Source organism: Lithobates pipiens, unplaced genomic scaffold, assembly GCF_037356315.1.
Source record: "Lithobates pipiens isolate NorthernLeopardFrog02 unplaced genomic scaffold, aLitPip1_a1.2 Scaffold_27, whole genome shotgun sequence".
In the NCBI taxonomy this organism is placed as follows: domain Eukaryota; kingdom Metazoa; phylum Chordata; class Amphibia; order Anura; family Ranidae; genus Lithobates; species Lithobates pipiens.
In genome coordinates, this window is record NW_027507788.1 from 189022899 (window position 1) to 189167077 (window position 144179).

The 144179-nt window shown below is 45.4% G+C and overlaps 1 protein-coding gene across 1 annotated transcript; it reads left to right on the forward strand.

Moving 5' to 3' along the window:
• Positions 1-9478: 9478 nt before the first annotated feature.
• Positions 9479-111601, forward strand: PIK3CD (phosphatidylinositol-4,5-bisphosphate 3-kinase catalytic subunit delta). Its single transcript, XM_077458043.1, has 23 exons — positions 9479-9635; positions 66604-66773; positions 68426-68654; positions 69797-70017; positions 71385-71564; positions 71638-71781; positions 72273-72362; positions 73960-74172; positions 74251-74347; positions 77197-77327; positions 77807-77857; positions 83234-83401; positions 83490-83611; positions 84097-84240; positions 94038-94137; positions 94325-94503; positions 96211-96320; positions 97318-97396; positions 97634-97801; positions 99226-99349; positions 100381-100526; positions 100765-100897; positions 110333-111601. Exons 2-23 carry the CDS (start codon positions 66633-66635, stop codon positions 110468-110470), a joined length of 3108 nt encoding a protein of 1035 aa, XP_077314169.1. The 5' UTR covers positions 9479-9635; positions 66604-66632; the 3' UTR covers positions 110471-111601.
• Positions 111602-144179: the final 32578 nt, after the last annotated feature.

The following is a 144179-nucleotide window of genomic DNA, read 5'->3' on the forward strand; positions in this document are numbered from 1 at the left end:
TTCATTACTTTTTTATTAAATTTTTTTTCTCTTAAACGGATTTACACTATTGTGGCTCCTTATTTTTCCTTTGTATGAGTTCAACATTTTGAGCTGGAGTATACTGATGTGGATTTAACAACTAGTTGGGACAACTTTATGAGGAGTCTGAGTTGATACTTCCTTGAAAATCTACACCTGCAAATTTTGGCTTCTAAGTCATAAGCTTGTATGATCCTTCGAATATAGATTCGTTTGGATCCATACTATCCGGTAAGCCTTTAATTCTAAAGGTGACGGGAACATCACAGGGTGCCTGCATGCTAGTCTCATTTAAGAAGGTGGATGGTGACCTGTATTTCACGTTTGGACTGGATCAACTCCTCACATAGAGACTTTTAATTTATTTTTATTCGTTTGGACTGTACTTTTTATTTCTATGCAAGTTTTCAAGAATTGTCACACTTAAGATGTTTTGGTTAAACTGTATGATGATGCACTAACTAGACTATTCATAACTTTGTTAAGCGCTACCCCATACAATTTAGCATGTAGAAAAACAAACCTGCCCTGTGGGTTAGTAAGAATTTCGCAAAGTTCAAATTGGACAGACTTAGCTACAAGTACCGAAACCCCCCTTGAATGAGACGTGTAGGTGGAATGAAATGCCCACCCTATCCAAGGGCATTTAAGGGCCATCTGCAGTCCACCCTCCACATGCGTCTCAACTAGGACCATCACTTCCGCCCTTTGCTTTTTGAGGAACGTGAAGGCTGCCGCGCGCTTAATTTTATCGCGCAGGCCCCTCACGTTCCAGGTAAGAAACCGTATAGATGCCATAAAGATTCATATAAAGCAATAGGTGCAGTCTGCTTACCCCCCAACAGCCCTCCTATAAACACCCCCCAACACAGTCGTGCTTGATCAAGCCCAAACAGGGGCTGTATAGGCAGTAGTGGTAAAAAACATTCAGTAAAAGTAACACTTAGTTCAGATACATACTTCGATATATTTATAATAATCTTCTGCATAGAAACCCTAACCAAACCATCCCCCTCCCCCCACCCTACCCTGCACCAACCCCAACTTGTGCGGGTATGTTCCCTGAAAAACCAAACATGTCTGGCTGGGAAAACCAGTTTCATTAAATCAATAAAAAGGTTTAGAACAATAAGTCTGGAAGAGGGTCGCGGCCATCGGCACCAGACGGCACGGCAAAACAAAGCCCCCTGTATAACAGTACACAGTGGTGACCCGGGTAAATAGGCAAAAGTGTCGGTTGCCGTCCAGTTCCAGTGATCAGCTCCCTCTTGACAAGAAGAAGTCCCAGCAGACAATGGAGCAGTGTTCCGCTGCACCGTGCAATTAGCCCGTAGGCCTAACATGTCTCCCCTTGCTCCGGGAGAAAAAGAAAAAAAAGGGGGAAAACCAAAATTGTTGAAATAAAGCAAACAGGTATGTATTGCAGAAAAGGTCCCCCAACAGGGACACTAAGAAAAAAGGAAAAAAGTTGATCCATGAACGTTGACACCATCAGCCGGCGCAAATGTCCCAGAATCGGAAAGTTCAGCAGATCTCAAAGTAGAAAAGGGCATAAAGGTAACATACGCCACAGATGCAAGCACCCTGGCGATAATAGAGCAGCAAGTAGAAATCAGGCGACCTGCCACAGTTCCAGAACACCAGGGGAGAGACGAAAAAAAATTTTGTTAGCTCACACATCCCAATGGGTCTCAGGCAGCTCCCTCTTGAGGCCCTCTGCGTTCCAACCATGCTATGACCTCTCTGGGTTGTTCAAAGAAGATCGCCCGGTCTCCTGCCTCCACCCTGAGGCGTGCTGGGAATAGCATAGAGTATTTCACTTGCTGTGCACGCAGTAATCGTTTGGCCTCCATGAAACTCTGTCGGCGTTTCTGGACGTCCGCGAAAAAATCAGGGAAGATTGCAACTTTAATATTGCCCACAGGAATATTACCCTTTTCCCGAGCCATGCGGAGGGCCGCGTCTCTGTCCTTATAGTTCAGGAGTTTTGCAATAAAGGTGCGTGGAGGTGCACCCTGAGGTGGAGGCCTGGCAGGCATACGATGCGCGCCTTCAACCGCCAGCATGGGGGAAAAAGACTCTCGGCCATAGGTACTTATCAGCAATTGTTCCAGAAAAGTTGTGGGGTCCTTACCTTCAGCCCCCTCCGGGAGACCAATCAATCGGATGTTGCATCTGCGTATACGATTTTCCATTTCGTCCTGTTTAGCAATCAGGAGATCTATTTGCTTCTGCATGTGGTCAGCATCACTTTGCAGTGGTGGGAGAGCGTCTTCCACATTACTGATACGGGTCTCAGTCTCCCTCACCCGGTCGCGTAGTTTCTGAAAGTCTTGCCTCAATAAAGAGATGTCAGTTTGCACTTCCTCAATTTGGGATGTAAGGGACGTGCGGCACAATGTAATGGCTTCAAGAAGCCTGTCCGTGTCTCCCGCCACACGCGGCCCTCCCGGCTCCTCCGCGCCGCCATTTTCCTCCCCCTCCTCACTCACATGTCGGCGGTATTGTGACAATCGCGCCGCCGCCGATTGTCGGGATTTCGAGGGAGACATACGTGCCGGAATGGAGGGACGCCTGCCAGACGTGGTTAGGTAAGTATCGGTGCTGTGGTGTCACAGGATCAGCGTGGGAGACAGGATTCCTCGGCGGAGCTCCGGAGACACGCGTCCTACTCCATGCAAGGTCAGGCCACGCCCCCCATTGCCAGGTTTTCACTGACAGAGTTATTGCAAACAAATTTTCAAAGGCTTTTTTTTTCTAGTGATATCAAGAATAATATTATTATTTTTTTAAATTTTTATTTGTGCAAGTTACCACAACACCATTATCCCGTAGTTTATAAGATCAAAGATACAACTATGTTGGTGTCTCTTGTCAATTTTACATTGTAATTTTTTTAATGTAACTGCCTACTCCCAAACTGTCATTTGAAGTAAAACACATAGCCAAGTATTATTCTACACCATTTTTTTTATTGTGCATTAAAAAAAAAATAGACATGCTATCTGCCAATAGAACTTAACCAAAAAGTGCATTCTATGAATCCAAAAATATAGAAAATATACCAAATTAAATCATTATTCAACCAAAAAAATAATGTCAAAGAAATAACTCCAAGGCCAATAATAAATAGCACGTTCTGTCCTCCGATTCCCCAACATGGCTGGTTGACGAACGGCTGTTCAGAAACGAACTGAAAAGCACAAAATGAAAAGCGTTAAATGAAAAATGCAAAAAGAAAAGCGCGAATCAACACTCACTGAACTTCTACTAACATGAAATTAGCAGAAGGAGCCCAAAGGGTGGCGCTAAAGAGCTGCAAAAACACGTAGTACGTCACTACGTTTGTAATTGTTGGCCAACATTTTTGTGACCGTGTGTATGCAAGACAAGTTTGAGCTAACAACCTTTGAACAAAATTCCACGGTTTTGTTAGCCAACAATCCAATTGTGTGTATGAGGCATAACACTTTCTTTTCACTGAGATTGTATAGCACTGGCTGAGTTCACATTTCTATCGGCAACAGCTGCTTGCTGCCTTGCAATGAAGGACATTGGGCTACTTGTGTCCTAGTGACTAAGGATGATAGAGGGCAAAAGCTGCCTGTGTCATAGCAACGGAGGATGCTGGACAATAATAGCTGCTTGTGTCCAGCTTCTATGTTTTATGCTAAAGTTTACATGCATACGTGTATTCAGAATTCAAGAGACCCCCGCAAACAAGGATGCTGGGCAGCAATAGTCGACTGTGTCCCAGCAACAGAAATTAGGCAGCAATGGCCACTAGCGACTTAAAATGCTAAACGGAAAGAGCTGCCTGCATCATAGCAACAGATGATGCCAGACAACATTAGCTGCTGGTGTCCTAGCAAAGGGCAATGTTCGCTTGTATACTTTGTGCTAAAGTTTAAATGCATACAACGTACATGTACTTGGAGTACAAGAACCGCTTACATCCTAGCAATGGAGGACATTAGGCAGCAATAGCCACTTGTGTCCTAACAACTAAGGATGGTAGGCAGCAAAAGCTGCCTGTGTCACAGCAACAGAGGATGCTAGGTGGCAATAGCCATTTGTGTCTGAACAAAGGATGCTGTAGGCTTGTATGTTTTGTGCTAAAGTGTATATGAATACATGTACATAGAGTACAAGTGTCCCCTGCGTCCTAGCAAAGGAGGAAGCTAAGCTGGAATAGCTGACTATGTCCTAGCAATGCACATTAGGTGACAATAGCTGCTTATGTCCTAGCGACTAAAGAACAGTAGGAGGGTCTTAAAGGGGAATTAAATACCAGGATTGCATTACATTCAGAGTGTAGAGTTCAGGGGGGTTACACACAGAGTGCAGAGCTGTCACTTGTAAACACAAAAACCAGACTTCTGTGTTTACAAGTGAATGCACTGAGCAGACCCGCCCCCCCCCCCCCCCCACTGCTAGGAAGCAGCCTGCTTCCTAGCAATGGAGGGCACGAGGTGGGGATATCTGACTGCATTAATTTTGTATATCTGTAAACTTTGTTTAAATGTCACATGCATACAGAGAACTTTTATACGCAGCTTACAACTTCTGACAGCAAGGTCCTGAGAGTGCTAGCTGCTGTATTTTCAATCGGCCATGTGCGTGTACCCTAAGTAAAAAAAAACATCAAAAGACCAGGCACAAACGGGGATCACCATGAAGTCTAATGCCACGTACATACGATCAGACTTTGCGACAACAAAACCGTGGATTTTTTTCCGAAGGTTGCTGACTCAAACTTCCCTTGCATACACATGTTCACACAAATGTTGGCCCAAAATTCCGAACATGAGAACGCAGTGATGTACAAGATGTGCGACGAGCCGAGAAAAAGGAAGTTCAATAGCCAGTGTGGCTCCTCCTGCTTGATTCCGAGCATGCGTGAGCTTTTTTGTGACAAACTTGTGTACACACGATTGGACTTTCCGACAACAAAGTGAAGTTGGCAGAAAATTTGAGAACCTGCTCTCAAACATTTGTGGGCGGAAATTCCGACAGCAAATGTTCGATGGAGCGTACACACGGTCGGACTTTCTGACAACAAGCTCACATCGAACATTTCCCTTTGGGAAGTCCGAACATGTGTACGTGGCATTAGTGATACAGTAATGCTGCGTACACACGACCGGACTTTCCGGCAGACTAGGTCCGACGGAATCAGTCGGTCAGACAATCTGATCGTGTGTGGGCTAATCAGATTGCTTTTCATTAAAAAAATCGACGGACCTAGAAATAGAACATGTTTCAAATCTGTCCGACAGACTCAATCCCTATTGGGAAAACCGTTTGTCTGTATGCTGGTCCAACGGACCAAATACGACGCAAGAGAAGCTATTGGCTACTGGCTGTTGAACTTCCGTTTTTAGTCCTGTTTTACGTCATCACGTTCAAAACGAAGGGACTTTCGAACGGCCTTAGTATGTTTCGTGTGTGGGCAAGTCCGTTCGTTCGGAAGTCCACCGACAGTCCATCAGGAAGACCGTCGGACCTAGTCTGCCGAAAAGTCCCGTCATGTGTACACGGCATAATAATCACCAAACTGAGGTCGCAGCTCCCGAACTCAACAGACCAGATGAGAAAGAACATATAAAAAATAAATAGGGAAGCGATGATCCAAAAAGTGATAAATAACCATGATGGAAGTCCCAAATATAATGAAAATTCTTTATTGGCAAGGAAACAAAAAGATGGTGGACTACCGGAAATAATGTTATAAATCCAGAACAATGATCAATAAAAAGTTAAAAGTACCAAATAGAAACAATGGGATGGGAAAAGGCTTGTTTAGGCATTCACAGAACTTACAGTGACGCTCAGGGTCCAGGAGAGGTGGAGAGGAGACTGTCCTGCCCTCCAAGGGCGGAATGATACCGGGGGTATGGTGGAGCCTGGGAATGTTCTGAGAAGACACTGAAACTGGAGTGCTAGGGGCGAGGGACTGTCCACCAGCCCCGAGCCTCACAGCACAGACCGCCGGGAAGTGGAAATGTGAAGGCCAAACATAGAGCCTTGGTATCCACTGGAGGAGAGAAGTTGTACACTTGCAGAGCACTTGAAGCACAAGTTCTAGTTGAAACTTTTGCAATTTGTAGCAAATTTTCGTGGCAAGTCTCTTGCTAGAGCAAAATTGCCGTGGTCAGTCTACAGTAAGAGCTTTGCGAGTCTACAGCATGAAAATTCAGCCGCAGCGCCCCCCTGTGGTGGGAGGACTAGTGCACAACATAACTGAACCAGAACTTGCAGAATGTTTGCAAAGAAAGTTGATCTGTATGCGGACTTGCTGCAATTGTACAACAAACTTGTGAAGCCTGGCAAATCTGGCATTAGCTTAGCAAGTCATTTTCAAATTTGCAGCACAATTGATTACTATCTGGGTAACATTTACTTCCTAGAATCCATCTGCCCTTAGCTCAGGCATGCAGGCAGGAGGATGTACTTAGGTGAAAAAGCCCCCCCCCCCCTCCTATTGTACCACATCATCAATAGTAGATCTAAAGGAGGCTGTAATATCAGATTGTGATAGAGTGCCATACAAATAAAAACTCACAGTAATGAATGAATGCCTGAAACAATAGACATACAAATCGTGGGTGTGTATGTCTATTGTTTCAGGCATTCATTCATTACTGTGAGTTTTTATTTGTATGGCACTCTATCACAACCTATATTTGATTGCCACTCTCTAACATTTATTTTAGTTTAGCACGTACCGAACAAGGATTTGTACACACCCAGACACATAATTTTACACCAGCACTTTTTGACCTTTACCCTTTTATCCTTTACCTGCATACTCATCTGTTCCCCTTCCGCCTCCCTGCCCTTTCTTCCCCTTCCCCTTTTTCTTTTCTCCTTCCCTCTCTTTCTCCCCCCTTCCCCCCCCCCTCTCCCCTCCTTTCTTGTATTCCCCCATTTGCGCAACACTAAAACCACTTAATCGATATTGCTCAGGGAGTAGGTGAAGCTCCCCTCAGTGTTTGCAGCATCCCTCTATTCCCCCTGTCAAGGTGGTTGGCGCAGAGGTACTTTATACACTAATTGTAATATCAGATTGTATAGTTTATGGTCAACTTTAGTGTATATACATTTATTGCCTACAACCTGCCTGCCTGGCTGGGCCACTAAGTGAACACCTGTGTGAGAAGGGTCCAAAGTCAGCAGATTTACTCAGAGTCAAGTGCCACATTCTCAATCCATAGCAGCCGCTCAGTGAACATGTCAAATGGAGATGGGCCAGGTCAGAGAATGTCAGGTTCCATCGCAGCCTAATGGTAATGCCAACAAGGAGAACAATAAGAGTGTTACAAATATTATGAACAATGGCAGCAATCATAATGATGACAATAGTAACCATTATAATAATAATAAAAGTATTAAAATGTAAGAATAATGACATGACAGTAACAAGAAAGGAATAATAATAATAAAAAAAAATTATATATATATATATATATATATATATATATATATATATATATATATAAATAAAATAACATTTAATTACTATTAGCAGTATCAATACAAGTGATTAACAATGATAATAATACAAAATAATAGGATTTTTAACCCCACCAATACACGTATATATATATAACCTTGCGGAAGTTGGCCTTTATCTGTGGGGCTGATTATATATTCATACCTGTGTTTGTGCTGGGATCGCACTGCACACCGTGATCCCAGAATAGGGATCGGGGTCTCTTGCTAACAATTTGGAAAGCAGGATTGCCAGTTCTCGGTCACCATGATAGCCCCTGATTGGCTAACACAGTAATGAGCCAGTGTACTGCCTGCCCCTGTTTTCCCCTCTTCAATGGAGAACAAAAAGAAACATTATCTACATACAGGACACATTATATAATACATTGTATCTTTTTCTCTGCTAGAGGCGAAAAATGTAACCAAAGAAGTGTGTGTAAAAAAAAAAAAGAAAGAAACCAATAGGTTGATCAAGGCTTGTTGGGGGCGGGGGGAAGTGTCAAGGTTAGGGTCAAAGGTCAAGGTTAGGGTCAGGGTCACTATACTTTCCTTAGGATTAAAAAAAAAAGCATTTTTTTAAAATTTAATATCAGTGTGTTTAAGGTTAAAAATAAGCAAGTGTACTTGTTTCTGAGCTGTACTATGGGTACATACCACATATAACATACACATATGTGGCATCACTGCGATCATCAGGGGCCGGAGAATTTATTTCTGTTTTTTTTTTTTGTTTTTTTTTAAGCTAGGTTATGGTAATATCAAAAAAATATACAGTACAGCTAAATTTAAACATTTTTTTTTTTTTAATTTTTACTATTTTGCACCAATTTTCCTTTCATGATAAAAAAAAATCAGGAGATATTTGTTACTATTTACCACCAAATGAAAGCTTAATTAGTCCTGGGGGAAAAAAAAAGCGCTATGATTTACCTGGAAACACTAAGTAATTGTGATGATATTTACAGCTAACATACGTCAAAGTTATAAAACTGTTCAGGTGTGAGGATTTGTTTCACCTTCATTATAAAGGGGTTAAAAATAATAATAAATAAATATATATATATATTTAATGTATTACTATTAATAATGATAATAATAATAATAGATAGATAGATAGATAGATATATCTATCTATCTATATAGATATATATGCATCTCTCTCTCTCTCTCTCTCTCTCTCTCTCTCTCTCTCTCTATATATATATATATAGATATACATCTATATATAGGTATATCTATATAATATATACATACAGTACATAGGACAATAATAATAGCAATAATAAAAGTAGAATAAAAAAATCATGTTAATTACAGAAACAATTGAAAAATCCTAGCAGAAATAATAATATATTATATATTAATAATAATATTGGTAACTGTAATATGAGTGACACTGGTATATAGTAATAATATAAATGTCAGTAATCATAATAATAATAATGATGATAGCAATAATCATTATAATATTAAGTATTTAAGATAATGACTGTAACAGCAGCAAAACGAATTCATATAGAATGTAATAATATATTACCATTGGCAATCACAATTATAGTAATAATAATAATAACATAAACATAAGTAACACATAAAAAGTAATATTGGTTGAAATAATAATCAGCGCAATCTGAGCAATATAATAAATATAATACATATAATAATATAATAGTAATAATATGTAGTAGTGGTAATGGGGATTGTAGCTGTAAAACAGATTAAAATACTTAATGTAGACTAAAAATCTAATAGTAATATCAGCAGTACTAATGATATCGGTGTTGGTATTGATAAGATCTGTGTCGGTATTGATGATATCGGTGTCGGTGATCAGTGTGTCCCCGGTGTGTCTCTCCCCGGCCAGCACTGATGATGTACGCGGCGGCACTAGGACCCGGGTAGGTAAGAAATGACTAGCGGACACGCCCAGGTTTGCCGGTAAGCGGGCCGCGATTGGCGGAGAGAATCAGACTCCGCCCCCGGCGCTGCTGTGTCCGCTGTGCTGGGAAATGCGGCCAGTGTGAGGCGGCCTGTACCGGGGAAACACCGAGCGGGTCCGGGGACCGAAGACGGGTACATGCCGGGGGGAACCGGGGACCGGGACACGGAGGAGGCAGGTGAGAGAACTACACTCCCCCCCACCGCTGTACTCATCACCCGCCAATCACATCGCTGCCCTGTGCTCACCGACACACCAATGACTGCTCCCAGCACTGACCTAACCCTGTCTGTTCCCAGCACTGACTGACTCCACCCCTCCCCCCATCACTGACTGACACCCCCCTCCCCCACTGACTGTCCACCACTACTGATTGACACCCCCCCTCCCCCACTGACTGTCCTCCACCACCACTGACTGACCCCTCCCCCCCCCCTCATCACTGACTGACACCCCCTCCCTCTCATCACTGACTGTCCTCCACCAACACTGACTGACACCCCCCCCCACCACTGACTGACACCCCCCCACCACCACTGACTGACACCCCCCCACCACCACTGACTGACACCCCCCCACCACCACTGACTGACACCCCCCCCCCACCACCACTGACTGACACCCCCCCACCACCACTGACTGACACCCCCCCCCACCACCACTGACTGACACCCCCCCACCACCACTGACTGACACCCCCACCACCACTGACTGACACCCCCACCACCACTGACTGACACCCCCCCCCCCCACCACCACTGACTGACACCACCACTGACTGACACCCCCCCCCCCCCACCACCACTGACTGACACCACCACTGACTGACACCCCCCCCCACCACCACTGACTGACACCCCCCCCCACCACCACTGACTGACACCCCCACCACCACTGACTGACACCCCCCCCCCCACCACTGACTGACTGACACCCCCCCCCCACCACCACTGACTGACACCCCCCCCCCCACCACCACTGACTGACACCCCCCCCCCACCACCACTGACTGACACCCCCCCCCACCACCACTGACTGACACCCCCCCACCACCACTGACTGACACCCCCCCCACCACCACCACTGACTGACCCCTCCCCCCCTCATCACTGACTGACACCCCCTCCCTCTCATCACTGACTGTCCTCCACCAACACTGACTGACACCCCCCCACCACTGACTGACACCCCCCCCCACCACCACTGACTGACACCCCCCCCCCACCACCACTGACTGACACCCCCCCACCACCACTGACTGACACCCCCCCCCCCACCACCACTGACTGACACCCCCCCCCCCACCACCACTGACTGACACCCCCCCCACCACCACCACTGACTGACACCCCCCCCCCCCACCACCACTGACTGACACCCCCCCCCCACCACCACTGACTGACACCCCCCCCCCACCACCACTGACTGACACCCCCCCCCCCCCCACCACTGACTGACACCCCCCCCCCACCACCACTGACTGACACCCCCCCCCCACCACCACTGACTGACACCCCCCCCCCACCACCACTGACTGACACCCCCCCCCCACCACCACTGACTGACACCCCCCCCCCACCACCACTGACTGACACCCCCCCCCCACCACCACTGACTGACACCCCCCCCCCACCACCACTGACTGACACCCCCCCCCCCACCACCACTGACTGACACCCCCCCCCCACCACCACTGACTGACACCCCCCCCCACCACCACCACTGACTGACACCCCCCCCCACCACCACCACTGACTGACACCCCCCCCACCACCACCACTGACTGACACCCCCCCCCCCCCACCACCACTGACTGACACCCCCCCCCCCACCACCACTGACTGACACCCCCCCCCCCACCACCACTGACTGACACCCCCACCACCACTGACTGACACCCCCCCCCCCACCACCACCACTGACTGACACCCCCCCCCCACCACCACTGACTGACACCCCCCCCCACCACCACTGACTGACACCCCCCCCCCACCACCACTGACTGACACCCCCACCACCACTGACTGACACCCCCACCACCACTGACTGACACCCCCACCACCACTGACTGACACCCCCCCCCCCACCACCACTGACTGACACCCCCCCACCACCACTGACTGACACCCCCCCCACCACCACTGACTGACACCCCCCCCCCCCCACCACCACTGACTGACACCCCCCCACCACCACTGACTGACACCCCCCCCCCACCACCACCACTGACTGACTGACACCCCCCCCACCACCACTGACTGACTGACACCCCCCCCACCACCACTGACTGACTGACACCCCCCCCACCACCACTGACTGACTGACACCCCCCCCCCACCACCACTGACTGACACCCCCCCCCCACCACCACTGACTGACTGACACCCCCCCCCCACCACCACTGACTGACACCCCCCCACCACCACTGACTGACACCCCCCCACCACCACTGACTGACACCCCCCCCACCACCACTGACTGACACCCCCCCACCACCACCACTGACTGACACCCCCACCACCACCACTGACTGACACCCCCCCCCCACCACCACTGACTGACACCCCCCCACCACCACTGACTGACACCCCCCCCCCACCACCACTGACTGACACCCCCCCCCACCACCACTGACTGACACCCCCCCCCCACCACCACTGACTGACACCCCCACCACCACTGACTGACACCCCCACCACCACTGACTGACACCCCCACCACCACTGACTGACACCCCCACCACCACTGACTGACACCCCCACCACCACTGACTGACACCCCCCCCACCACCACTGACTGACACCCCCCCCCCCCCACCACCACTGACTGACACCCCCCCACCACCACTGACTGACACCCCCCCCCACCACCACCACTGACTGACTGACACCCCCCCCCCACCACCACTGACTGACTGACACCCCCCCCCCCCCACCACCACTGACTGACACCCCCCCACCACCACTGACTGACACCCCCCCCACCACCACTGACTGACACCCCCCCCACCACCACCACTGACTGACCCCTCCCCCCCTCATCACTGACTGACACCCCCTCCCTCTCATCACTGACTGTCCTCCACCAACACTGACTGACACCCCCCCACCACTGACTGACACCCCCCCCCCCACCACCACTGACTGACACCCCCCCCCCCACCACCACTGACTGACACCCCCCCCCCCCACCACCACTGACTGACACCCCCCCCCCACCACCACTGACTGACACCCCCCCCCCCACCACCACTGACTGACACCCCCCCCCCACCACCACTGACTGACTGACACCCCCCACCACCCCACCCCCACCACCACTGACTGACAATCCCCCCACCACTGACTGACAATCCCCCCACCACCACCACTGACCTGACAATCCCCCCCCACCCACCACCACCACTGACTGACACCCCCCCACCACCACTGACTGACACCCCCCCCACCACCACTGACTGACACCCCCCCCCCCACCACCACTGACTGACACCCCCCCCCCCCACCACCACTGACTGACACCCCCCCCCCCCCCACCACCACTGACTGACACCCCCCCCCCCACCACCACTGACTGACACCCCCCCCCCCACCACCACTGACTGACACCCCCCCCCCCCACCACCACTGACTGACTGACACCCCCCACCACCCCACCCCCACCACCACTGACTGACAATCCCCCCACCACTGACTGACAATCCCCCCACCACCACCACTGACCTGACAATCCCCCCCCACCCACCACCACCACTGACTGACACCCCCCCACCACCACTGACTGACAATCCCCCCCCCCCCCCACCCACCACCACCACTGACTGACAATCCCCCCCCCCCCCCACCCACCACCACCACTGACTGACACCCCCCACCACCACCACTGACTGACACCCCCCCACCACCACCACTGACTGACACCCCCCACCACCACCACCACCACTGACTGACACCCCCCACCACCACCACCACCACTGACTGACACCCCCCCACCACTGACTGACACCCCACCACTGACTGTCGCCCCCCATCCCCCGCCACTGACTGACTGTCGCCCCCCCCATCCCCCGTCACTGACTGACACCCCCCCCACTGACTGACGCACGTCCCCTCCCCTCCCCTCCCTCCACCACTGACTGACGCACGCCCCCCTCCCCTCCCCTCCCGTCCCTCCACCTCCTGACTGACTGACGCACGCCCCCCTCCCCTCCCTCCACCACTGACTGACTGACGCACGCTCCCCTCCCCTCCCTCCACCTCCTGACTGACTGACGCACGCCCCCTCCTCTGACTGACTGACGCACGCCCCCTCCTCTGACTGACTGACGCACGCCCCCTCCTCTGACTGACTGACGCACGCCCCCTCCTCTGACTGACTGACGCACGCCCCCTCCTCTGACTGACTGACGCACACCCCCTCCCCTCCCTCCACCACTGACTGACTGATACCCCCCTCTGTCCTGTCCCTTCCTGTGTGCACAGAATGTAGTGTAGTGGTCAGAGGTCACGCTGGACATACACTGAGTTTCAGTTCCTAATGAAATGGTCAATATTTGATAGGTGGGTGGCATGGTCTGAAATATTGAAGGTACCAGTCAGAAAACTGTCAGCTGATCAGTGTCTGGTCATATGGAAGCACTAGTCAGGTTTTCCTACAGACAGCAGGGCTGGCTCTCAGAACATGGCAGCCCTAGCGGGAGTTTCCTTCATGTGCACGGTTTTTAGTGTAGATGGAGGAATCTGTTCATCCCACTGGCTGTACAAAAGAAACTTTTAATGTTTGTATGGCCAATTTAAGTGACGTACAGATTACGGGGGTTGGTTATGGGGTAGTGCGCAGTAGAGCTGCATGATTCTGGCCAAAATAAGAATCGCAAATTTATTTCATTTTTTTCTTGGAATAAAAAGATCGCGATTCTCGCGTCATTAAATCTTTATCATTATACCAAAAAAAGTTAACTTTATTAGTTGGTGGTGTTTTTTTTTTTTTTTTTTTTTTTTTTTTTTTGTTTTCCCAAAAAATTGCATTTGAAAGACTGCTGCACAAATACAGTGCGACATAAAATATTGCAACAACCACCATTTTATTCTCTAAGGTCTCTACAAAAAAAAAATATATATATATATATATATATATATATATATATATATATATATATATATATATATATATATATATATATATATATATATATATATATATATATATATATATATATATTTTATAAATTTTCTTTTTTTTTTTTAACACAACAAAGTATATTCCGTTTTGTAAAGGACAAATCGTTACAATGTTTATACTTTAAGTTCCACTGCTAAAGAATGTGCGGTGGTGCGCAGAGCGCCGGGGTTGGTTACGAGTATGGAGGTGCCATAAATGTCAACTGGCCCCAGTGCATCTGCCAGCTTCTTTGCCCACTGGCCCATCCGCTGCCTGTCAGGCCTGTAGCACAAAGGCAAGGATTTCTGGCAGGATCAACTGGCATTTTCTTGCTCCTTTTGTACGGGTAGAACAAACACTTTCAATTGTCTATTTAGCAGACCGAAAGGCATCAGAGCAGTTGATTGTTGGGGTTTCCATACACTAGGTATCATGTGGCTGCTTTGTGCTGGAATTTCCCCCACCAGACTTTTAGTAGATCTCGCCCTCTGACAGCTGACGTCTCAATTTGGTGCCTGTTCTGTTGGGGAATGCAAATCGCAACAGCGTGTTCTCCAAACGCTGCTGAAATTCTATGAATCATACTAATTCTGCTAATCTGGATGTGACATAAGCGTTGATCAAAGATTTTCTATTTTTATAAGTTGAGCACTTAAGAAATTGACGGCTCGTGGTGCCAGCTCGGCATAGGCCTCTCTGCGATTTTATATTTGCTTTTGCCAGGCTGCTTGTGTGGATAGAGAATGATCCTCCTAAGAACTGAGGGGGACATGATCGTTCCTCTGTGATGTCACAGGTCTCTGCTGGACCAATGGGTGAAATTTTGCTTCTACAACTACAAGCTTTAAAGTTCTGCACTTTGGATGTACAGGATTGATGGCTGCAGATAAACCGGTACAACTTGGGTTGGAGGCTTTGTATGATCGGAATCCCATCAATTCCGCTGGGTATATGTAAGGCTTTACAACCTCTTTAACTATTTTCCGACTGCCAGTTTATAATGTACTGCAGGCGAGCGGCCGATGTAGGCAAAGCAACCTACCCGTATGTCGCTGCCTACTTCTGGGTCAAGGGCATCCTAATGTGTACCCCCTGATCGGTGTTCTGGCATATAGAGTCCGGCCATCGGATACTGTCTGCCCCGTACTCCGCAGGCGCAGTGCTTGCGCAGTAAGGAGCAGAAGGAGCTTCAGAAAATTTCCGAAGATGAACGGCGGCGTGCGTCAAGGTGGTAGCCCCACCACCCAAGTGGACATAGGGCTGCTAATATTATAGGGCCCCTTACAGGCTCGCTTCACTCGCCATGCTTTGGGCACGGCCTCGCTGTGCTCGGCTCTTTTTATTCTAACTGTCCACTTGGATGGTGGGGCTAGAACCTGGACTCACGGCACAGGCGCCGTTCGTCTTCGGCTATTTTCGGAATCTGTGTGTACTGTCCACAATAGACAGCAGGCAGACCCGTCTGCAGAGTAGACGGTACAAGCAGGCGGGTGATGATGTCAGTGCGCCGGGTGGACCAAGATGGCCGCTGCTCCGGAGCTAGGCTGAAGCCATGGCCATTCCTATGGGTGAGACTGCAGAGCTCAAGCTGTGGATCATCCTCAATCAAAATAATTTTGATTGATCAAAAAAATTTAACGATTAATCGAGCAATTAATCGTTAATTTCCACAGTATATATATATATATATATATATATATATATATTTTTTTGTAGACATTCTAAGTTTCACGCAAATCAATTAATATTCATTTATTGGGATTTTATTTTTTTATTTTTTTATACCAGAGACATGTAGCAGAATATATATTTTGCACGCTAAGAGGCTGAGCCAGCTCTTGATCGGGCATCTGGGTGGATTTCAACAATGTGGTTGGGATTTTTCCAGAGCCTGGAGCTGCTACGTGACATCAGCTGACAGAAGGGTTTTGCCCGCTGTCGGCTGGTTCTGGGTCACAGGTGAGCACAAAAGTAAGTGCACTCTTATCACCCATGAAAAGTATAACCAAAGAAGCTTAGGCCATACTTCAGTTTTAAACGTTTCACTCCTCACACCTGTACACCTCTTGTGCACCAGAACAATTTGTACCTTTCCTACTTTGTTACTTAAAATAGAATTCCAGTGTAAACCTAACTAGTCCTAAGAATGTTCCCTCGCCCCTCTGGACACCTGTGTGTAAATGGGTGGGGTGTACTTGCCTATTTTCAGTCTGCTTCCGTACAGTCACATGATTCAGCTCCCCTCATCCATTGGAGGATGCAGGGGAGTGAGGGAGCGCTACGTCCCTTTTAACTGACAATCGCAGACAGGGCCGCTGATGAGGCAGTAGAGCTGCGCAATTAATTTGTTATCTTGACTAAAGTATTTCGCAATTATTTCTGTGCAAAGAAAAAGTGTGTGTGTATGAGTATGAAAATAAATATATATATATATATATATATATATATATATATATATATATATATATATATATATATATATATATATATATATATATATATATATATATATATATTTCGCCAACACTTTACGCAGCGCTTTACAATGTTTTTGGGGGGGGGGGGGGGGAGAAACAACACAATTACAGTACAGTTCGATACGGGAGGGCCCTGCTTGTAGAGCTTCCATTCTAAAGGGAGGGGGTGGTGGTACAAAAGGTAATAGTTACAGAGAATGATGTATATATTATATAAAAAAATAAAATAAAAAATGATAAAAAAAAATAAGACACCCTAGAGAATAAAATGGTGGTTGTTGCAATATTTTATGTCACACTGTATTTGCGCAGCGGTCTTTTCAAATGATTTTTTTTTTGGAAATTTTTTTTATGAATTTAACCACTTGCTGCCTGCCAATTTGTCAAATGACGGCGGCAAAGTGGTTTCAAAACCCTGACTGGACGTCATAGACCATCCTCAGGATTTTGAGCCCCTGCGCACCCGGGGGCGTGCATCGTGGCGATCGTTGTTGCGGGGCGTCAGTCTGACACCCCGCAACTATGATCTCCGATGGAGACCCTTTACCATGTGATCAGCCGTTTCCAATCATGGCTGATCACAGTGTAAATAGGAAGAGCCCGTGATCGGCTTTTCCTCACTTTTTTTTTTTCATCTTTTTTTTTTTTTTTTTTTTTTTTCCTTCCTCCATATACTAGTAATGGTGGCGATCAGACACTTATAGACAATCTAACAGTAACAACTGACCTTCTCCAGTGACACTAATAGAGTGACTGGTGCTTATACTATACACTGTCACTGTACTAATGACACTGGCTGGAAAGCTATTAATATCTAAGGGCAATGAAACGGTTATCTGTGCCAAAAAAGTGCAATGTGTACAATATGTCCTGCTTTTTTGGTAGATGGGGCTTATTTTTCAGGGAGGAAAAAAAAAACAGCCATGTCTCTGCTCTGTACTGTGATTCGCTTAGCTGATCAACAGGTCTGACCATAAATCATAGATGAGCTGTACAATGCAGTAGTTAAATGTACTTCCTGTGTTACTACACAACTTCTTCATGTATGTTGCATTTAGAAGGGACACTGCTGAGCCTGTGCCCTCTCCACCAGTCCGGCTTACCTCTGCCACCTCATTCCAAGTGACAGAATAGGGTCTCGTCTCGTGCCTAGTAGCGTGGGCCTCATGCGCACTGTAACTTAATTCTTTCACTCTCCCATACGGCTAAGTATATGGGGTCTCCATAACTGCCGGTTTGGCCCCAGATACTTTTGGGGGTACCGACTGCTGGTGGGGGGAGTCAGATCACAGAACCCCTGACTACCAGAGAACCCATGCCAGGTACCACGTTTTATGACCGGCTGCTATGTACTTCACTAGTAGTTACGGGTTACCCATAGCAAGTGCATCCCTCCTCTCACTTGTCTTGCTGATTTAACCTTTTAGTAGTGGCTTTTCTTCATACCCCATTGTGCGTTACAGACCAAAGTCTTTTGGTATGCCATAATCTACCATGCACCCCATTGAATAACCTCAGACCAGGCTTATAAAGAGCTTTACTGAAATTGTAGGCAAAATCCAAACAGTATGTTCTGTAATTCTCTATCACAACCCTAAATATATAAAGTGTGTGTGTGTGTGTGTGTGTGTGTGTGTGTAGATAGATATGAACTGAGCTGCCCAGGCATACCTTGAAAGGGAGAAGGTCCATTATCTGCGTTCTACAATACCTGCCAGTTCTTAGATGTTCCAGCTTTTCTGAAGGACTGTTGGGTGCAGCAATCTCTTCTTAAACCTCGTACACACGGTACGACTGTTGGCAGGGGATTGTCTATTGACAGATTTTCCTAAAAATCTTACTGTTGGTAAGCTCCTTTTGACAATTGTTGTCCAACCTTCGACCAACAAATGTTGGATGACATGCTAGTAAATTTTTGACGTTGATTTTTGTATGGTCAGTACACAAATCCGTCACACAAGTCCAAAGTACAAACGCGCATGCTCGGAATCAATGCTCACCAAATACAAAATGAGCAGAGGGGGCCCAAAGGGTGCTGCTCAAGAGCTGAAATTCCTCCTAGTACGTCACTACGTTCGTGTTTGTTGCACGACAGTTGTGTACTGTTACTATGCAAGATGAGATCCTGGCACACGACCTTTTGACAAAAATCAAATGCTCGGTTGGCCAACAATCGTATGTGTACGAGGCTTTAATGTCCCATTTTGCAGCGGGAGCATCGGCGGCCCCTGGAACCTGGCCTTTCCCCTCTATTTATATCACAGGGTGGAGAAACAGGGCTCAAAAAAGCCTGGGAAAGGAACCCGGTGCTAGTAAACCCCCACCCCCCCCCCCCCCGCCTGGGAAAGGAGCCCGGTGCTAGTAAACCCCCACCCCCCCCCCCCCGCCTGGGAAAGGAGCCCGGTGCTAGTAAACCCCCTCCCCCCCCCCCCCGCCTGGGAAAGGAGCCCGGTGCTAGTAAACCCCCTTCGCCTCCTGGGAAAGGAGCCCGGTGCTAGTAAACCCCCTTCGCCGCCTGAGAAAGGAGCCCGGTGCTAGTAAACCCCCTTCGCCTCCTGGGAAAGGAGCCCGGTGCTAGTAAACCCCCTTCGCCTCCTGGGAAAGGAGCCCGGTGCTAGTAAACCCCCTTCGCCTCCTGGGAAAGGAGCCCGGTGCTAGTAAACCCCCTTCGCCTCCTGGGAAAGGAGCCCGGTGCTAGTAAACCCCCTTCGCCTCCTGGGAAAGGAGCCCGGTGCTAGTAAACCCCCTTCGCCGCCTGGGAAAGGAGCCCGGTGCTAGTAAACCCCCTTCGCCGCCTGGGAAAGGAGCCCGGTGCTAGTAAACCCCCTTCGCCGCCTGGGAAAGGAGCCCGGTGCTAGTAAACCCCCTTCGCCGCCTGGGAAAGGAGCCCGGTGCTAGTAAACCCCCTTCGCCGCCTGAGAAAGGAGCCCGGTGCTAGTAAACCCCCTTCGCCTCCTGGGAAAGGAGCCCGGTGCTAGTAAACCCCCTTCGCCTCCTGGGAAAGGAGCCCGGTGCTAGTAAACCCCCTTCGCCTCCTGGGAAAGGAGCCCGGTGCTAGTAAACCCCCTCCCCCCCCCCCCCCCCCCCGCCTGGGAAAGGAGCCCGGTGCTAGTAAACCCCCTTCGCCTCCTGGGAAAGGAGCCCGGTGCTAGTAAACCCCCTTCGCCGCCTGAGAAAGGAGCCCGGTGCTAGTAAACCCCCTTCCCCCCCCCCCCACCTTTACCTGCATGGGTTATGGACTGTCGGCACCCATGCAGCCAGTGTAGCGGACCAGGGGGTTTGGGTTTTGAAAATCCCTGGTCCGCTACACTGGCTGCATGGGTACTGACAGTCCATAACCCATGCAGGTAACGGTGGGGAAGGGGTTAACTATCACTGGGCTTTTTGAGCCCTGCTTCAGGACTTGCAGTTAGTGTAGTGGACCAGGAATTTTTGAGCGTGTAAGGTGTTAGTTCCCCTATTCATTTATAAAATATATATAATATAATATAATTAATTTTTTTTTTTTTTTTTTTTTTTTCTGAAAGGTGAAATGAGTTTTGATTAGCTGCAGATAAAAAAAAGAGAAATATGAATGTGTTTAAGCTTTATATGAGAGTTGGGTTTTTTGTTTTTGTCTTTTGGGTTTACAAACTTTCTTAGTCACTTGTGCGGTCTAGCAAAGATTTTTTTTTTTTTTTTTTTTTTCATCTGTGACAATGCAATGTGGGTCATAATGCTCTCAACAGGAAGAACGGTGATAATTACTGACCTGGGGAAAACCCCTGGCCCCAGAATGGGGGAATCCTAAAAAACATGACCTACGGGGAGTGTTTGAGGAACTGCAGTTGGAGGCCTGGTTTACACAGGTGTACTTAAGCACACACAAGTACGACAGCCATGGGGATACACAGGCAGTTTCATTGATATCCATTTGGATGCAGCGGCTGCACACACATCGCTACTGGTACCAATTTGACAGCCATGCAAGTGTGCGGCCCCTGAACACACTGTCTATGCTTGGGACCACGTGCCTGCACCCACAGTGGCTGTGTTCGTGCAGCCACTCTGTCTCAATTGACATGAATGGGAGTGCCTACACAGGGATGAATAGGACATCTGTGCAAACTTATGTGGGCAAACGCAGACATACGCTTAACCCCTTCGCTGGCCGACTCCTTGCCCTTTAACCACTTGCTTACTGTGCACTTATAGCCCCTTCCTGCCCAGTCCAATTTTCTGCTTTTAGAGCTGAAGCACTTTGACAATTGCACGGTCATGCAACACTGTACTAAAAGTTTTTAGCATTGGAAGTCCGTGCTGCTAGCCGTCTTTCAGCTATACCGTGGATGGAAAGTGGTTAAGAATTCTAATAGCCAGGAAGCAGAAGTGGGCATTTGGGTGCTGTGATTGGTGGTCACAAGGGTAACTTGATCGGAAAGCTCCCGATCGGGAGATTACAGATCCCCGTTGGCTACCGTGCTGGGAAGCCTGCAGGGAGCGCACTCTCAATGTGGTAAGTTGTTTACGCAGAGCCGCCTATGTGCGGACACTCTGTGCCAAGGGGTGAAGTACCCCTCTGTGAAGAAGACCACAGCCTAAATCTACCTTTTTGCACCCTTCTACATGTTGCTCATATTTAGAGTGTAATATGTGACTCCCCCCAAAAGCACTGTCACTTTTTTTTTTTTTTTTTTTTTTTTTTGACAGAAACCTGTGAATGAATGAAATGCAAGTACCATTTGCTTCCTTGGCAGATGGACTTGCAGTTCTCAGTGGAACATTACTGCAGTGATGATCACACTAGTAGTCCATTGACACTTCCTTTAGCCAACTAACAAAGTCTGTACCTAGGTATGGACAGAGAACTGGAGAAAGAGTCTGCAGGAATCTGGTATTGCACCCACCATCCACTGATTGCGGTTGCGATGCTCTGCAGGCTGATTCCCCCCCCAAAAAAATTTTATGCACATTATTATTATTTTTTTTTTTTCTGCAAATATACTGTGTGTGTGTGTGTGTACATTTTTATTTTTTGGGGATGTGTGTGTCACTTGACGTGAAAAAGCATGCAGTAAAGGCTGAATTCCTGATTTTTGTATACAAAACAATTATATATTGTTGGCATCATCAGGTCAGCAATGGCGGCCTATATATTCTCACAGCACAGGTTCCCTTTACATCGCTGTGAAAGTGTAAGGGTTTCTTTACACCTGCATTATTATTATATTATCATTTTTTTTTTTTTTTTTTTTTACTTTTACTTTTACTTTTTTTATCGAATGTTAACAAACACTCTATTCATGCCCCAGGCTGTGTTGGGTAAAATGCAGACCTGCTGCTACTTTTATTTTTTTCACATACCTGTATAGTGTAAACAGGGCACAATACAGATAAAGGCCCCTGAAAAATCCCCCACCCCAGGAGCCCCAAGCTAGCCACACAGTATGATTGTACAACCACTTTTAGATCTACAAAGGGCTTTCCCAATTGGTTATGTAACTGCACTAGTGACTTCCTTGATGACACCAGAGATTGTATGATCAGATTGTACGGCTTATGGCCAGCTCTGCAGATGGTTATTGGTGAAGCTAGCAGGGTCTGATCGTTCACTCCCCAGGTGATGTAGAGATGGCATAATAATATATCGCAGCCAATTGAAAGTTTAATCGATCGGATATAAACTCTCTTCCTCTGTTATCTGGGATGTTCTAACCTTTACAGCTGGCTGGAAAATGTTGTTCTGCTGCTTGCATCGGGTGCTCAGAAACGACAAAAGGGGAGCTCGGGTGGCGAGCAAGCACTTGCAGCAGCTGTGGTACTACAAATTCCAGCCATCTTAATTCAGTCTGCCTTTTTATATGCCAATATCACTTTTTTCACATTGTTTCAATTTTTGCTATATAGATATATAATATTGCATTGTGATTTCTATTTGTCTGCTTTATACTGTAAGTGTAATTGGGGCAAGTTGGGTTTTAGATGCATGAACAAGGAAAGTGGTAACGTGCATGTTGCTGTACTGTGGGGAGGAATAAGCAAGATATACTTAGAGTTTATACAGAGTTTGGCCATAGGACATTAAAAAGTTTGTGGGGTGTGTTTTTTTTTTTTTTTTTTTTTTTTTTTTTTTTCTCTTCTCTCCCCCCCCCCCCCCCTTTATTTATTTTCCTTTCGGGCATTAAACAGGCTGCCGTACCTGTATGAAATGCAGAAATAAGTCCCGATCCTTTAGAAGAAAAAAAAAATGGCTGCACGAAACTGCATAATGGTTTGACACTGTGGGGGTGCTGCTAAGGATTAATGGAGGCTGTTTGATCCTGTCTTCTCTGATCTTCACCTTCTTTCAGTGTCTCCAACTCCCCTCTGAATATTATAAATGGAAGCAGTCAGACCGCACATGCTCAGTTCGGTATTGTGAGTGGAGTGTGTTTGTGTGTGTTTTTTTTTTTTTTTATTTTTTTTTTTTTTTTTTTTTTTTTTTTTGGGAGAGTGCATGTGATCAGCATAGGGCCAATCGGCAATGTCCATACAGAAGGTCAGGAGTCCTAAAGTTTTATAGGACAGTCAGAGCGGAATGAAAACTCCTCCTACAAGCTTTACCAGACACAGAAGTCGCAAGGCTGCTCTAACTGCCGATGAGAAAAGGTTGTTTATATTTTACTAAAATAGTAGCATTTACATGTTCTGTGTACTGTGAGAGACCAGATATAGTGAATGCAGGCTCCTGGGTTTAGTAAGACATTGAGGTTGGCCATGCACTTTTATGCAGTCAAGGGGTATGTTGGTATTGCGCTGATCCCGCACTCTATTTCCAATGTAGGGATTGTTTCTACTTCCCAACTCTAAGCCCTTGTACACAAGGTCGGAGAATCCGTCGGACCGTGTTGTCGGATAATCCGACTGTGTGTGGTATGCATCGGACTGTTTCCGTCGGACCCAATTTTCCAACTTGTTGGAAATATTTTACAACAAACTGGTCCGATCGAGAATTTTGATCGGACAAAGTGCCACGCATGCTCAGATCAAATTCCTACACCAAAGCTATTGGCTACTAGCCTGAACGTAGTCCCATCGTAACAAAATAACGTCATCACGTTCTGAACGATCGGATTTTCCGACAACTTGGTCCGACCGTGTGTATGCAACAGTTTCGGACAAAATCCAACGGATTTGGTTGGCAGAATGTCTGACCGTGTGTACAGGGGCTTAAAGCGGAGGTCCACCCTAAAGTGGACCTTCCGCTCATCAGAACCCTCCCCCCCTCCGGCGCCACAATTGGCACCTTTCAGGGGGGAGGGGGGTGCAGATACCTGTACAGTACAGGTATCTGCACCCACTTCCGGGATAGCTCTCTGCGGAAAGGGGCGTAGATTACGCCACTTTCTGCAAGTGCCCCGCTGCCTGCTGGGAAACACAGATCCCAGAGGCAGCGGGGACCTTCCTTATTGCACAGCGCAACTCGCGCATGCGCAGTAGGGAACCGGGAAATGAAGCCGAAAGGCTCCATTTCCTGATTCCCATACCCAAGATGGCGGCGGCAGGACCGGAGAGACAATCTAGAGATCGGCTTCGGGTGCCGACATCGCGGGCGCGCTGGACAGGTAAGTGTCACTATTTTAAAAGTCAGCAGCTGCAGTATTTGTAGCTGCTGGCTTTAAAAAAAAAAAAAAACGCGGAGTCCCGGCGGACTCCCGTTTTAAGGTCTACATGAGTAATCAGACTAGGCCAATATCTAATAGAGTGATTTTCTAACAGTAAATCAATAAGTCAATTGATCACTAGCTAAAAATTAATAAGTTGGCTAAAAATTAATAAGTTAGTGTAGCTGAAAATTAATCACTCCACGTAAATATATTGTAATCACTGTGTGCAATATAAATTCATCCAAAATCAATGTAGAATCATAAACAAATAGTGAAACAATGAAAGTGCCAAGTGCTCAATGTCTGAAAACAAGCCACTCGCAGGGGTGATACCAAATAATGAAGAGACTAAGCGTGCATAAATATACTTTAAGCACTATGTAGTGCAGGTTAATAAATAAATAATAAACCAGTATCTATAAAGTGCTGAGGGGGGGGGGAAGTAAACGCACTACAGGGGTGCAGAAAAAAAAATCACAAACAAAACCTAAAGATACAGAATCATAATAAAGTATCAAAGAAAATTTTGTCCATATGGCTTATAACTTCAAAATCATGTATAAGTGCAAAAACAAAAAAGGGAATTAGTAAACGCACTGCAGAGCCATTTCTAACGTGCGTCACATAAAGTATCAAAAATATTGTCCAGATACTTAACTTAAAATTTGATTTAAAGCGCAGAAAACAGTCCAAAAAAACAGTGGTGAACGCACTACAGAGACGTTTCCAGCATGCGTCACAATAAACCACTCCAGAATATGTGAACTAAATGTCCATGCTTATTCAAGTCTTATTTTCCTATAAATACATATGGGGGAAAAAAAATTCAATTCAAAAGTGATATGTAGAACCCAACTCCTTTTTTAAGTGCTTTTTCTGTGCAATTCCAATGGTGTGTGTGTGTGTGTGTGTGTGTGTGTGTGTGTGTGTGTGTGTGTGTACATTTTTCCCTTGCCATAAGGTAAGTGGCTTTACTATTAAGCACTCACCAGACACCTGTTTTCAGACATTGAGCACTTGGCACTTTCATTGTTTCACTATTTCTTTATGATTCTACATTGATTTTGGATGAATTTTATATTCCACACGGTGATTACAATATATTTACGTGGAGTGATTAATTTTTAGCTACACTAGCCTACATTTTAGTGATCAATTGACTTATTACTTATTTATTGAATTACTGTTAGACCTCACTCTATTAGGTATTGTCCTAGTCTGATTACTCATGTAGTCCTTTAGAGTTGGGAAGTAGACACACTCCCTACATTGGAAATAGAGTGGGGGATCAGCGCGACACCAACATACCCCTTGACTCTATACTAAGTGGATACGGTCTGATCCATTTTCGGTGGACTCAGCAGTTCTTTTGTGAAATAAAAAGGGTATGGCGCTAAACCCTATCAGTGATGAGATGAGTTAACTTATCAAAACCTAGTGTTTATTTTTTATATATAAAAAGAAAAAAGAAAAAACTGTTGGTGATACCGTGCAGAGATATCCTAAAGCAATTTTATCCAAAGAAGATTGTGTGTGATTAATGTGGAGTCAACATTCATGTTCCATTATAATTAAAATCAAAAATGGGTGTTAAATAATCCTATACGTATCAACCTACTAAAAACATGTAAATATTCATTTAAATGTGCACAAATAGTGGAAATAATGTTAGTATTCGACAATATGTTAGTTTAAAACAGGTTGTGCAAACATGTGCAAAAAAGCCACTAAAGGTCAGAACAACCAAGGATCAGAAATGATTCAGCCAAAAAATCGCATGAAGACGCAAAATGTGCAAATAGACAATAACTAAGGATCACAACAACCAGGGGTCTGAAATATTTTCAACCAATAATCGCATGATTATTACTACGACGTCCTAGTGACGAAACGCGTAGGGCGTGGCCACGTTGTGTGCACTCGTTTGAGACGAACGGCGGAGTTTTTCTATACGCATATGCTTTTAATGTAAAATGTGAGTAGATTTTAATATTAATAAACGAACGATTTGGTTAAGAACGTATTACACTATGGATATGTCTTTCCTTATATAATTAACGTTGGATACCATACGGACGGAATAACGAAGCTTCACCCAGTGCATCAGCAGCAGCCAGAGAGCGACACAGTGGCTTACATTGTGAAGGTCCATCCAGCCCCACAGGGGCATTAACTCTGGTGAGAGCATTTACACACTATAACACTGAGTGGCGCACCGGGGATGAAGTTCTCTAATTGAAAGCCCGCACTATTTGCACGAGTGAATCAAATACTCCCTATTGACTTTTTGTAACAATTACAACAATAATCTGAAGAGGCAGTATTATCAAGCCAAATATTAATTTTGGACTTATATTGGACACAGATGTGTCTTCATGCGATTATTGGTTGAAAATATTTCAGACCCCTGGTTGTTGTGATCCTTAGTTATTGTCTATTTGCACATTTTGCGTCTTCATGCGATTTTTTTTTTTTTTTTTTTTTTTTTTTTTTTTTTTTTTTTGGCTGAATCATTTCTGATCCTTGGTTGTTCTGACCTTTAGTTGCTTTTTTGCACATGTTTGCACAATCTGTTTTAAACTAACATATTGTCGAATACTAACATTATTTCCACTATTTGTGCACATTTAAATGAATATTTACATGTTTTTAGTAGGTTGATACGTATAGGATTATTTAACACCCATTTTTGATTTTAATTATAATGGAACATGAATGTTGACTCCACATTAATCACACACAATCTTCTTTGGATAAAATTGCTTTAGGATATCTCTGCACGGTATCACCAACAGTTTTTTTTCTTTTTTCTTTTTATATATAAAAAATAAACACTAGGTTTTGATAAGTTAACTCATCTCATCACTGATAGGGTTTAGCGCCATACCCTTTTTATTTCACACTTTTATTTCCCTCTCTTCCCCAATAAGGAAGTGAGGGCTTCAGGCACAGGCAGCTCTAACCCAGTATATTTCCTTTCCTCTCTCCATTTTTTAATTTTAATTTCATTTCACATATTTCTATCACATTGGAGATCTGATTTTTCCATAGCGCGACTTTATTTATTCATTTATCAGCAGTTCTTTTACTCTACTTTACCGTTAAATGGTAGCGCAGGAATAATCTTTTATTAATTGCATACACTTATGCAGTTTTCTTCCCTTCAACCACAGGTTGAGAGAAGGGAAATCACTCAATTTCCCCATCAACAGTCATTGTTTTGGGGGTGGGGTTAAGAATCCCTCCCACTGCGCTATTGTATTCTGAGCGGAAAAAAAATAATAAAACCTGACAGGCTGGTTGTACTGAAGTTGATCGAGAAATTGACTTCAGCACTACCAGCCTTCCTGAAGATGGATTGAAATTTAGAATTTGGCTGGCTTTAAAGCGGGAGTCTGCCGGGAGTTCCGCCGTGTGTTTTTTTTTTTTTTTTTTTTTTTTTTTTTTTCTTTTAAAAAGCCAGCAGCTACAAATACCGCAGCTGCTGACTTTTAAAATAGTGACACTTACCCGCCCAGCGCGCCCGCGATGTCGACACCCGAAGCCGATCTCTCGGGTGCTGCCGCCGCCATCTTGGGTATGGGAATCAGGAAATGGAGCCTTTCGGCTTCATTTCCCGGTTCCCTACTGCGCATGCGCGAGTCGCGCTGCGCAATAAGGATGGTCCCTGCTGTCTCTGGGATCTGTGTTTTTCCCAGCAGGCAGCGGGGGACTTTCGGAAAGGGGCGTACCTTCTGCAGATATCTATGCCGGAAGTGGGTGCAGATTCCTGTACAGGTACCTGCACCCCCCTCCCCCCTGAAAGGTGCCAATTGTGGCGCCGGTGGGGGGGAGGATTCCAATGAGCGGAAGGTCCAATTTAGGGTGGACCTGCGCGTTAAGGTTAAAAAGCCTAGTAGGATGGGTTAGAGGTGGGTTGAAGGGAGGACTGGGGGGGGGGAGTTGTAGCCCAGAGTTGGGCTTTCAGGGAACCTGAATGAGTTTGTGCCTTTTAGCGCTGTTTGCAGGATTGAATTCAGTTCAGTAGTTACTTTCACTTGTGTTCTGATCTCACGGCGTCGTGTACAAGGAAGTTTTCTGCTCACTTTTGCTGTCTTTTTTGTCTTTGCCAGATATGAGACTTGAAGGTGCAGCTCCTTTTATGTGTGATTTTTACAGGTGATGTAAAAAAACAAAAGTGCCTTCTTTTCACAGCCTGATATATTGAGTGTTGGGCCAGGACTCTCTGATGTGCGTATTGTGTTGTGGATGGAGTACGTTTTGGGCTTTCAACACGCAAATGCAATTGACAGCAACACCTTTCACCTATCCACAACCACTGAGCCAACACCAGTTCTTCTCAATGCCTTTTCTCCTGGCAGGAGAAATGCAGTGTAGTTAAAAATAAATAAAATCTAAAGCTGCTAAAACGCATTTAGGCGCCTTCATTAATTTCATTGGCTGGAAAATTAAAGTGTTAATAAAGATCAATTTTATTTTTTTATTTTTTTTTAAATAACAAATATGTCATACTCACCTGCTTTGGCCCCTGATCCTCCTCCTCCTTGGGTCCCCCACTGGTGATCTCGGCTCCTCCTCCTCTTTTTCATGTGTCCTCATAGCAAGCTATTTGCTATGGTGGTGCACACTCTGCCTGCTCACCCCCCAAGCTGTGTACCTAATAGGGTAGCTCTGTGTGTGTGTGTCTATCTATCACACAGCGGGGCTTATCCCCCGCCCGCTACTTCCTTCTCACTGCATTTGATTGACAGCCACAGGAGCCAATGACTCTTGCTGCTGTTTGAGTCCCTGAGTGAAGAGGACGAGAGAGGAGAAGAGATGCAGCTGTGCACAGCATTGGATCTCTTCTCTACTCTCTTCCCCTGAACGTGGAAGGGCAGAGAAATGGAAAACGTTGTTTTTTACCCTTTTACCCTTTTTTTTGAAGCAGAGTTCAAGCCATTTAAAAAAAAAAAAAAAAAGTCAGCAGCTACAAATAAGGACACTTGCCTGTCCAGGGCGCACGGGATGCCGGCACCCGAAGCCGATCTGTCCCTCGGCTCTTGGGTGCTGCTGCCGCCACCATCCTCCAGTAAGGGTATCAAGAAGTGCGGCTTCACTTCCTGGTTCCCTACTTCGCATGCGCGCCTCGAGCTGCGCTATCTCGCTGATCTCTGCTGTGTAAATGTGTATCCTAGAAGGGGGGGGGGGGAAGATTAGTGGCATAGATACCCACAGGTGGCTCGGCTATCTATACCCCCGGAAGTGGGAGCAAAATACTTGTATATACCGGAGAGGGAGGGGGGGGGGACCGGAAAAGCAGAAGTTCCTTCTTATTTTTATTTTTTTGGGTGGAACCCCACTTTAAGGTAACAAAAAATGTTTTTAGCTTTAGTATCCCTTTAATTTATTCTGGCCATTGAAATAAATGCTCAAGCGCTAAACACACCTAGCGTTTAGGTGTATCAGGCATTTTTTTTTATTTTATTTTTTTTCTGCTGAAATGCGTCTCTCCTGAACGCGCTGCACAGGGTTTTTCTGCCTCTAAGGCTGGGTTCACACTGGTGCGAACACACACCTCACATGTGATTCGCACCACATTGCTTTGCAGATGCGATGCGATTTCTGTGTGATGCAAAATGCAGACATACAAATTGGTGCAGGACCCTTTCTTTTGGTCCGCGCTAGAATTGGATCGCATGGGTGTTCACACTCATGCAATCTGATTTCTGTACCGTTTGACAGTTTGCCCTGCGATGTGGGGGGGGGGGGGGGGTGTAGTTAACTTTACATGAACCTCTTCCCGTCTGCACTATAGCCGGAAGACTGCTACAGTGTGCGCCTAAATTGCCATGAGGGTGTCCATGTACTACGTACCGTGAATGTGCTGGCTGTGGGTGGCATGTCCTGTGATCAGAGAGTCCATTACTTAGCTGATCTCTGATTGGAGTAAGGGGCCAATCCCCAGGCCTTTACCATGTGAGCAGCTGTCAGCCAATGACAGCTAATCACATGATGTAAACACAAGCCGGTAATCTGCTTTTTTTTTTTTTTTTTTTTTTTTCCCTCATCGTGCTGACTGCAGAGGAGAAAAAAAAAAAGCCATCAGCGCACATCAATGAAGGAGAAATTAACTGTTTGCAAAATTTTATAAAAAAAAAAAAAACTATGAAAACTTCTTTTTTTTTTTTTTTTTTTTTTTTTAACAAACTTTATTGAGATATCACAGACTTCTCATAAAGTTCAATTGCCAGCTGTGGTGTGAGGCAGTGGATTGCCACGAACAGCGCTGAAAAAAGTACCTACCCGTACACCACCACAACGAGGCATTTTGTCTTGTCCATGCGGTGGGACTTCGCTGGGAAATCCACCCCAGCGCAGTCTCACCGCATCTGGGGTTAACCAGTCCTCAGTGACATCGGTGCAACTTGTCATGCGACTTGATAATCAAATCGCATGACAAGTCGCACCCTATTGTCCGCAATGGATAGGTGCAACACCGATTTTGAAAGTAGTTCCTGCACTACTTTTTTTTGCAAGTTTCAGGTGTGACTTCGCATGAAGTCGCACAGATGTCTTCCATGTCCCCATCTGAAGTCGCATTTCAGTCGACTTTGAAATCATGCGGCTTCAGGTGAAAAGTCGGGTTCGGTGTGACCAAAGCCTCACTGCGCTACTCGGATACGTGCACGTTCTCCTGCTAGTAAACAGTTGTATAGCAGGAAATATTAGAATCCTTACAGGGAATGTAAAGTATTTCATTTATTTTAGAGATATAACAATGACACGGGCACAGTTATCTGCATAGTAATGATACGCGATTGTGCTTTAGGCTGGATTCGCATCTATGGCATTTTTAGTGCTATTTGCAGATTTGCACTACAGTCCATTTAACATGGTTTCCTATGGAACATGTTCTGTAGTGCAAATAGCACTAAAAATGCACAGGTGTGATTCCAGCCTTACTGCTGTTTCTCATAATGAAATCTGATTAGTTGGTTGATTTTTATTAACCACTTCAGCTCCGGACCAATAAACACCTTAAGGACCAGAGGTCTTTTTGCAATTTCGCACTGCGCTGCTTTAACTGGTAATTGCGCGGTCATGCAATATTGCACCCAAACGAAATTTGCGTCCTTTTCTTCCCACAAATAGAGCTTTCTTTTGATGGTATTTGATTGCCTCTGCGATTTTTTTTTTTTGCGATATAAATGGAAAAAGAGCGAAAATTTTGAAAAAAAAAGATATTTTCTTCTTTTTGTTATAAGAAAAATCGAATAAACTAAATTTTAGTCATACATTGAGGGCAAAATTTATTCAGCCACATGTCTTTAGTAAAAAAAATGTCAATAAGCGTATATTTTTTGGTTTGCGCAAAAGTTATAGCGTCTACAAACTAGAGTACATTTTCTGGAATTTACACAGCTTTTAATTTATGACTGCCGATCTCATTTCTTGAGGTGCTAAAATGGCAGGGCAGTACAAATCCCCCCCCAAATGACCCCATTTTGGAAAGTAGACACCCCAAGGAAATTGCTGATGGGTATGTTGAGCCCATTGAATATTTATTTTTTTTGTCCTAAGGGATTGAATAATGACAAAAAAAAAAAAAAAAATTTTTTTTTACAAAAAGTTGTCACTAAATGATATATTGCTCACACATGCCATGGTTATATGTGGAATTGCACCCCAAAATACATTCTGCTGCTTCTCCCGAGTACGGGGATACCACATGTGTGGGACTTTTTGGGAGTCTAGTCGCGCACGGCACCCCGAAAACCAATCACCACCTTCAGGATTTCTAAGGGTGCAAATTTTTGATTTAACTCCTCACTACCTATCACAGTTTCGAAGGCCATAAAATGCCAAAATAGCACAAAACCCCCCCAAATGACCCCATTTTGGAAAGTAGACACCCCAAGCTATTTACTGAGAGGCATGTTGAGTCCATGGAATATTTTATATTTTGCCAAAAGTTGCGGGAATATTACAAACTTTTTTTTTTGCACAAAGTTGTCACTAAATGATATATTGCTCACACATGCTATGGGCAGAAGTCAAATTACACCCCAAAATAAATTTGCTGCTTCTCCCGAGTACGGGGATACCACATGTGGGGGACTTTTTGGGAGCCTAGCCACGTACGGGACCCCGAAAACCAAGCACTGCCTTCCGGATTTGAATATAAAATGCTATAAAAAACAAACTAACCAGAGTCACCCGTAACACTTATACGGTGATCAGTGGTGAAAGGGTTAACTAGGGGCAATCAGGGGGTTCAAATTTTTATTAGGTAGTATATGGGGGTCCCTGGCGCTATATAAAAACCTGACGGGGAACCTAAATAACTAACTGGCTAACCAGCGTCACCAGTGACACTTATACTGTGATCGCTGGTGAAAGGGGGTGAAAGGGTTAACTAGCAGCAATCAGGGGGTTAAAACCATTATTGGGTAGTATATCGGGGTACCTAGCGGTATAAAAACCTGGCGGTGAACCTAAAAAAATAACTAGCGACACTAGCGACACTAGCGACACTGATGCAGCGTTCAGAAAAATTATCGCTTAGTGACACTGGCAAAAGGGGGTGAAAGGGTTAACTAGCGGAAATCAGGGGGTTAAAACCATTATTGGGTAGTATATCGGGGTACCTAGCGCTATAAAAACCTGGCGGTGAACCTAAAAAAATAACTAGCTACCTAGCGACTGTAGCGACACTAATGCAGCGATCAGAAAAACGATCGCTTAGTGACACTGGCAAAAGGGGGTGAAAGGGTTAACTAGCGGCAATCAGGGGGTTAAAAACATTATTGGGTAGTATATCGGGGTACCTAGCGATATAAAAACCTGGCGGTGAACCTAAAAAAAATAACTAGCTACCTAGCGACACATGCAGCGATCAGAAAAATGATCGCTTAGTGACACTGGCAAAAGGGGGTGAAAGGGTTAACTAGCGGCAATCAGGGGGTTAAAAACATTATTGGGTAGTATATCGGGGTACCTAGCGCTATAAAAACCTGGCGGTGAACCTAAAAAAATAGCTACCTAGCGACTGTAGCGACACTAATGCAGCGATCAGAAAAACGATCGCTTAGTGACACTGGCAAAAGGGGGTGAAAGGGTTAACTAGCGGCAATCAGGGGGTTAAAAACATTATTGGGTAGTATATCGGGGTACCTAGCGATATAAAAACCTGGCGGTGAACCTAAAAAAATAACTAGCTACCTAGCGACACATGCAGCGATCAGAAAAATGATCGCTTAGTGACACTGGCAAAAGGGGGTGAAAGGGTTAACTCTAGGGGCAATCAGGGGGTTAAATCTTTATTGGGGGGTGATAGGGGGCTACCCTGGACCTAACACTAACTGTCCTGACAGTTTTTACTGTCACAACTGACACTGAATGCATTGATCAGTAAAGAAATGATCAATGCAATCAGGGACACTGTGACAGGGGGGGGAAGGGGGGCGGGGGGGGATCGGGGGGGGTTTGTGTGCCTGTGTGTACCTACATGTCAGTGTAGTGTTGGTGCACACTTACTTTTACTGTTCTCCTCGTAGTCCGGTCAAAAAGACCGCCCCGAGGAGAATGACATCACTTCCTCCTTCCTGTGTAAACAATACACAGGGGAGGAAGCTTCTCATTGGCCAGGAGCGATCCAGAGGGGGTGGCCGAAAACCAACGGCCATCCCCTCATCACGGAGCGCTCCTGGACCGAATCGGACCGCCGTAACCAGCGGGAGCGGGTCCGATCGGACCCCCCACCCGCTGGAAGGCAATCACGTAGATGTACGTGATTATGCCTGCCTGTGCCATTGTGCTGACGTACAATGGCAATACGGCGGTCCTCAAGTGGTTAAAAAATCCCTATCCCTATGGGAGTGTCATCTTTATCACCTTCAATCTGTCGCTGTCCCCTGTAGTACTTTTTCTGCACCAAAAGATGTCCTCAGTGTTCCGTTTTGAAAGACACCCATAATCGGACTGCAAGTGCAGGGGTCATGGCCCTACCCCCTTATAGCACCCTGCACTTTCCGTGTATTGATGCACTGCAGTGACAAACAAACTACTAAATTTATTTATTTTTGTTTTTGTTTTAGAGCAGTGGTCCCTAAACTGTGGCCTGGGGGCTGTATGCGGCCCTTTGCTTGCCTTTTGTCTGGCCCTTGGGGCACTTTTTCCTCCCACCACCGGCAACGATACATTGTTTACTTGCACTGATGCCAGGACAATTTCTACTCACAATGGCCACAGTCCAGCCCCCCTAATGTCTGAAGGACAGTAAACTGGCCCTTTGTTTAGAGCACTACTAAGACCACTCACCCTAAAGCCCACCACCATATTTAATGGGTGGTGTTGTCTGCATAGTTCGGATGCTCACCCAGCCGGCGGATCCAGCACTGTTTCTTGCATCCTCATTGCTGACATCCTCTAAAAGAGGCTGGCGCCAACTGCTTTTGCTGTGCAACGAAAAGGGGTTTCTGATAAAGAAAACTATAGAGGGTGTGCCACATCCCAAATGTACCAAGAAAGAGGAAATGGCCCCCTAAGGTGGGACTTTGAAGGCACTACTGCATAAACATTGAGAAATCGTAGAAAAATAGTGAACATTTATCAGAAAACATATATCAAATATTGCACATGACCGTGTATACAAAAATGCAATGAAAGATATGACTTCCTGAACCCGATGCGTTTCAGAGATGGATGCTGTCTCCAGAAAATATAATGTCTATAAAATGCAAAATGATCAACAAATGATTGAACCCTTCCAAATACTGGATAATCATATACTGAGGGTATTGAAAACTTGCATCATAGTAATTTGCATGTACATAAGAGTATCCACATTAGAGTATTTGGTGTATGATTATCCAGCATTATTTAGAAGGATTTTATCTTTTTGCATTTGAATTGTCTAGATATATTTTCTGTGAAAACCCCTGAAGGAGACAGCATCCATCTCTGAAACTCGTCGGGTTCAGGAAGTCTTATCTATTTTTGTATGCAAAAATAAAATATCGCACACTGTCTTGTGCGATATTTTATATATGTTTTCTAATAAATGTTCAATATTCTACTATTTCTCAATGTGTGTGTGTATATGGTAGTACCTTCAAAGTCCCACCCTAGGGGGCTGTTTCCTCTTCCTTGGTGTGTACTAATGTCCAAAGTATATTCCTCTACAAAGATGGCGGCTGCTTTATGTCGGTGCTACCGGTATGAACTAAAGGGGAGGTCGTGGTTTTTAACCACTTGATACATTTTTGCGCTTTTCTATAAAGATTACCCTTTTCCACACTGCCAGTTTTGTGAGCGTTCATTGACCACACTTATTAGGGAGTCACAAGGATTCTGGAAGCCTTGGATGAGAGCGGATGGTGACACCTTGGCTATTTTTTAGATGTTTCACCTTCCATCAATGTGGGATTGATAACTTGACTGCTTATACCAGTGGTCTTCCTTTGGACACTTTATGGTCACTTTCCTTCCTTTTTTTTTGGACTTTATGTAAACAGACACGGCTCGATCCCTTGTTAACCTCTTGTGACATCCTCCAGAAACCCGCTGGCTCTTCTGGGTTCAGTCGGCAGGGCCTTGCAATGACGCTCCACTAGTCCTGTCCCACCTCCTACCTACTGACTGAAAGATAAAGGCCTCCTGGGTTATGTGACCTGCATATCCTAGGAGGCCCAGCAAGCGTTGTGCATGTCATTCACCTAGGTCAGGGATGGCGAACCCTGGCACACCAGATGTTTTGGCACTACATTTCCCATGATGCTCACCTACACTGCAGGGAGCATGAGTATCATGGGAAATGTAGTTCCAAAACATCTGGTGTGCCAGGGTTCTCCATCGCTGGCCAAGGTGAATGACATGCACAGAGGGGCAATGCTGCACCTTTTTTTTTTTTTTTTTTAATAGTTCCATTGGTTAAAGTTGGACCAATGTATGTAACTTACCTGGTCATTTCCTGCAGAATCTAGAAATCCCTCTAAACACCGCTACCACAGTGATCTCTACTAGATTCTGCATCCAGTGCCTGCCCAGCTGCATTGGGAACAGTCACTCTGCATGACCAATATTCAGGAAATACTTTTTTGCATTTTCTCAATGAACATAAAGCATTCTCTGTTTGGAACAGGTAGAGAGTTGAGGGGGTGCAATCACAAGCTTCACTTTACCCAATCGGAGAACGCTTTGCATTTTCTCAGAGAATGTAAAGTGTCCTCTGAATGGTGCTTAGCCGAGCCAGCGACCTCCTGTGTTCAGTAAGCAGGGCAGCCACTCTGCACAGGACCTGGAAATTGTCAGTAAGCACTGTAGCAGTAGTGCTTGCAATGGTTATTTACAGCCTCCACGTTGGTCCCATAGGTATTGCACATGCATACTTTCATTGGAGTGTGTGTGTGTGTGTGAGATCCCGCACTTCTGGGTGGAGGGCGCGGATGTGTGCCGCCAGCAGCTCGCTCCTGCTGTAATTACACACAGCAGATGCTGATTGACGGGTGTCTGCTACTCTGTCTGCTGGCACCCGCTGATCGCCGTTCTTTGTCTCTACCAATGTAAACAGGACAGATTGTCGTTCTGACAGGGGGGAGGCTTGAAGTTTGTGTCCCTGCAGGGACTAGGATTGTTTGGCGCAATATTGAAGTCACTGATCGCTGCTCATATGTTTAAATTTTTTTTATTTTTTTTTACATATATATTCTCTATAGCGAGGAGAGATCTATATTCTCTATCGTTCTGTATAAAACACAAAAAAAAATTAATATAGACAGAGGTGATTGACTACCATCAAAAGAAAGCTCTATTTGTGGGGGAAAAGGACATCAGTTTTATTTGGGTAGAGCATGACACGACCGCACAGTTGTCAGTTTAAAGTAACAGTGCTGTATCACAAAAAATGCCTGGTCATGAAGGGTGGGGGGTAAATCTTCCAGAGGTTAAAGGCTTTGTTCACCCAGAACTAATATTTTGGTAAATGCCGGAGAGTCCAGCCAGACTTGGGAGTGCTGTGGTGGGACATCTGTCTTTGGGTTGTCAGGTTGGCGCACCTACGTGACGGGGTTTGCGGTTTCTCTGACGCCTTGTGAAGCGCACAAGATGAGTGTCAGTGGTGAGACCCATAGCTGTGCGGGGACAGGGCAGGAGAGGGTCTCATCCTGGGGGAGTTATAAGTAACCAGGGACTGACTCGGCCCACCAGACTTCATCTAAACTAAAATTTTGCACTGACCTTTAACGCCGACCACATTCACCCTTCAATCTAAAAGAAAATACTTTAAAAGGTCTGTTGTATCTCTAGAAATCAAACTTGCCCTTAACAACTCTGATAACAAAAAAGAAAAAAAAAATGTTATTAAAAATTTAGAGCATCACCCAAGATAATCAAACTGTTTCCCCTCACTCCATTGTGTTGGTGACCAGCAGGTGTCCCCTCACTTGTTATCATTGGGTAGATCCATTTATATCCATTTTGTATGTCCTCTTACTGTACATATTAGATATTCTGCTGTCATTCAGCCTGTCAATCAACAGGAATTAAGGCGTCTGGGAGGTTCAAGGCCTGGATTGATATGATTGGCTGCAACGTCCATCGGGCAAAATCGCTGTCTTTGCGTTGCAATGTTATTGTGTTATTTTGTTTAAATGAGGTGCATAGTTTACACAGTCCTCCTGTGGAGGTCAAGTTTGGTTGTAAAACAGATAAATGAGAGCTCAGTGTGGGCTGTGAGTCCCCAGGTAATGAGCTCCTCACTCTCTCTGGCCTTTTAAAGTGGAGGGCCACCCTAAAAAACAAAAAAAAAAAATTGCATTAAAATGTTCCAAACAAAGAGAAATGTTTTTATTTTATTTTTTTACTGACCAGAAATGGCTGTTGCTAGACAGATCATCCTAATCTGCCTCTTCCTAGTGTGGTGATCTTCAGTCTTCTCCTCGCATTGTCTTCTGGGGAATGGGGCGCGGTGTGTTCTGGGAACTGTGTGTGTGTTCCAGAACACAACGCCCCGTGCGACTCGTGCATGCGCAATAGGAAACGGGCAGTGAAGCCACTACCTGTTTCCTTTAGATAGAATGGCGGTGCCGGGATCCGAGGGACAGGTTGGCCTTGGGTGAGCATCCTGGACAGGTTATTAAGTCAGCAGTTACAGATACATTTCAGTTGGCCCTCCCCTTTTTTTAAAGAGGAGCTCCAGCCTCTAATGTCCCGTACACACAAGCGGATTTTCCATTGGAAAAATCTTGGATGGTTTTTCCAATGGAATTTCCGCTCAAGCTTGTCTTGCATACACACGATCACACAACTTTCGACCGTCAAGAACTACGACGAGCCGAGAAAATGAAGTTCAATGCTTCCGAGCATGTGTCGCATTGTTTCTGAGCATGCGTAGGAATTTTGCGCGTCAGAATTGCTACAGACTGTCGGAACTTTTTTTTTCGGCCAGCAAAAGTCCGATGGAGCGTACACACGGTCGCATTTTCTGACCAAAAGCTCACGTCGGCCTTTTGCTGGCTGAATTTCCTGATCGTGTGTATGTGGCATTAGTTGAAAACTGCCGTTGGCCTGTCCCAGTGTCGCCGATCCAGTGATTGTGCTCACTCCAGCCATTTTTCTCCCTGTGTCCTCCCATGCCGGTGCCAGCATCTTTGGGCACCCGGCTGTGACAGCTTTCAAAACATTTTATTGTATGATAAAAAAACAAACTGGCAACTCGCATGAAGTTTGAAGGCATGTAGAGCATAAGAAATCAGAACCTCTAGGGAATCCTGTAAATGGAACCTCCAGTCCAGCGATTGTGCAGCACTGCCACTGGCCAAGTAGGCCTATGAAGCTCAGAACACTTCTTGGTTGGGAGGAGATTCCAGAGGAACCCACTAAATGGTGTCAGGATGTCTTGGGTAATGGTTATGTGTTTCGAGGTGTTTCTGCCTCTGTCAAGCCTCTTGACAAAGGGGCAGGAGCTCCTTGAAATGTGTAGCCACTCTCTGAGGATGTCCTCTAGTTTCTGACATCATCAATTGGATTTCTCTGGAGTCTCCTCCTGACCAGGAAGTACTCTGAGCTTCCTATGCCTACCCAGCCAGCGGCAGTGCTGCACAATCGCTGGACTTGGAGGTCCCTGTTATAGGGGTCCCTGGATGTCCGGACTTCTTATTCTCTTTGTGCCTTCATAAACTTGTTTCATGTGAGTTTCTAATTTTGTTTATCATACAATACATGTTTGTTTCATGCTGCACTTTAATTGCGGCCACTGTCTCTCTGGAAGAGCTGCATCTTGTGAAAGTGAGCTTACCTGATAGGCTGGTTTATTGGATGCATAGTAATGTGTGTGTTTGTTGTTGTTGTTGTTGTTTCTCTTTGCTACATTCGCTACCTGCGCCATAAAGACAATTCTTTTCAGGGCAGATATTGAGGCTCATGTATAAGATGCACCCAAGGTAGAGAGATGGCCAGAAAAGTGCCTGCAACCCAGGGGCTTTGTTAGCCTGAATACTGGTATAACCCTGACATGGTTTTTCTTTTACAGCTGCGACTTCAGCAAAGAAAGGTCAGGAGAATGTGAGACTTCCTCGTGTTTGTTTACCATCAAGCCATAGTAGAATAGATTGTGTGATTTTTTTTTTTTTTTCAGTTGGACACACCTTCTGCTAAAGTGCAAGTATGCTGCAACAGGAGCCTTGCAAAAATCACTCCGTTCATGTCTAGATATGCTTACAACGAGCCTGTACTGTCAGTGACACCTAGGCTCTGTTTACATTGGTGCGGTTTCAGGAGTGACTTGAGTCGCACAGAATTGCATGACCATGGAAATCACATGTGCGATTTTTGGCCCACATAGAATATGCAAACCACATCCAAGTTGCACTACATAATCGCACTGAAAATTAGATCAAAATCCGATCGCAGCATTGTGAATCCAGCCCTTAGAGCCTGTTCACAAGATGCTTTAGAAAATGCGTGTTTCCATCAAAGCTCATAATGCATTAAAATTTAAAATGAGATAAAATCTAAACTCCAAGATATAAAAAGGTCATCTGTTGAAGATTACTAGTGTTTGCTGTGGTGGCTGTACATGCCTTCTTTGTTCATGCTTCTTTTGTGTTATTTTTACCCAGCATTCCTGCAGATAAGTTCCTAGTCCTGAGTGTCTACATCACCCCTCCACTGTATCTATGGAGGGGAGCCATGGTTGTTACCCCAGGCCGCTCTTCTCTTATGGACTCCAAACATCTCTTCATCTCCATTAACCAGGGGGCAGGCCAATTGGTAGTTTACTGAAGATAGCTAGAAAAGAAAGAAAGATATTCAGTGCTGCTCACAGGAAGTGTCGAGGGCATTACAATTCTGGCAGGATCAACAGTATTTTCTTTATGTGCTAAAAATGTTCTTAGCTTAAATAAAGAAAATGTATGCAGCCAAGACTGCAAGCTGCAGAATATTGCATTTTCATTCTTGGTTTTAGTTATCATTTAACATCTTTCAAGAAGCAACTTGCATGCGATTTTTTTTTTTTTTTTTTTTTTTTTTTTTTTTTTTTTTTTTTTTTACCTACGTTTTTACATGCCATTTCATCCTTTTAATTTTTGGATTTTGCAGTCCCCATTTTGCAAGGTGTTGTGTGCTTTTTATTTATTTTTTTTCTTCATTTTTTTAATGTAAGAATTACACTTCTCATTAAAGTGTGTGCTTTTTGTTTTGTGCATTTTTTTTTCCAATGCATTGACAAAAGATGCAGGATGCAATGCACTGCAATCTACTATTGTAATTCTTGAAATGTAAGAACGTAGAGCTGGCTAAAATCTTTATTTCTGCTTAGAATAAAGATCATGATTCTCGTGGCATAACATTGTTTCACATTATTCAAAAAATAAAATAAAAAGAATTGGACTAACTTTACAATTTTATTTTTATTTTTTTCAAAAAATATTGCGTTTTTTAAAAGCATATTGCAACAACTTTTTTTGAATCGTGATCTCAATTCTGTACCGATTTGATTGTGCAGCTCTATAAGAACGTCAATATATACAGTACCTTGAAATTTTCCACATTTTGTCATATACAACCGAAAAACGTAAATGTATTTTATTGGGATTTTATGTGATAGACCAACACAAAGTGGCACATAATTGTGAAGTGGAAGGAAATGATAAATGGTTCAACTTTTTTTTTTTTTAGGAAATAAGTGTGGCGTACATTTTGTATTCAGCCCCCCTGAGTCAATACTTTGTAGAACCCCCTTTCACTGCAATTACAGCTGCAAGTCTTTTTGGCGAAGTCTCTACCAGCTTCGCACATCTAGAGAGGGACATTTTTGCCCATTCTTCTTTGCAAAACGGCTCAAGCTCTGTCAGACCAGTCTCAAGTCTTTTGCAGACTCTAACAGGTTTTCTTCTAAGATTGCCCTGTATTTGGCTCCATCCATCTTCCCATCAACTGACCAGCTTCCCCGTCCATGCTGAAGAAAAGCATCCCCACATGATGCTACCACCACCATGTTTCACGGTGGGGATGGTGTGTTCAGGGTGATGTGCAGTGTTGGTTTTCTGCCACACATATCGTTTGGCTTTTAGGCCAAAAAGTTCAATTTTGGTCTCATTTGATCAGAGCACCTTCTTCCACATGTTTGCTGTGTCCCCCACATGGCTTCTCGCACACTGGACTTATGTCTTCCTTTCACCAATGTCTTTCTTCTTGTCACTCCTCCATAAAGACCAGATTTGTGGAGTACACGACTAATAGTTGTCCTGTGGACAGATTCTCCCACCTGAGCTGTGGATCTCTGCAGCTCCTCCAGAGTTCCCATGGACCTCTTGGTTGCTTCTCTGATGAATGCTCTCCTTGCCCAGCCTGTCAGTTTAGGTAGACGGCCATGTCTTGGTAGGTTGGCAGTTGTGCCATACTCTTACCATTTTCAGATGATGATTGAACAGTGCTCCGTGAGATGTTCAAAGCTTGGGATATTTTATTTATTTTTTAGAACCTAACCCTGCTTTAAACTTCTCCACAGCGTTATCCCTGACCTGTCTGGTGTGTTCCTTGGCCTTCATGATGCGGTTTGTTCACAAAGGTTCTCTAACAAACCTCTGAGGGCTTCACACAACAGCTGTATTTTATACTGAAATTAAATTACACACAGGTGGACTCTATCTATTTACTAATTAGGTGACTTCTGAAGGCAATTGGTCCCACTAAATTTTAGTTAGGGGTATCGGAGTAAAGGGGGCTGAATACAAATGCACTCCACAGTTTTCACATTTATTTGTAAAAAAATGAAAACCATTTATCATTGTGTCCATAGTCGCATGAAAAGTCACTCTAGTGGGAATGGAACCTGGAGTTGGGTTCAGCTCATGACGGTAGAATACTGACAGATAAGGCCAGAGGGAACCCAACCCTGACTATAGCGCTCTACCCAGCCCCCCTTCCTGCTGCAGTTGGATTGGCATGGCAGCCAGGGAACTAGCATTTTTAGAAGAAATCTGCATTCACATACTTCCTCAGTGCAGGTTCTCTTTAACCTTAAAGCGGAGGTCTACCCTAAAATGGACCTCCGCTCATCGGAATCCCCCCCCCCCCTCCGGCGCCACAATCGGCACCTTTCAGGGGGGAGGGGGGTGCAGTTACCTGGATAATCCAGGTAACTGCACCCACTTCCGGGCTAGCTCTCTGCGGAAAGGGGCGTACGTTACGCCCCTTTCCGCAAGCGCCCACCCCCTTCAGAAAGTGCCCCGCTGCCTGCTGGGAAACACACAGCTCCCAGAGGCAGCGGGGACCGTCCGGATTGCGCCGAGCGGCTCGCGCATGCGCAGTAGGGAACCGGGAAATGAAGCCGAAAGGCTCCATTTCCTGATTCCCATACCCAAGATGGCGGCGGCAGGACCCGCCAGACGAGCGAGCGATCGGCTTAGGGTGCCGACATCGCGGGCGCGCTGGACAGGTAAGTGTCACTATTTTAAAAGTCAGCAGCTGCAGTATTTGTAGCTGCTGGCTTTTAAAAAAAAAAAAAAAAAAAAAACGCGGAGTCCCGGTGGACTCCCGCTTTAAGGACCGCCGCATGTCAATGTACGTCGACCCAATGGCACCGACAGGCACAAGCATGTATATGTATGTGCTTGCCTTCAAGCGGGTGTGGGGGTCCGATCGGACCCCCCTCCCGCTGGCTGCGGCGGCCTGCTTCGCTTCAGGAGCGATCCGGGGATGAGGGGATGGCCGTTGGTTTCTGGCCATCCCCTCTCGATCGCTCCTGGCGAATGAGAAGCTTCCCCTGCCTGTGTAGTGTAAACACAGGCAGGGAGGAAGTGATGTCATTCTCCTCGGGGCGGTCTTTTTGACCGGACTACGAGGAGAACACATAGTAAGTGCACCAAACACTACACTGACATGTAGGTACACATAGGCACACAAATCCCCCCCCCCCCCCCTCCGTCACAGTGTCACTGATTGCAGTGATAATTTATTTACTGATCACTGACATTAAGTGTCAGGGCAGTTAGTGTTCGGTCCAGGGTAGCCCCCTACCCCCCCCCCCCAATAAAGGTTTAACCCCCTGATTGCCCCTAGAGTTAACCCTTTCACCAGCGGTCACCGTATAAGTGTCACTGGTGATGCTGGATAGCCAGTTAGTTATTTAGGTTCCCCGTCAGGTTTTTATATAGCGTCCGGGATATACTACCTAATAAAGGTTTTAACCCCCTGATTGCCCCCAGGTAACCCTTTCACCCCCTTTTGCCAGTGTCACTAAGCAATCGTTTTTCTGATCGCTGCATTAGTGTCACTGGTGCCGCTAGGTAGCTAGTTATTTTTTTTTTTTTTATGTTCACCGCCAGGTTTTTATAGCGTTAGGTACCCCCATATACTACCTAATAAAGATTTTAACCCCCTGATTGCCCCTAGTTAACCCTTTCACCAGCGATCACCGTATAAGTGTTACAGGTGATTCTGGTTAGTTAGTTTTGCTTTTTATAGCATCAGGGCACCCACCATTTATTACCCAATAAAGGTTTAACCCCCTGATCACCCAGCGGGTGATAGCAATTAGGTTTTAGGGTCAGTGTCTGCGGCAGCGCTATGTTAGTGCCAGTACCTCTAACGCCCACGCGCAAAAAAAACTGCCCTGCCATTTTAGCACCTCAAGAAATGAGATCAGCAGTCATAAATTAAAAGCTGTGTAAATTCCAGAACATGTACTCTAGTTTGTAGACGCTATAACTTTTGCGCAAACCAATAAATATACGCTTATTTACATTTTCTTTTACTAAAGACGTGTTGTGGCTGAATACATTTTGGCCTAAATGTATGACTAAAATGTAGTTCATTCGATTTTTCTTATAACAACAAAAAGTAGAAAATATCATCATTTTTTTTTATTTTTTTTCAGTCTTTTTCCTTTTTATATCGTAAAAAATAAATATCGCAGAGGCAATCAAATACCATCAAAAGAAAGCTCTATTTGTGGGAAGAAAAGGACGCAAATTTTGTTTTGGGTACAACATTGCATGACCGCGCAATTGCCAGTTAAAGCAGCGCAGTGCGAAATTTTAAAAAGACTTCAGGTCCTTAGGCTGACAATTGGTCCGGGGCTGAAGTGGTTAAGGATTCAGCCCTGCCTGGTTCCCTTTTTTTTGTTATGTGAATTATTTTTTTTTTTTTTTTTCTTGAAGTGAATTTCTTCCCTTTTTCACATAAAAATTGTAGATTTTTACTTCTCTGTAGAGTAAGCTATTGTTCACGCTATGCTGCAATTTAGTGAAATATCACCACTAAATTGAAGATGTCAACAAATTGCTGTTTGGGCACACCAGCAACCGAATACAGTCCGGTACAAGAAGATTTTGCCGTTTTGACACCACAGCAGCTAACGAGGGCAAAGTTGTGCCCACCTCGGAGGCGGCCATTTTGTTGGTTGGTATCAGAGCGAGTAGCACTCTCTGCTCATAATATCGCACAGCCTGCAAAAGCGCCCCAGTGTGAAAGGGGTCTAATTTTTTTTTTTTTCTAAAATACATATTTTAATGAGCTAATGCACATATAAGGCTTGTTTTTCATTTAATGCATATTATGCACGAGGGTATAAGACCTTGAACTATTTTTTTTTATTTAACCACTTCAGCCCCGGACCAATTGTCAGCCTAAGGACCAGAGGTCTTCTTACAATTTCGCACTGCGCTGCTTTAACTGGTAATTGCGCGGTCATGCAATGTTGTACCCAAATGAAATTTGTGTCCTTTTCTTCCCACAAATAGAACTTTCTTTTGATGTTATTTGATTGCCTCTGCGATTTATTATTTTATTTTTATTTTTTTTGTAATAAACTCACTTTTAGTCATAAATTTAGGCCAAAATGTATTCAGCCACATGTCTTTAGCAAAAAAAAAAGTCGATAAGCGTATATTGGTTTGCGCAAAAGTTATAGCGTCTACAAACTAGGGTAGATTTTCTGGAATTTACACAGCTTTTAATTTATGACTGCCTATCTCATTTCTTGAGGTGCTAAAATAGCAGGGCAGTACAAACCCCCCCCCCCCCCCCAAATGACCCCATTTTGGAAAGTAGACACCCCAAGGAAATTGCTGAGCGGCATGTTGAGCCCATTGAATATTTGAATATTTTTTTTTTTTTTTTTTTTTTTCTTTTTCCCAAGTGATTTGAATAATGACAAAAAAAAAAAGTTTACAAAAAGTTGTCACTAAATTATATATTGCTCACACATGCCATAGTTATATGTGGAATTGCACCCCAAAATAAATTCTGCTGCCTCTCCTGAGTACGGGGATACCACATATGTGGGACTTTTTGGAAGTCTAGCCATGTACGGCACCCCGAAAACCAATCGCTGCCTTCAGGATTTCTAAGGGTGCAATTTTTTTGATTTCACCCCTCACTACCTATCAGTTTCGAAGCCCATAAAATGCCAAAATAGCACAAACCCCCCATGACACCATTTTGGAAATTAGACACCCCACACTATTTGCTGAGAGGCATGTTGAGTCCATGGAATATTTTTTTATATTTTGCCACAAGTTGCAAGAATATTAACTTTTATTTTTATTTTTTTAACTTTGTGCAAAAAAAAAAAAAAAAAAAAGTTTACAAAAAGTTGTCACTAAATGATATATTGCTCTCACATGCTATGGGCATATGTGAAATTGCACCAAAAATACATTCTGCTGCTTCTCATGAGTACGGGGATACCACATATGGGTGACTTTTTGGGAGCCTATCTGCGTATGGGACCCCGCAAACTAAGCACCGCCTTCAGGATTTCTAGGGGACATCCATTTTTTATTTCCCTGAGCCTGAATCTGACACATGAGTGACTTCCTCTTCACTATCTGTCATGCTCAGAAACGTGTAGGCCTCTTCCCTAGTGTACCTTCGCTTTGCCATTTTGGGCTCTAAATTTAGTGGTACACTAGTGAGACTCACAGGTAAAAAAAAAAAAGCACCTAGACTGTATAAAACGCTACCAAAAAAAACTGTTAGCGATCGCAGGGATCAGGCCTGACTCTGCGAACGCTGCAGTTATGTGTTTAGTGTTTTGTAAGTGACAGTGATCGATCGATACTGCACTTGGGTGGGCTGGGCGGAGGGGCAAAACGCAGGTGCTAGCAGGTATCTGGGCTGATCCCCCCCCTAACAATGCGTTTTTTGGAACCCTAAACTGCTGGGGACGCTAGTATAGATCTGATCAGATATTGATCTGTTCAGATACTATACCACTACAGGAGGTGTATGCTTTGCGCGTGGGTGTTAGCGGTACTGGCACTAACCTAGCGATCCTAAAACCTAATTGATATCACCCGCCGGCTGATCAGGGGGTTAAACCTATATTGGGTAATAAATGGCGGGTGCCCTGATGCTATAAAAAGCAAACTAACTAACCAGCGTCACCCATAACACTTATATGGTGATCACTGGTGAAAGGGTTAACTCTAGGGGCAATCAGGGGGTTCTACCTTTATTAGGTAGAGTATGGGGGTACCTAATGCTATAAAAACCTGACGGTGAACCTAAAAAATAACTAGCAACCCTGCGGCACCAGTGACACTAATGAAGTGATCAGAAAAACGATTGCTTAGTGACACTGGCAAAAGGGGGTGAAGGGGTTACCTGGGAGGGGCAATCAAGGGGTTAAACCTTTACTGGGGGGGAGGTAGGGGGCTACCCTGGGCCTAACACTAACTGCCCTGACACTTTTTACAGTCACAACTGACACTAAATGCAGTGATCAGTAAATAAATGATCACTGCAATCGGTGACACTGTGAGGGGGGGGGGGCAGGGGGTGATCGGGGTGTGACTGGGGCTGAAAGTGTACTCATGTGTCAGTGTAGTGTTGCTGCACTTACTATGATGTCTTCTCTCCTCACCGTCTGGTCAAAAAGACTGCCACGAGGAGAGTGACATCACTTCCTCCTGCCTGTGTTTACACTACACAGCGGGGGAAGCTTCTAATTCGCCAGGAGCGATCGGGAGGGGGTGGCCAGAAACCAACAGCCGTCCCCTCATCCCGGATCGCTCCTGAAGCGAAACGGACCGCTGCAGCCAGCGGGAGGGGGTCCGGACCCCCCCCCACCCGCTGGAAGGCAGGTATGTGCTTGTGCCTGTCCGTGCCATTGTGCTGACGTATAATTACATGCGGCGATCTTTAACTGGTTAACGTGGATCTGAACTCCAAAATGAAAAACCTAACTTTTGCAAAATAGTCTACTGGTATGTGAGGGTGCCTCCCAGTTTTCTGAGATGGGAATGAGAGACACCTTTTATCAAAAGTATGTAGGCATACGACACACCTCCTGCCACGCCCCTTTTTAAAGGAGAATTGTACGAAATAACGATTGGTTAAAGCCCACATGTGCTCTTCCTCTTTTCATTGGCTTTTGGAATTTACAAATGCAGCAATGTAGAAATTGGATAAAAGGTTTAGCGCTGGGAAACACTTTTTGATAAATAATGCATTTTTCTATACAACTAGGGATGCACGATGCCATATAATTGGTGTGGGGTTTTTGGGGTTATTTTTTTGTGTGGTGTGTTTTATAATCGCTATTATCGATAGCTGAAGTAGGTGTCAGCAATGGTACAAAGCATTGAAAAGTTATTTACAAATGAAATACTTCTTTTTTTTTTTTTTTTTTTTTTTTTTTTTGTGTTAATGAATATCTTAACAAAGCAAAAGAAAAAGTTTTAATTGTTTATAAAATAGATGTGAACAAAAGAAAAAAAACAGGAAAATTTTAAACGGAGGAGAATGGGGAGTTAATTAGGGCTGATTAGAGTAAATTAAGGAACATTTGCTCATCCCTTTTTTGATCTGCAGATGATGAAACAAATCTTAAAAAAAAAAAAAAAGAGAAACAATGTTTTTTTTATTTTAGCGTTTCCGGGCTGAGCAGTGTTGGTAATAAACATTGCCGGTGTTCTGTCCCGTCCCGTCCCCCTCATTGGATAGTGTCCAGGCCGTACTGCGAAGGTGCAGCGCTAGCTCCATATTTTTTTTCATTGTTCTCCTTGCTGGAGGCTCTGACATGAGGAAGCGCAAAGGCCTGCCCCTACCAGGATGGGCCGCCTCCACATTTGCTATTAACCCCTTTTTTTTTTTTTTTTTTTTTTTTTTTTTTTTTATCTTGTTGACCTATAATAGCATACCCAGTGAATATAGCGCTTTCTATCTGTAACCCGCAACATGCCGTATCCCACACCTATCTTGTTTGTAGAATCTTTTTGAGGTTGGCTGTCTTACCCTAGCAGCCAGCTTCCTGATGACATTGCACTGAGCATGCCCAGTGTGTTCTATGTAGCCATGCAGGTGTTCCGTCAGATATGGCGAACCTGTCAGAAATGGTAACGGAAGTGATGTTAAGTCGCCGCCATCTTGCTACACTCAACACTCCTCCATAGTAAGGATACACTGAGGAGGGGGGGGGGTGGGGAGCGGACATCTTGTTAACCCACCAAAGGTTTGCATTTTACACTTATTTCTAACGGTAAAGTGAGTTTTTATATAGTGAAATACAGGACTTAGAACTCTGTATGAATGTTTAGATGTTGAATTTTAAAAGCAGAGGTGTTCTGTCCAGATTTAAAACCAATGAGATGAGCAGGGCTTACCGCTGCTTTTAAAATTCAACATCTGAACAGTCAGATGAAATTTTAAGTCCTGTATTTCACTATATAAACTCACTTTACTGTTTAAAAATAAGTGTAAAAAATGCAAAGTGTGTGTGTGTGTGTGTGTGTGTGTGTGTGTGTGTGTGTGTGTGTGTGTGTATAAAGATGTCTACTTTCCCCCTTCTCTCTCCTTACTGTGAAGGAGTGTGGGGTGTAGCAAGATGGCAGCGACTGAACGTCATTCCCGCTGCACATTCTGACAGGTTGTCTAATCTGATGACACACCGGACATGAATATCTCAGGAGGCTTCAGTCCGGGGGGGGGGGGGGGGGGGGGGAGGGATATATTTCTCACCTAGGTGGAGTGCTGACTGTGTTCCAATAAAAATGACTATCCCGAATACTTCAGCGTCGCACAGCAATTTTTTTCTTTTTATTTTTTTCATAGTATGCCTAGATAAACTATGCATAGATGTTGCTATTAAATAACATTTCTAATTTGTATGAAGTTTAATCACAAGCGTCTCCCTTTACATCAGAGTCCACAGAGTTCCCCTTTTACATCTGAATCTGCAGAGCTCCCCTTCTACATCTAAACTTATTGAGTTCCCTTTCACTGTAAGGGGGGACTCTGCAGACTCTGATGCAAAAACTCTGGGGACCCTAACATAAGGGATGCTCTGATGTATGGAGAGGACTCTGATGTGGGGGGGGGGGGGGGGCACTGTGGCCTCTGGTGTAAAAGAGAGCTCAGATGTAATGAGTCCGCTTCCCTCCTTCTCATGTATCCTTACTGTGAAGGAGTGCGGGGTGCAGCAAGATGTTGGCGACTAAACATCAGTTCCATTACACGTTGATGGGTACCGGAAATGGATATCTCAGGAGGCTTCAGTCGGGGGGGGGCGGGCTAAGGGATGTAATTCTCACCTAGGTGAAGGGCTGACTGTGCTCCAATAAAAATGGGTGTCGTCCTAAAAAAAAATATAAAGGGCAAAACTTTTTAGTTTTGGATACAGTAGAGGTATCGGAACACCTGTCGTGTTTTTATTGCCGTCTGTTAAGGGGATTCACCCTTTTTATTTGTCCTGTTTACCATCATCAAAAGTGAAACTAAAAAAAAATCTAAACTTTTAGTGATATTTAAAAAAAAAAAAAATAAAAATGTATACTTACCCACTGTATGCAACAATTGCACACAGCAGCCTCTTACCACCTCTCTTGGAAGTCACCCCCCCAAAGCTTCTGACTTCCCTCCATAGGAAGCAGGATGCTTTAGGGACAACCGTGCACACACTCCCAAGCTGGGCTGTGTGCGTCCATTGATGCGTGCACACACAAACTTAATCCACACCCCTCACTCCCTCCTCACGGGAGTTTGACAGCCTATGGCTCCGCTGCTCTTGGTGTCTCTTGTGAGACCAGGAAGTGAGGAGCGGTGCTACAGCCAGGGCTGTGCTGGAGCGGTGACGGGCGTCTGGAAAGTGTTGTAGAGAGGGGGTTAGAGGGTTGAACAGTTTATGGGGCATTTGATTTTTACCTTTTTTATTCAGAGAATTCATTAGGTTACTTTCACACTGAAAGCGCTGCTGTCTTTTGCAAACGTTTTAGTGTCGCTTTTACAATGCTTTTCGGCTGCTAGGGGGGGGCAGTTTTTACCCCCAAAAAAAGGGGTAAAACCATCAGTTTTACGGCGCTTTCAAACTAGAGAACGTTTGATCCCAGCCAGGTAAACCTAAGTTGTTGCCAACATCCCAAAAATTAGGACCATACAAAGAAGGGGTACCCCCCCCTCCAAAATGTACACGGGGACTTTAAGGGTGGGGGCGTTTTGGGAGCGCTAAATACGTCGCTCCCTACCTGCTGCTTGCAGGACTTTTTGGAACGTCCCGCCCCAGTGTGAAAAGACACACACTAGCAGAGGCGATTTCTAGTGTTAAAGCGCCTGAAAAAAACGCCCCAGTGTGAAAGGAGGTCTTGGATAAAACCTTCTTGAATTTTTAGAACCGCTTTAACAAAAGCCCCAAATGTTAAAGGGAACTGATTGTTTTTAAAAGGACGGCTTGTGAGTGTGGGAACTCCTGTAATGATTTCAGTGACTCATTATTGTAAATCCTGAACCAACTTATTGATTTTTCTTAATGTGAGCGAGCCTGTTCTGCAAATGCTAAAACACAGCTTCAGCTGCCATTAGCTGTGACATTAGACGGTGAGGTTCGCTATAGCATAGCCGCAAGAGTGGTTAGTGGTTAAGATGTATTTAACGCTTTCCTGTTTTACTCTTCAATTCTGGAGCTCCTATTGTATCTCTGCTTTTGAAAGGCTTATTGCAGTTGTCACCCTTTTGAAAGTGGTTCTAAAGGCAGAAGGGTTTTTATTTTATTTTTTTTTATTTTTTTTTCCTGCCTTCCTGCCTTCATGCTTTCTATGCATAAAGGTTAAAAACTCTCTCTGGGTGCAGTTCTTCCCAAAGCCCCCCTTTATACATACCAATCTCAGTCCAGCAACGTGCATTAGAACAGTTGCTCTCCTGGGTCTCTCTTCCCCCCCCCCCCCCCCCCCCTCCTTGACTCGCACAGCAGTGGTAACCATTGGCTCCTGCTGCTGTCAATCACAGCCAGTGAGCCAATAAGGAGAGAGCAGGGGTGGGGCCAAGCCGCACTCTGAGTGAACGGACAATGTCCATTCACAGGAGCGCAGCTCAGGAGGCTTGCTATTGGGGGGGAGCCAGGACCACTGGCGGGGGACCCAAAAAAGAGGAGGATTGGGGCTGCTCTGTGCAAAACCATGTGTCAATACTCAACACAGGCCCTTACACTAGATTTATTAATGAATGTACAAACACTCTTATTAGTACATTTGATGTCGTTCAAAAGTACTTTAAAAATGTGCTTTCTATATTAGATTTTGGAATGAATGACATTTCCCAAACAAAAACCACATTCTTGGGTAGAAGATCTTTCATTCAAGAAAAATATATTCCATCCTACTGTGAAAAATTCAAATCTTCAGAACACAGTGGCCAGATTTTATACTCGGGTGGGGGGATGGCACGGGATTTTGTTTCCTTTAAAGTGGAGCTCCACCCAAAAGGGGGAAGCTATGCTTGTTTGCCTCCACACCCCCCCCCCTCCTCCTCCCCTTCCACTGCCACATTTGCCACCTTTTTAAAGGGGAGTGGGTACCTGGTTTTGACAGGTACCCGCTCCCGCTTCCTGCTGACTTCACAGCGACAAACTCAGTTTGAAGTTCAGTCCCCGTCCTCCTTTCCCCACCACGGGGCTGTTCACAAAGCGCAGCACGCTTCGCTCATGCACAGTAGGGAACCGGCTGTGACGGTTTCCCTAAGCCGAGATGATGGCAGCAGCACCCGAGAGCCGGCTCAGGTGAAGACACCGCTGGATTTGTGTACAGGTAAGTGTCCATGTTTTTAAAAGTCAGCAGCTGCAGTATTTGTAGCTGCTGACCCTTTTTACATTTTTTTTTTTTTTTTTTTTTTTTTAACGCAAAAGCAAAATTTTTTATATTGCGGGATACCAATTCTTAGATGTGATGGCTGCATTTGTCTTTTTCAATTTGTTAGATGTACTAACAGATTTAGATACACTAACACTCCTCTCCCTCCAGACTGACAATGCTGCTGTTAGCTTTGCCCCTGTGCTCCTTCATCCAGAGTGGGTGTGCTCTAATACAGGAAGTGTTACTGGCCAGATCATGGAGTGAAAAGAGTCGAGGGGAGCCTAAAAAAATGCAGTCGCCACATCTAATGATTTGTAAACTGCAATAATAATATTACATTTTTGGGTTTGGATTTAATACTGCTTTAACGGAGGGCTCCACGTGGTCACACGGCCAATATGTCGTGGGCCTGTAGTACATATGTAACGTGTGTCTGCTAGTGTGTGAGTCATCCTCTGCATCTACACAAGGGATTCTTCCTCCTCCCCCTCGTCTTCATCCTCTGATTTCATTACCGCTCATGGACGATCCCGCTCTGATGACTCGAACGTCAGGAATGCTGAACAACGAGGAGAGAACGTCTTCTGAACACTGAGAAATTTCTCATAAGGCAGCTGAGAAACTCTCTGACTCGCTAGATAGCGAGGAAGACTGTAGGGTGATTCATTAAAATGGATTGGTTCTTAGCCCTTGTTCACATTGGTGCGTTTTGACATGTCAAATCGGCAGACAATGGCATCGTTCTAATCTGTGCGACGCTGCATTCTGAAAAAGTCATTTCTGTCCTACTTTTTGCGATTTCAGGGTGCGATTTCCATTGAAATCTGTGCAGAAACCCGCACAGATGTCTATGAAATCGGGACTGACATGCAGGAATGAAATCAGCTGAGCTCACACAGCTCGGTGTGAACCTGAGCTTAAAGTGACACTAAAGGTTTATTTTTTAATAACAAACGTCATACTTGCCTCCACTGTGCAACACATTTTGCACAGAGTGGCGGCCCCGGCCCTCCATTTTTGGGGTCCCCCCAACGGCTCTTGCGGCTCCTCCCCACATTTGATAACCCCCTAGGAGAAGCACGGTTACCTTGCGGGTGCGCCCCCCCCCCCCCCCCCAAGTCCAACATTCGGCGCCCATAGAAGCTGAATGCAGGACTCGGGGGGGGCCCCACCCCCCGGCGCCCACATCATTGGATTTGATTGACAGCAGCAGCAATGGCTGCGCTACTATCAATCTATCCAATCAAGAGCCGCAAACCCTGGGCAGAGAGAGCGCGTCCCAGTGGGACAAGTTCCAGAGTTCAGGTGAGTAAAACGGGGGGGGGGGGGCGGTCACATAGGATGCATCAAGGTGAGAAAAAAACCTTTAAAGATGGAAATATGGCATATTCTCGGGGTGTTGGTGTTACTGCCTGGTCCCCCCCTCTAGTTCAGCAATTCTTACAACGTAGGCATGTATGTGCCATACCTGTGGGACCCTCATGGAAAAGAGAAATCAATTTTACTAGAAACCGATATTAGTGATTTCCGCTAGCTTCTGGGTCCCTGTTCCACGCTGTTGCAATGATGATTGGTGAACACAGGAGGTCACTTGCTCCACATAGGCGCTATTCAGACAACACTGCATTTTCTCAGTGAATGTAAAGCCTTCTCTGATTGGGTGAGGTGGATAGGCAGGCGGTGGAGCTGCACGATTCTGGCCAAAATGAGAATCGCGTTTTTTTTTTTTTTGCTTAGAATAAAAAGATCACGATTCTTGCGACACAATCTTTCATTTTATATAAAAAAAAAAAGTAATTTTTTCAAAAATATATTGCATTTGAAAGATCGCTGCGCAAATACAGTGCGACAAACATATTGCAACAACCACCATTTTTATTCTCTAGGGTGTTGACTAAAAAAATATATATGTTTGGAGGTTCTAAGGAATTTTCTAACAAAAAAAAAAAAAAAAACATTTCAACTTGAAACCAACAAATGTCAGAAAAAGGTTTGCACTTACACACAGTCTATTCCATTGACAAATTGTTACAATGTTTATACTTAAAGTGGTTGTAAACCCTTACAACACACTTTGACCTACAGGTAAGCCTAGATTAAGGCTTACCTGTAGGTCCAAGAAATATCTCCTAAACCTATACGGTTGAGGAGATATTTGCCGAAAGACAGGCACCGCTGTCTACGGCGCATGCGCCTTAGACAGCGGCGCGCAGGCACACTGAGCGCGCCGCGGTCAACGGCGATATGCCGCGAGTGGCGGCTCCCGTGCACATGCGTGGGAGTGACTTCATCGCGGCTTCGCCGAATGACAGCGGCGGAGCAGCAAGACGCACTGAGAAGATGGATGCGCCAGACTACAGAGGACAACGGTGACTTCGCTGGCTCCTGTGTCAGGTAAGTGACACATAATGGGCTAGTATGCGATGCACAGTAGTCCATTATGCTTTACCTTTGCAGGGAATCAAAGAGGAAGTAAACTCATCAGGGTTTACTTCCTCTTTAAGTTCAACTAATAAAGAATGTTGTGATTCTTGGCAGACTGCCCAGTTTTTCTCTTTTTCTTTTGAGGGCTGTGGCTTCAGAAGAGCAGAGAGAATTCTTTGCTTAGAAAGAATTGTGAAACACTTTAGTTAAGATCGCCGTAACGATTCTTGACGATTAATTGTGCAGCTCTAGCGGGCGGTGAGATCATGATACATGAATACTTCTCATTTATTGAGAACATTTAAAAAGGGGGTTGATTTGCTAAAACTTGGAGAGTGCAAAATCCGGTGCAGCTGTGCAGAAGAAACCAATCCGCTTCCAGGTCTGCGTTGCATGAACCGCTTCCCAACCGGCGCACGACTATGTACGTCAGCAGAATGGCACGGGCAGGCAAATTGGCGTACAGGTACGTCCATTTAAAATTGCCCCCGTGCCATCGCGTGCCCCCATGAGTCCGACCGCGGGTTCCGCGGACCCGATCGCCGTGGTCATACCCGCAATCGCCTCACGAGGAGATGCTGATGTAAACCGCATCTCCCCGTTCTGCCTAGCAACAAGTGACACTGATCTCTGCTCCCTGTGATTGGAGCAGAGATCAGTGTTCTGTAAATCACAGTCACGCTCCCACAGTTATAAACACGCCCCTAGGACACATTTAACCCCTACACTGCCACCTCCTGGTTAACCCCTCCACAGCCAATGTCGCACAGGAATCTGTGCATTTGTAGAGCACTGATTGCTGTATAAATGACAATAGTCCCAAAAATGTCCGATGTGTCTGCCATAATGTCGCAGTTACAATAAAAATTGCTGATCGCCGCCATTACTAGAAGAAAAAAAAATGCCATAAAACTATCCCCTATTTTGTAAACGCTATAACTTTTGCGCAAACCAATCAATCGCTTATTGCGATTTTTATTTACCAAAAATATGTTGAGGAAAAACTTATTTTTTTTTATATATTTTTTTGGGGGTATATTATATCAAAAAGTAAAAAAATAATAATTTTTATATAAAAAAATAACACAGGAGGTGGTCAATTACCACCAAAAGAAATCTATTTGTGGGGAAAATAAGGACATCCTTGGGTACAGAGTTGCGCATGCAATTGATAGTTAACCACTTAAGCCCAGGACCATTTTGCAAAAAATTTTTTTTTTCCTTCTATAAATCATTCAATAAAAAATAGAACGTTCTTCATTTAGGCAAATATATATTCTGCTACACTTTCATTTTTTTCTTAAAAAATAAAAATAAAAAAATCCCAATAAGCGTATATTGATTGGTTTGTGAAAAAGTTAGTGTCTATAAACTATGCAATATATTTATGGAATTTTTTTTTTTTAACTAGTAATGGCAGCGGTCAGCAACTTGAAGCGGAACTGAGATATTGCGGCGGACAAATTGGACACCTAACTGACACTTATTTGGGGACTAGTGACACTAATACAGTGAGTGTTAAAATATATTCACTGTACTAATGACACTGGCTGGGAATGGGTTAAGTCCCAGGTCTGAGTCAATAAAAACAGACTGGGCGGCTTGGGATCAAGCACACGTGGGTACCCCCAGGGAAAGTGGCGGCACTCGCTGCAGAGGAAGGGCCTGGAGCACCGGTGGGGGGGGGGGGGAGGATCAGGGCTGCTCTGTGCAAAACCATTACATAGAGCAGGCAAGTATAACATGTTTGTTATTTTAGTTAAAAAAATAAAAATAAAATAAAAACCTGAAGGTTTAATATTGATTTAAGCAGCCGTACAGCGGCGGCTTGATGGGGGGGGGGGGGGGCCTGGAAGCTAGGGGGCGATCACTGTAATAGCGATGATTGTGTACAGTGATTTCTAACTGCAGCAAAGAGAAATAAAAAAAAAAAAAAAAACAGAGCTGGAGTTCTAATCCCGGCCTACAGAATGGTGGCTGTTATCAAGGAGGGATATGTGAGTGGATTGTGCTGGTGGCTTGGGGCCGTGGATGATTCACGTGTCTTGTATACTGCGTATGCCTTCCAGATGTGAAATATCAATGAGGATTTTACAGCATTTTGCAATTTTTGTTTTAAGCTGCTCAGTTCTCCGAAAAACACTTAAACCCCAACTTAAACCCCAACTGTGCTGTATGTAATAACACCGCATAATCTTTGGCAGCTCATTGTGGGCGTCTTTATTTTCTTAGTGTAAATGTATTAATCATAGGAGCCCAGGATAACGTTTTTGTTTTGTGTGTTGTTTTTATTTTTTTGTTTTACTCGATGTCAGTGAGGGTTAAACTTACTAACATGAGCATTAAAAGTGATACTAAAAAGAGAAGTCTTAATAAAAAAAAATTCATTCACACAAATCCTATGTTTTTTTTTTTTTTTTTTTTTTTTTTTTTTTTATCGTGACTTAGGCCCCGTTCACACCTATGTGAATTAGATTCAGCTTATACTGCATCCAAATCGCAGGACATTTCAAAATACATACATTTTAATGAGGCTGGTTCACATATCTGTGGTGCATTCGCACTCCACATTGCACAAAAAACGTGTGCGTTTTTATAGGCAGTGCGGTCTGGCTCAGGTGCAAATTCAGGCCCATTCTTCTATGGGCACGCATTGGATTCGCAGATGTGTTCTGTTGTGAACTGGATAAAATACTGAAGCGATTCTGAGCCGATACTGATCAAAAACGGAACATGAAACACCGAACAATTGAGTTTACTCTTTGCAGGGAAACCTGAGCTTCAATTCGCACCGCACATGTGTGAACCCAGCCTTAAACAGGGCTGGCCAGACACAGACTCATACATTAGGGGGCATATATGAGCACAGTAATAGATCCCAAGGATCTTTTCCTATAGATGCCAAAGATTAGGGGAAGATCATGTGTTCACACAATAGCACAACAGGAATAATGTACTTGGAGAATTTAAAAAAAAAAAACAAAAAAAAAAAACTAAGTACATTATTCCTGTTGTGCTATTGTGTGAACACATGATCTTCCCCTAATCTTTGGCATCTATAGGAAAAGATCCTTTCCTGCGATTTGGATGCAGTATAAGCTGCATCTAATTCACATGGGTGTGAACGGGGCCTAAGTCACGATAAAAATAAAAAATAAAACGGGTTTCAGAAGAGCAATCAAATTCAAATTATTGGACAACTGTCTTACAGCTCCCAGTAAATTGAACATCCGATGTATACTTTTGTGCATTAAAAGCTTGCCGACTGTATACAGTGTGTGTATGTGTATTAGGGCTGCAACTAACTATTATTTTCATAATTTATTAGTTGGCCGATTTATTGTTCTGATTAATCGGTTAATAACCTTAAAAAAAAAAAAAAAAAAAAAAAAAAATGACCACATCGTAGAAATGCATGACACTCAGCCAGGGCCACCCCAGCATTCAGGGGACCTGCTCTTCCTCCCATCTGCCTGCACCCGCTCCGCCTCCCATCCTCTGCCCAGACCCGCTCCGCCTCCCATCCTCTGCCCAGACCCGCTCCGCCTCCCATCCTCTGCCCAGACCCGCTCCGCCTCCCATCCTCTGCCCAGACCCGCTCCGCCTCCCATCCTCTGCCCAGACCCGCTCCGCCTCCCATCCTCTGCCCAGACCCGCTCCGCCTCCCATCCTCTGCCCAGACCCTCTCCGCCTCCCATCCTCTGCCTGCATCGGCAAGAATTATGAGGTAGGACAGGGAATGGAGGCCTCTGCTGTGAGGGGGCCTTTGATGTCAAACAGAGCTCTGATGTGAAGGGGGGGCTTTATGGATGGCGCCTTCTGATCTGACATTTTCTTGCCACGTATTCTTCAATAATTTATAATACTTAATTATTTTTTTTTTTTTGTCTAATAAATATTTGTAAAATACCAAATGTAGCCCTCATAATGAAAAGTTTGGAGATCCCTGGTCTAGGGGATAGAGGCCCTGACAGGATTACTTAAACCAGGGGTGCCCAACCAGTGGCCCGCGGAGCTCTCTGATTTGGCCCACTACCTCCTCGTCTGGGATGGTGGGTTGACAAGCCCAGATCGTGCCAACCCACCATCCCAGAGCATCAGGGATGTGAATTAAGCCAGGTAGTAGAGGAAGCACAGCATAAGACGATGCTTTCTGTATGGCACCGGCTCCTGTCACAGACAAAGCGATACCAGATGCACTCTGCCTGGGACAGCAACAGCCGGCGATACCTAAATGGAAGACTGTTATTGAAGGTACATTACTAAAATCACATTGTGTGTGTATATATGGGAATATCTGTTTTGCAATGGTTACTGGGCTGCTTTAAAACTGATCCGCAGGTGCAGTGCGCCTGTGGGTTACCGGCACAGTCATAGACTTCTGTTATTACCTGCGAGTTTGGTGCACTTTCAGAAAGTGCACCACACCTGCAGGATATAATAGAAGTCTATGGAAAAGTGCAGCTTATCTGCAGGAAAGCCACAGGTGCACTGCACTACACCTAAAACCTTAGCGTATCAGTGTGAAAGCAGCCTCAGGCCCCTTTCACACTATCAGTCCGATCCAATCAGACCCTCCATTCCCCTCTATGGAGCGGCAGATGTAAATGGACTTGTGTCTGTTTACACCCACCTACCTCCAATCCGATCCCCTAAAATAAAATAAAAAATAAAAAGTTATACCCAAATAAAATTTGCGTCCTTTTCTTCCCACAAATAGAGCTTTCTTTTGATGGTATTTGATTGCCTCTGCGATTTTAAATTTTTTTACGATATAAAAAAAGGAAAAAGACTGAAAAATTCAAATAAAACAAAAAAAAAAAACATTTCTACTTTTTTGTTATAAGAAAAATCAAATAAACTAAATTTTAGTCATACATTTAGGCCAAAATGTATTCAGCCACATGTCTTTAGTAAAAAAAAAAGTCAATAAGCATATATTTATTGGTTTGCGCAAAAGTTATAGCGTCTACAAACTAGAGTACATTTTCTGGAATTTACACAGCTTTTAATTTGACTGCCCATCTCATTTCTTGAGGTGCTAAAATGGCAGGACAGTAAACCCCCCCCCCCCCCCCCCAAATGACCTCATTTTGGAAAGTAGACACCCCAAGGAAATTGCTGAGGGGCATGTTGAGCCCATTGAATATTATTATTGTTATTAATATTATTATATATATATATATATATATATATATATATATATATATATATATATATATATATATATATATATATATATATATATATATATATTTTTTTTTTGTCCCAAGTGATTGAATAATTACAAAAAGTTGTCAATAAATGATATATTGCTCACACATGCCGTAGTTGTATGTGGAATTGCACCCCAAAATATATTCTGCTGCTTCTCCTGAGTACGGGGATACCACATGTATGGACTGGACTTTTTGGGAGTCTAGCCGCATACGGGGCCCCGAAAACCAATCACTGCCTTCAGGATTTCTAAGGGTGCAAATTTTTGATTTCACTCCTCACCCCAAGCTATTAACTGAGAGGCATGTTGAGTCCATGGAATATTTTATATTTTGCCACAAGTTGCGGGAATATTACAAACTTTTTTTTTTTTTTGCACAAAGTTGTCACTAAATGATATATTGCTCACACTTGCTATGGGCATATGTAAAAATGTATACCCCAAAATAAATTCTGCTGCTTCTCCCGTGTACGGGGATACCACATGTGGGGGACTTTTTGGGAGCTTAGCCGCGTACGGGACCCCGAAAACCAAGCACCGCCTTCAGGATTTAAATATAAAACGCTACCAAAAAAACCTGTTAGCGATCGCAGGGATCAGGCCTGACTCTGCGAATGCTGCAGTTATGTGTTTAGTGTTTTGTAAGTGACAGTGATCGATACTGCACTTGGGTGGGCTGGGCGGAGGGGCAAAAAGCAGGTGCTAGCAGGTATCTGGGCGGAACCCTAAACTGCTGGGGACGCTAGTATAGATCTGATCAGATATTGATCTGTTCAGATACTATACCACTACGGGAGGTGTATGCTTTGCATGTGGGTGTTAGCGCTACTGCCACTAATGTAGCGCTGCCTGGGGCGAGGCAGACCCTCTCTGACCCTAAAACCTAATTGATATCACCCGCCGGGTGATCAAGGGGTTAAACCTTTATTGGGTAATAAATGGTGGGTGCCATGATGCTATAAAAGGCAAACTAACCAGGTTCACCCGTAACACTTATACGGTGATCACTGGTGAAAGGGTTAATTAGGGGCAATCAGGGGGTTAAAACCATTATTGGGTAGTATATCAGGGTACCTAACGCTATAAAAACCTGGTGGTGAACCTAAAAAATAACTAGCTACCTAGCGGCACCAGTGACGCTAATGCAGCGATCAGAAAAACGATTGCTTAGTGACATTGGCAAAAGGGGGTGAAAGGGTTAACTCTAGGGGCAATCAGGGGGTTAAACCTTTATTGGGGGGGTAGGGGGCTACCCTGGACCTAACACAACTGCCCTGACAGTTTTTACAGTCACAACTGACACTAAATGCAGTGATCAGTAAATAAATGATCACTTCAATCAGTGACACTGTGACTGGGGGGGGGGGGGGGGGGGGGGGTGATCGGGGGGTGATTTGTGTGCCTATGTGTACCTACATGTCAGTGTAGTGTTGGTGCGCTTACTATGTCTTCTCTCCTCGCTGTCCGGTCAAAAAGACCGCCCCGAGGAGAGTGACATCACTTCCTCCTGCCTGTGTTTACACTACACAGGCAGGGGAAGCTTCTCATTCAACAGGAGCTATCGAGAGGGGATGGCCAGAAACCAACGGCCATCCCCCCCCTCATCCCGGATCGCTCCTGAAGCGAAACGGACCACCGCAGCCAGCGGGAGGTGGTCCGATCGTTCAATTAAATATAACTAAAGGCAAAACTTCAGCTTCAGTTTTGGATAGAGTAGAGAGGGATTAGATTCCCTGTCAGTTTTTTTTTTTTTTTTTTTTTTTCTTCCCTCACCTCTAAATGCCTGTTGCGAGGGGTCCCTCGTAGTCTGCCTCCTGTGCCTGGGCTCCTGACATCACTTCCCTTGGCGCAGGAAGGGAGATCAGCTCTCGGCGATCATCTGGGATATATCGGCCAGTCACAGCTCGCGCAGCCGGGCGCTCACAGTTAAAATACAGATGCCGCCGAGCCGAGGGGGAGACGAGCGGGGCTAGGAAATACGCCCCCCCCCATCGCTGGACACTGGGACAAGTAATTGAATTATTAAAAGTCAGCAGCTGCAGTATTTGTAGCTGTTGACTTTTATTTTTTTTATGGAAATGCTGCTTTAGTAGAACTTTTAGTCAGAAATACCACTAGATGACTTCAGGCTGGCTCCTTTTGCAGGTATAGCAATGTAAAACTAGTGAGTGTCTGTAATTTTAAAAATCCAGTAATACACTGCCCCACCCTGCTCTGTACATGCTCAGTTGCTCTCTATTTTTAGGCACTGCTGAATTTGTAGAGCGCGATCTGCTGACAGCCTTAAAGTGGAATTAAGCCCTCCTGTCCTTTTTTTACAGCCAAGTAAGCTGCTTCTGTTTGATCTCCAACTTTCATTGTGCTGCACATGTGATTGGTTATGATACCAGCCATTTGATGGTTTGACAGTTTGGTTGAGGAAAAATGTGACCATTGGCAATCCTGGCTTTACAGGAATGTAACTTATTGGTAACGTTCCGCTTTAAGGTAAGAGGTCAGATTGAGGTTTGACTATTAGATTAGATTGATATAGCTTGTTTAGCATTAGTATTTTAGGGCCTTAAAGAAAACCTATCATTGCTGTCCCCTAGTTCAGCAGCTTAGAGCCACTGAAGCCAGTATGGTGGCCAATGTGCTGTCTTCTTCAAAGCATCAGTGAACCCCAGGATTTTTCTCATGGAAGGTGCCCTCTAATGACGCTACAGCCACATTTGTTATTAAAACTCTACATGGCAGTTCAGGAACTCAACTCCTCCACATTGACCGTCCTTCCAAGAATTGACAATTACAAGACTTGCAGTTTCACATTCCAGCAGAAAGATTTGGGTTTTCATCAGGAATTCACCTTTTTGACACCTGATCTGAACAGGTCTGACCAGTTCATTCCTCGAAGAATTTGTAAATAAATACCATATAATGCGAAATAAATGTTTGAGCCTTCAGAAGGCTTTAGAAAGCTGCATTACATTGACAATTACTATATGTTAATGCAGGCTCTCCTAACCAAGGTCCCCTGGAATCGTAGGGTTCTTCCAGGAGTTGCTGGGGCAGTTCCTTGAGCAGTGAAAAATTTCACTCACATCAGTGATCTTTTTAGCTGTTTGCAAGGAGTGGTTCTTCCCACTGACCACAATGTAAGGATCGATCTTCCCATGACCAGCATGCTAATGTACTGTGGATTGTAGATATAGTAATTACTGGCACAGCTTCCCTGTGACCGGAATGTTAGAGTTAAAAAGGTAAAGAAAGGGTTTGTTGTTGCATAGATCATGCTTGTGATGGTCCATTAGTTCTGTTGTATGGGACTGTACATCAGCATTAACTATATTAACCTAAAGGGCACACATTACCTGTGTAGAGTATCTCATAAACCTGAGCTGTGGACATCCATCTGGTAGCTACACTGACAGATTGGAACTTCTACAGACAGGTGTATATAGGTTTAGGCCAGGGCTTGACAAATTTGCTTGGAATCTAGGAGCCAGCTTAAAAAGTTAGGAGCCAGGTCGTTAACGGCGATCCGGACCTGTCCCTGGCCTGACATGGAGACGAGTGAGGGAAAAGATAGCGCCGCAGCCCCCCCCCCCCTTTTTTTTTTCCTTAATTAAAATAAATTTTTTTTTTTCGTTTTACAAAAATATATATATATATATATATATATATATATATATATATATATATATATATATATATATATATATATATATATATATATATATATATATATATAATTAAATTAATAATATATATATAATATAATGAGAAGCCATTTACCAGCCACCACACTCACCGTGTCACACTTCCTTCTCTTCACTTTGGGAAGGAAATGGGCGGGCAGTGAAAAACAGGCAGGGGAGCTTCACTCCATTAGGAATTAGCATTATTGGAAATAGGGTGTAATATCTACATCCACCACAAGATGGCGCCAGACTACCGAAAGATTTTAGAAGGCCGCAAAGCCGCGGCCTCAATTACTGGCCGGCGCGGCCCGATGCAATTGCGCGGCGGAGTTCGGGGTCCAAATGGAGATGGGATACCCCAGCAGCGTTGCCCCAGTCGCCAGGACACGAATTCTAGGCGCAAATGCGACCAGGCGCCCGGGGTTTGTCGAGCCCTGGTTTAGGCCATCGACGGGCCATCATCAAGCTGCAGCTGCTTACTGCTCAATATTTTTGGGTGTTCTCTCCTCCCCTTCTTTTTTTTTTTTTTTTTTGCCAACAATTCTTTCCCCTCCTCTTTTTTCCCTCCCCTCTTCCCCCTCCCCTCTCCCCCTCCCTCTCCCCCTCCCCTTTCCCCCCCCTTACCCTTCCCTCCCCCCCCTTACCCTTCCCTCCCCCCCCCCTTACCCTTTCCCTCCTCTTCCCCCCCCCCCCCTTTCCCTCCTCTTTCCTTGCCCTCCTCTCCCCCCCCCCTTTCCCTCCTCTTTCCCCCCCCCCTTTGCCCTCCCGTAGTACATAATAATGCCTGCATGGCCTATGGGCTCATTGATCCTGAGAAGGGGTATAAATTATAAACTTCAAATTGATGTGGTATTCAATCAGGACATGACATGGCAGCTCTACGTGTTTTGTGGCTGCCAGGCCACTCATCAGGAGAATATGATCTATAAAATAAAAATATTGGCTTAAATAGAATAAACAGTATAGGCAGTGGTGGGGTAAAAGCCCCCCCCCCCAAACCAATGCCAGATGGACTCGCTGTGATTCGTTTGATGTAGAGCTGCACAATTAATCTTCAATTATCACAATCTTGACTAAAGTGTTTCACAATTCTTTCTAAGCAAAGAATTCTCTCTGCTCTTCTGAAGCCACAGCCCTCAAAAGAAAGGAAGAGAAAAACTGGGCAGTCTGCCAAGAATCAAAACATTCTTTATCAGTTGAACTTAAGTATAAACATTGTAACAATTTTTCAATGGAATAGACTGTGTGGGTAAGTGGAAAAAAGTTCAACCACTTAAAACTAACAAGTGTCAGAAAAAGGTTTAGTGTTTAAGTATAAAATAATTTTTTGTTGTGCTAGATAATATATATAAAAATGTTTGGGGGTTCTAAGTAATTTTCTATCTTATTTTAGTAGACACCCTGGAGAATAAAATGGTTGTTGCAATATTTTATGTCGCACTGTATTTGTGCAGCGGTCTTGTTTTGAAAAAATTACTTGAATAATAAAAAATAAAAAAACTAACCAGTAAAGTTGGCCGCCTTTTTTTTTTTTTTTTTTTTCTTTGTATAATGTGTGAGAGATTTTACATTGCGAGAATCGTGATCTTTTTATTCTAAGCAAAAATATTGGCACCGCGAACCATCCAAAAATGCTGGGGTGGGCATCTCGTCCAAAGCGCCCCATAAGCATCAACCATGGTAGGCATGGAACCACAAGGCAACCTAAGTGTGCAATGAAGGTGGAAGGTGAACCAAAGTATTTGTTGCAGAAAGGGGAAGAAAGGGAGGGAAAAGAGATGGTTGGGTGACAAAATCCTTGTTGACAGAAAGGGGCGGAAGTTGAAGGCTGACCAAAGATTGATGGAGGAAGGGTGGATGTGAACAAAGCAGAGGACCACTAATTAAGACACAGAACTGGCGGTGAAAACCAAAGTCCGTGTTCTACATGGAAATAATCGTGTTCTCATGCTCACCAGGAATTGGGACAGGTACCAGTCTGCTACATAAACTTTTATGCTGTGTCTTTTCAGGGCCGGAGGGGCGGTAGCCAGAGGGCAGGATGCCGCCCGGAGTTTACTGCCCAGTGGACTTCTGGGCCAAGGAGGAGAATAAAAAAATCTTGGTGGACTTCCTGCTCCCCACGGGCATTTACCTCAGCTTCCCTGTGCCGTGCAATGCCAGTCTTGGAAACATTAAGAAGGTAAGTGAGCTAACCCGATCTTTTGGCTACAGTCTAAACTAAGGGCCTTCTGAAAAAAAAATGCTGACCCTTTCATCTTAGAATCTGAAACTGTCAGTTCAAGAAAAAACTGGTCATTCAGACCACTTTCACACTGAGGCATTTTCCAGGTGTTTAAAAGTACCTGTAAACTGCCTCTTCTGCTTCCCCAGTGTGAAAGCCTGAGTGGTTTTTCGCACTGGGGCGGTGCGCTTGCAGGACAGGGAAAAAAGCAGCTTTTTTGTGGCAGTGCGGGAGTGGTGTACACACTGCACCTAATTCGCCACTGCCATTGAAATCAATGGCCAGCGCTGCCGAAGCGATTTGCAGATGCTTTTAACCGTTTGCCAGCCACTAGCAGGGGTTAAAACTAAAAGCTTTACCATCAACGCGGCCAGCGTTTCAGTGTGAAAGTGCCCTTTTTAGAACTTAATCTACAAATCTTTCAACCACTTCAGCTCCGGAAAATGTTATCCCCCTTCGTGACCAGATCATTTTTTTTCAATACGGCACTGCATTATTTTAACTGGTAATTGCGCAATCGTGCAACACTGTATCCAAACACAATTGCTGTCCCCGCCCCCCCCCCACAAATGGAGCTTTCAGAAAAAAAAAAAAAAATATATATATATATATATATATATATATATATATATATATATATATATATATATATATATATATATATATAATCTTTTTTTTTTTTTCTTTCATAGATTTAGGCCAGTTATGCTGCTACATATTTTTGGTAAAATAAATAAAATCCCAATAAGCATATATTGATTGGTGTGCTTAAAAGTTATAGCATCTACAAACTATGGGATATTTTTATTTCTTTGTATTGGTGGCGATCAGTGACTTGTATTGGGACTGCGATATTGCAGGCGGGCATTTGGACACTGACACTTTTTGAGGACCAATGACCCTATCTGTGCTAAAAATATACATGGGTTAATGGCCGATCAAAGGGTTAACTGTGTGCCTAGCCAGTGTTTTACTATGGGAAGACATGGCTCCTGGTCCCTGCTTTGCAGAGACACCGGATTCATGCCTTCCTAACTGACAGAACCGCCATCTTTGTTTACATAGGCAGACCGCCATTCTGTGTTTCTGCAGGATGATCAGCAGGTGTTGGCGGACTGTGTTTACTCACAGCTAGAGCTGCACAATTAATCGTTAAAAAAAATAAATAAATCACGATCTAGATTCAACCCCCCCCCCCGACCAGAGTTTGCCGATTCTTTCATATAACAAGTGGAGAGACTTATCTGCTCACTCAGCTGTCAAAAGAAAACATCCAGGCAGTCTGCCAAGTTTTTAAAATTAAACATTGTAACTAAGGCTTATAAAAGCAGAGACTCTGGGGGGCGGGGGAAGGGTCAATTGCTGCAATATTTTATGTCACACTGGATTTGCCACGAGAATCGTGATCTATTTTCTAAGCAAAAAAAAAAAAATCATGATTCTCATTTCAGCCAGAATCGTGCACCTCTACTCACAGCAGTGAGCCGCCAGTGGCACACATTTGCTCCCACTACCCGGATTATATAGATTACTGCTTTTGTCTTTTGAACCGATGATGGACATCATTATATTTGCCCTTCCACTGTATACATTTTTGTTCCCATCTGCAGTTAGTATGGGAGAAGGCGCAGCAGGAGCCGATGTTCCATACCCTGGGGTCCCCGTCCTCCTACGTCTTTACCTGCATCAACCAGACGGCAGAGCAGCAAGAGCTGGAAGATGAACAGAGGCGTCTTTGCGACATTCAGCCTTTCTTACCGGTCCTGAGGCTCGTGGCCAGGGAGGGTGACCGGGCCGAGAAGCTTCTGAACTCCCAAATCAGCCTACTCATTAACAAAGGTGAGCATGGAAGGGGAGGGGACTTTGAACTCCAACAATTATTATTTTTAAATCTGCCCACGGGAGGTTTATGCCATAATGTGCTAGTATGCACCACAGATCTGCAAATTATAGCAGATGTACCTGTCAAACCAGCGCTGCACTGTCACTGCTCCATCTGGTTTAGGGCTCTTCCACCTTTGCCTGGTCTTCTTTCCAGGTTCGCTCTCTCTGGCCGCTTGACTGGCTGGGCTGTGATGATGCTGCTGCGCATGCACACAGGGGTCACTTTTAGCGCAGCATAGAATGGGTGCTGTAAAAGGGGGTCTGTGCTGCGCATGTGCAGCTCAGATTCCTTTGCCTCTGGGTGGCTGGGTGAGACATTTCTTACAGAAGAGACCACTAGGGTATAAAAATTGTGCCGCTTCAAGGGTTTTTCAATTTATTATTTTTACAGCTTTAATGGATGCACTGTATGAATGTGCCTGAAATAAGAACTGTGTAGATGTAGTAGCCAAACTTTTGCTATTGCCTTGAGTAGCAAGCTGGTGAATGGTAATTATTCTTTCACACAGGAACCTCCTCTTTCATTGTATAAGTTATCCTCTAACACAAGCCAATGCTAGCTTGATCGCATGAGGGCTGTCCTCATTGAAGGGATTCTACTTCATGTCCTGTCTGTGACACCACAGGAAGTGAGAGAGAAGCTCCCCTGTGGGGCCCAGATAATGATAAAAGTCTAGTTTTGGAGTTCCACTTTTGCATTATCTGCACCTTGATACAGACAAAGCTGTCTGCTATAGATCACAGGTCTCCAAACTTTCTAAACAAAGGGCCATTTTACTGTACTTCAGGGGGGCTCGAATATGGCCATTGGCAGTAGAAAATGTCCCAACATCAGTGGGCGTAAACGGTGCCCCATCTTTAGTGTCAATGAGTGGAATTGTGCCCCATTGGTGTCATTTGGTAGGAAGGATCATGCCATATCATGGTGTCGGCGGGAGGAACTGTGCCCCATCCTTTGTGTCGGCGGGAGGAACTGTGCCCCAGCCTTTGTGTTGGCGGGAGGAAAGATGCTGTCACATACTTGTGTCCATTGTACAATTACGACTGAAGTACTTCTCTTTTCTGCACTCATGTTCCTCCTTTTTTTAATCTTTCAGGTCTCCATGATTTCGACTCCTTAAATGATGCAGAGGTTAACGATTTCCGCACTAAAATGCGCCTGTTCTGTGAGCAGATAGCATCGCAACGCCAGCACATGAACTGGGAGTTATGGATGGAATCCAATTTCCCTCTGCAGCTGGAGCCATCCACCACCCTGTTCAGCCAGCCTTTCTCCAGCAAGACCATCATGATCAATGTTAAATTTGACAATAGTGAGGTAAGACGTGCATTCTGGTACAGTAGTATGGTTCTGCTTATGATTCCCATCTTTTACTGGGGGAAGGGTGGGGGGCCATTAAAGCCGTTAGAATATGACTTGGCTAAAAGCGAGGATCGGGCAATACCTAATTCCTACCAAGTTCTATCAGTTCAGTTTAGTATTCTTCCTGTGTCATAGGAGTGTTTTACAGATCTCAGACTCATTGGGGCTAACAAGCCAGAAACAGCGGTCTGCAAGCTATAATGTGGCTCCATATTTTAGGACAGGTGTGGACCATCATTTTAAAAGACTCCATAACCTATTCAAGCTTATACTCTCCTTCCACCCCATTCCAAACCTTGTGTAGCACCCTCCTAGTTGGGTTGTTAGGATTTTGGAGAAATTTAGTTATTTTTGGCTCTTCTGTAATTGGTGGAGCAGTTTGTGATTTTCTTCTGGCTGGGTTTCACAGACTGCAGGTTTGATTGCTCTCCCCTGCCTTCTGGAGATTTCTAGAAGATAGGGAGCACAATGGGTAGCCTGAATATTTATGGAGCTGCAGATGGGTCCAGAAGGTGGCTGATTGAGGAGCACATAAATTGCCTGAACTTTGGAACAGTAGGGTCTTCCTGTCCAAGGGATTCCACCAGTCAGGGTGGGAATTCTTTTGGCTGTTCTGGGCTTCACAGGCTGCAGGTTTGATTGCTTTCCCCTGACTTCTGGAGATCTAGAACATAGAGAGTGGAGCAAGTCAAATGGGCAGCATGAATATTTATGGTGCTGCAGCCAATACCTGAGGAGATGGGCCTAGAACAGCGATGGCAAACATTGGCACCCCAGATGTTTTGCGACTATATTTCTCGTGCACTCTGCAATGTAGTTGAGCATCATAGGAAATGTAGTTCCAAAACATCAGGGGTTCCTAGAAGGTGCCCAAGAAGCACATATATGGTCCAAGCTTTAGAACAGCAGGGTCTTCCTGTCCAAGGAATTCCACCTGTCAGGGTGGGGGTGGCTAAACCTGACCGGTGGAATTCCTTGGACAGGAAGACCCTGCTTTTCTAAAGCTTGGGCTATTTATGTGCTCCTCAGCCACCCCTCAAAGCCGTTCTTCTGATTTAAGCAGTTGTTAATCGAGGTCCCGTCTGTGTCTGCGGGCCTAAACCTGAATGTTTGTTTCTCTGATACCCTGAGTTTGACCAGTTTGACTTGCCCAGGCTTGCAACTCTTATTTTAATTAACTCCACCCCTTAACACTACAAACATCCCACTCAAGCCACCATTGCGGGAAGGTTCGATTTTTATCAGTATGCTTCCTTAAATGGCAAGTATCTTTTTCAAAGTTAAAAAATCTTGCCTCTCATACTCTTCTTTTTTGTCTGCAGGAAAGTTTCACCCTACAAGTCTCTCCCCGAGACCTCCCCATCTCCGTCATCCGAATGGCATTACGGAAAAAGTCCAAAGTATCTGGTCAGCACTGTCCAGGGGGTCCTGAAGAGTACACCCTTCAGATAAACGGCTTGTTGGCATACATCTACGGCAACTATCCCCTCGTCCAGTTCAAAGTAAGTGCTATGCACTCATCTGCCTCGCTAGCCCCGTTCTATGCAACCTGCTAAACCTTCTGCCCTCTTTCAGTACATCAACCAGTGTTTGAAGAATAACTGGACTGCTCACCTTACCCTTGTCACCATTACTTCCACGCTACCGGACAAGCAGGGAGATCCCACAATCCTTTGCCCCAGAAGCCGGCACAAACCCCCTCCGCTACCCACTAAAAAGGTAAAGATCTTAAGTCGTCAGCTTTGTGTTTAAAGTATAACTAAGTACAGAAGGCTTAGAATGTTTGTCAGGTTTTTATTGCTGTCTGTGCCCCGTTAAGGAGATTCATCCTCTCCATTTGTCCTGTTTACCTTTATTGAAAGTAAAAGAAAATCACAAATTTTGGGTTGTCCCCAGAAAAGTAAGAGGAGAAATCTTCGAATGGGGACAGTAGTTCTGGTGACCAAGGAATTCCCTTAAATTGCAGGGTTTTCTCTCGCTTTCGGTTTGGCTATGGGACAGGAAGTGAAGGGTAATCTACGCAATAGGATATAGATGGCAAAAAAAGAATGGTGGGGGGGGGGTTTATGTTATAACCCTCTCTTGCGCTATCCAAAATGGGGGTGGGGGAGTTTTGCCCATAGTTCTACTTTAATTTACAAATGTGATTAAAACAGCCCTTTGGGGTCCACTGATGGACTTTCGCTTTTTATTTTATTATTTTTCCCCAGCCGCTTCAGTGTTCCCTCTGGCCCCTGGAGAAGCCGTTTTGTTTTCAACTCTCGTACGGAAGAAATGTTAACTCGGATGAAGGATTCAAGGTAAAGGGTGGAGGTCCCTCATGAATAATAGAGTAGGAGGAAGAGGGGAAATCTGTGATTGTCAGGAACCCCACCAAGGACTGTGTGAGGTCTGAGCGTTTATTTGAACTCCGCCATCGGAGTTCCGCCAACAATAGTACATTTTTACAGTTTACATTGCCATCCAGAAGATAAGGTTCATTACCAGCAATACACTAATCATCATTAATGACCCTGCTCCCTGATGAAATGCATAGCATAATCACACTTGTGTACACTTTGGAAGAAAACCTTGTTCTTTCTATTGCTCGCCATGGTACCTTAGCTTTGTCGTCATACTGTAAAGGTTCTGCACGACTATGGCAATACACAAACCAGAATGAATGTGACAAAGGGCTGATTTGCTGAATGCCAAAATAAGTATGTAGGGTTGATTTTACTAAAACTGGAGAGTGCAAAATCTGGTGCAGCTCTGACTAGAAACCAATCGCCTTCCGTGTTTTTTTTATTTTATTTATTTATTTTTTTGTTTTGTCAAAGCTTAATTGAACACGCTGAAGATAGAAGCTGGTTGGCTACCATACACAGCCCCAGTTTTAGTAAATTTAACCTGTTTTCTTCCTGGGGGGGGGAAATAAAATAAAATCTGCACCAAGGAGACCTAAAGGGATTCCGTGAGGCAGTTGTCCCTATAGTGTAAAATAACACACAAAAAAAAAACTGGGTACATATGAAAAGACGGCACTATCACCAGTCCAATGCAAATTAAATATCATTAACTACAGAGTAAATACAATAAAAATACTAGAAAAGTGTGTGTGTGTGTGTGTGTGTGTGTGTGTGTGTGTAATATAAATAATAAAAAAATAAAATGTGTGTGTGTGTATATAAAATTTTTTTATTTTTTTGCCCAAGTGAGTGCACGCCTCACATTTTTGGAAATATTTTGATATCTTTTCATGTGACAACACTGAAGAAATGACACTTTGCTATGCTACAATGTAAAGTAGTGAGTGTACAGCTTATATAACAATGTAAATTTGCTGTCCTCTCAAAATAACTCAACACACAGCCATTAATGTCTAAACCGCTGGCAACAAAAGTGAGTACACCCCTAAGTGAAAATGTCCAAATTGGGCCCAATTTGCTATTTTCCCTCCCCGGTGTCATGTGACTCCTTAGTGTCACATGGTCTCAGATGTAAATGCAAAGCAGGTGTGTTAAATTTGGTACTCTCTCACTCTCTCACTCTCTCACTCTCTCACTCTCTCACTCTCTCACTCTCTCACACTCTCACACTCTCACACTCTCACACTCTCACACTCTCACACTCTCACACTCTCACACTCTCACACTCTCACACTCTCACACTCTTCACTAAAAGTTAAACATGGCACCTCCATGGCAAAGAACTCTCTGAGGATCTGAAAAAAATAATAGTTTCTCTACATAAAGATGGCCTAGGCTATAAAGAGATTGCCAAGACCCTGAAACTGAGCTTCAGGGTGGTGGCCCTCTAGCTTCTGAATGTTGCCTCCCTGTATGCATGGATACCTGGTTACATAGCAGGTCTCTCTTGTGGTTTCTTACATCACTCCCCAATTTTGGTCTCCTGCAGCTGTTGGTCTACTGTGGCCTATATCACGGCAGTGAGCTCCTGTGCAAGACAGTGGTCAGCACTGAGGTGGACGCCTCTTCTGAGCCTCAGTGGCATCAGACCCTGGAGTTCGAAATCAATGTGTGCGACCTTCCTCGCATGACGCGTCTCAGCCTGGCTCTTTATGCCATCGACAAGAAGAAACCAAGGTCCACCAAGAAGAAGTCCAAAAAGGTGGGTGTCTGATGTGCATTACACTACATATCCATGATGATCTTGTAGTAACAGTTTTTTTTTTCTTCATCTTACCAGGATTACCCCATTGCATGGGTGAACACCATGCTGTTTGATTACAAGGACATGCTGAAGTGTGGCGAATACTCGCTCTGTATGTGGTCCTCTTTTCCAGGTAAATGACCCCAGGAAAACACCTGGCTACAGCTATATTTAAGCTTCTGTATATGTTTTTTGATGTGCTGTAAAAACTCCTATAAAATACAAACCGGAGTGGTTTTACTTCCAAAGGATTTCTTTTTAACTCCATCCAGACCAGACATTTATACACCTCGGTCTGGCAGAGAAGGAAACCTGATGTTTGTTTGCTGCAGCTGTTTTACAATTATTTGGCACTTCCCCAGCCTGTGGCTGGGCAGTGAAGGAGAAGCAGGAGACTTCTTGGCTAATCTCCCCGTTTTCTTCTCCTATCAGCATGTCCCAGAGCATTGCAAAGCCACTCCCTTCCCCAGTCTGACCTACTGCACAGGGATTGTAAGGAGCTGAAATCAAGTCAAATTCAGGTACTTATACTGCATGTATTAAAAAAAATAAAAAGTTTAACCACTTCAGCCCCGGAAGATTTGGCTGCTGAATAACGGGCCGTTTTTTTTGCGATTCGGCACTGCGTCGCTTTAACTGACAATTGCATGGTTGTGCGGCGCTGCACCCGATTTTTTTTTTTTTTTTTTTTTTTTTTTTATCTGCAACGTTATGGTGGACACATCGGACAATTTTGACACATTTTTGGGACCATTGGTACTTGTACAGCGATCAGTGCTAAAAAAAAAGGCATTGATTACTGTAAAAATGTCACTGGCAGGGAAGGGGTTAACCCTAGGGGGTGATCAAGGGGTTAACACTGTTCCCTGTAAGGTGATTCGAACTGAGGGGGGAGGGGACTGACTAGAGGAAATGACGGATTGTGGTTCCTAGCTAATAGGAACACACGATCGATCACTCCTCTCTGAACACGTATTTGTGTGTTTACACACACTTCCGTGTCCTGTCCCTCGATCGCTCGTGGCCCACGGTCATTGTGACCATCTGCCACGAGCATCGGCACCTCTGCAGTGCAGGGTGTGCGCACGCCTGCTATCCCGATCGCCGACGTATAGCTACGACGGGTTCCCGGGATTGTGCCGACCTGCCACCGTAAAATGACGGCTGGTCGGCAAGCGGTTAATGATGTATCAATGTGTATCTTTTCTGTTTTGGGGTTTTAAAAATAAAATTTGTCCTAATTTTACATACACATGGCAAGAATACCTGACTGTCTTGATTTCGGCCTACTATTGTCCCTTGTGCAGCAGCACTCACACTGGGAGAGGGTGTGGTATTGCAGAAAGCCAGTCAGACGTCATTGTATACTCGTGCGCTAATGGGAGGAGAGAGTGGACGGTGAAGTGCCGATTACTTATCAATGTGTTTCTGCTGCTTGGCTTCTGTTGCCTCCTTTTGTGCAGTTGGCTTTCCACAGAGCAGCTCCAATCCTCCTCTTCTCGGGTCCCTCTTCTGTGCTCCTGTCCCCTCCCTCCTGTTGAGTGCCCCCACAGCAAGCAGCTTGCTATGGGGGGGTACCCAAGCTGCAGCTCTGTGTGCAGTTCTCTTCTGACCTTGACAGCAGCAGGAGCCAATGGCGCCGTGCTGCTGTTTTTGCCAATTAGGAGGGAGAGTCCCAGACAGCCGGGTCTCTTGTATCACATCGCTGGATCTAGATGAACCCCAGGTAAGTATTAGGTGGGCTGCTGCACACAAGGCTTTTTTTTATCTTTTATAAAAGCGTTACTAAAGTGCTGATATGGACTTAACGAATCGTGTGAAAAACTAGTTCAGCTGCAGCTATTTAAATGTGCTCAGTTGTCACATGCAAAATAATACAATAATAATAATAATGCGCTTAAACCCAACTATAAATAGTTGCACAACAATGTGATATCCAAAAAAACATTTTTGGATTATTGGCTATCACATTGTTGTGCGATTTATTATTTATAGTTTGGTTTAAGCACACTATTAATATTGTATACTTTTGCTTTAATGCATTTAAGGTAAAATTAAAAGTCCGCTATCCCATTCCTTTTATTTATTTATTTTATTTTTTTTAGGGCCCCTTTTGCCATAATTTGCTAGTGTGCACAGCATATTGGTACATTATGGCAGATTTGCCTGTCATATGGTTCCCTCCAGCGCTGTGGCGGCATCGCTCCGCCGGGCCTCCCCTGGTGCTTCCATTTTCGCCCCAGTCTTCCTTTCTGTGTCCCGTGCCTTCGGCCATGCGATAGGCCGGGGTGTGTTGATGTCACTCCCATGCATGGATCGGGGGGGGGGGGGTGCGTAAATGTTCTCTGAGCTGCTCATACATGGCTTAGGGAACATGACAGCCGACGGGCAGAACACTGCATTTATGACAGAAGAGACCAATAGGGACTCTTCTGCCACCAATACCAATACACCCTGCCTGTCAACCATTTGTTTTAAAAACCAATAATAAAAAAAGTTTTACTTCCACTTTAAGATCAAAAAAACCTTCTGCCTTTTACAACCACTTTGGTCACAGTGTACAACATGGATGAAACGTATAGCCAGCCCACCAACAAGTTTGCTTCCAAGTGCCAAGGCTCTTCATTCTTGTATGATCACATAGAAAAGCAACGTACCCTTCCTCGGGTATGTAATCACACATGGTCCCGAAAACACTGCTTTTCTATGCGAGCATACAAGAATAAAGAGCTTTGCGCGTCAAAACAAGCTTGTCTGTGCGCTGGGCACATATTTCATCCATGAATCCCAAAAGTGACTGGACTGGATTCCAAATCCATCAGCAGGTACAGTAAAATGTGTGTGTTTCAGCTGTTTGCCTGCAGGTCAGATTTGAGAAAATATCTCCTTGCCCCATATGTTGTTTACAAAGAACTATCTCTTTTTGGGAAGAAATTCCTCTATAATAATATATATATTTTTTTATTTTTTTTTACTGTCTAGATGAGAAGGCAGAATTACTGAATCCAATGGGAACCATACACTGTAATCCCAATACTGAGAGCGCAGCCACATTGGTGATCAGTTTCTTCAGCATGTCTGACTATCCTGTCTACTACCCCTCCATTGATAAGGTATGAGGCGGAGGATGATATAGGGGGTCAGTGCTGGGATGGTTTGGTAATATTTAAAGGTCTGCAGCTCATATCGGTAACTAGATTCCAGTTGTGTGTTCTCGATGTCCTGGAAATGCTACAACGGGGCCATAGGCATTGGTTCATAACTGCACTGATGTCTGGTTGTTCTGTAATGCTGATGGTGTTAGTCATCTGTTTGCAATATTTCACTTTTGAAGGGGGGTTGCTGGCAAAATGTATTACATTGTTGATGCATGGATCCCTTGCACTAGGCTTCCTGATAGCCTCACGCTGAGACTTCCCGTTACCCTCACTCTTAAGCCTTCCTGTCATCTTCTTCGCTTTTCCCCTTCCCGTCATCTTCATGCTAAGCCTCCCTGCAACCCTTATGCATTAATTTAAAGTCAAAAACAGTTTAATGTGAACATTTTAAGCTTCTAGAATTTCTTCAAAACCTCCATGTCTCTTCTCTTCAGATTTTAGAGCTGGGCCGTCTTGGTGAAATTTCAAACGCCACTCAGAATGAGGTAACGGCTAATACCAATTGTCCTAAACCTTGCTGAATGTTCCTGGTGTCTCTCACCCTGCCCTATGTAATGAATGGAGTTGAATTAATAGAAGACTTCTTTGGGTGCCCCTCCAGTAATACACAGGTTCTTGGGTACAGTGCAGAACACAGGCCAGAAGTACAGTGTCTTCAATAGGCTTTGGACAGGGCAGGACTTAGGGTGCTGGGGGCCCCTGGGCTTGAGTCACTTTCGGGCCCTACCTTCTATATTAATTTGTCGCCATCTGGTGCCGTAACAATATAATCGATCCAATCGTTATTTGAAGTGCCAAGCTACTTTTAAAAGGTGACTGGTACCATAGACAGCGTAAAATGCTAAAAAAAAGTAATAATCGATTACCGATTGAAGCTTGAAAAGCTTTTTTCCAATAAATAAATAATGATGAAAAAAGTTCAAAGTGATCAAGTGTTTATTGCAATGCACAAATGTCTTGGTCAGAATGAGAACATAAAACACTTATTTACCTGGAAAAAATATTGAAAAACTTGAATCAACTACCTTGTAAGGTTGCAATCATAACAAATCAATTGCAAGAATATAACAAAATAACATTGAACTTATATGTGGCACTGGGGACAGATGGCACTGAGGACAGGTGGCACTTATACATGGCAGTGGCACTGGGGACAGGTGGCACTGATGACAGATGGCACTTATATGTGGCACTGGGGACAGGTGGCATTGGGGAAAGATGGCACTTATACGTGGCACTGGGGACAGGTGGCACTGATGAAAGATGGCACTTATACGTGGCACTGGGGACAGATGGCACTGATGACAGATGGCACTTATATGTGGCACTGGGGACAGGTGGCACTGATGACGGATGGCACTTATATGTGGCACTGGGGACAGGTGGCATTGGGGACAGATGGCACTGATGACAGATGGCACTTATATGTGGCACTGGGGACAGGTGGCATTGGGGACAGATGGCACTTATACGTGGCACTGGGGACAGGTGGCACTGATGAAAGATGGCACTTATACGTGGCACTGGGGACAGATGGCACTTATACGTGGCACTGGGGACAGGTGGCAATGATGACAGATGGCACTGGGGACAGGTGGCACTGGGGACAGGTGGCACTGGGGACAGGTGGCACTGGGGACAGGTGGCACTGGGGACAGGTGGCACTGGGGACAGGTGGCACTGGGGACAGGTGGCACTGGGGACAGGTGGCACTGGGGACAGGTGGCACTGGGGACAGGTGGCACTGGGGACAGGTGGCACTGGGGACAGGTGGCACTGGGGACAGGTGGCACTGGGGACAGGTGGCACTGGGGACAGGTGGCACTGGGGACAGGTGGCACTGGGGACAGGTGGCACTGGGGACAGGTGGCACTGGGGACAGGTGGCACTGGGGACAGGTGGCACTAAGTACAGGTGGCACTTATACATGGCAGTGGCACTGGGGACAGGTGGCACTGGGGACAGGTGGCACTGATGACAGATGGCACTGGGGACAGGTGGCACTGATGACAGATGGCACTAAGTACAGATGGCACTTATATGTGGCACTGGGGACAGGTGGCACTGGGGACAGATGGCACTGGGGACAGGTGGCACTGGGGACAGGTGGCACTGGGGACAGATGGGACAGATGGCACTGGGGACAGGTGGCACTGGGGACAGATGGGACAGATGGCACTGGGGACAGGTGGCACTTATACATGGCAGTGGCACTGGGGACAGGTGGCACTGATGACAGATGGCACTAAGTACAGATGGCACTTATATGTGGCACTGGGGACAGGTGGCACTGGGGACAGATGGCACTGGGGACAGGTGGCACTGATGACAGATGGCACTAAGTACAGATGGCACTTATATGTGGCACTGGGGACAGGTGGCACTGGGGACAGATGGCACTGGGGACAGGTGGCACTGGGGACAGGTGGCACTGGGGACAGGTGGCACTGGGGACAGGTGGCACTGGGGACAGATGGGACAGATGGCACTGGGGACAGGTGGCACTGGGGACAGGTGGCACTGGGGACAGGTGGCACTGGGGACAGGTGGCACTGGGGACAGGTGGCACTGGGGACAGGTGGCACTGGGGACAGATGGGACAGGTGGCACTGGGGACAGATGGGACAGGTGGCACTGGGGACAGCACTTTACACTGTTTTTTTTTATTCTTTTTACTCACAGTGAAATGCACGTCGCTCTCCCTCCTCACAGGCTGTCTCTGTGAGGGGGGGAGCCGGCGATGAGAGATGATCTCATGATATCATCTCTCATTGCCATTGGACACTCAGATCAGTGCTAAATGGCCGCTGTGATTGGCCATTTAGCATGATCTGTGATTGGCTGTGTCCAAGGCGACACTGCCGAGTCGACACAGTACTTCCCCGATGCGCGCCCGCGGCACGCATCAGGGGAAGTAAACGAGAGGAGGACGTCCAGGGACGTTATAGCGCGGACGCCTCGTGTATGGGCTGGCGGGGCTCGCGGGGCCCCCTATTGGACGGGGCCCATGGGCTTGAGCCCCGTCAAGCCCTATTGAAAGTCCGGCCCTGGCTTTGGAGCATAAATGCATGCGGTTAACACTGGGCCATTGTAGTAATCAGAATGGTCTATACCAGTCGTCTTCAGCCAGGGTGTCCTCAGGGGTGCCTTGGCAAAATGCCTAAAAATTACAGCAAATTTGTATGCAAGCCAGCAGGTGGATCAAGCCTGCCTATTAGTTATACAAAGCCACAGGTTTTCATTGTGCACCATTATAGCCTTCTGGCCCCCAGTGTCCTAACAACCAATGATGTCATTGGTTGATAAAGAAGACATTGGATACCTGCACAGCATCCTTGTTTGCCCCTCTCCTGTCTCTCTCCATTAGCACTAAGGTCACATTAGCTGAGCGAGGGAGATGAAATGTGGAAGCGAAACAATGGTATACTAGTCAATACCGGTGTGCAAATGTGTGTTTACATTTGAATGCGTAAATAACTTCTAATATTGGGTGTTCCTATATGTGTGGAAGTTTCCGCGTTCAGTGTGTGTGTGTGTGTGTGTATTAAAAATATATATATTCTGTAAAACTATCAATGTTTGTGTGTGTAAAATTATATATATATATATATATATATATATATATATATATATATATATATATATATATATATATATATATATATAATTTTAGATATAAATATATAATATAAATTTTAGAATGGGGTGCCTTGAGATTGTCCAGAATTTTAAATTTCAATATGTTTATTAACCACTTCAGCCCTGGAAGATTTCCCTTCCCATCACCCCCTGCCCCCCCCCCAAGGCCAAGCCATTTTTTTTTTTTTTTTGCAATACGGCACTGCGTCGCTTTAACAGTTTGCACGGTCATGGGACGCTGTACCCAAACGAATGTTTGTTTTGTTTTTTTGTTTTGTTTTTGTTTTTTTTACCCGCAAATGGCTTTATTATTTGGTGGTATTTGGTCACCTCTGCAGATTAAATTTTTTGTGCTATAAACCTTTTTTTACTTTTTGCTATTAAACATATCCCAAAAAATTTTTTTTTTCAGTTTTTAGTCCGATATGTATTCGTCTACATATGTTTGTTAAAATAAACCGCAATAGGCATATATTGATTTGTTTGTGCAAAATCTCGTCTACAAACTACGGGATAGATTTAGGGGCTTTTAGTTTATTTTTTTTATAGTTTTTACTGATAACGGGGGTTATATGAGATTTTTAGCAAGACTGCGGCAGACAAATCTGACTGTAAAAATGACACTAGCAGGGAAGGGGTTAACACTAGGTGGCAATCAAGGTGTTATCCATGTTCCCTGGGTGTGTTCTAATGAGGGGGGTGGGGGCTCACTGGGATATGACAGATCGCTGTTCCCGATCACAGGGAACAGAACATCTCTGGCATGTCATTAGGCAGAACGGGGAATCGCCTTGTTTGCATAGGCAGTTCCCCATTCTGCCTCTGCACACAGCAATCGCAGGTTGCCAGCAGACAGTCCACGGGACCCACAAGCATGAGTGTGCCTGCTATCCTCCTTGCACAGACCGACTTGCACCTATGGTGGTTTGCCCAGAAGAGCCGACCTGCTGCGGTATGACGGCGGTTGGTCGGCAAGAGGTTCATTTTGTCCATAAATAAGTTACAAAAACACGTCCAGACCTCCCCAAATTGTAAGGATAATGGGCAGATATTTTCAGGTAATAATGTGCACGTTTTTGAGCAACATGTACATAATGGTAGAAATCGGATATATCCCAGAAAAGGAACCATAAAAATGTTGGCGCGCTGACACCTGTATTGCAACTGTTTGCTAGTTGTGGTGTAATCCACGGCAGGCAGGACAGTGAACAAAACATTTTATGTGATAAATAGTGGTGGTCAAGCACCCTGCACAACCTTATACATTGAGCCAATCTGAATGTAGAAAACCAAGGAGCAAGCGGCTATAAACCTGAGCATAATAAATCTATATAAAATCCACTTTGCACTACAAGTGCACTTGGAGGTAAAGTTCATCCGAAGGGGACATGCAAGGAAAATAAGCAGCATTTTAGCTTGCTCATGATTGGATGATAAAATCAGCAGAGCTTCCCCTCATTTCAGATCTGCCCCTCAGAAAAGTGGATTTGCCTGTCGTAAATAAAAGGGGGGGGGGGGGCGGTGTATAACTGAGATCCTGAGATTACAACTTTTGCCTAGGGTTCCACTTAGAGTTGAGCATCAATGGCATTCAACTCGCCAGTCACCTTCTGGTTTGGATTTTGTTTTCTTTTTTTCAATGTATCTTTTAAATTCACATTTCTGAAAGTCAGAGGTTTTCGTTTGCACCAGTATTGCTTTATTACCAACTCTGGTAGTGTCATCTTTCCTAATATTAATAGGAGCAGACATTAAGTTGTTGCAGACGGGTCACGGGTCAGATGAACTGCATACGTGTTCAGACATATAGAATGGGGAAATGATTTTGTATATAGCAATATATACAAAATCATTATATAATTTTGGTTGTATAGCAATGATGGGACCAAGCACTTTGTGCCCACCGGGAGCGTTCTATAGTACTGTGTGCCCACGGAGTGTTCTATAGTACTGGCTGTAATAACTGGAACAGACTTTAGGGTTTTTTTTTTTTTTTTTTTTTTTAAGACATGGCAAACCTGTGAGAATGTCTGTCTTTAATTGGCTCTCCTTTGGGAGGTAGAACATCAATATTATTACTGATGATTCCTGGCTGTGTGTTGGAAGAGCATGGTGTGCTTTCCATGTGACGCTCTCTCCTGTGTGCAGCTGTATGCTGAGATCTGGGTCACTGTTAAGGAATGAACATGGCAGGTGTTTGCCCTTTTCTCACCCCTCTACAGCGTCAGCAACTCCAGGAGATTGTGGAACGGAAAGGTCAAGCTGAGCTGTATGAAGACGAGAAAGAGCTGGTCTGGAAGCTGCGCCATGAGATTAGAGAACGCCACCCGGAGGCCCTGCCCAAACTGCTGCTCACCACCAAGTGGAACAAGCACGAGGATGTAGCACAGGTACAAAATGTTGGCGATAGACTAAATGTGAATCGCGCTATACCAGGATAAATTATTGCCATTGTTAATATTTTCATGTTTACTGTAGATGGTGTATTTACTGCAGAAGTGGCCTGAGTTGCCTGTCCTCACTGCCTTGGAGTTATTAGACTTCAACTATCCTGATCGATATGTGGGCATGTTCACTATGAACTGCCTGAGGAAGCTTACGTAAGTACTGCTGGTCTGTCATGGTGGGGGGGAAAGGTTGTTGATGATGTAGTTGGTTTGGCTGTGTCGAGTTTAGTGTATAGTGAGATACCTAATGAGAAGGAATGTGTATGTATATATGTATGTATGTATGTATGTATGTGTGATGTGATATATATATATATATTTAGCAGCTCATGGTAGTTGGAAGTTTGTCTTGCAGTGGGCCACTATGTCAAGGGTACACGTCTCTGGCAGTGGGCTACTGTGGAGGGGGGCTGGGGCTGATGTGGTAATGCTGCTTCAGAGAGGTGGTGTCTGGGTCCCTCTGGAGAGAGAAGGTGTCTGGCAGTGAGACATTCTGGAGAGAAGTGTCTGGCAGTGGGCCACTCTGGAGGGGAGGATATGTGTTTAGCAGCTGCACACCCAGTTGGAAACATCAAAAGGAGGTATGTGTTCTTTTTCAGAATTAAACTGATGATCCATATCCCCCATTCTCTCCTCAGGAATGAAGAACTGTGCCAATATCTTCTGCAGCTGGTTCAGGTTCTCAAGTATGAATCTTATCTGGACTGTGAGTTGACAATCTTCCTGCTGGAGAGAGCTCTGATCCACCGCAAGATCGGCCACTTCCTGTTCTGGCACCTCCGGTAATGGCTAGTGGTGTGCACCAAAATATTTCTTGGGGTCCAGTCCAAATTACTGTAGAAGAAGCACTGACTGGACAACCAGGATGTGCTGGCAGGTTTCTGTAGTCCAGCTAACTGTACAAACTGATTCATAGATAACTTTGTGGAAATTTCAGGAGATAATCAGGTAGGGAGATATTTTACATGAACATGTGCTTCACTCACACAGGACAAAAGTTAATAGCCATTATTTTTTCTAAGCCCTTGTACACACGGTTGGAGATTCCGACAACCAAATCCGTCGGAGTAATTCCGACGGATTAATTCCGGAAGTGATGTTGCATATAGTGATGGACGAACTTCCGACGGGACGTTTCGCGAACGCGAAACGCGAACGGACACAAACGTTCGCGAAAACGACCGTTCGCCGCGGGCTCCATTGACTTCAATGGGAGGCGAATTTCGCAAACCTTTAGGTCGAATTTGCGGCCACGGGGTAATTATTAGGGGGTAGCACGTAGTCCCACCACCTGGACAATAGCATAATACATGTATGAGGTGAATTTGGGATCGATAACTACAAGCATTTTTTTTTTATTTGGGAAATTGTTCTGACAATTCAGGACTATGGAGCTAATGAAGGCAATGGAGGAGAGGGAAGGTCAGGGACCAGGGTAGGCAAACAAGAGGGTGCAGGAGATACAGAGCACTGACAGCAGCACCGTAATACAGAGCACTGACATCAGCACCGTGACATACAGCGCTGACAGCAGCTCCGTGACATACAGCGCTGACAGCAGCTCCGTGACATACAGCGCTGACAGCAGCTCCGTGACATACAGCGCTGACAGCAGCTCCGTGACATACAGCGCTGACAGCAGCTCCGTGACATACAGCGCTGACAGCAGCACCGTGACATACAGCGCTGACAGCAGCTCCGTGACATACAGCGCTGACAGCAGCTCCGTGACATACAGCGCTGACAGCAGCTCCGTGACATACAGCACTGACAGCAGCTCCGTGACATACAGCGCTGACAGCAGCTCCGTGACATACAGCGCTGACAGCAGCACCGTGACATACAGCGCTGACAGCAGCTCCGTGACATACAGCGCTGACAGCAGCTCCGTGACATACAGCGCTGACAGCAGCTCCGTGACATACAGCGCTGACAGCAGCTCCGTGACATACAGCGCTGACAGCAGCACCGTGACATACAGCGCTGACAGCAGCTCCGTGACATACAGCGCTGACAGCAGCTCCGTGACATACAGCGCTGACAGCAGCTCCGTGACATACAGCACTGACAGCAGCTCCGTGACATACAGCGCTGACAGCAGCTCCGTGACATACAGCGCTGACAGCAGCACCGTGACATACAGCGCTGACAGCAGCTCCGTGACATACAGCGCTGACAGCAGCTCCGTGACATACAGCGCTGACAGCAGCTCCGTGACATACAGCGCTGACAGCAGCTCCGTGACATACAGCGCTGACAGCAGCTCCGTGACATACAGCGCTGACAGCAGCTCCGTGACATACAGCGCTGACAGCAGCTCCGTGACATACAGCGCTGACAGCAGCACCGTGACATACAGCGCTGACAGCAGCTCCGTGACATACAGCGCTGACAGCAGCTCCGTGACATACAGCGCTGACAGCAGCACCGTGACATACAGCGCTGACAGCAGCTCCGTGACATACAGCGCTGACAGCAGCTCCGTGACATACAGCGCTGACAGCAGCTCCGTGACATACAGCGCTGACAGCAGCTCCGTGACATACAGCGCTGACAGCAGCTCCGTGACATACAGCGCTGACAGCAGCTCCGTGACATACAGCGCTGACAGCAGCTCCGTGACATACAGCGCTGACAGCAGCTCCGTGACATACAGCGCTGACAGCAGCTCCGTGACATACAGCGCTGACAGCAGCTCCGTGACATACAGCGCTGACAGCAGCTCCGTGACATACAGCGCTGACAGCAGCTCCGTGACATACAGCGCTGACAGCAGCTCCGTGACATACAGCGCTGACAGCAGCACCGTAAGCAGCCCCAGGAGGAAGTCAGCACAGCACAGGGATGGTGTGATCCCCTCATAATAAGAACCCCCAGGAGGAAGTCAGCACAGCACAGGGATGGTGGGAGCCCCTCATAATAAGAACACCCAGGAGGAAGTCAGCACAGCACAGGGATGGTGGGAACCCCTCATAATAAGCAGCCCCAGTAGAAATATGACACCGCTCAACCTCTTCAAAGAGGAGGGTAGGGGCATATAGTACGGTGTGCTTTTTTGGGTCAGGGAAGTGAGCCAAATGAATTAAGAAGGTCTGTGTGCTTGATTCCAAAAATTGTTTATAGACATATACATGGTCTACTGATCACATGTGTTGAATTCCTCCGAGATCCATGCCTCATTCATTTTTAGAAATGTGAGGTAGTTAACACTGTGGTGAGCTAGGCGAGTACGCTTATCGGTCACAATCCCCCCTGCTGCGCTGAACGTCCTTTCGGACAGGACACTGGATGAGGGGCAAGCCAACAGTTCGATTGCAAATTGGGCAAGCTCTGGCCAGAGGTCAAGCCTGCCCACCCAGTAGTCTAGGGGTTCATCACTCCTCAGAGCGTCCACATCGGCCGTTAACCCAATGTAGTCGGACACCTGACGGTCTAGGCGTTCCCTGATGCTGGATCCGGATGACACCTGTCGATGGGTCGGCTGAAAGAATGACCTCATATCCGAAGTCACCAACACATCTTCAAACCGGCCTCTTCTTGCAGGCGCTGTTGGATTGGTACCCGCAAATCCTTCTCTGGGAGTGGGAATTGCTCCTCTGCCAGCGCACGCAAAAGCAGAATGCAGCATTTCTCGAAGCAAGGCCTGGAAGTGCTGCATTCTGACAGCCCTCTGCGACGGCGGTAACATTTCCGCCATTTTGTGTTTGTACCGGGGGTCTAAGTACGTTGCCACCCAGTACTGGTCCTTGACCCTCATGCTTTTTATACGGGGGTCCCTATTAAAACACTGGAGCATGAAGGCCCCCATTTGCACTAAAGTGGAAGCGGTGTGGTGGCCTGGCTCCTGCTCATCATCCAGGATAATGTCGTCCTCTTCATTCTCCTCTCCCCATCCTCGCACAACAGGGATCCCAGAAAGGTTTAAAGCATGCTCTTCTTGCTCCTGCTCATCCGCCCCGGCACCATCCTCCTCTGACTCCTCATCAGACTCCTGTTGTTGACTTGTCTCAGATAGAGTAGCCCCCCCTGGGAATTCATCCAGCATTGCGACTTCCTCATCTTCCCGCTCCTGCTCCTCCACAGCCTGATCAATGACACGACGCAATGCACGCTCCAGAAAGAAGGCATAAGGTACCATGTCACTGATGGCGCCATGGCTGCGACTGACCAGTTTGGTGATCTCCTCAAATGGCCGCAGAAGTCTGCATGTGTCGCGCATGAGCAGCCACTGGCGCGGTGAAAAAAAACCCAGCTCCCCAGAACCGTTTCTTTCGCAGAGTTCATACAGGTAGACGTTAACTGCACGTTTCTGCTGGAGCAGCCTATCAAGCATATAGAAGGTTGAGTTCCATCGCGTCGGGCAATCGCAAATAAGACGTCTGACCGGCAGATGGTGTCGCCGCTGAATGTCAGCAAGGCGAGCCATGGCCGTGTAAGATCTTCTGAAATGGGCCGAGATTTTCCTTGCCTGCCGCAAGATGTCCTGGACCCCAGGGTATTTGACAAGGAATCGCTGCACGACCAAGTTTAAGACGTGTGCCATGCACGGCACGTGCGTGATTTTGCCCTGTTTCAATGCGCTAAGCAGATTGGCACCGTTGTCACACACCACTTTACCAACTGTCAAATTGAGCGGTGTTAGCCACTCATCTGCCTGTGAACGCAAAGCTGAAAGGAGTGCCGGGCCAGTGTGGCTCTTTGCTTCCAGGCACAACAGACGCAGCACGGCATGGCAACGTCTCACCTGGCATGTGGAATAGGTTCTGGGGAGCTTGGGCGGTGCAGTGGAAGAGACGCTAGCAGCGGAAAAGGAGGAGGCAGCTGAGGAGGAGAGGGAGGAGGATGGAGTAGGAGGAGGAGAAGAAGAGTCAGGCCTGCATGCAATCCGTGGCGGTAAAACCAAATCTACACGGGTGCCACGGGTTACATGCTTGACGGCCGTCAGAAGGTTCACCCAGTGGGCAGTAAAACTGATATACCTTCCCTGCCCGTGTTTGCTAGACCACGTGTCTGTGGTCAGATGTATCTTGGCACCGACACTGTGTGCCAGAGATACATTCACTTGCCGCTGAACATGGCCATATAGCTCTGGGATGCCCTTCTCTGAGAAATACTTCCTTCCTGGGACCTTCCATTGTGGTGTTCCAATGGCCACAAATTTGCGAAAGGCCTCCGAGTCCACCAGTTTATATGGCAGTAGTTGGCGGGCTATGAGTTCTGACAAGCCAGCCGCCAACCGTTGGGCAAGAGGGTTATCCGGCGTCATCATTTTTTTACGCTCAAACATTAGGCCCACGGAAGCCTGCCTTTTTGCAGAAAAATGTGAGCTTGGCGTGATGGAAGGTGGAGTGGAGGACAATTGTGAGGAGAGAGGAGAAGGAGAAGTAGAAGACGAGGCTGGACGGTGAGAGCCTGCAGTGTGGCTTTGTGTGTTCCGTTGCTCCCACTGGGCTCGGTGATGGCTGCTCATGTGCCTTCTTAAGGCGGTCGTCCCTAGGTGAGTATTGGGCTTACCGCGACTAACGCGTTGACTGCAAAGATTGCAGATGGCAACGCTATTGTCAGCAGCGGACACGTTAAAAAAAGCCCACACTGCGGAGCCATGTGCCGGTGTCCTGGGAGCGCCAGATGTGACCGTACATGGTCGATGACTCGCTCCTGATACATTTGCAGTCTGCTTTGTCCCTGCTGTGCAATGTAAGTCATTGCTGCTTCTCCTCCCTATCTGCTGGTCCATATCTCCCTCTGAACTCCCCTCCTCTTCCTCTCTTGTGGGCACCCACGTGACATCACTAGACACGTCATCATCAACGTCACCTTCCCCACCGCTATAAGTAGAGTAGGCAGCAACACCGGGGACCAACCTCCTCCTTGGGCTGATCTGGGTACTGGCGTCAGACTGCTGAGTAGCGCTTGTTGCTACCTCCTCTTCCTGATCCAATACCAAGAGTGGCTGCGCATCAGAAATGTCCTCTTGATATGGATCGGAAAATAATTCCAGTGACTCAAGCGGAAGGTATGTGGTGGTGGTGGTGGTGGTCGTGTTGTTGGTGGTAGTGTCTTTGGGGGTGCACATAGCAGAGAGTGAAGAAGAGGGTGCAGATCGAGAGGATGAGGAGGGTGCAGAAGAGTAAGGCTGAGCGAGCCACTCAACCAAGTCTGGTGCATCCTTTAAAGTAATTGAACGCACCTTCTGCAACTTCCCACTTTGGCTCAAGCCTGTTGCTCCTGCCCTACCCCTACCACCCCTGCGGAAGGGCCTGCCTCTTCCTCTGCATGTCATTTTTTAAATGACCCTGTGACAAAACTCTTAGTCCCTATACCGCTGAAGGACTGCTGCAGTATAGGTGAGCGGTCAGCAGTGGTGCACGTCAACCCTATCTATTGTGGACCTATAGCGGTCCTTACAGAACAGCAGACTGTACCGCACTCAAGCCTATGTACCGTAGCACCCTATACCAAGTTACCAGTCCTTATAAGAACTTTTGTGGACCAAGCAGGTTGTGTATTAGTGTTTAGCAGACTGTACGTCAGTCCCTATACCGCTGAAGGACTGCTGCAGTATAGGGCAGCGGTCAGCAGTGGTGCACGTCAACCCTATCTATTGTGGACCGATAGCGGTCCTTACAGAACAGCAGACTGTACCGCACTCAAGCCTATGTACCGTAGCACCCTATACCAAGTTACCAGTCCTTATAAGAACTTTTGTGGACCAAGCAGGTTGTGTATTAGTGTTTAGCAGACTGTACGTCAGTCCCTATACCGCTGAAGGACTGCTGCAGTATAGGGCAGCGGTCAGCAGTGGTGCACGTCAACCCTATCTATTGTGGACCGATAGCGGTCCTTACAGAACAGCAGACTGTACCGCACTCAAGCCTATGTACCGTAGCACCCTATACCAAGTTACCAGTCCTTATAAGAACTTTTGTGGAACAAGCAGGTTGTGTGTTAGTGATTAGCAGACTGTACGTCAGTCCCTATACCAATGAAGGACTGCTGCAGTATAGGGCAGCGGTCAGCAGTAGTGCACGGCAACCCTATGTATTGTGGACCGATAGCGGTCCTTACAGAACAGCAGACTGTACCGCACTCAAGCCTATGTACCGTAGCACCCTATACCAAGTTACCAGTCCTTATAAGAACTTTTGTGGACCAAGCAGGTTGTGTATTAGTGTTTAGCAGACTGTACGTCAGTCCCTATACCGCTGAAGGACTGCTGCAGTATAGGGCAGCGGTCAGCAGTGGTGCACGTCAACCCTATGTATTGTGGACCGATAGCGGTCCTTACAGAACAGCAGACTGTAACGCACTCAGGCCTATGTACCGTAGCACCCTATACCAAGTTACCAGTCCTTATAAGAACTTTTGTGGACCAAGCAGGTTGTGTGTTAGTGATTAGCAGACTGTACGTCAGTCCCTATACCAATGAAGGACTGCTGCAGTATAGGGCAGCGGTCAGCAGTAGTGCACGGCAACCCTATGTATTGTGGACCGATAGCGGTCCTTACAGAACAGCAGACTGTAACGCACTCAGGCCTATGTACCGTAGCACCCTATACCAAGTTACCAGTCCTTATAAAAACTTTTGTGGACCAAGCAGGTTGTGTGTTAGTGTTTAGCAGACTGTGCGTCAGTCCCTATACCGCTGAAGGACTGCTGCAGTATAGGGCAGCGGTCAGCAGTGGTGCACGTCAACCCTATCTATTGTGGACCGATAGCGGTCCTTACAGAACAGCAGACTGTACCGCACTCAAGCCTATGTACCGTAGCACCCTATACCAAGTTACCAGTCCTTATAAGAACTTTTGTGGACCAAGCAGGTTGTGTATTAGTGTTTAGCAGACTGTACGTCAGTCCCTATACCGCTGAAGGACTGCTGCAGTATAGGGCAGCGGTCAGCAGTGGTGCACGTCAACCCTATGTATTGTGGACCGATAGCGGTCCTTACAGAACAGCAGACTGTAACGCACTCAGGCCTATGTACCGTAGCACCCTATACCAAGTTACCAGTCCTTATAAGAACTTTTGTGGACCAAGCAGGTTGTGTGTTAGTGATTAGCAGACTGTACGTCAGTCCCTATACCAATGAAGGACTGCTGCAGTATAGGGCAGCGGTCAGCAGTAGTGCACGGCAACCCTATGTATTGTGGACCGATAGCGGTCCTTACAGAACAGCAGACTGTAACGCACTCAGGCCTATGTACCGTAGCACCCTATACCAAGTTACCAGTCCTTATAAAAACTTTTGTGGACCAAGCAGGTTGTGTGTTAGTGTTTAGCAGACTGTGCGTCAGTCCCTATACCGCTGAAGGACTGCTGCAGTATAGGGCAGCGGTCAGCAGTGGTGCACGTCAACCCTATCTATTGTGGACCGATAGCGGTCCTTACAGAACAGCAGACTGTACCGCACTCAAGCCTATGTACCGTAGCACCCTATACCAAGTTACCAGTCCTTATAAGAACTTTTGTGGACCAAGCAGGTTGTGTATTAGTGTTTAGCAGACTGTACGTCAGTCCCTATACCGCTGAAGGACTGCTGCAGTATAGGGCAGCGGTCAGCAGTGGTGCACGTCAACCCTATGTATTGTGGACCGATAGCGGTCCTTACAGAACAGCAGACTGTAACGCACTCAGGCCTATGTACCGTAGCACCCTATACCAAGTTACCAGTCCTTATAAGAACTTTTGTGGACCAAGCAGGTTGTGTGTTAGTGATTAGCAGACTGTACGTCAGTCCCTATACCAATGAAGGACTGCTGCAGTATAGGGCAGCGGTCAGCAGTAGTGCACGGCAACCCTATGTATTGTGGACCGATAGCGGTCCTTACAGAACAGCAGACTGTACTGCACTCAGGCCTATGTACCGTAGCACCCTATACCAAGTTACCAGTCCTTATAAAAACTTTTGTGGACCAAGCAGGTTGTGTGTTAGTGTTTAGCAGACTGTGCGTCAGTCCCTATACCGCTGAAGGACTGCTGCAGTATAGGGCAGCGGTCAGCAGTAGTGCACGGCAACCCTATGTATTGTGGACCGATAGCGGTCCTTACAGAACAGCAGACTGTAACGCACTCAGGCCTATGTACCGTAGCACCCTATACCAAGTTACCAGTCCTTATAAGAACTTTTGTGGACCAAGCAGGTTGTGTGTTAGTGATTAGCAGACTGTACGTCAGTCCCTATACCAATGAAGGACTGCTGCAGTATAGGGCAGCGGTCAGCAGTAGTGCACGGCAACCCTATGTATTGTGGACCGATAGCGGTCCTTACAGAACAGCAGACTGTACCGCACCCAAGCCTATGTACCGTAGCACCCTAGACAGACCAAGTTACCAGTCCTGATAAAGAGCTTTGTGGAACAAGTGAGTTGTGAATGATTAGCAGACTGCAGCAGAAGGGCAGCAGTCAAGTATAATATTCTTTCTATATTTGGAAGAAAGAATATTATACGTGTACAAGCCTATTACCGTACCACTGATACCAGTCCTGAAAAGAACCTTTGTGGAACTAATAGTAACAGCAAGTCTTTAAAATTATCCTCACTGCCTGACACACTGCTTCCTGCCTGTCCCTATACAAATTGGCAAAAAAGAGTAGGCTGGAACGATTAGCTGGAACAGCTCTTTTGTGGACCTGATAGTAACAGCTAATGATGATGATGATGATGATGATGAAGAAAGACTAATCTGGCTGAGCTGTCCCTAAAATAGCAGCATACAGCGCTCTGTCCCTTTATCTAAACTGACAAAAGAAACTCAGGCTGCTGACCTAACACCTATACCAGTCCTGAAAAGAACTTTTGTGTACCAAATAGCTAGCGTTTTCTCTGTCCCTACTCCACACAGGATCCTTTCCCTACAGTGACAGAAGAAAGAATGTAAAATGGCCACCGGATCGGGTGTATTTATAGGTTAGGGGGAATGTCCAAGTGTCCATGAGCTGTCATGTCTCAATTGGTTGTCCTGTAACACATGATAAACGTGTCACGAAAGGTTAAAGTTCTTGTATACATTAAACACGTAAGTCCGCCGGGGCGAACGACGGAAAAAGGCGTTCGAACCCGCGGACGGCGAAAGTCGGAAATTCGCCGCGAAACGACCGCCGGGCGAACCGTTCGGCCATCACTAGTTGCATACACACGGTCGGACTAAGTTGTCGGAAAATCCAATTGTACATAACGTGATGACGTTATTTCGTTAAGACGGGACTACGTTCAGGCTAGTAGCCAATAGCTTTGGTCTAGGAATTTGATCTGAGCATGCGTGGCACTTTGTCCGTCGGAGTAGGCTACACATGATCGGAGTATGTCCGATAGGAGCATTTTGGCGGAAAATTTTACCGGCAAGTTGGAAAAGTTGGTCTGTTGGATATTCCGACGGAAACAGTCCGATGCAGACCACACAGTCGGAATATCCGACAAGACAGTCCGATAGGAAACATTCCGTCAGAATCTCCGACCGTGTGTACAAGGGCTTAGTGTAGCATTTGCTGTACATATTCTAATCCTGTCGTTTTTGGCCTCTTGTGTCTATTCAGTTTGTTCTGATCTCCAACTTTTGTTTGCTGTCCATCCCCCTCCAGATCAGAGATGCACGTCCCCGCAGTGGCCCTTAGGTTCGGTCTAATCCTTGAAGCATATTGCCGGGGTAGTCTCTACCATATGAGGGTTCTAATGAAGCAGGTGGATACTTTTTATTTTTATTTTTTATTTTTTTTGTTGTTCCTTGTGGAGTTTAACAGAATTGGCCCCCCTCTGTATACCTTTTCTGTGTCATTGAAAATCTTTTTCCTTTTTTTTTTTTTTTTTTTTTTTAATTTTATTTTTTTAAGGTCTGTTATGTGACACCTCTTTTGTTTCTTTGGTATAGGGGGAAGCTCTGTCCAAGCTGAAGGGTCTCAATGATTTTGTGAGGTCCAGTGTCCAAAAGACAAACAAGGCCCAGGCCAAAGAGGCAATGCACATGTGTTTGAGACAAGAGACCTACCTGGAGCCGCTCTCCCACCTCTATTCTCCTCTAGACCCCAACCTCATTCTGACAGATGTTTGGTAAGTACAGAGGTATCGTGGGCATATTATCACCAAGCAAGAGCATCAAAAATAGCTAAACATTGGTTGAGGTTTGTATACCAATGGTACCAATGATAGAAGCTTGATCCCAGCATTCATAGAGAATGTCTGTTTATAAGCCTCTGTTTACTGAGAAATTGGACAGCTTCCAGAAACACATCACATTGAGGACACATCGCATTTACTGCAACTGGGGTGTAAACTCTCAGGTAGCAATATCCAATCGGCATGCTGGTTGCAGTGGCTTTATAGCTTTTTACCATATAATGCAGGCAGAGGAAGTTCACATTGGGAAAGTCCCATCTAGTTTGATTCTAGGGCTACAAATACCAATGCAAACAAGTACCAAATTTAAGAAGGTGCTCATTAACCACTTCAGCCAGGGAAGATTTTACCCCCCTTCCTGACCAGAGTACTTTTTTCAATTTGGCACGGCATCGTTTTAACTGACAATTGCAGGGTCATGTGACATTGTATCCAAACAAAATTTTGCATCCTTTTTTCCCCACAAATAGAGCTTTCTTTTGGTGGTATGTGATCACCTCTGCAGTTTTTTTTATTTTTTACGCTATAAACAAAAAAAGCGACCATTTTGAAAACAATTTTTAACTTTTTGCTATAATATCCCCAAAAAATGTTTTTAATAAACAAATTTCTTCATCAGTTTAGGCCAATATATATTATTTTTGGTTAAAAAAAAAACACCATAAGCGTATATTTTGGTTTGCGCAAAAGTTAGTGTCTGTAAACTAAGAGAGAGAGAGAATTTTATTTTTTTTCCTTTTTAGCTAGTAATGGCAGTGCAATTTTTAGCGGTATTGACAGATCGGAGATCAGCGTGCCCTCTGGTGGCCAAAAAAGGGTAGGACTTGCCCGTACAGGATTTCTCCCAGGAGAGCCAGTTTATCTGCGTGACGTGGTCGGGGAATCAGTTAAAATTCAGTTGCTGTCGCACCTTTTTTTTTTTTTTTTTTTTTTTTTTTTTAATTAATATTGTTTCAAAAAAAATAAAAAATAAATTAAAGAGATTCAAAAAGAAGAGTTACTTTTTATTTATTTATTTTTACATCCTAAAGATGGTGGCAAGAGCAGTGTTGCCTGATCCATTATCTGAAAAGAGTCGAAATATACTCATAGATCTAAGCCCCGGTTCACACTAAATGCAGCTTTGAAATGGTGCTACTTCAGTGTGCAATTTCAAAGCTGCAGGTTAGTGCGATTTCATTTGCAGCTTGCCGTCATCTGTTCGACTTCATGCAAAGAGGTCTATGCAAGTCACACATGAAATCGCCAAAAATAGTGCGGAAACCTTTTCAAAATTGGTACAGGTCAGAGTTGCACAGATTTGAATGGTTCCATAGGCACAAATAGGGTGCGACTTGTCGTCCAATTTTAAACTGTCACATCACATGACAGGTTGCACTGGTCTGACTGGGGGCTAAAGCTGCCAGTAACAAAGTGAAACCGATACAGAGAAGCGCACATGAGAGGCTTTTCCGATTTTAGTAAAGGAACAAGCAGACCTCCTTTAAAGTCTTCCTATTTCACTTTTTTCACTTTTTTTAAAGGTTTCAGATGGATACTGGTTCTCTTCAGCAGTTTGTTCATGAAATAATTAAAACACTAATCGGGGTCCCTTTTTTTGCTTCTATAATCTGAGTAACCGTATTCTTTTCTTTTCCACAGTGTGGAGCTTTGCACTTTTATGGAATCCAAGATGAAGCCACTGTGGATTGTATACAATAATGAAATGTCAGGGGGAAATCGTGTTGGCATCATCTTCAAAAATGGAGACGGTAAATATGGTCATCTGAGGAGGCCCTCCATATGAGGGTGTCTAAGTTATTCCGGGATATTCCCCATATATAAAGATGTCTAGGCTCATCCAAGAAAGTGTGTTTATTCAAGGGTGTCTAGGTTCATCTTGGAAGGTCTGTCATATACAAGAGTGTATAGATTCATCCAAGAAGGTCCCCCCTATAAAGAAGGGTGTTAAGGTTCATCCAGTAAGGCCCGTAATATACTGTATGAGGGTGTCTAGGTCCATCTGGGAAGGCCTGCCATATAGAAGGATTTCTAGTTTCACTTAAGAAGGCCTCCACCCATATAGGAGGGTGTCCAGACTCTCCCAAGCAGGCCTTCGCCATACATGAAGGCATCTAAATTTATCCAAGACCCTCCTGGGCCCTACAATATGAGGGTGTCTAGGTTAATCCCAGAAGGCCAGCTGTATTCGAGAATGTCTAGGTTTACCTTGAAAGACCTGTCATATATGAGGATGTTTGGGTGCATCCTAGAAGGCCTCTACCATATGAGGGTTTTCAAGTTCTTCTAGAAAGGTCTGCCTTATATAAGGGCCTTCAAGTTTATCTGGGAAGGTTCACCTTATATGATGGTGTCTACATTCATCTGAGAAGGCCCCAGCTATATGAGGTTGTCTAGGTTCATCCAGTTCGGCCTGACAATATAGAAAGCTGTCTAGGTTAATCCTGGAAGACCCACCATGTATGAGGGTGTCCACATTCATCCTTGGAAGGTCCACTCTATATGAGACGCTTGTCTTGAAAGGAAAATTTATATGAGGCTGTCTAGGATCATCTGGGAAAACCTGGGGTGTCGAAGTTCACCCATCAAGGCCTGATGGATAGATATATCTGTGTGTGGGGTTGTTAAGGTTCACGTGTGAAGGCCCTCGCTATATGTTAGATTAGGGTGTCCAGGTTCATCCAAGAAGTACCGCCATATAAGTGTCTTTGTTCATTAACTTCACACTGTGTCCTCCATTCCACACAGATCTTCGTCAGGATATGCTGACGCTACAGATGATCCGTCTTATGGATGTTCTGTGGAAGAAGGAGGGGCTGGACCTCAGGTGAGGAACTTTTTACTCTTCTCTCCTTCTTTTTTTTTTGCCGCTTTAAATGATCTTTCTGACTTAAGTGTACAGTAAATGTACGCTGGATGGCATTAGTAACTTACCACTTGTTTTTTCATATATTGCTTATAATTTCCCCAAGATTTGCACCCCTTGTAGTCAGTTTGAAACTATACAGCATGAGAGAGGGCAGATGGCAACATCTCTATTGACTGCCTACTTTTGTCTGTACAGGGTCACGCCTTACGGCTGTCTGTCGACTGGAGACAAGACCGGCCTCATTGAAGTTGTCATGCGTTCTGATACGATAGCAAACATCCAGCGCAACAAGAGTAACATGGCAGCTACTGCGGCCTTCAACAAGGATGCACTTCTGAACTGGTTAAAGAGCAAGAATCCAGGGTGAGTGATTGGTCTGCCATGAACCCTCCTGGCATGTTGTTTTTGTTTTTTGTAACAGTATCAGATGTCTCTGTTTTTAAAGTCAGGCTTTCCCGTGCTCCAGTAATTTGTCTCTGAAGTCCACACAGTTGCCCTGCTGCGTAGAATGTTGCCCCTTGAAAAAATATATTTTAGTTTATTGCCCTGGCAACAACTTGCCCAGAAGTCTATAGGGGTGCGGTGTTCGTTACAACAGGGACTGATCTTGCGATTGGCAAACGCCTAGAAAATTCACGTTGGCGTTTTACCACTTCAGCCCCGGAAGGATTTACCCCCTTCCTGACCAGAGCACTTTTTGCGATTCGGCACTGCGTCACTTTAACTGACAATTGTCGTGCGACGTGGCTCCCAAACAAAATTGACGTCCTTTTTTTTTTATTTTTTTTTTTTTTTTTTTTTTTTTTTTCCCACAAATAGTTTTCTTTTGGTGGTTTTTGATCACCTCTGCGGTTTTTTATTTTTTGCGCTATAAACAAAAAGAGACTATTTTGAAATAAACGCATTATTTTTTACTTTTTTATATAATATCCCCCAAAAATATATAAAATTATTTTTTTTTTCCTCAGTTTAGGCTGATACGTATTCTTCTACATATTTTTGGTTAAAAAAAAAAAAAAAAAAACGCAATAAGCCATTATTGATTGGTTTGCCCAAAAGTTATAGCGTCTAAAAAAAAAAAATAGGGGATAGTTTTATAGCATTTTTATTAACTTTTTTTAAAAAATTTTTATCGTGACTGCAGCATTATGGCGGACACATCGGACAATTTTTTGGACCATTGGCATTGATACAGCGATTGATGCTATAAAATTGCATTGGTTACTGTAAAAATGTCACTGGCAGTGAGGGGGTTAACCACTAGGGGGCGGGGAGGTGTTAAGTGCATCCTGGGCAGTGATTCTAACTGTCTGGGGGATGGACTAGCTGTGACACGACATTGATCGCTGCTCCCGATGACAGGGAGCAGACTATCAGTGTCCTGTCACTAGGACACTCTCCCCGTTCTTCAGCTCTATGACATGATTGCAGGTATCCCAGTGGTGATAGAGTATCAAAGTAATGTATGGGTACGTTCCTTTGCCCAGCCATGCCATTCTGCCGACTTGTATGTGCTGACATCGGTCAGCAAGTGGTTAACTAAAACATTTTTTAGCAAGTGCTCTGCTCTGAATGGCCTTTTGCAATATCTGCAGGTCTGAAGCGGGTAAGGGTCTGTAGTAATCTTTTTATCTTTATTTTGTATTCTATATTATTTGAAATGTATAAAATTTATCTGATGGGGATTATGTGCATTCAAATAAAACAGGGATCGCACATCAGACATTTTCCCCTATTCCTTCTGCTACTTGATTTTATTTTAGGTACTTATTTTCTTTTCCTGTTAGGGATGCTCTGGAGCAAGCCATAGAGGAGTTCACATTGTCATGTGCTGGCTACTGTGTAGCAACCTACGTCCTGGGCATCGGGGACCGCCACAGCGACAATATCATGATACGAGAAACTGGACAGGTACGCCTTTTTCCAGCCTTGTTAATTCTGGAGTCATTCATAGCTGTTTATGTGCTGCTTCGTCCAACACTCATTCTAGATGCCTCAGGAACACTAAAGAGCACCTGGCTAACACACAGGCAGTGATCATTCTGTGCTGCACTAATCCTAGATCTTCTGGATCAAATGTTCTCTTAAAGCTTTAAAAAAAAAAAAAATAAATAAAAAATTCCTGACCTAAAATGTTTCTAAGGTAACGAGTAAAGTGAAGGAACCCTGTGGTAGTCTTCTAATTGTTCCCTGTGGAGCACTTTGGATCCTTGGTTCTGGCTGTACTAGGGCTTTCACTACTTTCCAGGTCAGTAATAAAGGACAACTAAAGCAAAGAACAAAAGTGTAATATGTTGCAGCCTACCCGTCCTTAGATTTAGTGGCCCTAAAAGTTTTTTTTTATTTTTATTTTTTAAGAACATTTTTAGCAAGTACAAAAAATACCTGTTGATCCTTGAAATGAAACCCTCCTATCCATTACAGCCAAGGAAACTGCTTCTGTTTTATCTGCAACTGCCATGGTGCTGTACATGTGATCAGTTATGACACCAGCCATTTGATGGTTTGACAGTTTTTTTTTTTTTTATGTTGAGGACACAAGCAAATGTGTCGGTTGGCTATCCTGGCATGCCTTTTGAAGTTTAAATCGATGGGTTTAGTTCCGCTTTATAATTTACTGCTACTCTGGGCTTCAGCAAAATGGCCGCCTCCAGCAAGAAGAAACAGGAGGAATGCTGGGGGCATTTTGCAGCGCACACTGTTGGTAGCATCATTTAATATTATGGCATGTATGTTCCTTGCTAAAAAAAAACAAGCCATATCATTCAACTGTGAATGACGTGGGTGGGGCTTGGCTCTTGGAATCAATGAGCCGTCCAATCCTGGTACATCCACAAGATCAACAAGGAAAGAATGGGATGTTGTGGTCACTTTACATGCCACAAATTGCTAACTACCTGTTTTACTTCCATCCATAAATATATAAATATATTGTTTTGCAGCTCTTTCACATAGATTTTGGACACTTTCTGGGTAATTTTAAAAGCAAGTTTGGCTTTAACCGAGAGCGGGTTCCCTTCATCCTTACGTACGATTTTGTGCATGTCATTCAGCAAGGGAAGACCAGCAACAGCGAGAAGTTTGAGAGGTGAGAGGGAAGCCTGTTATCTCCCCTGATCGTATTTGTCTTCATATTCTCTAAAACATCCTTATTTGTAGCATCCTACTTCCCCTTTTGAAGAATAGGAAAGTAATGATGTGACCGGATCTGTGGATTTACAATCTGAAGTCTATTTCTCCTGTCGATTGTTTAGTGCCAGCCCTGCAGTGCCGTTGTTGGAAAGGTTGTAATCTGGTCATTGATGTCGGTTTTTCTGCTCCTACAGGTTCCGAGTATACTGTGAAAAGGCCTACACGATCCTGCGATGCCACGGCACTCTCTTCCTTAATTTGTTTGCACTGATGAAAGCAGCCGGTCTGCCTGAGCTCACCTGTTCCAAGGACATCCAGTATCTCAAGGTGACACATTTTCCATTCTGTCATGGCAGAGTTCCCAGCTGCTATGCTGCATCTCGATGTGCCGCTCTAGGTTACAAACTCTCACCAGCTAAAAACCTTATAACTTGCATGGTAACCTACAGTATGTATATATTAAAAGCTAAGTCCACATTTTATAGCACACTTCATGTTACACCCAGGGCCGTTTATAAGGCAGGGCAAAAGGGGCAGCTGAATAAAAATGAAAAGTCCTGCGCAAATCGTGCCACTGAAAAATAGGATGATATATATAAATGTGAAAAACAAGAGTCAATGGAAAACTCATATAAATAAATACACCAATAAGTGTAGGTGTATGGTGAAAAAGCTTGAGAAAGAGCAGGACCAAATGTTCCAAAATATCAGGCTCTCAGAACTCTCACCTCCAAGCAGGTACAATCAGGCAAAATACAGATGATCCCAGTAAACTTCTCCTTTAATTCTCTGTGCACAATTCCCAAGTGGTATAGACTTCTGCCACTAGAGGGCCAATTCAGCCTCTTGTATGTAATACTGCAGCATTTGTATCCTCGTGGTATAAAACTTAAAGAGAACACAGAGGGGAGGAGGGAAGGGAGAGAGAGAGGGGACTCCAATAGTGTAGTTGTTTCAATAACTAAATAAATTTATTAAGAGAGAGCAATGGACTCTCACATTTAAAAAGAAAGTTCAAACAGATAGAGATCTGGCGTGTACCGCCAGTCTTACGTTAGTTCCGGTTTGTCCTACGGCCACTCCCTACGCGTTACGTCACCACGTGACTTCTTCATGGGGATAACGCTAGACCGTTCGTGATATACTTATATACGAAGAAACCGGAAACGATCGGACCGGAAACGTCCGAACGACCATTTTAAAAGAGGTAAAAAACGTCCGAACGACCATTTTGGAAAAGGTAAAAAAACTATAATCTAGGCCGGATGTAGTAACTCCACCATCTTACTCCTCCTAAATGGTGAAAAGGAAGTGTATATACCACCATTTTAGACCGGAAATAATTATTCGGCCATCTTAATAATCATAAATGGTGTATAAGGAAATACACATTCTCTCATTGAGGAACAAATAGATCAAAACGGCATATAAAATATTAAGGAATTAAAATAGAAAAAATGAAAAAATATGTATCTGACAGTTTAATAGCCCATATTAAAATATACGAAAAAACGGCATTAAACATTAATGTATGAATGTCATGATACATAAATACAGATATATTAACAATATGGATAAAAAATTATTTATTAAAATTATATCCTAGCCATTTAAAATGTTACGTCACTATATAAAAATATAGAGTATAAATAGCGACAGTACCAACTTAGCAAAAAAATGATTAAAATATATATAAAAAATGTTAAAAAGTAAATATATATAATAAAAATAGTAGATAAGATGAAATATACCACCAAAATATTCACCAAATAGAGTGCCTAAAAAATGATATTGGCATACCGGAAATAGAGCAAGACTTTACATAAAATATCCTATCATAATAATACCACGATTTGCGCAGGACTTTTCATTTTTATTCATTTATGTGATAGTTTGTGTTTACTATTTCTTGTCCCGCTGCATTTCTGTATTATTTAGCAGCACTTGCACTTTCTTCATCCCACAGGTTGTTTTATTATATTTTGTAATATTTTCCATTTTTTATGCACATAGATTTATTTCACGTTTAGTACTTAGTGGCGCGAGGGTCCATTTTCCACAAAAGGGGCAGCTGCCCTGGGCCTTGTCATTTGTTGTGGGGCCCAAAGCTGCTGCCTCATACTTGGCAACTATCCCAGTTTAAATTCCCTTGTTCCTTGAGGTTTTAGTCCTGTGCTATTTCCTGATATCTCAGTGTGAAGTTCTATTACTAATGCTGCCCAGCTCTGCCCTATTGTTGTGTACAGATGACTCACCTGCAGACCCTGTGTTTATATGTAAACGCCAACGTTGATATGTAAATAGTAACGACATTCATATGAAATAGAGGCAGACTGGCACTATTCATATGTAAATAGAGGCGGTATTCATATGTATATCATGCCCCCTTGAGGTCATATCCACCATCACCTATACTAAATTCTGCCCACTGTGGAGGTGAAGGGGCATGCTTGAAAGTTCTGCATACAACTGTGGTCAATAAGCCTATCATCAGCCTGTTCTGCAAAGGTAAGCAAATTAGTGTGGGGGGGGGGGGGGTAGTGTGGGGTGTGCAGAGGTAGACGGAGAAGGAATTAAAGTTTGGGTGCACAGAAGAGCAAGGAGGGGATGTATAGAGGGAAGGTTGGGTATAAAGATGAGCAAAGGAGGCAGGTAGAGTTAAAGGGGCGGGGGATTGGAGTGGAGAGGAAGTGGGAGGTTTGGGGTGCAGAGGTTAGCATGGGTTTAAGGATGCAAAGGTGTACTGACAGGGTGGATAAAGATCTAGGTCATGTGTAGGGCAGCTCATTCATTTCAATGGGCTGCTCTATGTGCTATAAATCCTAGGAATCCTTGGATCCCTAGGAGTTTAATGTCTATTAATGGGTCCCCCTCATCTCCCCAGTCCATGATGTGCAGTAACCTATAGCAACAAATTAATGAGCAGTATTGATGTACAGTAATTTCTAGCAACCAATCAACAAGCAGAAATGATGTGCTGTAATCTCTAGCAACCAGTCAGTGAGTGGTAATAATACACTGTAACCTCTGGCAACGAAGCACAATCTGTCTGATCTGATTCAGTAAACTGGTTTTGAGTCTTGCTGCATTTTATTATATGTCTCAAAGCAGTTGGAGAGCGAAACTGCATGGAGGGAGGCCCATAATTTATTTTATTTATTTTTGCCCAGGTTTCAATCAATATTAAAGACGGCCCTGGTTACACCCACATTTAGGCTCTATGCACACTGTAAGCTAAAAAAAAGGCCAGAAAAATGCTGGATGAAAAACACTTGTATTTTTGTGCCAGCTTTTTGCAGCATTTTTTTTTTTTTTTTTTTTACTGCCCCTAGAAGCTTAAGGTTGGGTTCACACCTAATATGCGGCTCGCAGCAGGGGGTCCGGTGAGTCCCTTTTCTCCATTTTGGGGACGAATTGGGACCAAATTTTTTGCCTGAATTCGGCCCTGGAACGGAGTCAAAGATGCACAGCCGCTCCGCCTCCACAATAGAGATATGTGATTCAGCTCCGTAGAGAGCCGGCTACAATCTCCTGTCATGCGAATTGGATGTGGAGAAGCCAGCATCCAATTCACATAGGTGTGAACCCAGCCTTAAAGAGTTCCGCCCAAAAAAACAAAATGAAAAGCCAGCAGCTACACATACTACAGCTGCTGGCTTTTAACAATTTGCTTGTCCTGGAGTCCCGCAATGTCAGCACCGCAGCTGATGTTTCCATCATCCATTGGATAGAGTATGGGCGAGTAATAACCCCCTATGAGATTCCCCCCCCCCCCCATTTGTGTGTAGAAGTATAACAAATTTATTACGCACAAATGTTAAGCAACTCCCATTTAGGAGGCTAAAAAGGCATCTGGTAAGTCCCAATGGAGTGAGGTGTGGGGCGTCATCAGTGGAGTTTCCTCATTCGCCGCTTCCTACACAGGATTTGTCCATCCACTGATGACACATTCCCCCCCCACACACACTCTGTGTGGACTGGGACTTGCCAGATTACTTTTTTCCCTCCTAAATGAGTTGCCTACCATTTTTGTGTGTAATAAATTTGTTATACTTCTACACCCAGAGGCGTCTCTCCCTTTATGTCTATTGCAGCACACTGGAACACAGTGTCTGTTCCCCTATGACGGCAGCCCTGAGTTGTGGATCCAACACCCCCCTTCTTATGGACTGTTGATTTTTTTCCTTCATAGCGAATTGGACATTTTTATTTATATTCATATATTGCATATTCCTTGTATTTGCTTCTGTTATATTTACGCTGGCCATACACTATATACAATTTTCTTATACAATTTTCTTATACAATTTCCTTTAGATTTTACTATATAGTGCAAGGGCCTTCCTGATTGCATACAAATTGAAGTTCTTTAGGTTTGACCTCCATGTTTAATGGTTTTAGTAAGTCTAAAGGAAAGTTGAACAAGAAAATTGTATGGCCAGCCTAACAAAGACCTGAGGGGAAATTTTTGGTTTCAGTCACTTGCGCCTGAACTTGTCTTATTGTGCATTTAGTTGCTTCTAGTGTGCATGAACGTTATTTGCTTTTAGAAGCAGAAAAAAAAGCTCAAAAGCTACTGCTGGTATTGGGTGTGTGTGTGTGTGTGTGTGTGTGTGTGTGTTTGTGCATGGGGCCTAAGGTTGTAAATTGGGACTTTACAACCTTGGGCTCCATGCACAAAAAAAAATTAATCCAATTACCATTTGAAAAAAAATAAATAAAAAAATAATGCAGCTGTGCAGGGCTCCGGCCATACAGCTGTGTCAACCAAGCCTGAGATTGTTTCAGCCTCATGCACACTGCAGCTGCCAAATGCCTATTTTACAGGTGTTTGACGTGTGTTTTTTTTTTTTTTTCCTGCCCCTAAATGCTCCTCTGTTAGCCTTTGTCCATGCACACATAGGCTTTTGGAAGCACGGATGTTTAGGGGTAGAAATCTGAACACACCAAATTTGCGGAATTAGAGGAACTCTCTCGGGCAGAAAAAAACTCCCCAACGTACCTTAACGCGTGTAAGCATGCCTAAACGATGGATGCAATTATTAATTTCAATTGCGAGAATAAATGAATACTCTGGCCAATAAAAAGGAATAAATGTCTGAACGCTTGACGTGCCTGAACATGTCTAAATGCGTTTGAAAACATGGCTTTAGGTGCGTTTGTTTGTTTTTTTTGTTTTTGTTTTTTTGTACGCTGCTTTTCTCCTGTCAGAAGAAAAGCGTTCAGAAGAGTCTAGTGTGCATGAGGCCTTACTATCATTACTACAAGTCCCATTTTCCACTGTGGCAACAGTACTATGCAGGGAGTGTTGGCAAACCCTCCTTCCTCTCCCCACTCTATAGTCCAAGCCAGCGTTTCTTCACCTCAGCCCTCAAGTACCCCCAACAGGCCATGTTTTGGGAACTTCCCTTATGCCGCGTACACACGACCGGGCTTTTCGACAGACTAGGTCCGATGGTCTTCCCGGCGGACTTTCGGCAGAGTTCCGACAGACTTTCTGAATGGACTTGGCCAGGGCTGGACTGGGACAAAAATTTGGCCCTGGAATTCATCCAGACCGGCCCACTTTAATTTTGCAAACACGCAAAAAACTGTATATAAACTGTATGCAATTGCGCAAAAAAGCCCCCAGAGAGCCCCCCCTTACATCGGGGTCCCCAGAGAGCCCCCCCTTACATCGGGGTCCCCAGAGAGCCCCCCCCTTACATCGGGGTCCCCAGAGAGCCCCCCCCTTACATCGGGGTCCCCAGAGAGCCCCCCCCTTACATCGGGGTCCCCAGAGAGCCCCCCCCTTACATCGGGGTCCCCAGAGAGCCCCCCCTTACATCGGGGTCCCCAGAGAGCCCCCCCCTTACATCGGGGTCCCCAGAGAGCCCCCCCTTACATCGGGGTCCCCAGAGAGCCCCCCCCCTTACATCGGGGTCCCCAGAGAGCCCCCCACTTACATCGGGGTCCCCATATAGCCTTCCCCTTACATCGGGGTCCCCATATAGCCTTCCCCTTACATCGGGGTCCCCTGAGAGCCCCTCTTACATCCGGGGTCCCCACAGAGCCCCCCTTACATCCGGGGTCCACAGAGAGCCTCTCTCTTATATAAGGTTCCCCAGAGAGCCCCTCCTTACATCAGGGTCACCAGAAAGAGGGCAGGTAGTGGGCCGGGACCCTGTGGTTGGGGACTCCTGGACTGACTTGGGGCTATGGGCCCCAGATTCGGGGGCTATAGCCCCAAAAGTCCCCCCCCAACGATGCCACTGGCTGTCACTGAAACCGGCCCACTGAGCCATCGGCCCACCGGGAAACTCCCTATAGTCCCAATGGCCAGTACATGCCTGGACTTGGCCACACACAAGCACACCAAAGTCAGACTGAATCGAATGTGACTGGACTGGAATAAGGAAGTTCATAGCCAATAGCCAATAGCTGCCCTAGCGTCGGTTTTTGTCCGTCCGGACTAGCATGCAGACAAACTGATTTTTGGACCGGACTCGAATCTGTCGGAAAAATTTGAAACCTGTTCTAAATCTAAAGTCCGTCTGATTTTTCGGCAGAAAAGGTCAGATGAAGCCCACACACGATCTAATTGTCCACTGGATTCATTCTGTCGGACTTTTGCTGTCAAAGTTCAGCCATGTGTACACCGCATTAGGTGCAATAGCTCCTATCAATACCATTTCATTGATATTGATTTAAAGCAGCTGTGCAAAATAAAGGAAAACCTTAAAACATGGCCTGTTCATTACAAATCAGTGTTGCTGCATTTACTACTTCTTTTTTTGCAAAAGGAGGACTGGGTGGGTTTTGTGGTGCAGGAGGCATGACTTGGGCTTACACAGTTGTGTTTTTTTTTGTTTTTTCGCGGCAAGCTCCAGCAGGATACGCCGGACCTTCACCTTGCATGTGCCCCTGACGTCGGCTGCCACATGCAAGGTGAATATCTCCTAAACCGTGTAGGTTTAGGAGATATTAATTTTAACTGCAGGTAAGCCTTATTATAGGCTTACCTGTAGGTAAAAACGACCAAGTGGACAGTAAAACTGCATTTAAAGTAGTTTTAAAGGCTACACTGTTTTTTTCACCTTCGGGAACATGTTCCACCTGTTTTTTTAGGGTGTAACTTGCTCCTGATTCTGAATTGGCTCGGCGATCTGAGCCCTCTGTGTGACAGCAGTATGGGGAGAAGTTCCTTGTGCCAGCTGTCACTTTTTGAAAAGCGCACAGGGCTCCGCCCACACGGCCGCGTCATTCATTCATCCAGAGCTCTGTGAATGAATCCACTACAAGTATCGAGATCCGTTGCGGCTGTCAGGTTGTAGTTCTCAATTAACTACCATGGCGCTGTTGAGCGCTCTGGTAGTTCATTGATTCTTCCTGTCAGTGTGAAACTGCCTGCACGTTGCAATTCTTTCCAGGCTCCTTTTTTTTTTTTTTTTTTTTTTTTTTTTTACCTGGAAAAAAATTGTGCTCTATTTTTTTTTTTTTTTTTTTTTTTTTTTTTTTTTTAGAAGGATGAACTTAAGGTAAAAGGTCTCAATAATTTTACCAACAAAAAGTGCAAAAAATACCTGTTGATCCTGCCAGTAATTGTCGGCTTATAACATTCTGCGCTCTCTGCCTGTATTGCATTCTTATTAGTTACAATGTTTAAGCTTTTGAGTACTAGAGAACACCTACCTAGGCCATGGAGAAGCTGGGGGGGGGGGTTCTGTAATCCTGTCCTGGGATATCAACACAGCTTCTCCAATAGATACACTACGGTAGAGTGTTGTCACCTTTAGGACAAGAAGTGTGTTGCTGGCAGGATCAGCAGGTGAAAAAAAAAACATAAAATGAGGCATATAGTACAGGCACCACATACGTTCTTGCTGTGGCCCGTCACTATAGTGACATCTAACAATCTAGTTGCTTTAAAGTGATAGTAAAGCCCACTTTGTGTTTTTTTTTTTTTACCTATAATTAAGCCTATAAACATATTAATTTTTACCTACAGGTAAGCTTTATTATATCTCCTAAATGTGCCCCAGTTAGGAGATATTTACCTTGGATGCAGATGGTGATGTCATCAGCGCATGCGCGTTGAAGGAACTCCCTTCCACAATTGTTAGTGGAGAGTGTAGATAAATTCAGAAATCTTTTTAGATGTTTTTTTTTTTTTTTAGTGAACACAATGCAGGGATATGGAAAATAGCGATACACACACACACACACACACACACACACACACACACACACACACACACACACACACACACACACACACACACACACACACACACACACACACACACACACACACACACACACACGTTGAACTGGACATTCAACCTTTCCAACCATGTAACTACATTTTTCAGATGGCTATTATAAAATGGAGCTAACTGTAGATGTAAAAGTCACTTCAGTGATTTCATTCTCTCTTGCTTTTGTAAAAAGTGACAATGACGCACTGAAACATTTCTGAGTGACATTTTAAAGAGGCGCTGCAGGAAATTTTGGAGAGCAAAGTGAAAACTGTATTTTTATTCAGCCAATCCTGTGGTTCACTGTGCAGCGAGTAAGATGACTATTTCCTGGTTCAGATCCTGTATTGCCCGCCTTCGAACTTGATAATTAATCAAGATGACAGGTGCCTTGAGTAGGGGGAGCCCAAGTTGTTTGCCTTGGGTGGCATTTTTCAAGGGGGTGGCACTGCCCCCATTCTGAAGTGCTCTTTAACTATTTCCCATCCTTTCACTGGTTGTACCGGGAATGATACCATTTTAGAGCCGTCGGTTGGCTCTCTTGTGATGGCCATCAGAGCGGCTTACTAGCTGCTAGATTTCTATTACAAGCAGCGGGAGTGGAAGTCCTCCTGCCACCTTCCGCGTCTCTCCTGGGCTGTCCTGTCCCACCAGGAGACCCAAGTGACCAGCCGGCAGACATGCCAGACAGCCAAGCAAAGCTGGGATCGGCTGTTCGTAACTAAAATGGCAGCAATGACATGACATCACTTCCGGTTGAAAAAAATCGGAAGCATTCAAAAACGCCCATCTTGGTGTTTTGAATGCTTTTCAGTGCGGGGGGGGGGGGGGCTTGGGGACTTCTCTCTGTAAAGAGTACCCGTCACTGCCTTACTACTGTCACAATGATGTTTACATTCTTTGTGACAATAATAAAAGTGCTAAATTTCGCACCTTCATTAAATGTAACCATATTGCTACACTTGGAGGCGCCTCACTACTTTTATACTCAGTTGTGACATGACACTATTCTTATATTAAGACATCGCTTGTATATCAAGTCAAAATTTATGAAACAAATGTTGCTGGTCTTGCAAGACGCTCTCAAACCAAGGTTTTACTGTACTTCTGTTTTGGCCCTTCTTGTGGTTCACACACCTCTTCTGCACTGTGCAGCCAGTAAGAAGACTACTATTACCTGCTTCACTTCTGTATCACCCCGTCTTCTCATTGGATAATGAACCCAACGTGTGATAACCGTTCATTGCCCCGGGAGTGGAATGGGACTGGAGAGTCGGCCCAGAAAACTGTAAATCAGGAAATGGGGAGGGGGGGGGGGGGGGGGGAGAAGAATGTCACCTGTCTGGGTGTGGGGATCACAAGACTGGCTGAACAAAAGCACTAATCCTTTGGCAGTTGTGTTGCTTAGGTTTTCCTTTGGATCCCTTCTATGCATTTTACAGAGATGAATATTCTAAAACAGAACTAACCAAAGATGTAAATGTCTTCTCAATGACCTCATCCCCTTTCTTTTTCTCTCTCTCAGGACTCTCTAGCTTTGGGAAAAAGTGACGATGAAGCCCTGAAACATTTCCGGGTGAAGTTTAACGAGGCGCTGCGGGAAAGCTGGAAGACCAAAGTGAACTGGTTTGCACACACTGTGTCCAAAGATAACAGACAGTAGGAGGGGGCATGGCTGTTGGCTGGATTTAATACAAGGATCTGGAGACGTTCCTCCTGAAATCTTCAGTCACGTTGGATGAGGATCGATGGAGTCTACGCAAGTTGAACTCGGGGGGGAATTATCCTTACTGACGCCAAGCATGGGCTCTGTATTGTCTATAAAGGAACATAAATCATTTCAATTCTGAGCGGTCACCCCTTCCCCCACCCCCCCAGGGGGTCCCGCTGTGTCAACCACCAAGCCACAAAAGCTGTCTTGGCATGCCAGCATCGAACTACGGGTGAGCGACTCTGCGGTTCCATCTGCCACATCGCATGTCGGCTACTCTAGGTCTCTCTTTACCGTTTTTTAGAGGTCTCTGCTGTCGTAATGGACAATTGCTCGTGATGCAGCCCTTGCCGTGGTGTATGCTGGGAGTTGTAGTCTGTCAGCTAGTTCGTCAGCGCTGGGGGGGGGGTGTCAAAATTATCTATCATCGTATCGGGCCAAGGACTTCTCAGCGCTCCTCCAGTGTCTTTGATGTGGAGTTGGCACACATTGCACAGCCTGTATTTGTCTACATTTCAGCACTGGGACTGTTTGTTGTTTTTTTGTTTTTGTTTTGTTTTTTGTTTTCTTGGGTTTTTTTATTTTTATTTTTTTTATTCCACCCTGAACTGATATTGCAGGGTTGGGTGGACTCTGTTGCATTGCCTCACCTAATGACTTCTTATCTTGTGAGATTCCAGCGGCGAGATCTCCCAAGTTTTGGTTTGTGCCGCCACCATCTTGTCCCTCTGGCTGTGTCCTGGCATTGGAAGTGTACATTTTTTTATTGGTAGGGCAGGAGATCTCGCCAATAAATACCCCAAGAACTCTAAAAAGGGTGAGCATGTGATTCAACGTGCCGGAGGCCGACATAAAAACTATTGATCGGTTACTGAGCGGAGTAAGCCTTCAAGTCCGAGCTTGTTGCACTGTCGGTCAATCTGGAGGACTGTGGGAATTCGGATCTTGCACTGATTCAATGTCTGAGGAGGACCTGCCGTCGTTTTCTGCTTTTTAAATTGTCCGGACGAGGAGGCTTTTTAAGGAAGCATTGTTGCAATAAACGATTCCCTGTGTAATTATGTTAATAAATGTTGTACACTGTGTTCGGGTGGACTGATAGTTTGTGGGTTGGGTGGTAGAAAGGACGGTTGCGAGTGGCATGGTCAGTCTTATTTCACATTCCAGCTAGGGTTGCTATCCCATCCCTTTTAATCCAGGGGACACATAATCACACGGGTTCTGTGGCTGATAATTAAACTCACTTGGTGCCAAATCTGCATTAAATCAGCCTCAAAACCTGGGAAATGAATGTGTGTCCTGGATTAAAGGGATGATGCGGCAACCCTAATTCCAGCTTAAAGCGGTGTTCACATGTGTGGGCGTATGAAACGAGACTATATCTTTCTGTATTCCATGCATACTGGTTACACAGCATGCACCTCCCAAATCTCGCATATGCTCAGAGCATCACGAGCAGTGTAATAGGTGGTCGGTTGGATTTCCATAGCGACAGCAGTGTCAGAGGAAGTTGCCTTAGCTATGGAAACCCCTCCAGGAACCAGGAAGATTATAAATATAGAAATATAAAAAGCTCCTACAAAAGGCAATTGCTTTAAAAAAAAAAAAAAGGTTAATTTTGCAGGAGCTGCCCCATGTTGCCCCCATCAAAACCGCACAATCATATTGCCCCCATCAAAATTGGCCCATCATACTGCCCCATCAAATTTGCTCCTATCAGAATTGCCCCATCATACTGCCGCCATCAAAATTGCCCCATCATACTGCCGCCATCAAATTGCCCCCAGCCCCATCATACTGCCCCAGCAAATTGCCCCCAGCCACATCGTACCACCCCATCAAAATTGCCCAATCAAACTGCCCCCATCAAAATTGCCCCCAGACCCATAGACCCATCATACTTCCCCCATCAAAATTGCCCCATCAAAACTGTGCCCCATCAAAATGGGGTAATTTTGATGGGGAAAAAAAGGTGGGGGGAAAAAAAACTGTGCTACGGAATAGAAACAATAGTCGGAAGCTGCAATTCTGATGTATACCAAAAATACACAAACAGAAGGAAAAAAAAAAACTGCGCTAACCTCAAAATCCCAAAGTGTGTGTGTGTGTGTGTGTGTGTGTGTGTGTGTGTGTGTGTGTGTGTGTGTGTGTGTATATATATATATATATATATATATATATATTAAACAAAAGAATAAAGAACTTCAAATGTTGTGCCTCTAAGATCACCTCAACAGATGATGCATATAAATATACATGCATCAATGTGCAGAATTATTTTTCTCAAGTGAAACATGATTAAGTGTTATTAATGTGATAAATAAAAAACAAAAACATATAAAAAAAATAACCCAAAACAAGATATGCACCTGAAATTGAATGCACACCAAAATTTAGAAATGCATAAGATGAAAAACAAATGAAATGATAATAAAAATTGTCAACTCTATATAGCGTCCATATAATTATATAACTAGTTATTGGTGCAAAGTGTCCATATAATTAGTCAATCACCAGTGGAAAATCTTCATGTGAATAACTGGATTTGTAACACACAGATTCAATTTTCTCTCCAAAAGCGTAATGTGCTCTTTCCCATTACCAGACAAATAAATTGGCTCCTTACCAACTCCAAGCGACCCCCGTTACAGAGGGTCCCCACAAGCAGAATGTGATTAAACGGATATCCAGGTTGCTGTTCCCCTTAAGCGATCCCAGATCTTCCACACAGTGGGACTAAAGCTGTTACTCCATATATCACTCCCAGCTTAGCGTAGTGTCATATAGGGAAAAACATAGGCTCCAGGTTTTACACTGTCTTTAATTCACAATCAATAAATGTATGCCACGCCACAGAAAACCAACCCGTCCTTCCTGGTATGTGACAAACTAACACGACTGGGGTGACGTCGCACCGTGTCGACGTCACCCCAGTCGTGTTCGTTCGTTTGTTTTTGTTTTTTATTTATCACATTAATAACACTTAATCATGTTTCACTTGAGAAAAATAATTCTGCACATTGATGCATGTATATTTATATGCATCATCTGTTGAGGTGATCTTAGAGGCACAACATTTGAAGATCTTTATTCTTTTGTTTAGTGTGTGTGTGTGTGTGTGTGTGTGTATATATGTGTGTATATATGTGTGTATATATGTGTGTATATATGTGTGTATATATGTGTGTATATATGTGTGTATATATGTATATATATATATATATATATATATATATATATATATATATATATAATTTATATTGTACAGGACGCCAAGGTTGGGTCCTGGACGGGTACTATGTGGCGCCTATATTTGGGATGTGGTCCCTTTAAGGGAATCATGGTAGGTCTCAGGGGGTCACAGATTCCGGGTATAGTTTTCGGGAGAAGACTGATTTGCGGTCCTCTCTATATTTTGAGATGTAGTTGGGACCCGGAATTTGGGAGGCTCTAAAGTGACATTTGGGTGGGAAAGAGCCTCCCTCCCTGACCACAGGGGGTTAACTGCCTCCAGGAAGACAGCCCATAAGACAGGAAGTGGACAGAGAGGTGGTGGTGAGGAGAAGGAGATGAACACCTGTCTGAGGAGCTGTCTCGCTGTGTTAATAAATTTGCTGTTTGCTGTTTTGGAGGCTGCAAAAAGATCTCTGCAAGGACTCTTTTTGGTGAAGACCTTTCTTCAGAACTGTAGGTGCTTTTCTTTTTGTATTATTTTGTGCTGAAGACAAGCAGACTTTAATTTATGGTTTTTATACGCTGGAGAAAAGCTTTATTTTTGATTTATTCATAAATATATTTTGGTTTCACCTGACAACGGTTTATGCACTTAATCCCGCGGAGCTAGTATCCCCAAACTTCACAACTGGTGTTTTGGATGCTGGCAAAAGTGCATTTGCAGCCGCAAAAACCGTTTCAAAACTGACATTTAAAAGAGACTATGTACAAATTGCATGTCTTGGGTGAAGCCAGCCCAGACGCTGCAAGCAGCAGGCAAAGACATGGAGGAGGTCATCAGTGCTTTGGCACAAGCCACCGTGACACAGCAGCAAGCTTTAGCAGACGCAAACCGTCGCCCTGAGGAAGCGATGGCTCTGCAACAGGAAAGCACATGGCTGTTAGCCGCCCAGTTTACTGCTCAGCAGGAGTCCACTCAAGCACAGGTGGCTGCCTTGCAGGAGGCAGTACAGCGGCTGGCTCAGGGACGTGAACAAGTGGCTGTTGCCGCTGGCAACCAGGTGTCTGTGAGGGCCAGCCATTTTTTTACAAAAATTAACGCCCAGAGATGATGTGGAGGCCTTTCTCACTACCTTTGAGAGGATAGCGGAGAGAGAGGGGTGGCCCCGTGACCACTGGGCCGGTATTATCTCCCCTTTCCTCACCGGTGACCCGCAAAGGCCTATTTTGACCTCCCAGCAGAACATATCAGCGACTATGAGCGTCTGAAGGCAGAGATCCTGGCCCGCCTAGGAGTGACCACCGCTGTCCGGGCTCAGAGGGTGCATCGCTGGTGGTACAAGCCTGACCGACCACCCAGGTCGCAAATGCATGAACTGGTTCAGCTGGTCAAAAAATGGCTGCAGCCAGAAAAACTGTCAGGCCCACAGATGGTGGAACGAATAGTGATGGACTGGTACCTGCGGTCCCTGCCAGATGACCTACAGCGCTGGGTAAGCCATGGAGACCCCGCAACCGCTTATCAGCTGGTGGAGTTGGTAGAAAGGTACACCGTGGTGGAGGACCTGCTTGGGCCTGCCAGGCATAGGGAACCCACACCAAGGGCAACCAGACCAGCCATAGCGCCTAGGAGAGAAGCCCTGCCAGATGCTGGGATCCGCAGAACCGCATCATCTGCTACAGAACCTCGAAGGGTGGTTCCTGTCCCAAGAACAGGAGACCTACAGTGTTGGTGATGTCGGTCCTGGGGACATACCCGGGCGCAATGCCCACTTCAGGAGGAGCATATGGACTGCGGAATTGGTCAGAGAAACTCCTTCTACGTGCAAAGAGTCTGCACCACTCACCTGGATCCAATCGCAGGACAGTTTGAGTGTGAAGTGTGGGTGAACCACCTTCCTGCCAGGGCACTACTGGACTCTGGTAGCATGGTAACATTGGTACATGCCAGGGTGATTGGGAGACTTGGCCCTGTAAGGAAAACCCTACGGGTAGTGTGCATCCATGGGGACACCAAGGAATACCCCATGATTCCAGTGACGGTGTCCTATGGCCATATCTCAGTGACCCAAGAGGTCGGGGTAGTGAGAAGTCTAATACATGACATCATAGTAGGGTGGGACTGTCCACTATTTTTTGAACTGTGGAGCCAGGTACAGATGGGGCTGCCAGGACAGCCAGGAGAGTCTGGGGAACATGGGCCTGAAACCCCCACAACCCACCCCACTGATACAGAGATACCCATTATTGATAAAGATACTGTAGAGAATATTAAGTTGAAGGATGTGTCTGTTTCAGATTGCAAAACCGAGTTAAACTCCGAGGGGGGGGGGGGGGGGCAGTCTTCCCGTTACAGGTTATGCTAGGGGAGGATGACGAGGCGCTCTCCCCATTGCAGTCCCCGGTTGAGGAAAGTGAAGGGGAAACATCCTCAAGGCCAGTACACCGAGATCTAGATGTACCCAGGGGTGCGTTTGGCACCGCCCAGTTACGGGATCCTACCTTGGTTAATGCCCGAGAGCAGGTTTCTGTTGTGGATGGGGTCTCACAAATGCTAGGAGCAGATCAGAGGTTTCCTCATTTTGCCTTAAAGGGGGACTTGCTTTATCTAGTGGCTGAAAGCCGTGGGGAAACTATAGAGCAGTTGCTGGTTCCCCAACCATATAGGCAGATGCTACTTGATCTAGCCCACAACGACGCACTGGGAGGACACTGGGGGGGCAGAGAAAACAGAGGCCAGAATAACTGACCGGTTTTACTGGCCAGGGGTGAAAGTTGAGGTTAAAAGATATTGTGCATCTTGTCCCGTTTGCCAGTTAACTGCCCCAGTGCCCCACTATAGAAGCCCTCTGGTACCCTTGCCAATTATTGAGGTTCCATTCGAGCGGATCGCTATGGATCTCGTGGGACCCCTGGTAAAATCAGCAAGAGGGCACCAGTATATATTAGTCATCCTGGACTATGCAACCAGGTACCCAGAAGCAGTTCCTTTGAGGAAAACTTCCTCTAAAGCCATTGCCCGAGAACTATTTCAAATGTTTTCGCGAACTGGTTTTCCCAAAGAGATATTAACGGACCAGGGCACCCCTTTTATGTCAAAGGTGATGGCGGACCTGTGCAAACTGTTCCAAATTAAGCAGTTACGGACGTCAGTCTATCACCCGCAGACTGATGGCCTAGTGGAGAGGTTTAATAAAACTTTGAAGACTATGCTCAAAAGAGTTGTCCAGAAGGACGGGAAGGATTGGGATATGTTACTCCCTGCCATTTTGTTTGCCATCTGGGAGGTTCCACAAGCATCCACGGGCTTCTCCCCATTTGAGCTAGTGTATGGGCGACGGCCTTGGGGGTTGCTGGATCTGGTAAAGGAAACGTGGGAAAGTTAGTTCTCGCCACACAAAACCATAGTAGAGCATATCTCTCAAATGCAAAAGAGGGTGGCTAAGGTGATGCCGCTGGTGAGGGAGCACATGCAGAGGGCTCAGGAAGCCCAAAGAAGGGTGTATAACCGGTCTGCGAAAGTCAGACAGTTTCAAGTAGGGGACCAAGTGGCTGTCCTAATACCCACAGTGGAGAGCAAGTTCTTGGCCAAGTGGCAAGGTCCATTTGAGATGGTGGAAAAAGTGGGGGAGGTAAACTACAAGGTACACCAGCCAGGGAAAAGGAAACCATACCAGATCTACCATGTGAATTTGTTGAAACTCTGGAGAGACAGAGACCAGGTATCCGCGGTGGTAGCGGTACAGTCAGGAGACCATGCAGGGATCGACCTGGTGCAGGTGGCTGCTACCTTAACTAGACCCCAAACCCAGCAAGCAAAGGAGTTTCTTCAAAGAAATAGGGACATGTTTTCAGGGTTGCCAGGACTCACCAATGTCATCGAGCACGACATTGTAACTGACCCCAAGGTAAAAGTGCGGTTAAAGCCTTACCGTATCCCAGAAGCTCATAGAGTGGCAGTGTCTGAAGAGGTGAAAAGAATGCTCGAGCTTGATGTCATTGAGGAATCGCAGAGCGAGCGGTCGAATCCAATCGTGTTGGTACCCAAACCCAACGGCACTCTTCGCTTCTGCAATGATTTTAGAAAACTGAATGAAATCTCCAAGTTTGATGCTTATCCCATGCCACGGGTAGATGCACTCATTGAGAGGTTGGGGCCTGCCAGGTATATTACCACGCTGGACCTCACGAAGGGGTACTGGCAGATTCCCCTGACCAAGGAAGCTAGGGAGAAAATGGCCTTCTCTACCCCAGAAGGCCACTTCCAGTACAAACGAATGCCGTTTGGTTTACACTCTGCCCCCGCTACGTTCCAAAGGGCCATGGACAAAACTTTGCGTCCACATCATCGGTACGCTTCGGTTTATTTGGATGACATCGTCATCTTCAGCCCTGATTGGGAGTCGCATCTTCCCCGAGTTCAGGCAGTCGTAGACTCCCTGAGAAGAGCAGGATTCACCATAAACCCAGAAAAATGTGCAGTTGGGGTGGAGGAAGCCAAGTACCTAGGGTACATTGTGGGTAGAGGGTTGGTAAAGCCCCTAATGAGCAAGGTGAAAGCCATACAGGACTGGCCCCGTCCCCTAACCAAGAAGCAGGTCAGAGCGTTTTTGGGCATAGTTGGCTACTACCGGAGGTTTATACCCAACTTTGCCACCATTGCTGCTCCCTTGACTGACCTGACCAAAGGCAGAAAGTCAGTGATGATAAAATGGAATAACGATGCCGAAAAAGCTTTTCAGAAGCTTAAGACGGTATTGTGCCAGGATCCGGTGTTTGTTGCTCCAGACTTTAATAAGGATACTTTAATAAGGACACTTCAAATGAGGGGTTAGGAGCAGTCCTGTCGCAGGTAGTCAACGGGGAAGAGCACCCTGTCGTTTTCCTGAGTAGAAAACTGACGGCAGCGGTGGTAGAGCGGGAGTGTCTTGCCATTAAGTGGGCCTTGGACTCCTTGCGGTATTTCCTCCTAGGCAGAAGGTTTCGCCTGGTATCCGACCACGCCCCGCTGACCTGGATGAGGCAAAATAAACACACGAATGCCAGAGTAACGAGGTGGTTCCTCTCTCTCCATGAGTTCAATTTTGTGGTGGAGCACAGACCTGGGAGACTACATCAGAATGCTGATGCCCTCTCCTGGGTCCACTGTATGGTGTCAAATGGTGCCTCCAACACCTCCGCATTGAGGCAGAGGGGGGGGGGGGGGATATGTACAGGACGCCAAGGTTGGGTCCTGGACGGGTACTATGTGGCGCCTATATTCGGGATGTGGTCCCTTTAAGGGAATCATGGTAGGTCTCAGGGGGTCACCCAAAAATGGGTGACAGATTCCGGGTAGAGTTTTCGGGAGAAGACGGTCCTCTCTATATTTTAAGAGAGGTAGTTGGGACCCGGAATTTGGGAGGCTCTAAAGTGACATTTGGGTGGGAAAGAGCCTCCCTCCCTGACCACAGGGGGTTAACGGCCTCCAGGAAGACAGACAGCCCATAAGACAGGAAGTGGACAGAGAGGTGGTGATGAGGAGAAGGAGATGAACACCTGTCTGAGGAGCTGTCTGGCTGTGTTATATTTGCTGTTTGCTGTTTTGGAGGCTGCAAAAAGATCTCTGCAAGGACTCTTTTTGGTGAAGACCTTTCTACAGAACTGTAGGTGCTTTTCTTTTTGTATTTTGTGCTGAAGACAAGCGGACTTTAATTTACGGTTTTTATATGCTGGAGAAAAGCTTTATTTTTGATTTATTCATAAATAAATATATTTTGGTTTCACCTGACAACGGTTTATGCACTTAATCCCGCGGAGCTAGTATCCCCAAACTTCACAATATATATATATATATATATATATATATATTCCATTCACTTTGGGATTTTGAGGTTAGCGCAGTTCTTCTTTTTTTTCCTTTAATTTTGATGGGGGCAGGGCAGTTTTGATGGGGCAATCAAAATTGCCCCCATTATGGTACTCTTTTATAAATGATTAGTAAAATCTGTCCCTTCCTCCGGGCTCTGTATGTAATCAGAGCTGAAATGTTCCAGCCCCCTCACCCACCACTTATCACTATGTATAAATAGCTTTGGTAACCATGGCAACAAAAGCCTTGTTACCCTTTTTAAAAATGGCGCTGGCCGCCACCTTGCATCATGTCATTGCTGGTTTTGAAATCGGGCAATGCTACGGCCCAGCGATGCCGATTACCTCCTGGGATTAATGACAAACATCTCCCAGGAGGCATTGCAGACAGGAAATGAAGAGCTCAACCGAGAGGAGGAAAATAGGATTTTTTGTACTCACCGTAAAATCCTTTTCTCTGTAATTCACCGACTGACACAGCTCCTCTCTTTAGACCATTGGGTTGTTACGACACCTTTAGGAGAGGACTAGGCATAACATGTTAACATGTAATATAAAACTCAGAACTTCTAGTTCCGCCCAAGGGGCGACCCCTTAGGTAGCAACCCCCCCCCCCCAGCCTGCCATGCAGCTTCAGTAGGTCAACAAGCAGTATAACGTACAGAAAACTAGGACGGGTGGGTGCTGTCAGTCGGTGAATTAAAGAGAAATGGATTTTACGGTGAGCACTAAAAATCCTATTTTCTCTTTATATTCACCGACTGACACAGCTCCTCTCTTAGACCATTGGGACATCCCCAAGCAGTGCCAAAACGAGGGGTGGGAAAAACAGCATAAAACTTCATCCACCATGGCATGTGGGAACTAGTATTAACTTTACCCACAATAACCAAACTTTTTTTACCCACAAAAAACGGGGTGTTCCTCAACAGAGAAGCACAACCCTCAAAACGCACTAGAACTGCTGTAACAAATGCAACAGTTCATTCACTTAAAATTGCTGCGTTTTTACCCCAAAAAAACAGGAAATAAAATGTAAGTGCAATTATACAGCCGCCTGCAAAACTTTTTCGGCCAAAACAGGCATCAGCCGATGCACTGACATCTACCTTGTAGAATTTTGTAAAAGTGTGAACAGACTACCAAGTCGCCACTTTACACACTTGAGCCACAGACGCTTGATGTCGGAAGGCCCAAGACATTCCAATTGCCCTTGTAGAGTGGGCCGTGACCAGAAAGGGGGGCACCTGTCCCTTCAAGGCGTAGGCCTGTAATACAATCTGTCTGATCCACCTGAAAAAGGTGGCCGACGAGACCGCCATGCCTTTTTTCGGACCAGCCACCGAAACAAACAGGGAGTCTGACTTCTGAAATGGAGCCGTGGCAGACAAATACACCCTCAGAGCCCGAACCAGGGCATGAAGGGCCACTTCCTTAGGATTTGTCGGCTTAGGACACAGATGGTAACACAATGTCTTCATTGATGTGGAATGCCAAAACCACCTTCGATAGAAAAGAACCACCTTATCCCTGTGGATAACCAGATCGGGCGACTTGCAAGTAGAGGTCGACCGATATATCGGCCGGCCGATATATCGGCCGATATTTGCTGTTTTTTAAATAATCGGCATCGGCCGATTGTGCTGATAAAAAGCCGATTTAGAACTACAGCGGGACTTTGAAATGACTTCTGTATAGAAGTCAGTGTGAGTTGCCTGAGTCGTCATAGCAACACTTTCCTCTTCTCTGGGCAGACTGCCAAGAAAAGAACTAAATGATACAATGTTTACACTTGAATGAATGAAATCATCTCTGTGTGTAGAAGTTCTCAGTTTAACCATTTAAAGACTAAATCTTTTCTGACACTTGTTGCTTACAAGTAAAAATCCTGTATTTTCTGCCAGAAAATCATTTAGACCCCCCAAAAATGATATATATTTTTTTAGCAGAGATCCTAGGGAATAAAATAGCGGTTGTTGCAATATTTTATGTCACACGGCATTTGCACAGAGGTCTTTCAAATGCATTTTTTTGGGAAAAAAATACACTATTTAAAAATAAAATAAAACAGTAAAGTTAGCCCATTTTTTTATTTTTTTCGTCCAAAAGTTTTGACTACCTGTTTTTATTTAATACATAGGTTTTTATTTTTATTTTTTTATCTAAATCATACATACAAGTAAACTGATTGGAGGTTTGTTTTGTTTAATAAATGTTTAAATGTAAGAAATTTTCTGTATCACTTATGAAGGCCGCTTTCACACTGGAGCGTTGATGGTAAAACGCACGTTTTAGCGGCTCTTTACCATCATTTTAGCGGTGCTATTTGGCTGCTAGTGGGGCACATATAACCCAGCTAGCGGCCAAGGAAGAGGTTAAATGCGCCCATGAAGCACTGCTGCCAAATCGCATTGCATGCGCTTCGGCAGTGGTGCCCATTCATATCAATGGGCAGGAGTGGTGGAGGAGCGGTATACACCACTCCAAACGTGCTGCTTGCAGGACTTTTTTTTTTAAGATCCTGCCAGCGCATCGCCTCAGTGTGAAAGCCCTCTGTCTTTCACACAGACTGCAGGGGAGCCATTTTGCAGGCACTTTACAGGCGCTATTTTTAGCCCAAAAGCGCCTGAAAAACGCCCCAATGGGAAAGGTGTGTTAGATCAAGGGGGATTAAAAAAAAAAAATAATAATAAATAAAAAAGGAAAAAAATAAATAAATAAAATAAAAATCGGCCTAACATATCGGCCCAAAAAAAATCGGCATCATATATCGGCTATCGGCCACCATGATTTCTAAATATCGGCATCGGCCAGAGAAAAACCCATATCGGTCGACCTCTACTTGCAAGACAAGGCCGCCATTTCCGAAGCCCTACTGGATGATGTAATGGCCACTAGAAAGACCATTTTCTGGGAAAGAGTCATCAGAGGAATCTCTGATATTTTCAAATGGTGGTTTTTGAAGCGCCGATAACACCAGGTTCAGATCCCACGGGGTTAACAGACGCACCGGAGGAACTTCATGTTGGACCCCTTGAACAAAAGTGCTCACTAGAGAGTGAGATGCTAGGGGTCGCTGAAAAAGACAGCCAAAGCTGATATTTGTCCTTTAATGGTGCTTAGAGCCAATTTCTGGTCTACTACTTGCTGTAGAAACGGCAGGATTCTGGATATAGAAAAGGATCACGGCTGCCATCCTTTCTCCTCACACATGGAGATGTAGGCCTTCCTGGTACGATGATGCAGAGAAGAAGATTTCTGTGCTCTCAGCATAGTATGGATCACAGAGTCCAACAGACCCTGGTTCCTCAACACCTGGCTCTCAATAGCCATGCTGTTAAAACCAGCGATAGTAAAGCAGGATGGAGAATTGGACCTTGAGACAGAAGGTCTTCTCGTAGCAGCAGTCGCCAGGGGGTGTCTGCCACCAGACGCACTAGGTCTGTGTACCAGGGATGCTGGGGCAATCAGTATTACTGGAATCCCCTTGGCCTCCACTCTGCGGAGCAGAGGTGGTAACCGTTTCAGCAGTGGAAAGGCATAGATCAGCTGGTACTGATCCCACTGAGCCACCAGCACGTCTACCCAAGGATCTCTTGTCCTGGGCACAAATCTCGGCACCTTCCGATTGAGATGGGAGGCCAGAAGATCCATGTCTGTTGTGCCCCATCGCAGGCATCGTAGCCTGAAGACCTCCGTATGCAATGCCCATTCTCCTGGGTTCAGCATCTGGCGACTTAGATAAGCCACCTGCCAGTTCTCCACTCCGGGGATGTAAATGGCCGACAGGGCTGGTACATGACGCTCTGCCCACTGAAGGATGTGAGTGGCCTCCCGTGCGGCGGCCAAGCTTCTTGTTCCTCCTTGGTGATTGACGTAGGCCACCGCCGTGGCGTTGTCTGACTGGATCCTGATTGGACACCCTTGAAGTCTTATCGATCATGTAGAGAGGCATAGCCTGATCGCTCTGTGTGAGCAGATTGCTCGGCAACTTGGATTCCTCCACCGACCAGAGACCCTGGGTCGACTGAACTCTCATTACTCCACCCCAGCCGGATAGGCTGGCATCCGTTGTAATCACTGTCCACTTCAGAGGTAGGAACGACTTCCCGGACCGTGCTGGGGACCTCAGCCACCAGAGCAGGGAATCCCTGACTAACTGGCTCACCTGAATCTGCCGATCCAGGGATATCGGAGATTTGTCCCATTTTGTCAATCTCCTTCTGCAGGACTCTGTGAAACTGGGCATATGGTATTGCCTCGAAGGAGGCCACCACGAGCCCCGGGACTCGCATGCAGAAGCAAAGCGACGACCACCTGCGGTTTATCAACAGTTTTGCCGCGGCTCTGAGTCTGCAGCTTGTCTGAAGGGAGAAACATTCTCGCTTCAATGGAGTCCAGCAGTAAGCCTAGGTACTCCAAACGCTGGGTCGGTACAATCACCGACTTCTTTAGGTTCAACAGCCACCCAAATGCCTGCATGGTCTGCATGGTGATCGCCACATCCTCCTCTAACTCTGAGGCGAAAGATGCTCTCAGGAGGAGATCGTCTAGGTATCCCACGATCGCGATCCCACAGCAACGCCAAAACAGGCGCCAATACCTTGGTAAAGACGCAGGGGCTGATGCCAAACCAAAAGGGAGAGCCACAAACTGGTAGAGGGCTTCCCTGACTGCAAAACGCAGAAATTTCTGATGCCAAAGGCATATGGGTATGTGCAGGTACGCATCCTGGATGTCTAAGGATGCCAGAGAGTCCCCTTTATGGAGAGCAGCAACTACTGAACGAACTGATTCCATTCTGAACCTCTGTACTTTCACAAAGTAATTGAGGGCTTTCAGGTCCAAGATTGGACGTACCCCTTCCTTTTTGGGGACTACAAACAGGTTTGAGTAGAATCCCTGGAAACGTTCCAAGTCCAGAAAAGGTACTATCACCCCGCGACTCAGCAGGTCCCTTACCGCCCCCAAAAGGGCCTCCCTTTTCGAAGGACGCTTTAGTCCTTCAGAGTTCATCCTGTCGGGCTGAGGACACTTGGTCGAAGCTCCAGGTGGACAAAAAAGCCAGGTGTGAGCGGAGAAAGAGGGCCCTTGCCTACGGCATGGCTCCTTTAGCCTTCCTTGCCTGTGGGAGTAGTGTACTCTTACCACCTGTGGCCTTTTTAATAATGTCATCCAAAGAGGCTCCAAAGAGCCAGTCGGCAAGGAAGGGAAGATCCGCCTGGGCTTTTTTGGATGCCTGGTCAGCAGACCAGCATTTTAACCAAATTAGGCGCCTCAGCACCACTGCTGATACTGAAGCCCTAGATAACAGAGGAAGGGTATCCAGGGCTGCGTTACAAATGTACTTCAGGCCTTGCACTAGTTGGTCTGCTAGTTCCACGCAGACAAGAGAAGCCTGTTGTTCTCCCAATTCGTGGTGCAAGTTTTCCCCACTTAGTGTCTGTGACACAAGTGCGGATGCCAGTAGTGGTCGCATGGTTGACCCCACAACCGTAAACAAGGAACAAGCCACTGCCTCGGCCTTCCTGTCCGTGGGGTCCTTTAAATGCAGGAGTCCCCTCTACCAGGATCGTGGTTACTTTGTTTAACCTGGATACTGGGGGGTCCATGACTGGAGGAGCCGACCATTTTTTGAGAAGGTTCTCCTCAAAGGAGTAATGTACTGCCATGTATTTGGGGACCGAAAAGGTCCGTTGCGGTAGACCCCATTCCTTGTAAATTATCAAAATAAGTCAGATAGGGGAACACCTTAGGTGAACGGGCTGGCTTACAGGACCCAAAAGGGACCGCTACAACAGCAGAGGGATCTGCTGGCTCCTGTATCTTCAGGGTATCCTGCACAGCAGTGATACGTGCTCCAACAAGCGATTTGACGTGCACGGACCCCGATGGGGACTCATACTCACTGTCTGAACGGTCCTGGTCAGCGTCATCTGAAACAGGGCCAGAGTCTGCGTTAGAGCTCTCCCCGGAAGCCGGGGGGGGGGGGGGAGGGGCCGTTTTAAATTTTTTTTTTTAAACCACCTTTGCGCCCATGCACCGCCTCCATCTTGGCAACGAATGAATTGAGGACCGCTGACAAAGCGTCCAGAGGCACTGCACAGTCTGCAGGGAAACCAGTTGCAATTTCCTGGATTTCGGGGGAAGAAACACCAGTTTCTGAAGCCATGCTGACCCTACCCTGTCTGCCACCCGATGGGCACTTAGGACAGTAATAGTCCTACCCTTCTAACTGCTGCTGGCTGAGGGCTCTTTCCCGCAGGACTCGCAACCCTGATTGGTTCTGCGCTGTCAGCTAGTAGTGCCTGTGTCAGCTCCCAGGTGCATAAGAGATCACACTGCGCTTTCCAGAGCTGCTGCAAATGGTGCTGAAACTGATCAAAAACGTGTTCAGGCTTCAAGAAAATGGCAGCCGAGCATCCAGTATAAAGGACATAATCACAGGGAAAATGGCTGCTGAACTACAGGGAAGCATGCGGCTCCTGCCGCACCAAAGATGGCCGCTGAACACTGTATACCATGAGGGACAGTGAAACGAAAAAGGCAGAGAAATGGCGGTGAACAGCGCTACAGCGATCAACAGGCACAGCCTCCAGTGAGAGACGCACACACATCCAGGGCACAGCCAGCCCGTGCAGTCCCCCCCCCCCCCAGGTGAGAGCCCCCCCAAGGAAGCCCCTGTATATGGCACACATGCCGCTCAATGGCCCATGAAGCATCCCCCACAGGGAGGGGAGGGAAGATGGGGACAGGGAGAGAAGAGAGGGAGGTAAGGGACCCCTGAATCGATCTCCCAGGGAATGCCCAGCTGCTCAGCCCCACCGAAGTCGGGAGAACTGTACCTACCAGTCCTGCATAGCTGGGAGACATTCCATCACAGACTCACTCTCCAATCAGTACGGGGTGGCTGCTGGCCCAGCACACTGTGACACAGGCATCAGTAGTCCGGTCATATCTGTGCCCGGAGCATTAACGCTCACCGACCACCACTGGAGCTGAGGCATGTCATGGCCGACCCAGCACGGAGCTCTGGTCTGCACACGCCCGCTGGTCAGGCTGGGGAGACTACAAGGATAAGAGTATCCAGCCTGTCACCCAGCTGGCTGTTGATAGCAGATCACAGGCTCTTTAATCTTGCGCAAAAAGCAAAGCTTCTGCAGAAAAAAAACATGGACCGATGGGCCCGCAGGGTTCCTAGGTCCTTGTCCTTCACTAGGCAAAAACTGAAGCTGCAAGGCAGGCTGAGGGTTTGTTACCTAAGGGACCGCCCCTTGGGTGGAACTAGAAAGTTCTGAGTTATATATTACATGTTAACATGTTATGCCTAGTCCTCTCCTAAAGGTGGCATAACAACCCAATGGTCTAAAGAGAGGAGCTGTGTCAGTCGGTGAATATAAGGGAAATGAAGATTTCAATCTTCATTATAACAGTAAAGCTTAAAAAAAAATGCCAAATTGTTTTCAGCGCACACAGCGGCTTGGGATGCCGAGGACTTCAAAAAGTGGATGGAATCCGCTTTAATGTAGGTGGATGAAATGGGGGGAAAAAAACTATTGGCTTGGTAGTGAAAGGGTTAAAAATGGGGAGGGGGGTTTAAAAAAAATAAGAATTTGGTTTGGCGCTTTTCAAAAAACAAAATCTTTGCTTTTCAAAGAAAGGTGAAAAAATAAGGTTTGGCAGTGAAATGGTTCATAAATGAAAGGGAAAACATTTGACCTGGAGAAGTGGGGAAAAAAATGATTTGGTGGTGAAATGGTTAATATGTGTGGAGGGGAAGGGGGAAGTCCGCCCGTACTTGATGGTACACCAGTATGGAAGGTTCCCCAGTAATGGGAGTTCAAAGTTCCAAATAAGGATGAGCCAAACACCCCCCTGTTCAGTTCTCACCAGAAACTGCGAACAGACCTAAATTTCGTGTGAACTTTAGAACCATATTAACCACTTGCAGACCGGACCAATTTGCTGGTCAAAGACCAGACCCCTTTTTGCGATTCGGCACTGCGTCGCTTTAACTGACAATTGCGCGGTCGTGCGACGTGGCTCCCAAACAAAATTGACGTCCTTTTTTTTTTCCCACAAACAGAGCTTTCTTTTGGTGGTATTTGATTACCCCTGCGGTTTTTATTTTTTGCGCTATAACCAAAAATAGAGCGACAATTTTGAAAAAAAACACATTATTTTTTACTTTTTGTTATAATAAATATCCCCCAAAAATATATAAAAAAACATTTTTTTCCCTCAGTTTAGGCTGATACGTATTTTTGGTAAAAAAAATCGCAATAAGCGATTATTGATTGGTTTGCGCAAAAGTTATAGTGTTTACAAAATAGGGATAGTTTTATAGCATTTTTATTAATAATTTTTTATTATTTATTTTTTTACTAGTAATGGCGGCGATCAGCGATTTTTATTGTGACTGCGACATTGTGGGGGACCCATCGGACATTTTTTACACATTTTTGGGACCATTGTCATTTATACAGTAATCACTGCTATATAAATGCAGTGATTCCTGTGTAAATGACACTGGCAGTGAAAGGGTTAACCAGTGGGTGGCAGTGTAGGGGTTAAGTGTTCCTAGGGGTGTGTTACTAACTGTGGGGGGGTTGGGCTTTCATTTAGTGAACACTGATCTCTGCTCCAATCACATGGAGCAGAGATCAGCATCACTAGTTGCTAGGCAGAATGGAGAAATGTTGTTTACACAGCATTTCCTCCATTCGGCCGCTCCGTGAGACGATCGCGGGGATGCCCGCGGCGATCGAGTCCGCGGGTCCCGCGACCGGACTCACGGGGGTCCCGACCAGCGTGGGAGCGCGCCGCCGGCGGCGCGCTCCCAATGGCAGGGCGGCATTGAATATTGGACGTACCTGTACGCCAATATGCCTGCCCGTGCCATTCTGTCGACGTACATCGTCGTGCGCTGGTCGGGAAGTGGTTAAAGTCTATGGGACTCGAACGTTCAAAATCTAAAGTGCTCATTTTAAAGGCTAATATGCAAGTTACTGCCCTAAAAAGTGTTTGGGGACCTGGGCCCTGCCCCAGGGGATATGGATCAATGCAAAAAAAGTTTTAAAAACGGAAGTTTTTTCGGGAGCAGTGATTTTAATAAGGATTAAAGTGAAACCATAAAAGTGTAATATCCGTTTAAATTTCGTACCTGGGGGGAGGGGGTGTCTATAGTATGCATGTGAAGAGGCGCATGTTTCCCGTGCTTAGAACTGTCCCTGCACAAAGTGTCATTTCTGCAGGAAAAAGTCTTTTAAAATCACTCGCGGCTATAATGAGTTGTCGGCTCCTGTAATACAGAGAACACTCATTGAAAGTCATTAAGTTCCCCCAAATTCAATTACCAGGCCCTTCAGGTCTGGTATGGATATTAAGGGGAACCCCGCATCAAATTTAAGTGACGTGGGGGTCCCCCTAAAAATCCATACCAGACCCTTTATCCGAGCTCGCAACCTGGCAGGCCGCAGAAAAAGAGGGGGGGATGAGAGAGTACCCCCCTCCTGAACAGTACCAGGCAACATGCCCTCAACATTGGGAGGATGCTTTGGGGGTCTGTGACCCCTCAAAGCACCATGTCCCCATGTTGATGGGGACAAGGGCCTCATCCCCACAACCCTGGCTGGTGATTGTGGCAGTCTGCGGGGGCGGGGGGCTTATCAGAATCTGGAAGCCCCCTTTAACAAGGGGACCTCCAGATCCTGCCCCCCTCGTTTGAAATGGTAAGGGGGTACAAAAGTACCCCTATCATTTCACAAAGAAAGTGTAAAAAATAGTTAAATAAGACAAACACACTTGAAAAATTCCTTTATTAAGTATAAAAAAAAGATTCCAGCGGTGGTAATCCACTCTTGCTATCCAGCGACGGATGATCATCTCTCCGGGGTCCAGCGATGGCTGATCTGATCCAGCAACGGGTGATTTTCAGTCCAGCGCAGTCCATCCATGCATCCATCTTCTGTCTCCACTGTCGGAAACACTGCGGGATCCCATCGCTGACGTTTCTTATATTAGGAGGGCGGGGCCACCCGTCGTCTGTCCCCGCCACCTCTGACGCTAGTGAGGGAAGCCAGGGCTTCCCCAATGACGTATGGGTGACCCCGCTCCCCTCTGATGTAATGCAGGTTTCCGTTACATAGCAAGAGTGGATTACCACTGCTGTAATCTTTTTATTTATTTTTTAATAAAGGAATTTTTGTAACGGAAACCTGCATTACATCAGAGTGGCGCGGGGTCACCCATACGTCATTGGGGATGCCCTGGCTTCCCTCACTAGCATCAGAGGTGGCAGGGTTAGGTGACGGGTGGCCTCTCCCTCCTAATATAAGAAACGTCCGCACTGGGATCCCGCAGTGTCTCCGACAGTGGAGACAGAAGATGGATGCATGGATGGACTGCGCTGGACTGAAAATTACCCATCGCTGGATCAGATCAGCCATCGCTGGACCCCGGAGAGATGACCATCCGTCGCTGGATAGCAAGAGTGGATTACCACTGCTGGAAACTTTTTTTTTTTTTTTTTTTTTTAATAAAGGAATTTTTCAAAAGTGTGTTTATTATTTACACTTTCTTTGTGAAATGGTAAGGGTACTTTTGTACCCCCTTACCATTTCAGATGGGGGGCAGGATCTGGGGGTCCCCTTGTTAAAGGGGTCTTCCAGATTCTGATAAGCCCCCCGCCCACAGACCCCCACAACCAAAGGCCAGGGTTGTGGGGATGAGGCCCTTGTCCCCATCAACATGGGGACATGGTGCTTTGAGGGGGTCACATACCCCAAAAGCATCCTCCCAATGTTGAGGGCATGTGGCCTGGTACGGTTCAGGAGGGGGGGGGCGCTCTCTCGTCCCCCCCTCATTTCCTGCGCCCTCCCAGGTTGCGTGCTCAGATAAAGGGTCTGGTATGGATTTTTAGGGGGACCCCACGTCTTTTTTTTTTTATTTTTTATTTTTTATTTTTATTTTTTATTTTATTTTTTTTTTTATATTTGACATGGGGTTTCCCTTAATATCCATACCAGACCTGAAGGGCCTGGTAATTGAATTTGGGGGAACCCCACGCTTTTTTTTTTATCAATGACGTTCAATGAGTGTTCTCTGTATTACGGGATTCGACAATTCATTATAGCCGCAAGTGATTTTAAAATACTTTTTTATTTCCAGAAATTACACTTTGTGCAGGGACAGTTCTAAGCACAGGAAACATGCGCCCCTTCACAGGCATACTATAGACACCCCCCAGGTATGAAATTTAAAGGAATATTACACTTTTATTGTTTCATGGGTAATCATTATTAAAATCACTGCTGCTTTTAGGAAAATAACTTGCATGTTAGCCTAAAATTAGCACTTTAGATTTCTCCCATAGATTTGTACAGGGTGTTCCCGGCTTTTCGAATCTGCCACGACCACTCCAAATTGTTCACTGTTCGCCGAACAGGCAATGTTCGAGTCGAACTCGAAGCTCATCCCTAATTCCAAAGTTGGTTCAACCGGGGCTCAACTTTCCACAGTCATATTTCCCGAACCATATATGATAATGACTCACTTTTTCTTCAGCTCCATATAGTCGAGGGTCTTGGGAGTATGCATGCAAAGTTTGGGGCCCATGGGACATAAAACGGGGGAGCAATCGGGTCCCAAACCTGGCCAGTTTTCTCATAGGCACCAATGTTAAAATTGGGTGTCCTAGGGGTACCGTCTTTGGGGAGTCAGTACAGGTCAGCCTTAGGTTATTGGGGCTCCAAATTTGCACCATAGGTGCTAAAGAGTCTCCCCTACAAGTGTGTAAACAGTAAAGTATTAAAAAATGACATACCTGAAAAGCAAACATGATAAAACATAATAACATTAAAACATTGTTCTGCTCTTTTTTACTGTATTCTATTCTGCAATCAAGAGAGAATAGAGAGAGAGAACAATAAAACAACTATTTTTCCTTTCTTTTTATTTTATTTTTTTGTGTATTTTTTAATTTTTACTTTTTTTTTTATTACTTTTTTTTTGTAACTGTAATGCCCTGTACACACGGTTAGAAATTCAGATGGAAAAGGTCGGTTCGGATTATATTGTGGGGCTCAATCTGACTTTTTCCATCGGACATTCTGACGGAACAAATTTGAGAACTGGATCTAAAATTTTCCGACAAAAAAATCTGATCAGACTTTTTCCGATCGTTTGTAGAAAATTCCGAATTCTCAAGTTCAAATCAAATTACGAGACCAAAGCTATTGGCTACTAGCCTCTACACCAGGGGTCTCAAACTGGCGGCCCTCCAGCTGTTGCAAAACTACAAGTCCTATCATGCCTATGCCTGTGGGAGTCATGCTTATAACTGTCAGCCTTGCAATGCCTCATGGGACTTGTAGTTTTGCAGCAGCTGGAGGGCCACCAGTTTGAGACCCCTGCTCTACACAGTCCCGTCGTACGCAACGAACGTCACCACGTTCCAAACGATCGGATTTTCCGACAACTTTGCCCGACCATGTGTATGCAACACTAGTTTCGGACAAAATCTGTCTGAAAAAATCTGACAGATTTTGTGATCGGAATGTCCGACCTTGTGTACAGGGCATAACGGTTGTAACGGTTCCAGGTTTGGGTCTCTCAAAATGCAATAGCATCTTGGGAGACCCTGTGAAAGTGTGCCTAGTCTGTGCAATGCTGTACCCTATGCTAAAACTCAACTAGTGTAGGTCACGCTCATAACATTCACCAATGCAAAGACCAGGGATTTTCAGGACAGCGGGGACAATAATAATGGTTGTCACGCCTATATCCTTGCTTTCTACAGACACAACGTTTTCTTTGGGGGGCTCGATGGGTGGGGGTACTCAGGAGGACATAAGGATAATGCCTCTCATGCAGCCGGCTTACTGCATTTGGATTGGGAAGGCGAGGTGGAGCACTGTCTGGAAACAGAAGAGCTCTGACGATCTCTTCCTGGAATTTAAGGAAGGATCCAGTCCATCCTAAAGCTCTGTATAGCACATGAGCGTTCAGCAAAGCCAATTGAAATAAATGAACACTTTTTTGTACCAGTGTCTGGCCTTAAGGGCAACTAGGGAGGGCACCAACAACTGGTCATTGAGGCTCACCCTTCCCATATTAAGGTTATATTCGTGGAAACAGAGGGGTTTCTCCACAACACCAGTCGCCGTAGTAATTTGGACCGTCGTGTCTGAATGAAGGGAGGTAAGAACAAAAACATTCCTATGATCCCTCTACTTCATAGCGAGCAAGCTATTAAACTTCAAGCAGGCTCTATCCCCCAGCCTAAGACGAGAATCTAAAAGCCGCTGGGGAAAACCCCGGTGAATTAAATCGCACGATGCCACATGCTCCAATCTGCCGATCAAACAAGTGACTAAACAATGACACGCTTGTGTAATAATCGCTGACGTACAAGTGGTACCCCTTTACAAATAAAGGTGATACCAAGTCCCACAGCCAGCGCTTCCTATGTAGTCAGGGCAGTTTGTTGGCTCTACGTGACTATCTCTTCCCTCGTAAACCATAAAACTGCATGTATCGCCTGTATCCCTGTCACAGAGCTTATACATCTTGACCCCGTATCTGGCACGCTTGCTGGGAAGGTACTTTTTGAATGACAAGCGGCCAGAAAACTTAATCAGGGACTCATCAACACAGATAACTTGATGGGGAGTACACAAGTCTGCAAAATGTCGGTTGAAGTGGTTTACGAGGGGCCGAATTTTGTAGAGCCAATCGTATCCGGTATCCCCACTAGGATGACAGAGATTATTGTTGTTGAAGTGCATGAACCGCAAGATCTGCTCATATCGTGCCTTGGCCATGGAAGCACAGAACATGGGCATATGGTGAATTGGGTCAATGGACCAATATGACAGCAACTCACTCTTTTTGGTTATGCCCACGAGGAGGGAAAGGCCCAGAAAGGTCTTAAATTCAGAAACTGTAATTGGTTTTCAATCTCTGGCAAGGGAGGACTGGGGAATAGAGGCGATGTGTTTACCAGCATACAACTTGCTTTGGTCCACAATAGCTCTATAGAGATGGTGAAAAACAGTGAATAAAAATCAAGTGACATGGGGGGCGTGGCTAGCCGGTGGAGCGGATGGACGCTCCGTGAAGAGCTCCTCTCAGCTAAGGGCCAACGGGGGAGAATACTCAGCCTACAAGCCTTGTTTCTTGCGAAACTAACCCCAGAAGGTACGGGCAAAGAAAGAGGAAAAGCGGTGGCAAACCGAATAAATTACCGGACTATTTCCTCACACAGCGGCGGTACACTGAGCAAGATGGAGGTGGAGGAGAGCATGGCGTTTGCAGCGGGTCCAGCAAACGGGTACCAGCCTCGCAGCCTCCGGATCGTCCACACCGCTACATGGGGAAGAACACCAGCACCCCTCCACTGTCCGGAGGGACCAGCCCAGCAAAAAGTAAGCCCAGACTGGATAGCACTGACAGAGAGGAGACTGAGGTAAGCTTAGACTCCTCGCTGGAGGATACCAGAGAATTACAAGATTCCCTGTCAGAGTTTCCCACTGCTAATGCCCCCATTATGGATACAACTTTAAAAGACATGCTGGTATCGCTGAGATCCACAATACATGCTGACATTCAGACTCTCACTAGAAACTTTAAATCAGAAATTTCCTCAGTGTCTCATAGTGACCCATGTTGAAACTAAAATGGGAGAGTTTGCAGCAACGTTCAATGATTTAGTGGATGCTCACAATGACAGAGAAGAAGAAATGATGCTTATGAGGCTTAAATTGGCAAATTTGGAGGATAGGTCTAGGGGGAACAACGTTAAAATCCGGGGCATACCCGAATCAGTCAAACCTCCAGACCTAAAACAGCACTTTTTGCAGATCGCAAAGGCAGTTCTCCCGTATGCACCGCTAGAAGACCTTATTGTGGACCGCATCCACAGGCTTCCCAAACCCAAACATGTGGCAGCTCATCTCCCAGGGACACAATCGTCCGTATCCATTTTTATCATATCAAGGATCAGTTTATGGCTGCAACCAGACGCAAAGAATTCTTACCAGAAGATTTACAGGATCTGTCCTTTTTTGCTGATTTATCAGCGTTTACGATGCAACAACGCAGGCAACTGTCCACCATCACGAAAGTATTAAATAATCATCGCATAACATATCGGTGGGTATACCCTGCTCGCTTACAGATCGTTAAAGAGGACACCACTCATCTGATCTCTACCCTAAAAGAAGGAATGCAACTTCTACAGGAATGGCAGATCCTGGAACCGGAGCATGGAGACGACTCAGACCAAGGATGAGTATATTCATTTTAATGTGTTCAAGCCATGGACATGAGCAAGTTAATTACTAGGGATTAAACCCTATCCTCCCCCTGATGGCCCAGCCGTTATGTAGCTATTTACACTTTTCTAATTATTTTTGCAGACTGTTACTGAACTTTTAATACCCCCTTAAGTGGAGCAGTGAGCTTACCGCACTGGTCCTAAAGCGATTCGCTTGACTACGTAGCGAATTTTATTTTTATTTTTATTATTATTCTTTCTTCATCCATTTTTTCTTCATCATTTTTTGCAAATATCGTCTTGCTTTTAATAATAAATACTCCAACTTTTACCATTCTTTTATCACCACTATTAATAAATATAAATTTTTATCCTTATATTCATAAATAAAAGTTTTTTTCACAATGTCCAAGTTCCCTACATAGGTACATACACAATGATATGCAGCAAGTCTGCAGCACATAGTTTACAAACAGCAGGCCCTGGCCGTAACAACCCCGCCCCACAGAGGGTGGCACCCCAACCCAATTGACTAATCCGAACGGCCTTCTCCCTATTTGACCACGTCCAATATGGTGGTCGAGATGCCTGATGAAGGAGCACGCATGCTCCGAACGCGTGCAACGAACGTCATCACCGTCATCACAGCGCGACCCCGCACGACCAACGAACGGATCTCCTTGACGCTGCTACACCGGACCGTGAGACGCTGGGAACCACCGGCGCCACCGGACGTAAGAAACAGCTGAAAGAGAAACCGCTTCTCCTCGGGAGCCCTGTGATGTCCCCCAGAAACCTTTCCTCACACGTAAAACGTGATGTGCCTGAAACATTCTGGTAGAGAGTGAGTGTATTACTTTTACAAATAAATACTTGTGATCTAAAAATACTGCACTTAGGTTGGCGCTGTTCTTCTTCTATTTGTACTACGTAGCGAATTGTCTATACTGACCGATTTGGTTTGAAGTAGTTCGTTGTTAATCTATTATTTTTTCTGTTCTTATCTGACTTCCTTTTGTGGTATTGCAGGTAACCTTTATTTGTGGTAATCTATACTGGTCTAAGCTTACTGAGTAAAATAATCTTCCAGAGGTACACCACGAGTTATATTACAAAATATCTATCCTATTGGTGTAATAGTCACCTAGAGAGGTTCTGCCGAGGCCTTCTGCTTCTGTAAGTAAGCAGCATTTCTGCCCTGACCAATTCAGTAAAAGTAGAGGCAGGTGGCCTTTGGAAATATGCCCTTTCGAATAACATCACTAAATGTAAAAGGCCTCAACAGCCCTTTCAAACGTCAGTTGGCTTGGAAAGAAGCTAAGCTTCTTCGTAGTGACGTAATATGTTTCCAAGAAACCCACTTTGCATCCCATAAAATACCTAAATTCCAAAATCAGCAATTTCCTCATGTATATCTGGCCAGTTTCTCATCTAAAAAAAGAGGAGTGGCTATAGCCATCAAAAACACAGTACAATTTAAATGTATAGAAGCACATCTGGATGAGCTAGGTCGCTATATTATATTGATATGCAAAATTAATAATATTAAACTCACTTTGATTAATGTATACGCCCCTAACGCCAAACAATTATCATTTATGAACAAAATGTGGGAAAAGGTGTCTAAGGTAAAACAAGGAAGAATGGTGTGGTGTGGTGACTTTAATGCGATTCCAGGAGGGGAGATGGATCTTCCTGGACAAAGTAGTCATCATACTAGAAGGGTGTCACTAGAAAGTTTCATCTCCCATTCAGATTTGTTTGATGTGTGGCGTTGCCAACACGCATCCGAAAAAGACTTTACTTTCTATTTGAATGTTCACCACAGCTATTCTCGCATAGATATGTTTTTGGTTGATAAATTTACTTTACAGCAGATTTCCGGGTCGGAGATCCACTGCATCACATGGTCTGACCATGCTCCGATTTCGGTTGATGTGGGGGATCACCGCCTGGAAACAAGGGCCAACAGATGGAGGAATGATATCTACACTATATCACAACCCTGCCATAGAAAGTTTATTGAAGAGGAACTTGCTGCTTTTTTCACTCGCAACGCGCCCTCCGTGAACAATCCCTTTACCTTGTGGAACTCCCATAAGGCCTTTATTAGAGGTTTGCTTATACAGTTAAGTAGTAAACTCAAGAAACAAAGGGCGGATAAATTGGATGGCTTGCTAGATAAAATACACAAGTTGGAAACTGAAAACAAGCGTCAGACTACTCAATCCATCAGAGAAAATCTCTTTATGGCCAGGCAGGAATTGAGAACTTTATTGGTTGCACAACATGACAATCAATACCGGTCTCTGAAAGCTCAGATGTATAGATACGGTAACAAAGCTAGTAAACTATTGGCTAAACAAGTCAGGGACAAAATTATTTAAAAAAGACTGCCTTTTTTAATAGACCCCAGAACTAATAAGAAAAACACCAATCCAAAGGAAATAGCTGATATTTTTAGTGATTACTATGAGACACTGTACAATTTACAAGCAGATGTAGAAACACACCAACCCACCGATTCCTCAATTACCGCATTTTTAGAGTCGATCAACCTGCCCAAAATTTCCAAGGATGACCTCACGCAATTGAATATACCCTTTACATTTCCAGAAATTACGAATGCTATAGCCAATCTCCCGTGCAACAAAGCCCCAGGTCCTGACGGATATTTGTCGGAATACTACCAGCTTTTCAGCTCCATCTTAGCACCGTATTTGTCCCAAGTATTTGACACAGCTACGGCTGCTGCATCATTCCCTCCAGAGATGCTAACGGCGACGATTATCACCCTCCCTAAACCGGGCAAAGAACCTAGTATACCGCCAAATTTTCGACCGATTTCGCTCCTAAATGTAGATGTGAAACTCCATGCTAAATTAATTGCAAATAGATTGAAAACCGTCCTACCCAAGCTAATTAACTATGACCAGGTTGGCTTCGTATCAGGCCGACAAACTACTGACGCTACCAGAAGAATGATTAATCTCATGTATCTGGCTGAGCAGAGGAAGGAGCCTTCTCTGCTTCTATCATTAGACGCAGAGAAGGCTTTTGATAGAATTCACTGGGGATATCTGCGAGGGGTGCTTTCTAAATTTGGGATGGAGGGTGCGATACGGGACGCTATACTAGCCCTTTACTCACGTCCCTCGGCTCATGTGTATACCGAGGGCTTATACTCGAAGCCCTTTGATATAACAAATGGGACCAGGCAAGGCTTCCCCCTTTCCCCAATCATTTTTGCCCTCATAATGGAGCCGTTAGCGGAGAAATTAAGAGAAGACCGATTCCTTGAAGGTATCCAAACGAGTGAGGGACAGTACAAGGTCTCACAGATTCGGCTATCAAACCATGGTGTAAACTGGAAAAAGTTTGGCTAAAGGACTCACCCCCATTGGCACTACTAATGGCAGCATGCATTGATAAGCGTAGCGATGTCACTAGCCACCCCACCATCCAAGCTTCAGTCACAGCATGGAAAGAAATAGCAACTAAGGGAGATGTATTCTACCCACCCAAGATGGTACCAATACCCCTGGAGATCACTAAATGGACAATACCAAACATTAGATTATCCCAATGGTTAAAACGTAAAGTAGAATATTGGACAGATATAACCACAGAGGGTAAAATACTTCCATTCCATATATTACAGAGGAAATTCCAACTCCCCAATTCCGAATTTTTGACATACACACAACTGGCCTCATATTATCAGACATTTCAAATGGTGTGTGTGCCAGTTCTTGAAAAAGTCTGGCTTTAGCTACACTCTAGCTCTCTGAAACCAAAAGGCATCTCAGTGATATACAATTCCCTAAATTTTAAGGATGCGTTTACTAAACCCACACAATTTATCAGTTGGGAAAAGGAAATAGGAAGGGAATTCACAGACCTTCAATGGAGAACATCCATAAAACACATTCATATGTACTCCAGATGCTCGAACTATGACGAACTAATGCAAAATATTCTGCTGCGATGGTACTATACTCCGTACATTGTAGCCAAATTTTCCAAAGGCACTTCTAATTTATGTTGGAGAAGTTGCGGGAGGGTTGGGAGTTTGGTGCATATGCTGTGGGCCTGCCCAAATTTGCAACCCTTTTGGGTAGAAGTATTTATCATGATCTCTAATATTACAGGGAAAAAGGCACACCCGTGGAAAGAACAGGCTATTTTGGGCATGAATCTAACTGAATTCCCATTAAAATTTAGACCAGTGGTCATGCATGTGTTCTTAACAGCAAGATCACTGATAATGGGCAATTGGAAGACACCAGATCCCCCAACTATTAAAAATGTCATATCGAGATTGAACTCCATAATGGAATATGAAAAAATCCTGGCCTATAGGGACGGCAATGTGAGGAAATATGATAAGAACTGGTTACCTTGGAAGTCGCTTAATGGTTACACCTATTGAAACTATTTGATATAACTTGCAAGACATACTACTGAAGAAGCCTTGGCTAGCTCAACCGGTGTAAAATGGTTAGTTTTGTTCTATGTTAATTTCTGTTTTTCAATATATGTACTTGAGAGTGAGAAGACAAATGTAGTACATAATTACTGATTGATCAGTTATAAAGTTTATTGACGTTCGCCTGATCGATTGAGCGAAGTCATATGATATATCTATGCAATTCTGCTTTTCTCACTTCAGACCTTGTAACATGATCTATGTTACCTTGTTATTTTTTTTTTGTCAAATGTCTGTTCAAACTGCATATATATACTCTGCATATGAATAATTATTCAATAAAAAAGAGTTAAACAAAAAAAAATCAAGTGCCATAAAATCAACTGTTTCCACCTGAATGCCAGGTATGGGAGCTGCAGAAGTGGTGTGTTCCCAATAAGGATTGGCAAATTCTGAAGGAAGGGCACTATGGGCTCAACGGGCCTGTCTTCTTGGTGGCAGCGGGACACTACTTGTGCTTGCCACCAGCTTGAACTGCACTTATGGGATTGGCCACGTCACCAAGTGCTACTGCAGTGCTGGATGTACGACCAGGGTGTACTAGGCCGCTGGTGCTTGCCAGTTCACCAGAAGGAATAATGGCGCTAGTACTTCTCCGCTCCATACGAGAGTCCTGTGGTTCTTGCACCTCAACAGCAGAAGAAGAAGATCGGGGTCTGGTTCGCCTGACCTTGGTCAGGGCTATCTGTCATGGAGCCACTGTCCTCTACAGGAAGGTATTCTGAGCCTGAATCTGACAGATGAGTGACTTCCTCTTCACTATCTGTCATGCTCAGAAACATGTAGGCCTCTTCACTAGTGTACCTTCAATTAGTCATACCTTCGATTTGCCATTTTGGGCTCTAAATTTAGTGGTACACTAGTGAGACTCACAGGTAAAAAAGCTCCTAGGCTGTTAGCGACTGTATCCAAATGCTACCAAAAAAACTTAGCGATCGCAGGGATCAGGCCTGACTCCGCGAAAGCTGCAGTTATGTGTTTAGTGTTTTGTGAGTGACAGTGATCGATCGATACTGCACTTGGGTGGGCTGGGCGGAGGGACAAAGTGCAGATGCTAGCAGGTATCTGGGCTGATCCTGATAACACTGCATTTTTGGGAACCCTAAACCGCTCGGGATGCTAGTATATATCTGATCAGATCAGATCAGATATCGATCCGTTCAGATACTATACCACTAAGGGAGGTGCATGCTGTGTGTATGGGTGTTAGCGGTACTGGCACTAACCTGACGCTGCCTGGGGCGATGCAGATCCTATCTGACCCTAAAAGCTAACTTATTTCACCCGCCAGGTGATCAGGGGTTTGAACCTTTATTAGGTAATAAACGGCAGGTACCCTAACACTATAAAAAAATAACTAACCATGTCACCCGTAACAGTTGTACGGTGATCACTGGTGAAAGGGTTAACTAGGGGGCAATCGGGGGGTTAAAACCTTTACTATTAGTATATGGGGGTACCTGGCGCTATAAAACGCTGACACTAAGCCCCTGTAACACAGTCGGAAATTCCGACGGAAAAGGTCCGATTGGACCATGTGGTCGGATAATCTGACAGTGTGTGGGCTACATCGGACTTTTTCCGTCGGAATGTCCGACCAGGAAAGTTTGAGAGCTGAATATACAATTTTCCGACAACATGATCCGATCAGACTTTTTCCGATCGTTTGTAGAGAATTACGATCGGACAAAGTGCCACGCATGCTCAGATCAAATTACGAGACCAAAGCTATTGGCTACTAGCCGCAATGTAGCCCCGTCGCAATGAATAAACATCATCACGTTCCGAACAATCGGATTTTCCGACAACTTTGTCTGACCGTGTGTATGCAACACCAGTTTCGGACAAAATCCGTCTGAAAAAATCTGACGGATTTTGTTGTTGGAATTTCCCACCGTGTGTACAAGGGCTAATACAGCGATCAAAATTATCGCTTAGTGACACTGGTGATGGGGGTGAGCAAGGGGTTAAACCTTTATTAGGGGGCTTAGGGAGGTACCCTAGACCTAAAGGGGCCCAACACTAACCGCCCTACCACTTATAACAGTCACAAATGACACCAATGCAGTAATCAGTAAAAAAAAAAAGCTATTGGTATCACTGTGAAAGGGGGTGATTGGGGGGGTGAAAAGTGTGCCTACGTGTTCTACTGTGCTCCTCGGCGCCAGACGAAAAGACTGACACAAGGAGAGATGATATCAGTTCCTCTGCCGCTGTTTACATTACAGGAGCAGAGGAAACATTCCATTCGTCAGGAGCGATCGTGAGGGGGTGGCCATAAATCAATGGCCTCTACCTCAGCACGGATCGCTCCTGAATGGATTCTGACCTCTGCAAGCACCGGGGGGGGGCGATTGTATGCAGAACCCTGCATACACCTGGAAAAGTTTTCCTGGAAAAGTTTTACAACTTTACTAGGCTGTCTGTGACGCTGTTTGATGAGCTCTTGGAGAGACTCCGGCCACAATTGACCAGAATGGACACTGTCATGTGTCGCTCTTTGTCACCGGAGGAACGGCTGTTAGTGACACTGAGGTAAGTGAAATAAGTACTCATATAGGATATAGTTAGGGGGTAAGGGTTAGAGAATAGGAATAGTTGGTAGGTTTTATGGGTTATGAAGTAGGGTTGGGGGTAGGGTTTAGAGAATAATGGGTTGGGTTTAGGAGTAGGGTTTAGGCAATAGAAGTTTGAGGTTAGGGGGTAAGGGATTAGGTAGGTTTTAGGGAATAGCGGATTGAGGTTAGGGGTAGGACATTTTATTTGTATGCTGTTTTATTTAAATATTGAATTTTTTTTATGTTAGGTTCCTTGCCACTGGACAAAGTTTTGTGTCCCTTCATCATTATTTCCTCCTTGGTGTCGCAACTGTCTCTGTAGTAACAAGGTCAACGCGTGTTGCAATTTGGGAGGAGCTACACAACTCAGTCACTGACCGAAGAAATCTGGGAGTCTGTTGTGGATGGATTTTGGGAAAAAACACAATTTCCTAATTGCATCGGTGCCCTGGATGGGAAACACATCAGAGTGAAGAAGCCTCCCCACTCCGGATCATCTTATTTTAATTATAAGAAATATTTTTCCGTGTTACTCCTGGCATTGACTCATGCCCATCTAAAATTCCTTGCCGTGGATGTGGGAGCTTACGGTAGCCAAGGTGACTCCCGCATATTCAGAGAGTCATCTTTCGGACGTCGTCTTCATGAGGGACGCCTCAATATACCAGCCAGTAGGCCTCTACCCTCCACTGATGAACCAAGTTTGCCATTGGTCATGGTTGCAGATGAGGCTTTTGGATTGGCCGAAAACCTGATGAGGCCCTTTAGTGGATATGGACTCAGCCATGAACAAAGAATTTTCAATTATAGGCTCAGCCGTGCACGCCGTGTGGTTGAGTGTGCGTTTGGTGTCTTGACTGCCAAATGGAGGGTTTTGCTGTCCTCCATGCAACTGGATTTGGAGAATGCAATCAAGGTGGTCCTGGCATGCTGCGTGCTTCATAATCTTCTGAGGAAGAATGATAGGAGCAATGTGGAACCGGAGCCCAGCAACCCAGCACATCGTGTTCAATTTATGGACTTGCGGTCAACGGCACGGGTCATGACAATCCGTAACCAATTTCCCCAATATTTTGTATCTCCTGATGGAGAGGTGTCATGGCAAGATGATCATATTTAAAAAATAATGTTGACATTGAATAAATCAACTTGGATTTTGGTCTTGAGTCCATTACATTCTGAGTGAGGTAAATGTATGCTAGGCTTTGGGCTCAGCATGCGTTTGTCTCAAGCAGAGTGCAATGTACTCTTTTCAATCTGCCTGAGACAAATGCATGCTTGGCCTAGGCTCAGCATGCGTTTGAAAAGAGCACATTCCACTCTGCTTGAGACAAATGCATGCTGAGCCCTAAGACCTAGCATGCGTTTGCCCCAAACAGATTCAAAAGAGCACATTCCACTCTGCTTGAGACAATCTGTTTGGGGCAAACGCATGCTAGGTCTTAGGGCTCAGCATGCATTTGTCTCAAGCAGAGTGCAATGTGCTCTTTTTAATCTGCTTGGGACAAACGCATGCTAGGCTAGGGCTCAGCATGTGTTTGTCTCAAGCAGAGTGCAAATGACTGCCATTTTGCATCCTATAAAAAAAGACAGAATTTGTCAAGCAAAAAATGTTTATTGAACATGAAAATATTTACAACTGGTGATAGGTTCGCTGGGATGCCTGGTCACCTTGGGCATGTGGGGATTGGGGACGGGGGAAGGAATGGAGATGGCGCCTATGCATATAAGATGGCGGTGTAAATTCTTCGTAGGAGGGTGGGGGATACAATGAGGTCTGGGGCATGGTGGGTGGTGGCTGGTAGAGAGGAGGGAGCTGATACTGAGAGGGGTGTGCTTGCATTGCTGAGGTCCCAGGGGCCATTGGTGGATCCTGAGATACAGTGTATGGATCGACTGAAGGTGGAGGTGGCACACCACTATATTTTAACTGTCTGTATTGAACACATATAGTGTTCAGTCGATCCATGCACTGTATCTCAAGGTCTCCACCCATGTCCTCCATTAAGTTGTACATGTGTCGGCAGAAGCAGGCGCCTTTGTTGCTTGGGTCAAGGAAGGCATCAAAGCTATGCCTCTCCTGCCGCACTTCCTGCAGCAGTGCAAGCACCCTACTCTGTCTCAGAAACAAACTTGTTCACCCTCTGGTTACGCCCATGCCCAGGGCCACGGACACCTCCACGACTATGCACCCCCCCCCCCATGTTGGATTCCTGCAAAAGAAAAAAATATATCAATTGGCAAGCATGTAGTTAGATAGACAGACAGACATAGACAGCCTGGCAAAATGGATGGACAGTTACCTCATGTGTT

Excerpts from the sequence above, each read along its gene's own strand:
- PIK3CD (XM_077458043.1), top strand. The coding sequence starts at position 66,633 with ATGCCGCCCGGAGTTTACTGCCCAGTGGACTTCTGGGCCAAGGAGGAG. Across the intron at positions 71,782-72,272 it reads CTCCGCTACCCACTAAAAAG|CCGCTTCAGTGTTCCCTCTG; the intron begins GTAAAGATCTTA and ends ATTTTTCCCCAG. Across the intron at positions 97,802-99,225 it reads TTAAAGAGCAAGAATCCAGG|GGATGCTCTGGAGCAAGCCA; the intron begins GTGAGTGATTGG and ends TTTTCCTGTTAG.